Source organism: Eubalaena glacialis, chromosome 3 (genome assembly GCF_028564815.1).
Source record: "Eubalaena glacialis isolate mEubGla1 chromosome 3, mEubGla1.1.hap2.+ XY, whole genome shotgun sequence".
NCBI lineage: Eukaryota > Metazoa > Chordata > Mammalia > Artiodactyla > Balaenidae > Eubalaena > Eubalaena glacialis.
In genome coordinates this window covers 149,839,170-149,965,436 of record NC_083718.1, presented here as the reverse complement: position 1 = coordinate 149,965,436, position 126,267 = coordinate 149,839,170, and the positions used below count along the sequence as shown (strand labels likewise).

The window sequence follows — 126,267 nt, the reverse complement described above, 5'->3', positions numbered from 1 at the left end:
CCCACCCCTTAATTTTCTGAAGCTCTAGGGCTGGTTCTGGCACCAATAAGCCTTGCGGCTTTAGGTAAATCAGGACCTCATTCTGCACCTAAGTTTCCCCCTCAAAAAGCAAGAGGACTGGGAGATCACTGACCTTTCCAGTTCTGCTCTTTGGTGAGGCCAGGAACCAAGTCCTCTGCCTTCCCTCCCCAGCACACGTACACACACATACCCACACACACAGCACTGCACACTTAGTCAGAACTCAGGGAACGTTTGCTGAAGAAGTCACTTAATGAACGGGAACTGCAGGCAAAGATTCTCCAAATTTCCAAGTTGCAGCAACAGCTCATTTAGTTATTCTTTGCTGAGCACCTACCCTGATGCAAGTCCCATGCCTGAGCTAGGGACGTGGAGATCCTGCCTTTCCCTCAGTGAATTCACAGCTCCACCCTAACAGGACGGATGGGTTTGTGAAGCCTGGCAAAGCAATGAGAAGGTTAATCTACTCAATAGAACAGACCTCTTAAACGTGGTATGTGGCAGGACCTCTTTGCGGATATACAGAATCCAGTGGGTATATACATTTTTTTTTTCCTAGAAGGAAACACAAGAAGTGTTAACAGTGGTTAAGGGAATGGAGGACTGGGGGGAAGCCTGTACTTTTCATTTTACATTTCTCTGAACTGTTTGTATTTTCTAACAATATATATTTTCCTCTCTCCCTTTCAACAGGGTTATTTAAGAGTAGTAGGACTACAGACTGTAATTTTTTTCTTTATACTTTTAGTATGAAAATAAAATTCATTAATATTTTAATTGTCAAGAACAAAACAAAGCAAAACAAATAAAATCCACTTCTCCCTTTAGCAGGCCAGGCAATAATGTGTGCTTTTTTACACTAACCAATGTGCCTGCTCAACACAGTCTGTCTTGTTTCGGGGTTTTTTTGGTTTTTATTTTTGCCCTCTGGTCCCACATATGGTCTGTCTACTAAGTAACTCCATCTGTATCCATCTGCCAAAACAAACATCATTATTTCTTCTCTGACTTTGTTCCTCCTCCTCTCCCATACTCCCGTATCTGATCTGCCATGAATACACCTAACAGTCCTCCTCCTCTCCATCCTCACTCCTCACTGCTACATCTCTTCCCAACTCTTCTTCCTGCCTCCAGCTTCATCTTCTTCCCAATCATTCATTTTCCATACTGGTCTCCCTATAAATCTCTAAAATATAGATCTGACCATGTCATTTCCCTGTTTAAGCCTCATTAACAACTTCCAATGGCCATCTAAATAAAGTCAAACCATTTTCTCACTGCACCTCTTAGCTCTATCCTATGTTCCAAGTACCTTAGAATATTTTTCATCTCCTAGAACCTGGAACATATATTCATGCCTCCATAGCTTTGTATATAATGTTTCCTATGCTAACACTTTCCCTTTGGTTCACTCCTTCCTAAGAATCATTTAATACCCAGCTCAAGCGTCACTTTTTCCCAGAAGACTTCCCTGAATCCTCTGGCTGGAATTATTTTCTTCCTGCATATTCTCACAGCAATCTCTGCTTCATTCTGTCTCAGAACTTGTTACACTGCTTTATAATGACCTATCTGTCTCTCCCTCTAGACTGAGAGCTCTCTGGGAGCAGGAGCACCTTTTGACTTTGTAACTCCAGAGCCTAGAACTGATTCAGGCACAAAGTCAGCACTAGGTAAGTGTTTATTGAATGTTGGTTGAATTATTAAAGAATGACCACTACTTCCTTTGCTTGCCTGAATTTCTGGCTAAGTGCTTCTTCATCCTATTGTGACCTCCCCCCTCACCACCTTTATAAGCATATACTCAGAAAAAATAGACATTTCTATGTCTAGGGTCTCCTGTGTCCTGGAGACATGAGGAAGGAGAAGGAATAGAGGTGATAGATGTTACGCTGCTTACCCTGCCTCTATTTCTTGCAGCAAGGGAAGAATTAACATTCACTGGGGAAACTACTATGTGCCGGGTACTATGGCTGATAGTCTCCATATGTAATCTCATTTAATTCTGACAACTCTGAGAAAAAGAGGATATCTTTCCTATCTTATAGATGAAAAAAATAAAAGCTCAAAATTGATTTGCCAAAGTTCTCACGGTCAAAAGTGTCTGCCTCCCATACATCTATGGCCAACTGATCTTTGATACGAGTGCCAAGATCGCTCATTGAGGAAAGAATAATCTTTTCAACAAATGGTGCTAGGACAACTGTATATCTACATGCAAAAGAATGAAGTTGGATCCCTATCTCAAACCATATACAAAAAGTGACTCAAAATGGATCAACATCCTAAATATAAGAGCTAAAACCATAAAACACTTAGAAGAAAACATAGGGGTAATCTATGTGACCTTGGATTTGGCAATGGATTCTTAGATGTGACACCAAAAACACAAGCACAAAAGAAAAAAATAGATAAATTGACTTCATCAAAATTAAAAACCTTTGTGCATCAAAAAACATTATGAAGATAGTGAAAAAACAACTTAGAGAATGGGAGAAAAATATCTGCAAATCATGCAACTGATAAGAGTCAGTATCCAGAATATATAAAGAACTCTTACAACTCAACAACAAAAACAACCCAATCAAAAAAATGAGCAAAAGACATAGAGAATGGACTTGAGGACACGGGGAGGGGGGAAGGGTAAGCTGGGATGAAGTGAGAGAGTAGCACTGACATATATACACTACCAAATGTAAAATAGATAGCTAGTGGGAAGCAGCTGCACAGCACAGGGATGTCAGCTCGGTGCTTTGTGACCACCTAGAGGGGTGGGATAGGGAGGGTGGGAGGGAGGCGCAAGAGGGAGGGGATATGGGGATATATGTATACATATAGCTGATTCACTTTGTCATACAGCAGAAACTAACACAACATTGTAAAGCAATTATACTCCAATAAAGATGTTTAAAAAAACATGGGCAAAGGACTTGAATAGACATCTCTCCAAAGAAGATACACAAATGACCAACAAGTATGTACGTGAAAAGATGCTCAACATTATTAGTAATTAGGGAAATGCAAATCAAAACCACAATGAGATATCACTTCACACCTATTAGGATGGCTATAATTTTAAAAATTAAAAATCAAAAGAACAGGGACTTCCCTGGTGGCGCAGTGGTTAAGAATCCACCTGCCAATGCAGGGGACACAGGTTCGAGCCCTGGTCGGGGAAGATCCCACATGCCGCAGGGCAACTAAGCCCATGTGCCACAACTACTGAGCCTATACTCTAGAGCCCAGGAACCACAACTACTGAGCCCGCGTACCACAACTACTGAAGCCCATGCTCCTAGAGACCGTGCTTGACAGCAAGAGAAGCCACTGCAATGAGAAGCCCGTGCACCACAACGAAAAGTAGCCCCCACTTGCCGCAAGTAGAGAAAGTCCGCGCGCAGCAACAAAGACCCAACACAACCAAAAATAAATAAATAAATAAATAAATAAATAAAATTTATTTTTTAAAAATCGAAAGAACAGAAAATAACAAATATTGGCAAGGATGTGGAGAAAGTTGAGCCCTCATACACTGCTGGTGGGAATGTAAAATCGTTTAGCCACAACTGGAAAACAGTTTGACAATTCCTCAAAAAGTTAAACATGGAATTACCATATGACCCAGCAATTCTACGTCTAGGTATATGCCCAAAAGAACATTGTTGTGAAAACAATCCAAATTTTCATCAAAGAATGAATGGATGAATGGATAAACAAATTGTGAAAAAATATATGTAAAGGAATAAAGTACTGACACATGCTACAACATGGATAAACCTCAAAAACATTACGCTAAGTGAAAGAAGCCAGACACAAAAGGCCGTGTATTGTATGAGTCCACTTATATGAAATATCCAGAATAGGTAAATTCATAGGAGATAGAAAGCAGATTAGTGGTTGACAGGGGCTTGGGGGAGGGACCAATGGGAAGTATCTGCTTAATGGGTATAGGTTTCCTTTTGAGGTAACGAAAAAATGCTGGCACTAGGTAGAGGTGGTAGTTACACAACATTGTGAATGTACTAAATGACACTGAATTGTTCACTTTTAAATGGCTACTTTTATGTTATATGAATTTCACTGCAATAAAAAATTTTAATTTAATTAAAATTTAAAAGATTATCTACCTGAGTCCAAAGCCTGGATTTTTCACTGCATTTCAGGGCTCTCACTGGGGGCAGTCCATAGAAGAGCTTCTATAATGGTTGTGGCTCTGGTGCTATCAAGCTGAGGGACACGAGCAAGTCACCATCCCTGGTTCCTTGATACTACACCTGTCAAATAAAGGTGATAGTACCTGACCCACCAGGCTTCTGTGGAGACTCAATGAGAAGGTGGAAAAAGGTAAAATCAATTGGAAAATGAGAGGTAATGATGATGATTAATGAAATACCCAACTTACTTCTCCTACCATTTCTAGAATTCATCTTATAACTTGAAGATGCTCTTTTAAAAAACAAATCAGGGACTTCCCTGGTGGTGCAGTGGTTGAGAACCCGCCTGCCGGTTCAGGGGACACAGGTTCGATCCCTGGTCCAGGAAGATCCCATCTGCCATGGAGCCACTAAACCTGTGCATCACAACTACAGAGCCTGAGCTCTAGAGCCCACGAGCCACAACTACTGAGCCTGAGTGCCACGACTACTGAGCCCACATGCTGCAACTACTGAAGCCCACGTGCCGAGAGCCTGTGCTCCACAGCAAGAGAAGCCACTGCAATGAGAAGCCCATGCACAGCAATGAAGACCCAACGCAGCCAAAAAATTTTTATTTAAAAAATAAAATAAATAAAAACCAAATCAAACAAACAAACAAAAACCTGGAGAATCCCAATATGGAACACAGTCACAAGAGGCCAAAGATGATGTTTTATATGTAAACTCATATATGATTAGAGAATAAGAACCAAGCTAGGAATAGAAAGAAACTTTCTTAACTAGATAAGGGCAGCAACAAAAACAAAAACAAAACAAAACCTACAGCTAGCATCACACGCTTACACTACACTTAGTGGTAGAGACTGAATGCTTTCCCCCTGAGATCCAGAACATGGTAAGGATATCTACCTTCACTATTCCTATTCAACATCATACTGGAAGTCCTAGCAAGTGCAGTAAGGCAAGAAAATAAATAAATAAAAAGGCATACAGCAGAAAACTATAAGACACTGATGAAAGAAATTAAAGATGATGCAAACAGATGGAGAGATATACCATGTTCTTGGACTGGAAGAATCAACATTGTGAAAATGACTCTACTACCCGAAGCAATCTACAGATTCAATGTAATCCCTATCAAACTACCAATGGCATTTTTCACAGAACTAGAACAAGAAATTTCACACTTTGTATGGAAACACAAAAGACCCTGAATAGCCAAAGCAATCTTGAGAAAGAAAAACGGAGCCGGAGGAATCAGGCTCCTGGACTTCAGACTATACTACAAAGCTACAGTAATCAAGACAGCATGGTACTGGCACAAAAACAGAAATATAGATCAATGGAACAAGATAGAAAGCCCAGAGATAAACCCACGCACATACGGTCACCTTATCTTTGATAAAGGAGGCAAGAATATACAATGGAGAAAAGACAGCCTCTTCAATAAGTGGTGCTGGGAAAACTGGACAGCTACAGGTAAAAGAATGAAATTAGAACACTCCCTAACACCATACACAAAAATAAACTCAAAATGGATTAAAGACCTAAATGTAAGGCCAGACACTATAAAACTTTTAGAGGAAAACATAGGCAGAACACTCTATGACATAAATCACAGCGAGATCCTTTTTGATGAACCTCCTAGAGTAAGGGAAATAAAAACAAAAATAAACAAATGGAACCTAATGAAACTTAAAAGCTTTTGTACAGCAAAGGAAACCATAAACAAGACAAAAAGACAACCCTCAGAATGGGAGAAAATATTTGCAAACAAAGTAACTGACAAAGGATTAATCTCCAAAATATACAAGCAGCTCATGCAGCTCAGTATCAAAAAAACAAACAACCCAATCCAAAAATGGGCAGAAGACCTAAATAGATGTTTCTCCAAAGAAGATATACAGATTGTCAACAAACACATGAATGGATGCTCAACATGACTAATCATTAGAGAAATGCAAATCAAAATTACAATGAGGGGACTTCCCTGGTGGTGCAGTGGTTGAAAGTCCACCTGCTAATGCAGGGGACACGGGTTTGAGCTCTGGTCCGGGAAGATCCCACATGCCACAGAGCAACTAAGCCTGGGTGCCACAACTACTGAGACTGCATGTCACAACTACTGAAGCCCACGCAGCTAGAGCCCGTGCTCCACAACAAGAGAAGCCACCTCAATGAGAAGCCCACACACCACAACAAAGAGTAGCCCCCGCTCGCCACAACTAGAGAAAACCCGCATGCAACAACGAAGACCCAACGTGGCCATAAATAAATAAATAAATAAATAAATAAATAAATTTATTTTAAAAAACTACAATGAGGTATCACCTCACACCAGTCAGAATGGCCATCATAGAAAATCTACAAACAATAAATGCTGAAGAGGGTGTGGAGAAAAGGGAACCCTCTTCACTGTTGGTGGGAAGGTAAATTGATACAGCCACTATGGAGAACAGTACGGAGGTTCCTTAAAAAACTAAAAATAGAACTACCATATGACCCAGCAATCCCACTACTGGGCATATACCCTGAGAAAACCATAACTCAAAAAGAGTCATGTACCACAATGTTCATTGCAGCACTATTTACAATAGCCAGGACATGGAAGCAACCTAAGAATCCATCGACAGATGAATGGATAAAGAAGACGTGGCACATATATACAATGCAATATTACTCAGCCATAAAAAGAAACGAAATTGAGTTATTTGTAGAGAGGTGGATGGACGTAGAGTCTGTCGTACAGAGTGAAGTAAGTCAGAAAGAGAAAGACAAATACCGTATGCTAACACATACATATGGAATCTAAAAAAGAAAAAAGATTCTGAAGAACCTAGGGGCAGGACAGGAATAAAGACGCAGACGTAGAGAATGGACTTGAGGACATGGGGAGGGGGAAGGATAAGCTGGGACGAAGTGAGAGAGTGGCATGGACATATATACACTACCAAATGTAAAATAGATAGCTTGTGAGAAGCAGCCGCATAGCACAGGAGATCAGCTCGGTGCTTTGTGACCACCTAGAGGGGTGGGATAGGGAGGGTGGGAAGGAGACGCAAGAGGGAGGGGATATGGGGATATATGTGTACGTATAGCTGATTCACTTTGTTATACAGCAGAAACTAACACAACATTGTAAAGCAATTATACTCCAATAAAGATGTTTTTTAAAAAAAAGAAGGCGTGCAGGTTGGAAAGGAAAAAATAAAACTGTTGGCAGGCAACCTGATCATCTATGTAGAAAATTCCATGGGATCTACGAAAACAGCTTCCTCCTAGAACTAATAAATGAGTTTATTGAGGTTGCAGGATATAAGATTAATATACAAAAATCCATTGTATTTACATATACTAGCAATCAACAATTAGAAATGAAATTTTTTAAATACCATTTATAATAGCACTGAAAATTATATACTTAGATATTAATCTAACAAAACATGCAAAATCCGTATTCTGAAAACCATGAAACTGATGAAAGAAATCACAGAAAATATGTAAATGAATGAAGAGGTATATTGTGTTCATGGTTTGAAAGATTCAATATTGTTAAGATGTCAACTCTCCCCAAATTAATCTGTAGATTCAGCATAACTTCAACCAAGATCCTAGCTGGATTTTTAAAATAGAAATCAACAAACTAATTCTAAAATTTATTTGGAAAGGAGCTAGAATAGCCAAAACAATTTGAAAAAGAAGAACAAAATTGGAGGACTCACTATTTGATTCTAAAACTCACTATAAGGCTACAGTAATCAAGACTGTGATAGTGGCAAAAAAACTATACACATAGATCAATGGAACAGAATACTCCTATTCTATGAAACCCACATATGACCATATGCTTTTGTCAAAGGTACAAAAGCAATTCAGTGGAGAAATAATAGTCCTTTAACAAACAGTGCTGGAAAGGCTGCACATACATATGTAAAAAAATGAACCTCAACCTATACTTCACACATTATGCAAAAATTAACCCCAAATGGACCAAAATGCAAAGCTATCACTTCTAGAAGAAAACATAGAGAAAATCTTTGTGATCTCAGGTTAGGTTAAAAAGTAGTTAGATAATGATGCCAAAAGCACAATCCAGAAAATAAAAAATTATTAAATGGGACTTCATCAAAAATCTAAAATTTTTGCTCTGTAAAAGATACTGGCTGTTAAGAGAATGAAAAGACAAGCCGCAGACTGGGAGAAAATATTTGTAAATCATTTATCCAACAAATGACTTGTATTCAGAATATATAAAGCCCTCTTACAACTTAATAAAAAGAAAACAGGGCTTCCCCGGTGGCGCAGTGGTTGAGAATCTGCCTGCCAATGCAGGGGACACGGGTTCGATCCCTGGTCCGGGAAGATCCCACATGCCGCGGAGCAACTAAGCTCATGTGCCACAGCTACTGAGCCTGTGCTCTAGAGCCCGTGAGCCACAACTACTGAGCCCACGTGCCGCAACTAATGAAGCCCACATGCCTAGAGCCCGTGCTCCACAATGAGAGAAGCCACTGCAATGAGAAGCCCACGCACCGCAACGAAGAGTAGCCCCCGCTCTCACAACTAGAGAAAGCCCGCGTGCAGCAACGAAGACCCAACACAGCCAAAAATAAATAAATAAATAAAATAAATTAAAAGAAAACAAATTTTCTAAATGTGCAAAAGATTTAAACAAACATTTCACCAAAAAAATATGAAGATGGAAAGATGAAAAGATGCTCAGCATTAGGGAATGCAAAGTATAAGCATATTGAGATACCACTACACACCTTCAGAATGATTAAAATTTAAAAATAAAACAAAAATTAACAATATCAAATGCTGGCAAGGGTACGGAACAACTGGAACTCTCATACCTTGCTGGTAGAAATGCAAAAGGCACAACCACTCTGGAAAACAGTTTGATATTTTCTTATAAAGTTAGACTTAATACTTATCATATAACTCAGATAATCCAGCAATTCCATTCCCAATATTTACCCAAGTGAAATGAAAACCTATGTTTACACGAAAACCTGTACATGAAGATTTTTAGCAGCTTTATTTGTAATCCTCAAAAATGGGAAACCAAATGTCCCCAACTGCAGAAAGAACAAACTGTGGTAAATCCACAGAATGGAATACTACTCAGCAATAATATGGAATTAACTATTGGTATTCGTAACAATGTGGCTGAATCTCAAATGCATTATGCTAAGTAAAAGAAGCCAGGCTCAAAAGACTACAGACTGTATGGATTCCATTTCTGTGACATTCTGGAAAAGGCAAAATTACAGAGAACAGATCAATGGTTGCTAGGAATTAAGAATTGAGATAAATTTGACTGCAAAGGAATAAGGAGATTTGGGGGAGGAAGGGTCAGTGAGAGAATTGTTCTGTATCTTGGTGTTTACATGATTCTATGCTTTTGTCAAAACTTGTAGATATGTACATTGAATTTTACTGTATGTAAATTTAAAACAAAAGAGTCAAGTTGATTATTCCTAAAAGTAATCTCTTCTGAATGAAGCTTCAGTTTAATCAGACTCTCTCTAGAAATAGAAACTGTTAAACAGCTTGAGAAGCCAAATTCTACTAAACTCATTTTCTCCCTGTCCCGCTCTCCTTTCTCCCCTCCTCATCCTGTGTTTTCTCTTACGTGAATGATGACACCACCAAGCTGGGACCCTGGGAGTTATCCTAGGCTCCTTTCTCTCTCTTCACCTACGTTCAGACTCCAAGGCCTGTGATTCCTACCTCCAATGTACCTTCTGTAAGTGCTCCTTCTCTCCATCTCCACACGTGTGGCCCTTGCAAGCTTCATCGTCTCTAGCCTGAATCATTGGACCGGCTTCTCATCTGGGTCTCCCTGCTTCCAGCCTGGCCCTTCCAATCCATCCTCCTCCCTGCAACCAGAGTGGTCTTTCTAAATCACTGATCCAACCATGTTGCTCTCCTAGCTTAAAGCCTTCTGAGTGCCCCTGGCTCTTTGGGGGCAGGAATTGTTTCATTTGCCTCTGCAGCTCTAGTACGAAGCACAGGGCCTACCATCCATGCACATTCAGTGAATGATGGTTGAATAAATGCATAAGTTAATGAAGGAGTTATTAAAGGATGTGCAGGCCCTCAAGAAACCCATTCAGAGAAGTCAGAAGACAATGGCTAAGAGTGCAAGGAGGAAGCACCAAGGTTTGTATCCCAATCTCTTTCCTTGTCCAACAATATTGATTGAGTACCTACCATGTCCCAGGCACTGTCCTAGGTGCCAGAGATTCATGGAGGTTCCGACTGGTGGAGGACAAAAAGAAATCAACTAGGACTTCCCTGGTGGTGCAGTGGTTAAGAACCTGCCTGACAATGCAAGGGACACGGGTTTGAGCCCTGGTCCGGGAAGATCCCACATGCCACGGAGCAACTATGTCCATGCGCCACAACTACTGAAGCCCCCGCGCCTAGAGCCCGTGCTCCGCAACAAGAGAAGCCACAGCAATGAGAAGCCCAAGCACCACAACGAAGAGTAGCCCCCGCTCACCGCAACTAGAGAAAGCCCACGCACAGCAACGAAGACCCAATGCAGCCAAAAATCAATAAATAAAATAAATTTTAAAAAAAAAGTAATCATACAAATGAATGCATACTTACAAACAAGGAGAAATGCCCCATGCTATGAGAGGATGTGAAGTGGGGAGGGGGGGTCGGAGGCTTGACGGAGTCTAAAGGGTCAAGGAAGTCTTCCCTGAGAGGTGATGATTAAACTAGAATCTAAGAGGATAAGAAGTTAATTGTCGTAGAGTTGAGGAAAAGCTTTCCAGAAGATGGAGGAGTACGTGCAAAAGGTGCAAATGTTTTGAAATGAGAGGAATAATATTCCTTCCAGGCAGCAAAAGAGAGGCAGTGTGATTGGAGCCACAGAGTGAGAGGAGGGAAGGCATCAGGTGAGACTGGGAAAGGGAAAGGGCTGGGTGCAAAATCAGTGAAGGACTTTGGGTTGGAGACTGATATGATCAGATCTGTTCTGAAAATGTCATTCTAGCTGTTGTGTGGAAAATGGATTGAGAAAGCAGCAAGTGTGGATAATGGAAGACTAGTGAGGAGATAATCCCAGAGAGAGATGCTGAGGAGCCAGGGGCTGGTGGAGATGGGGAGAGGTGGCTGGAATGCAGCTTCGTTAAGGAAGAAAACTTGACAAGCCTGGTGATGGGAGTGAAGAGAAAGGAGAAGCTGAGTATCTGGAAGAAGAGTAGTTTTAGAGTTTGGAACTTCCCCTGGGTGGCCCAAGGCATTCTTCATCCTTAAGGGTGATTTTCTAGAAGCAAAGTGTCACAATTAACAGGCCATTAAGTTATATCCCTTCCTCACTCTCATTATTATGCAACTGCTTTTCCATAAAAACTTTAGTTGGTTTCCAGCACATCATTGTATTTGTAGGGAAACAGAATCAGACTTAATATAAAATGCACATCAAATGCTTCTAATGAAGACAATAAGAATTGACAGCTTGAAAAGTTGTGAGGGACAGTTTGGATTGTCTGTTTAGAAGGGGCCTGTTATTTATGGAAGCACAGAGTACCATGCCCCGTGGCAGGTTCTTTTATGTAAATTACTGCAGATGACACTACATATATACATTTAATACAGACAACAACCTATGAAGAGAGTGGTATTGTTCCTATTATAGATGAGGAAAATGAGACCCAAATAAGTTAAGTGACTTGCCCAAGGTTTCAACTAGCAAGTGGCAGATTCAGGGTTCAGCCCTAGGTCTGCTTGACCCTAAATACCATGGTCTTTCTGTCATGCCACTGTACCTCATCTCCAACTGAACTGGAACACCCTCTGTCACCTGACCTTTCTTTTCCTTTCATCCAGAATGCCTTTGTGGCTGACCATTCCTACCTGGACCCATCCAGATCTCCAAGGTTCACCTCAAATGGCCCCTTCTCCACATAACCTGCTTCCCCTCCCAACCAAACACTAGCACACAAAGCCCGTCTCAGAACATTTATTTTCTGCCTTATTACATACCCAATTATAAACTATAGACCCCTTGAAGGCACAGACTTTCTATGTGTATTAGAGATAATCAGTGGTGTGTGGATTTGAACACATGTACTAAATTGTTTGAAGAGGTCAAAAAGTTGGCAAATGAGGCTACGACAAATGTATATATGGAGTAAGGAATGAGATAGTTGATTATTCACATTTTTATTAATTAATATTTTAATTTGTTAAAGTAAATATCAAGTTCATCCGGTATACACTAGTATTATGTAATTCACATACTTCTTTTTGAGCCAGTATTAAAATCATAGATACCTATAGGCAGAAAGCATTCTGAAAAATAGAAGAATGGAATGGTATTCATGAATAAGTTTTAAATGAATCTTTCAATTACAAAAATCAATTTTAAGACATTTGATAGACATCTTCTTACCATAATATTTTCTTCTAAGACTTTTTATCTCTTTTGTGAAAAATATACTTACCTTACTATGTGACAAACTCAAAGACTCATGCAAAATTAGTCAGAAGGGAACTTAAAAATCATTCAGTCCAATTCTTTTATTTTGCAGTTGAAATAGAGGTTTAGTGATGAAATCTTAGCTCAAAGTCACACAGCTAGATGATGCCAGACTAGAACTTGCTTCTTCCAAAATCAAACTTCAAACTCTGGAGAAGAGACTGCTCACAGCCTATGTTAATATTCATTTAGAGCCCCAGTAACAGAATCCCAATTTATTTAGGAGTTACATACAACCTCTAAAAGACATTTCCCAGGCTCCCTTGCAGCCAGATATGGCCTCATGACTATGCTTCAGCCAATAAGATGCAACGGTAAGTGTGTGGACTTTTAGGAAGTCTCCTTGAAAGGGAGGGGATTCACCATTCTCTCTTCTCTTCTTCCTCTTGTTTCCTGGAATACAGATATAATGGCTGTAGTTCTAGCAGTCATTTGGGACCATGAGGATGAGGAGCACACCTTGGGGCTAGCTAAGTAGAGAGCTAGTATGAGCCTGAATCCCTGATAACTTCAGGAAGCAATCCTGAGACAGCCTATTTCTGGATCTTCTATTATGTGAAAAAAAAAAAGAATAAATTTCTATGTTACTTAAGCCACCATTATTTTGAGTTTTTCAGTTATATGCAGCCAAACTTAACTAACCCATCATACTTACTCCGCTGTAAACCCATTCCTCTCCCATCTCAGCAAATGGCAATTTCAGTCTACCAACTGCTCAGGCCCAAAACCTCAGAGTCCATGTTACTGATTCGTTTTCTTTCATACTCCACAACCATTCCACCAGCAATTCTCATCAACTCTTTCTTCGTAATAGACCCAGACCTGTCTGTTTCTCATTGCTTTCACTATCACTCTGGTCCCAGTCACTGCAGGTGACCCTTGAACAACATAGGGCTGAGGGGCACCAACCCTCTGTGCAGTAGGGAAATCTGCGTAGTATTTTACAGTCAGCCCTCCATATCCGCGGTTCCACGTGCATGGATTCATCCAACCACTGATTGCGTAGTACTGTAGTACAGATTTAGTGAAAAATAGCTGTGTGTAAGAGGGCCCACGCACTCCCTTGGTCTTCCTCTTGCCTCTCTGGCAACTCCTGCCCCTTCTTCTTTCTTCATCTTCTATTCAGCCTTAAATGCTGGCTTAGATCTTCTTCCCTCTCCGGCTCTACATATTCTCAAAGGCAAGGTCATCCATCCATATCCCCAGAGCTGTCACCATCATCTAGAGGATCATCATTAAGAATTCCAAAGTTAGAATATGAAAAAGAATATATATATGTATAACTGAGTCATTTTGCTGTACAGCAGAAATTAGCACATTGTAAATCAACTCTACTTCAATAAAATAAATTTTAAAAAGTAGTAAAAAAAAAAAAAAAGGACCCACAAAAGTTTGAACCCATTTTTCAAGGGTTAACTGCATCTTCTCTCACCTGCTTTACAGCAGTAGCCTCCTAACTAGTCTCCCTGCTTTCTTTTTTTTTTTTAAGATTTTTTTGATGTAGACCATTTTTAAAGTCTTTATTGAATTTGTTACAATACTGCTTCTGTTTTATGTTTTGGTTTTTTGGCTGCGAGGCATGTAGGATCTTTGTTCCCCGACCAGGGATCAAACCCGCACCCCCTGCATTGGAAGGCGAAGTCTTAACCACTGGACCGACAGGGAAGTCCCAATCTCCCTGCTTTCATTCTTACCTGTTTTCCAGAGAACAGCCAGATTTAATTTTTTTAAACATAAGTTGGTCCATGTTACTCCTTCGCTCAGAACTTTCCAGTGGCTGCCCCTGACTCAGAGTAAGAGCAAAGTCCTTGTTGTTGTCTACCAGGCCTGACATGGTCCCCTCCTCAGTCTCTGACCACAGCTACCGCTCTTCCCCTCACCCACTGAACCCCGCCACCCTGCCCTCTTTTCTATCCCTTGAACTTATCAGGTATGCTCTGGTCTCCAGGTCCACTGCTTTTAGGATCTCTTCCCCCAGATACCCACATATCACCACTCTTACCTCATTCAGGCCTCTGGCCAAACATCACTTTATCAGGAGGGCGTTCCCTGACCACCCTATCTAAAATAGAATCCCACCCCCACTATCTACTGTCTAATTGTTCCCCTGTGTACTCGCCACCAGATGATGTTTGTTTATATTCATTGTCTATCTCCCCCACTACAGCCTTAGTGTTGCTACTCTGAGCAACTTGCCATCCACATGGAAACTTGTTAAATATTTGCTCGCAACAAAAATAAGCCAGCTCCATCTTATTAGTTAATTAAGAAGATCTATAAGGGTAATATGGTTTTCTGTTCTAATAATAATAAGTATTATTATTACAGTTAACAGCAACCACAAAACATTAAAAATTTTGAAATAAGAATGATGGACAGCAGTACGTCTGACCAATTTGTAAGACTGACGCCAGAACCAAACGTCCTTTTATAGCAGTCCAAGAGATACAAAGCTTTTTCTTACTGTTCTCATATGACCTCTTCAGTGAGAACAGGGCGGGGTCAAATTGACCACTCGTTATTTGGTGATGAACACAGCTGTCTTCTCATAACTCTCCAGCTTTATGGAAAATCCTGATAATTTATTAATGTTTTTTAAAACATGAATAAATAAAAGTCCACTAAAACAGATTTATCTTTTCATTCACAAACAGCTTATTTCTTGTCAAAGTTAGGAAGTTTTTCCGTTGGATTTATAAATTGAAATTAGAAATCTTTTTAGTAAACTACTCACCAAATAGGTCTTAAGCTTGAGACATTTTTGGAGACAATGTATTACTAACATTTGTTTTCCTGTGGAGAAGGAGCAAAGGCTGACAGAACATCACAGTTCCCATCTTCAGAGGACCAAGAAGCCAAGTTTAGCTTCTTCAAGAACATTTGCAAGGAAAAACAGCAAGCTATTTCTGAGGCTTTGCTTCAGATGACTGCTAAAATATTCCTTCTTTGAAGAAAAAGTATAGCTCCCAAGAAAATGAAGAGCCGAGCTTTGAAGACAGAACTCCCTGCATCTGAATCCCATCTCCATTAGCTGTGTGCCCTTGGACTTCTCCTCACCTCAGGCTCCCCTTCTGGACAACTGAGGTAAGCATCACAACCACTCCAGAAGATAGATGGCTATTAAAGATAAGAGAGTGGATAGTGTGGAGCACAGGGTCCGGTACCTAGTAGGTGCTCAATAAATGTTATCACTACATAAACAACTGTCTACAGAAGTCCACGCAAGCCATCAGCACTTTTAAACATAATATATTACAAAATTGATTTTTTTTTGAACATTTGGAAAATACAGAAAAGTATGAATAGAAAACCTCCCACCAGTACTCTATGAATAAAACCTCCCCCAAACAAAAGAGAAGTGGTGTGGACTATCATTTTTCCTTTGACAACTTTGAAATAGTGACCTCTGCTGGCCAGTGGAAAACATGAGCTTTCCAGTCAACTCTCGCGACTGAGCAAGGGTTGAGTCAGCCAGGCTTGGTCCGTGTCCCAGAAACAAAAACCAGGTGTTGCATTACAAGGGACAGAAATCATCACAAGGGTTACCACGATGTAATTGGGATGTTAACAAAATTAAAGGCTGGCCTTTCCATTTGCTTATCTGCCCAGAAGATTCTTTTTTTCTAACTCCATGGTCTCCTATTTTTAAAATGTCATAATTACATGCAAATGTTACAGTCGAAAAACAATGCAAGGGGCATTAAAAATCAATCTTCCATGTAAGCCTCAGATTTTCCAACATGATGATCCAAAAGCAGAAGTGGTGACAAATGTGTAGAAAACAGAGTGAAAAAGTCAGAAGGCATCATTAAGAATATTACAACAGAAGGAGGAAAAATATCTTTGGGAACACATGTATGATTCAGCTGGGGTAAACAGCCAACTACAAAGAAGGCTTTAAAAAACCTTACAGACCTCTTACAGATATGACCCAGAAATCCAGTTAGGAAGCAGTCACGACCCTTTTCTTCAGGCAGAAATAAGCTTGATGGAATAGGCTGCCCAAGAGTCTATTGGCTGAGATATTTAGACATGAAACACATTCCCACCTCTTAAGGTATGAAATAAAACAGAAGTTGCAAACTGGCAACCACAGGGCTGTGTGGTTTGATTTGGCACTTACTGTATCTTTTTTTAATTAATTAGTTTCCAACATTTTAAAAATGGAGATTTCACAAAAATCTGAATTTCTGCCTTCTTAAAAACAAATGCGGACATCTAGACATACCAGGCAAGCACTCTCCCATAGCAACAATCAACCAGGGCCAAACAGCAGTGGTTCCTTTATTTTATTTTATTTTTTAATTAATTTTTATTGAAGTATAGTTGATTTACAATGCTGTGTTAGTTTCTGCTGTACAGCAAAGTGAATCAGCTATACATATACATATATCCACTCTTTTTTAGATTGCCTTCCCATTTAGGTCACCACAGAGCATTGAGTAGAGTTCCCTGTGCTATACAGTAGGTTCTTATTAGTTATCTATTTTATATATAGTAGTGTATATATGTCAATCCCAATCTCCCAATTCATCCCACCCCCCCTTCCCCCCTTGGTAACCATAAGCTTGTTTTCTACATCTGTGACTATTTCTACTTTGCAAATAAGTTCATCTGTACCATTTTTCTAGATTCCACATATAAGCAATATTATACAATATTTGACTTTCTCTTTCTGACTTTCTTCACTCTTTTTTGTTTGTTTGTTTTTGGCCACACCGCGTGGCGTGCGGGACCTTAGTTCCCAACCAGGGATCGAACCTATGCCCCATTCAGTAGAAGCGCAGAGTCTTAACCACTGGACCGCCAGGAAAGTCCCTTACTTCACTCTGTATAACAGTCTCTAGTTCCATCCATGTCGCTGCAAATGGCATTATTTCATTCCTTCTCATGGCTGAGTGTAATCTCACTCCTGGGCATATATCCGGAGAAAACCATGATTCGAAAGGATGCATGCATCCCATTGCAGCACTATTTACAATAGCCAGGACATGGAAGCAACCTAAATGTCCATCGACAGAGGAATGGATAAAGAAGACATGGTACATATACACAATGGAATATTACTCAGCAGTCGTTCCTTTAGATGGGGCACGTCCTCTCCGGTTTGCTGCGTTCCCCATCCTGACAGCCTTACTCATCACATCACCTGTTTGGCTTTTGTAAGCTCGAGATTGAGACCCCGGGTTTCTTTTTCTTTTTTTAAAATATTTATTTATTTATTTGGTTGCACCGGGTCTTAGTTGCAGCGGGCGGGCTCCTTAGTTGCGGCACATGGGCTCCTTAGTTGTGCCAGGCGGGCTCCTTAGTTGTGGCATGAGGCATGCACGTGGGATCTAGTTCGTTGGATTGAACCCTGGCCTGCTGCATTGGGAGTGCGAAGTCTTAACCATTGCACCACCAGGGAAGTCCCGTGACCCTGGGTTTCTGACCAACCTAAGGCACTGAGGATTCAGTTAAAACAATTATCAACCATGTGCAAGGTACTTCAACAAGCACTGGGTTTATAAAAAGACATGATCCTTGAACCCAAAGAACTCATATATCACCATTTCCAGTAAGACCAAGTAAACTGGTTAATTATAATACATTATGACATGTTCATTGAAAAGATATAGAGGTGGTAAAGACAAAAGTGATAAAATTCACTTTCTAGCTTTTTGAGATGCTACTCAGCCCACTGATGTTCAGCCTTTCTTCTTTCCTAATAGATGCATTTTTAAAAAATTAATTAATTTATTTATTTTTTGGCTGCACTGGGTCTTCGTTGCTGTGCGCAGGCTTTCTCTAGTTGTGGCGAGCGGGGGCTACTCTTTGTTACAGTGTGCAGGCTTCTCATTGCGGTGGCTTCTCTTTATGCGGAGCACAGGCTCTAGGCACACAGGCTGCAGTAGTTGTGGCATGCAGGCTCAGTAGTTGTGGCTCACGGGCTCTAGAGCGCAGGCTCAGTAGTTGTGGTGCACGGGCTTAGTTTCTCCGCGGCATGTGGGATCTTCGCAGACCAGGGCTTGAACCCGTGTCCCCTGCATTGGCAGGCGGATTCTTAACCACTTCGCTACCAGGGAAGTACCCTAATAAATGCATTATAAGGGTATAAATTTCCCTCTTAACATGGCATTAGCTCTATCTCACAAGTTTCAACATGTATTCTTATTATCACTCCTTTAGAATCATTTTTCTAATTCCCACCTGTGTCATTTTCTGTGGGAGATTTTGAAGTGTATTTCTTAATTTCCAAACATATGGAATATTCTAATTATCATTTTTAATGGATTTCTACCTTAACTGTCTTACAAATATACTCTAAATCATTTTAATCCTTTGAAATTTGTTGAAACTTGCTTTATGGATCAACATATGGCCAGATTTGTAAATGTTCAATGTGAGCGTGAAGAGAATGCCTGTTTTTTAGTTGTCAGGTGCAGTGTTTCATATGTGTCCACTAGGTCAAGTTTGCTGATTGTGTCATTCAAATATTCTACATCCTTACTGATTGCTAAAATCTACTTGTTCTATCAGTTACTGAGAGAGGTGTGTAAAGAATCTTGTTGTAATTGTGGATTTATCTATTTCTCCTTGTAAGTGGTTCTGTCAGTTTTGTTTTGTGTATTTTTTATTAAGGTATAACATACCAATACATAAAGCACATAAATCTTACATATCCAGTTCAACAAGTCTTTTATGTATACACCCAAATAATTCAAATCAAGATATAGAACATTTCCAGCACCTCAGGTTTCCTCATGCCCTTCTAAGTCAATATGCTGCCCCTCTCTCCATTACTATTCTGACTGAGGATGATAACATGAAGTTTTACCTGTTCTTGAAATGCATAAAAATGTAATCGTACAGTATATATTCCTTTGTGTCTGGCTTCTTATGCTTAATACCATGTCTATGAGCTTCATTCATGTTGTTATACATAGCAGTAGTCCATTCTTTTGCTTGCTATGTAAAATTGCATTGTAAAAGTGTAGCACAATTTATTTATCCATTCTACTATTGACAGACAATTGTCTCCAATTTGGGGTTATTGTGAAAAATCCTGCTGTAAGCATCCTTGTAAACATGACTTTTGGTGTGCACACACACTTATTTTTGTTGAGTGGTATCTCAGTATAGTTTAAATTTGTATTTCCCTAGTAACTGATGGTGCTGAATAACTATCTTCTCTTATAAGCCATTAAAATATCCTCATTTTTGAAGTGCCTGTTAATCTTTTGCCCATATTTTTTAATATACTTTAAGGCTATGTTATTAGGTGCATTAACATTTAGAACTGTTATCTTTCTCATGAATTGAATCTTTTATTTTGAAGTGCCCCTCTTGATCTCTAGTAAGGCTTTTTGCCTTATACATTATCAAAAATTAATGCAAGTATACCGGCTTTCTTTTAGTGTCTGCATGTTTCTTTCCTATTTTTTTATTTTCAATGTATCTTTCTTTAACTGTGGCTCTTGTTGACAGCTAACAGTTCAGTTTTGGTCTTTTGTTTGATGATCTTTGCTTTTTGAGTGGAATATTAGTTCATTTATATTAATGTAATTACTGATATCTTGGGTTTATTTATTTATTTTTTGGTGGCCACACAGCATATGGGATCTTAGTTCCCTGACCAGCGCTCGAACCCATGCCCCCTGCATTGGGAGCGTGCAGTCTTAACCACTGGACCGCCAGGGAAGTCCTGATATCTTGGGTTTAGATCTACAACTTATTATGTGGATTTTCTTTGTCCTGCCTATTTCAGATTTCTTTTTTCCTCCTCCTTTCATTCATTTTTTGTTATTTCATTCTTTCCCTGCCTTCCTTTGAAACTTTTACTATTCTTTTAGAGGTTATCCTTAAGTTACAATGTACACCTTTAATATATCAAAGTCTACTTTTACTCTATTGGCGCTGTCTCTCTATTCCCAGACAACATAAAGACCTTAAGATATTTTACATCCCAAATACTAACGTATATGTCATTACGTTGTGTACTTTAATTCTCTCTGTATTTAAAACCCCATCAGACATTACTATGTCTCATAAGTCAATATTCATATTTATCCTTTTTGTTGTTCTTAATTTCTTCCTGCTTCTCTATCCTTTCTTATCCCTGAAAAAACAAAAAAACCCTACATTTACAAATTAAGTTCCTTTTAGTGTGACCTGTTGATGAAATTTCTCAGCTTTTGTCTGAAAATGTTTTGAATTTCCCCACTATTTTTGTAGATTAATGCTGGATATGGAGTTCTAGGTTAGTAAATTTCTTCCAGCACTTTAAAATTTCCATTACATTCTCTTCAATTGTTTTCATTGAAATGTTAGCTGTCTAGTTGTTGCTCATTTAAACATGGTCTTTTTTTCACTTCTGGCTACTTTGAACACTTTGATTTTTAGCACTGATGTACCTCAGTGTGCACTCTTTTTATTTATCTGTTTAGGGGTCATAGAGCTTTCTCAATCTGTGCCTTGACATTTTATCAATTTTAGAAAGTTCTTATGCTATTAAGTCTTCAAAATCGTTTCTGTTCCATCAGATCACCATCTCTTTCCAGGACTCCAATTACATTTACAAACTTTCTCATTATATTATCTCTGTCTTAATCTGTCGTCTGTATTTTGATATTTTTTACTTTCCACGCTTTATTCTGAATAATTTCTTCTGACCGATCTTCTAAGTCAATCCTTTTCAGCTATGTCTATCTGCAGGTAAACCTATCCAATGACTTAATTTTATTCCATTTTTCTGTTCTAGAATTTCTCTGTGGTACTTTTTCAAATTGTGTGTGTGTGTGTGTGTGTGTGTGTGTGTAGTTTCTACTACATATATATGTAGTTTCTAGTTCTCTAATGAATTAAAATTTCATTTTTTAATCTTATTGAACACAGTAATCATAATCCTTTTAAAATCTTTGTCTGATAACTCTAATACCTGGAGTCCCTATGGGACTATTCTATTGTCTATTGCTTTTGTTATTCTCATTCATGTTGTCTCTTCCTGTGCCTGGTTATTTTCAATTGTCTGCAGACATTGTATCTGAAAAATCATTTGTAGAAATAATTGAGACCCAGGATGTTGTTTTCCTCCAGAGATGATTTATGATAGCTTCTCCCAGGAGCTAGAAACACTGGCAAATAGAGATTACTGCAATTCAATTTAATTAGGATTCTAACTCAACTACAGCTCATGCAATCGACTTCCTCTTCACCCTTCCTTCTAGGTTGCAGCCCTTTGGGGTTCCAACCCAAAGCAAGGGGACTTACCAGCCCCTCTTTGCAGGCCCTGAATCCCAAATTCTGTCCCCTATGTTGGAAAACTCTGGAAACTGCCCCTACCTGACACTTTATCCTGATCAACAAAGGTAAGTTCTCAGAAGCCATGTTGGCACTACATGACCTTGTCCCTGAAGCCTAATTAGACCCTTGGACACTTGATCCATTTAGGCTAATTTCTTTCAAACAGGAATTTGGTTGGCATTCAGAAGCAGATGGTCAGTCTACATCTATTATAAGTAAACTCAGGAGTTAGAGGGCAGATGGAGTGAGTAGCAGAAAGCCACTAGGCAGAGAGACAGAATAAATCTTTGATGCACAAAGAAGCAGAGAAGAACCATTTAGAGGTCCTGAGAGCTTTCCAGGTTCTTCATGGGGCCCAGAAGCAAATCTATACTTGTGCTCACCAAGACTTTCCTGTGCCCTTGGGATCAACTCCCCTTCCTATGCTTAGGCTAAGTTGGGGATTGTGTCCTTGCAACAAAGAATCATAATATAGCAAGGGAGGGACTAGTGTTCAAAATTTTTTCAAGACTGTAGACCGCTTTACTAGTAAGTTGAGAGATTAAAAAGGATAAATCAATCAAGAGTCAACATATCTTCAAGACTATCAAGTAAAAGCATGTGATTCAGAGGTCATCTTCCAATGTTTCTCTGCCAGAGACATCTCATAGGTCTTCCAGAACTACCATCAGAACTACTTTACCATCAGAATCACTTGCAAGGCACACTCAACAGTATCTGGTAAGAGATATGTGTGTGCAGGGAGAACATGAGCAATTAAAGACAAGGTAGAGCCACACAGCTCCTGAAAAATAATGCAAGAGACAAAGTGGGAGAGCACCAGGACACCTAAAGAGATGCTGCATTCTGGGTAGGCTAGGAACAGAATAGATGCTCAATCAACAATGAGACAGCACATAGCAAGACACATCAATTCTGTAAATAAGTAGAAAAAAGGTCTTTGCAAACAAGGGTTACCTCCACTTACTTCTTCCACACAAGAACTCTAAGGGGGTAAGTTTGTACTATCAGGGCCTGGTATACAGCAGGCAGTTAGTAAATGCTGCATGAGTAAATGGAAGAATTAACAGCATTTTACAAAAACAGGTCTGCAACACTTTGTCTTAAACTCCTAAGGCCAGATGTTTCGAATAAAGAATTTTTCAGATTTTAGAAAGGTAATAAAGATGTATATTACATAACACTCTAGTGGGGTCTGGAACAGCACCTTATAACCACACTACAGTGAATGTAAACGTAGTCATACTACATGGAATACATTAAGTCTACAAATAACCTCATATCAGTTAAGGTCAGGTTTAGCTGCCAAATATGTTTTGTCACCAAACTTACCAATAAAAAAACCTCTGGATTTCAGAATTGTAGATAAGGTCTGCTAAAGATGAAAACTAAAAGTAATCCTAAAAAAGGACTGCTAATTTTCACTTATTTATCAGGAAACTATTGTCAGTGTGATAAGTTTACTGATTAGACACAGTTGAGGAAAATGACTTGTAAGACAGGTCAGAGGAAACTATCCAGAATAAAGCATGGAAAGTCAAAAATATTAAAGTGATACATTGAGAAAGTGTAACGGGAATCCTGGAAGGAGAGACAGCTCATAATCTACAAGGGGAAGCAGACTTGTAATCAGTTAAGTTACAATTCAATGTGATAAGGTCCAAAACAGAAAGAATGACAAAGCATTGAAAAAACACATTGAAATCTATCCAGGAGCATGAGGGAAAGCTAAGCTCGTTGTGAAAAATGGGAAGTGTGCCAAGACGGAAATTCAGGCAAAGGGAACAATACGAGCCGAGCACATAAAGGTGCGAGAGCAACTCGCGTCAGATCCCTGCTGCAGTTTCAAGATAATCATCCAAACACCTGAATATTTCTCAGCATTCCTGCATTACCTATGGGATCTAACCACATTCTTCAAGCTTTCCAACAAATGAATCAGATGTAAGAACTCTACCTTATAGAAAATCATAGTTCATATGCTTTAGACACTCATCTGAGAGAACAACACATATGAGAAAATCCACTAGAACAGTAGTTCTTAAAGTATGGTCTCCTGACTAGCAGCATCCGCAGTGTCTGGACACTTGTTAGAAATACAAATTCTTGGGCCCCACCTCAGACTTACTGAACCTAAAACTCTGGAGAGGGGGCCCGGTAATGTGTTCTAACAAGCTTTCCAACTGATTCTGATGCATGCTAAATGCATCAGATCTCCTGATCTAAGATAAACCCTTCTCATAATGTAATTCTCAGACCACTGCTTGGAACTGGTTACAAACTACATCTCTTGGGAACCAGTCCAGACCTCCTGAAGCAGAATCTGTACTGAAGTGGAGCCCAGACTCTGCACCTTAATAAGCACTCGCTGTGAGTCTGATGCTTCTGATTCCAAGTTTCAAATGCCACTGCATCAGATTATACACTCCTGGAGGACAAGGACTCTCTTGTTCACAGGTCAATTTGTTTCTAATAGCTGGGCCATAATAGACATTCAGTGAGTATTTTTGGATGATTAGCTAGCTCCACATCAATGTGCCTATCACTACAGCAACTGCCAAGGCTGCTTAGGACCATGACTGGGAACTCTAAGGGGGTGCGTGCTGTCTATCCCCCCTTCTTACCCCTCAAAACGATAACGATTTTGCTTATTTTTAAATGGTGGTCAGCAGCTTGTTAAGAGTAGCTGGATTATTAACTGATGAATTAAATTCATCTTTGTTTTAAGCTGTTTGGTTCTAAGGAAACGTAACTATGGATTGGAATAGCAAACAAGAAAGTTGAGGGCCTTAATATATAGTACCTCAACTACCTTGAGGTGACGTTCAGACTAATTTAAGTAAAGCTGACAGACAAAACTTTTAGTCTGGTGGAATATGATCCGTTTAGAAACATTATTCTGGCAAGAAAAGAAACCTCTATTAAGAAATGGCTTTCAGCACCTGCATCCTTTGTTTAGTTTCGGAAAATAAGGCAGCCAAGACAACGAAGAAAGAGGCTTTTAGAATTCAGGCTCCTTAGAGTTACCATGAAACACAGATCACCTACCAGATTAGTCCAACCAGGGGCAAAAGCTCATTTCTCAAGAAGTGTTTCGGGTTTTATAAGCAACAACTCTGAGACTGAATTAAAATGGCTAAGGAAACACACATACACACACACACACACCTCCCCAGAAATTAAATAATTGACCTCACAGATATACATATTTCAATTAATAGTCCCATTTTTTAAAACTGTCAATTTATTTTTCTACCCAGTTCAGTATCAGTGATATACAAAAGGATATAAACAGATTACCATATTTATAGGAAGACACACAGAACAATTACCAAGGAATAAACCCAGCAAAGTAACAAATTGTTGCTTATCCACATCCACTCAACTATACAAGTTTTTTAAAATTCTAGCACAGTGTCCCAGTTCTCAAGGAAAGAAGTTACGTGGATTTATACCTTCCATAAGGGTCAAGAAAACATTACAAGAGCTGATACAACCACGTTTTGTACTGACAGTCAGAGAAAGGCTTTTAAAGAACACCCTCTAATTTTCAGGCCAATGTATAGTATCAGTGGGTTCATAGGCAGGATGTGACTTCATCAAAGGAAATGGTTCTCTCCTCTTGCTGGCCTCCTAAGATCCTCCTCCCTGTACACAGGCGAAGGAGCTCTCTTTCATAACAGGTGATTGAGCCATACCCTACTCCAACAGATGGTGTGTAGATTAACAACACAATGAGGAAAAGGAACTGACTTCCTTATCTACTAAATACAATCCAGATTTGGGGAAGCAGTTTCCAAATTTCCACCAGCCAGACATAAAGTGAACTATACTGTGTACACAGCACGTCCTCTTGAGAAAAAATAGGGATGAACACATCAGAAATTTTCACATTGCTCATCAAATATACATTTGCCCAAAGTATACGGGAAATGACAAAAACCTAAACAAAGCCAGACATTTTATCTAAGTAAGTCAGAGTTTAAATTCTTCTTTATGGAAGCATAAGGTTAAGAGTTCTTTTCTCCCAAAATGCCTCAGCCAGGGAAAGCACAGAGAATGGAATATAAAAAGTTCAATGGCTTTAAAACATGGAACTCAACAGTTCTCAGTCAACCTAGTCACAATTTTCTGGTCATCTGTAAGTAACTTCCACATTCGAAATTCAACTTTTACATTCAAAAAAGAGATCAACTCCACTTCAGATACCAAAAAAAAAAAAGGCAACAGCCTAGATACTCCAAACACTTGACAACTGGGAAACTGTCTCATAAAGATACTTTAAAGGCCAGCAGGATTCATTTATAATTTGGCATGTGCTGGTTGAAGGGGCAACAAATAAATCAAGATATAATACATCAAGTAATCAGACAAATGGTAGACATATATACCACATTAAAGATTCATATACAATTCTGTGCTGGCTTTAAAGAAAAAAACGGGGGACACTAGAGGGAAAAAATGGGAAAAGAATTACAAGGGAGCATTTCAGTCCAAAGCTAGTCCAGTGAATATCTACCAGTAGGATTTCCAATCTTTCACCTCCAAAGTTGATCTAATAAATTATAAAATTACCTACTCACTTTTGGGACATACAACATACTCCTAAGTACAGTAATCCCTCTGACATTTTGGTTTCACTTGCTGATTGATGACTAAGTTGTTTCTGGCTGTAAAGATTTTCCTAATATATTTTAATTAGCCAGTTAACAAAGCAAAGGTTGCTCCCTCTGTGAGGCCAATTAAGCTTTACAAAATAATTTGATCTAATGAAGATGAGGGAAGGAAAAAAAAGGGAAAGTTTCCAGGGTTTTCGTGCAAAACTTTTTCTCTCACTTGAAAAACTCGGCAATCACTTAATGTTTTGTTCCAGAAAAAGAAAGCAAAACTAGTTGAGAAAATACCCATATGCTTATTGTTTACTAGCATGATACAAAATAAATTCATAGATGTTGGTCAATTGTCTTTCGAAAACCAAATGTGAATGTTTAATCTTGTAACTTAAGAACTGAATTTTTCCACATTCCTTTATATAGAGTTAGCATCTGTAAATTGAGACTTTTTTTGGACAATCATGCAAATTTAATTTGTCTCTGAAAACAAAAACACAACCTAACAGATTAACAAAATATGTCCTTCAGACAATATTTTCTGTGAATTTTTCTCCACTGTTACCCTTTTTATCCTTTAGTAAACAGAAACTACTCCAAAAAAGTTTATGTATTTTGAATTTACAGAGAGCTAAACTCTCAGGACGATTAGGAAGGAAGACTAGATCAAGTCAACCTATTTTATCAGTACCTTCTGAGCTGACTCTACTCCTCTCAAAAGTAAACTCTAAAAATTTTCTAGTTATTATTATTAAGCTATATAAGCTACAAACATTTCTACTGCCATAGATGCTTCTGTAAAATTGAATAAAGATTTTATTATACCACACACACAAAAAGTAATCGGTACAGAAAAGGCAGTTTTCGGTTATTCTGTTGAGAATTTCTTTCCATGATTTCTCCCATTAAAGTATAGTTTTCAAAGCAACCACCACGACAAAGGAAGCATCTAATTAGTCCATTTTCTTCTGATCCAAGAATGCTGAACATTTACTGTCCCATCTGTAGTTGTATCAGCAGTGTAATGAACACAGTTTATATTACTTAACTATTCTTTGAACTCCAAGAACTGTTGAAGTCTTTTCTGATGTTCTGCAGATGCTTGCACAGCACTAAATGAAACATAAATTCAAAGCATAAGCTTTATTTTACATTAAGCATATTAAGTGAACCACAGAGCACAGAGTCAATATTTTTCAAAACAATTAAAAACGAATAGAAATCTTCACATATTTAGTACTTCTGAAAAAGCTGGATGAAAACCCTCCTTAATCTAATGAGGAGGAGGGCTTGCATTCAGTAACAGCATGCTTCTACCTTCTAAAAGACCAAAGCAAATTAAGACTGACAAGTGAAGGCATCAATTTTAACCTGCTCTGCTGTGGAACCTGCTGTGCAGTTCCAGGCCTTGCAGTAGATTTTCTGGATTTTATTATTTTATTTAAACCAGATTCCAACATTATCTTTGAGTTGTGGAGTATTTGAATTGCCTTTAATATAAAATCCTTTAAACTAAAATGTTTGGTTAAAACACAATAGACTCCACTAATCGTTTTCAAAGGTAACAGCTTGGTGGTTTAGATTTACTTTTCCCTTTGAACGTAAGTTATGTCTTGGAGGGGAAAACTGAGTTCTCTCCCCACCCTTGCTGCCACAAAAATACATTACCTGGACAAAAGCGGGGCAAATATATATATATTGAAACTAGTATAAAACTTCCTTTTAAACTTTTGGGCACAAACTGAATATACTGAAAGGTTCTGGTTTTCTAGTTGTTGATAGTAATATACCATTACTGAATGATAAAATTCCAGGTAACTGAAGGTCGCCACTTTTAAAAGTGTCAAGTCTTATTATAATAATTTGACTACAAATCATGCTAAAGCACCCTATACATTTACATCTCTCCGACTAACTGCACCATCTCAAGTGTATTTTACTGTTCGAACTCTCTCTAGGTGCCAGCGAGGCTGTCATCTCTCACTAAATGGCTCTGAACTTTTTCAAACACCAAGTCTACAGCTTTTCTCATGACTCCCCTCTGCTAGCAGGCACTGTACTATCTCTTGCTATTGTTAGTATTCTTGACTCTAATAGCAGTCTTCCTCTCATATTTTAATATGTTATAGGCTGGAAAACTAGCAAATCGAATTTGCCTAAATTAAGAGTAAATAGGTATTAAATGAATTTCTCCAATGCATAACTGATCTGCGTTAATTTTCACGCCTCAAACGTTTGCTTCATTTATACCTGGTTCTCAGAGGTGAAGTTTTGGGGAATGAATAAACCAGGTATTATACAGTAATAATAGTTATTGTCACAACAATATATAATGTAGTGTGGGCTTTACACATGTAGGATCCCATTTTATCTCTCTTAAGAGCAAATGAAACAAACTGGAATGGATAACATACCCTTTTCATGGGAGGGTAAACAGTATCAGAATGGTTTCCAGAGGTTTGTAGATAGAATTCTAGGGTCAGAAAGATTTGAGTCTAACTGCTGGTTCTGCAACTTACTACCTGCATAATCTCAGGCAAGTCACTTAAATCAATAGGTAACCTGTCCACAACTACAGATAGTCAATAATGTAACCAGACATATATCCAAGTGTTTTAATTCCAAATCTAACTTCTACTATACCATTCTGTCCTATATTTGTACAAAATAGTCTCTACTGACCTCATCAATTTTGGTACATGTATAAAATATGACTCTTCTCAGAGGAAAGAAACTAAGGCAGAGTTTCATTCTCATAATTTTTTTTAACAGTCATCTATCTCCCTTTCTTATCTAAGAAATTTATTTTCCCCTTTTCGTCCTGTTTTGCTGTATCATCAGTATACATCATATCTATTTCATTACCTAAATTCATTGAACATTTTCTGAGAGTACCCTACGTGGCAGTTTACATCTTAAAGGGAGTCCAGTGTTGTATAGGGTGAGAAGGTGGAATTTTAAGAGCAAGAAAGACCTGATTTCAGGTTCATGTTCTAACACTGACTAGACTATGCTATTAGGCAAGTTCTTAATCCCTCCAAGTCTCAGTTTCCATATCTATACAATTACGATAATCTCTACACCTCAAAGGCTCTTTGAGAAGAGTAAATGAAAGTGCGAAGTGTACCGTCTAGAACAGCACTGTGCAACAGAACTTTCTGCAATGATGGAAATGTTTTATACCTAAGCTGTCCAATACGGTAGCCACTAGCTATGTGCAGTTATTGAGGACTTGAAATGTGGCCAATGTAAGTGACAAACTGGATTTTCAATTTTATTTAACTTTAATTAATTTAAATTTAAATAGCAATACGTGGCATCATATTGGAGAGTGCAGATCTAGAAGCACTCAATAAACAGATTTATTTTTGGTTTGTTTTTAAACAAATGAATAAACCTCTTAAGGAGAGCGGATTATCTACAGCTCTTCTGTATTCCCACACAGAACCAAAGTGTTCCATAAAAACTTGCTGCTGCTGCTACCTTATGTATGTGTTGACATGTATGTCATATGCTTTATGTATGCGCCTCATGGAAGTAAAAGGAAATACACTACTGCTTCTAAAAGCAAGTGGTTTGAGGAAGTTCTAAACTACTTATTGATTGCATACAGAAAAAACAGAGCAATCTCTTATACCTTTTAAAGTTTATTTATAATTATGACAGACATAATTTAGTTAATAAACTAGTATCCCTTACACTGACTAGGTAGATTATTTCATGAAAAGAAAGCAGTAAACATCAATGAAACTAAATATACACAGGTTTGGCATTTGTGGTTTTCTTTCTGGTTCCGTTTCTGAAGGTGGTATGATCTATCATTGCTTTTCCAGCACGATTCACAAAGCACCAAGGACTCATTTATGGAATACTCTGCTCACCCCAAGTCTTAGTTTGCTGACCAAGACGTAATAACAGAATTACTTTTAATACGCTTTTCTGGAGAAGTATTCATTTTGCCTTTTTTCTCCCTTAAGGATATTTTAGTAATTTAAAAAAAAACAATATATAATTACATTTGCTGCTTTTATAACTTTCTATCCTCTTTTTTACCCATTTGAAAGAAGGCCCCAAAACTTATATGATAGGCCAAATTTTAAAATGTAAATATTAAATCTAAATCCAAGCTGTTAGTTCCCAGTAGGAAACATGAAGGTCCCAAAAGAATACTTTCAATTTATGAGCCTTTATAATTCCCATACCTGTTTCTCAGGTGAACTCCTGAAAGTGAATTATCGTGGAACAAAAACAGGTAAACTTACTTCAGATGTTCACCAAATGTAGTAGTTATTCTATAGATGGCAGTTTTTAGTGATGCTCTAAAGGCAAATCTTAATGTTTTATAAGAAGTGTCCACTAGGCTTCCTGAAATCCGAGGTGGTTTACTGGAAGCATGAGGAAGCTTGAAGTACTTGTCAACTGCCTACATCAAGAAAGAAAGAAAACACGTTAGTTCAGACTATCAAGAAAGCCAATTTAGTCCAAAGGATTAAAGAGATTTCATTTCAGATAGATAGATAGGTACAGAGATACACACACACACACACACACACACACACACACAGACATATAATATTTATTTTGGATCACAGTCAAAACAGTTTGAAAAACAGGGAGTAGAGGTTCAGCCACTTCAGCAGTTACCAGGGAAAAGTCCACATCTGTCCTTTAAAAAGCAGTTATACTTCAACAGCCTTGAAAATGCAAAACTGGGAAGTGAAACACAGATATCCTACTCTGCTTGTGATGCATGACAGACGGGTAAGAGTACCTTTATTATAAATCTCAGCCCAAAAAAAGACCAAACTTTATACTTTACAAGGGTAAGGTTATTTACTATACTAGTTTATCTTCCTTTTCAATTCTAGCTGATAAAGTACCTATGAGCAAGAATAGGTGGGAAGAGAACTCACAAGTGAAACTGATTTTATTTATACTTGATAGTATAAGAAAGAGATTTAAGTATAACTTTTAAAAGCCAAAGGTAAATATTATAATTTTTAAATGCTATAAACTATATTGAGAAGGGAGAAGACTGAGAAGTATAAGCATGTCAATCTACTACAGCAAAGATAATGTCTAAAGTGACAAGAAGTAATAGTATAAGTCTATTATTTACAGTTACGGACGTAAGCACCAAAAAAGTACTTAAAACTATAGTTAAAAGGATTTCTGCCATCATGTTTTTAATTTCAAGAGCTCTTAAGAGGGGAAAGCAGGGGCGGGGTGGTAGTGGGATGAATTGGGAGATTGGGACTGACACATATACACTATTATGTATTAAATAGATAACTAATAAGAACCTGCTGTGTAAAAAATAAATAAAAATTTTAAAAAGAGCTCTTTTATGTCATTTGAGTGATCCTTTTTATTTCAGCATCCTATTTTTGTTTCAAGGCTGCAATACCGCTTTTATTTCTGAGGATTTTGGTGATTTTTGTTATGTTTTTGGTTTTTTGTTTGTTTTATAGTTTCTTCCAAGCTACTTTTCTTCTCTTTGCTTCTTTTGGTCTCTATCTTCTGTATTGGATACTTTCTTCAAAATCTAGTGATCCTTGGCTCATGACTGAGAGTGGGACCTCCTAAAGAGCTGACCGAAAGCTCTGAGTACTGGAGATTATTGACCACAGCTTTGAGTACACAACTGGAGATTACTGACAGCTTCACAATAGGTGATCTGCGTGGACTTTTTTGGGGGTGAGTGCTCAACTCAGTAACTTTAGGTCTTTCTTCTTGGTCTGATCAGAGTTCTCAAAGGAAAGTCTTCCAGTACCCTGTATGGGGGGCCTGGTCCCCAGTGCTCAGGGAAGCCAAGTGGTGAACAGAGCTATGGAGCACACCTCTATGCTTTTAGTAGAGTACCCGCAACTGTGAACTCTCCCAGTCCAGAGACCCAGTGCTCTACTCTCTCTGAGGATGAACCTCGACTTCTGCTGGAATGAGGGAGATGCACCACCTAGGAAAATCTAGGGATCTAACTGGCTTTCAAACAGCTCTCACCCAAACCTCCCTGTTCTGGTGCCTGTCCCTTCACCCTTGGTTCCAGAGGGTCTTGGTGCTTGCCCCACTACCAACTTCAGATTTGCCTCTGGAATCTGCTAAGTTAGTTATCTCAACCATCTGCTGTCCAGCTTTGAAGACTTTGTTGCTGTTGTCTCCTCTCCTATTTATGGATTTATGTTTGTTTTTTTCCAAATAAATTTATTTATTTATTTTTGGCTGCATTGGGTCTTTGTTGCTGTGCGCAGGCTTTCTCTAGTTGTAGCGAGCGGGAGCTACTCTTCGTTGCAGTGTGAGGGCTTCTCATTGTGGTGGCTTCTCTTGTTGCGGAGCACAGGCTCTAGGCGCGCGAGCTTCGGTAGTTGTGGCATGTGGGCTCAGTAGTTATGGCTTGTGGGCTCTAGAGCACAGGCTCAGTACCTGTGGTGCATGGGCTGAGTTGCTCCATGGCATGTGGGATCTTCCCAGATCAGGGCTTGAACCCATGTTCCCTGCACTGGCAGGCGGATTCTTAACCACTGCGCCACGAGGGAAGCCCCTGGATTTATGTCTTTTTAAAAGTCCTTTTACTGTAGTTTAGCAGAGTTTAGGGGGAAGGAACAAGACCTGATGCGTGTGTTCAGTCTGCCATGATAACTGCAAGTCTAAACATTTATTCTCTCAACAGTAACTTGTAAGAGGGATTCCCAAGACTGGGACATACTTGAGATAATTTTAGGCAGTATGGGAGATGGTATTCAATGACATATTTAAGCAACATTAAATAACACTGAATCACAATGGAAAAGTTACTTCCTTTTCAATTTTCTTGTAAACCTTCTAATTAACACTCAGTATACCAGCAAAATCATCATCATCATTTACACCTGGATCCAGTGGACCCTTTTTTTTCATCTATTTTTATTTATTTATTTTTGGCTGCATTGGGTCTTCGTTGCTGCGCACGGGCTTTCTCTAGTTGCCGTGAGTGGGGGCTACTCATCGTTGCGGTGCGCGGGCTTCTCATTGCAGTGGCTTCTCTTGTTGCAGAGCACGGGCTCTAGGCACGTGGGCTCCAGTAGTTGTGGCAAGTGGGCTCAGTAGTTGTGGCTCGCGGGCTCTAGGGCGCAGGCTCAGTAGTTGTAGCGCATGGGCGTAGTTGCTCCGCGGCATGTGGGATCTTCCCGGAACAGGGCTCGAACCCGTGTCCCCTGCATTGGCAGGAGGATTCTCAACCACTGTGCCACCAGGGAAGCCCTTCTTTTTTTTTCCAGTGGACCCTTTTTATAGTTTAGTTTTTTACAAAAAATTTACAGAAATAAGAATGACAGGATAATGTAAAATAACTTTACACAAGTTTAAATAAGACTATAAACGTATTTTCCAGGTTTTGAAGATATATACATCTGAAATAGGCAATGTCTTTTGAATGCAACTAGCTGCTTATCAGCTATCATGAATAAACCTGGAACATAGCCATCTTGTAATACTGATTTCAAACTGAAGATGTATCTCCAACAGGTTCTAGCCTATCATTACTTCTGGTTCTTTTTCTTGCATCTGCACATCAAAATACAATATTTTAAAAAACTTTTGACAGTTCATAATATTGTTGAAGAGTTCAGCCATTTTCTTTGTACCCCAATTGTGCAAAACATTTTCATTCTTAGGTTTATAAAGATGAACTGAAATGATCAATCAAATATAAAAATATTTTATTGTACATGACTCTTCATTTCAATATCACCTATTTCCTTCCAATCACTTTTTTGTTTATTAATTAATTAATTAATTAATTAATTAATTTTTGGCTGCGTTGGGTCTTCATTGCTGCCCGTGGGCTTTCTTTAGTTGCTGCGAGCGGGGGCTACTCTTCGTTGCGGTGCGCAGGCTTCTCATTGCGGTGGCTTCTCTTGTTGTGGAGCACGGGCTCTAGGCACACGGGCTTCAGCAGTTGTGGCTCGCGGGTTCTAGGGCGCAGACTCAGTAGTTATGGCGCACGGGCTTAGTTGCTCCGTGGCATGTGGGATCTTCCCAGACCAGCGCTCGAACCATTGTCCCCTGCATTGGTAGGCGGATTCTTAACCACTGCGCCACCAGGAAAGCCCTCCGATCACTTTTGAATACACCTTTGTATACCTTCGGCATGTATCCACTTAAGAACCATGTAAATTTCTAGAGTGCTGTCTCTCTATGTTCATCTTCTGATTTATCTAAATAATTATTTAACATATTGGCAATTTTCTTCCTTTTACCATCATGGGTGGTAAATTTTAAAAATCTGAACTAGCAACTGCATTCAATGAAAGCTTAAAAAAAAACTGTAAAGACGTGTGTTCAGACTATTTATATACCTTTTCTTGAAAGATGATACAATACTATATGATTTCATCATTCTTCTGTTTTCTTATTGGTCTTCTTTACCACAACTGGAATAACTGATGAGTAATGATGAAATAATTCCTGGGATGATCAAATAGCAAGTTGTTTCAAGATACTGGAAATGTAAAATCACTAGGATTTCATAATACATCTTGGATTTTAAAAGGGTCCAAAGGATAATTGTAAAAGAGTGAATTCTGTTTGACTGTTTTCTCTTTGTTCTTTGAAAGACCTCTAAGAAAGAATAAAAGTCACAGAATATCAATCCTTACAAATAACTGGAATAGCTCACAAATAAACGCAAAAATTAAATTGGGTCCAGCAGACCCTAATGGTATAAAAGTTACATTGCGGAAGAAAGTCTTAGTTTGGAGGTAATGTGTCCTTAACACATCTCTAATTCTCTCTAATCTCCTTTGTAACAAAGGACAAGAAGGCTTCAGGTTCAGGGATTTGATCAAACAGTATGTAGCCAGAGCTTAAAATTATTGTCTTTTCTCACTTTAATTGTCTTCTCCGAAATACTGAAATCCAAGAAGCCCTGGGACTTCACTGGTGGTCCAGTGGTTAAGAATCTGCCTTCCATGTGGAACATATATACAATGGAATACTACTCAGCCATAAAAAGGAACGAACCTAGGTAATTTTTAGAGACATGCATGGACCTAGAGACTGTCATACAGAGTGAAGTAAGTCAGAAAGAGAAAAACAAATATCGTATATTAATGCATATATGTGGAATCTAGAAAAATGGTACAGATGAACCAGTTTGCAAGGCAGAAATAGAGACAGAGATGTAGAGAACAAACGTATGGACACCAAGGGGGCAAAGCGGGGGTCGGGGGGTGGTGTTGGTGGGATGAATTGGGAGATTGGGATTGACATATATACACTAATATGTATAAAATAGATAACTAAGAACCTGCTGTATGGGACTTCCCTGGTGGCACAGTGGCTAAGTATCTGCCTGCCAATGCAGGGGACACAGGTTCGAGCCCTGGTCCAGGAAGATCCCACATGCCGCAGAGCAACTAAGCCCATGCGCCAGAACTACTGAGCCTGCGCTCTAGAGCCCACGAGCCACAACTACTGAAGCCCATGCACTCTAGGGCCCGTGCTCCACAACAAGAGAAGCCACCGCAATGAGAAGCCCGCGCACCGCAACGAAGAGTAGCCCCCGCTCGCCGCAACTATAGAAAGCCCGCGTGCAGCAACGAAGACCCAACACAGCCAAAAATAAATAAATTAAAAAAAAAACAAAAACAAAAAACCAGAAATAGAGTCACAGATGTAGAAAATAAACTTAAAAAAAAAAAAAGAACCTGCTGTATAATAAAAATAAAATAAAATTCAAAACAAAACAAAAAAGGAATCCACCTTCCAATGCATGGGACACGGATTCGATCCCTGATCGGGAAACTAAGATCCCACATGCTGCGGGTCAACTAAGCATGTGTGCCACAACTACTGAGCCCACGCTCCACAACTAGAGAGAAGCCTGCACACCACAATGAAGAGCCCACGTGCTGCAATGAAGACCCGACACAGCCATAAATAAATAAATGAAAGAAAGAAAGAAAGAAAGAAAGGAGGTTAAGAAATGCATGCTCCTGCCAAGCCCTCACAGAGGTAATTTGATACAGTGGGAAGCAAAGGACTTGAGGTCTAAAAGCCTGGTTTTCAAATTTACTCGACCATTTATTGGCATGATCTTGATTAAGTTATACCAACAGATATAGTCTTTTTGAAAGAGACTCAGTCATGCATAGTAAGCCTTATTCTAACTTTATGGGATTATTACAAAAATTAAAGAAAGAGCATTTCTTTTGGAGTACTACACAAATATTAGGTAAAGTAGCATAGGATTCTAGAGAAACAAAGAATGGACTGTGGGCTTCCCTGGTGGCGCAGTGGTTGAGAATCTGCCTGCTAATGCAGGGAACACGGGTTCGAGCCCTGGTCTGGGAAGATCCCACATGCCGCGGAGCAACTAGGCCCGTGAGCCACAACTACTGAGCCTGCGCGTCTGGAGCCTGTGCTCCGCAACAGGAGAGGCCACGATAGTGAGAGGCCCGCACACCGCGATGAAGAATGGCCCCCGCTTGCCGCAGCTAGAGGAAGCCCTCGCACAGAAACGAAGACCCAACACAGCCAAATAAATAAATAAATAAATAAATAATAATTAAAGGTGCTAATAATTTAAAAAAAAAAAAAAGAAAGAATGGACTGTGACTTGTAGAAGAATATTGGTCAAGGGTCTCTGGGCCTTCAAACCCATAGTTCTGGCCCACAAGAACATTCCTTTCCTTCTCCCCATTCTTCCTTCTAACTTCTGTTATCACTTCCTCAGGGAGGCCTTTAATGACTTCACACTTCCTTTCAATCTCCTATTCACTAAGACTAAGACTAGCTTAGACTCGCCTGTTTTATGTTCTCTGATCATCCTGCATTTTTGCATACTGTGGCACTTATTACAATTGTAGTTACTTATTTGTATGATCTTCCATTTTATAGTCTGTAAGCTCCTAGAGGGCAGGAACCATGTCTGCCTTTTCTCATTCTATATCCTAACACATGGTAAACCATTTGATAATTAACATTTATTGGATGAATGGATATGTGAATAGCATAAAGGTCAACTTCAATATTCCAAGTATATCAAAATTTGACCTTCAGATGATAAGGCAAAAAATATAATAGATAGAGCTGATATCCTACCATCAAGGTGACAATGACTTTTCAAAGACTTGAACGCTTTCTGAAAACTTTAAAACATACTTTTAAAGATGAAAAAGTTCTGGAGCTAGATGATGGTTGATGGTTAAACAACAATGTGACTGTACTTAACGACACAGAAATGTACACTAAAAGATAGTTAAAATGGTAAATTTTATGTTATGTGTATTTTAACACAATTTAAGAAAAATTTTTTTGATTAAAAAACCACTCTACCAGGCTTCCCTGGTGGCGCAGTGGTTAAGAATCTGCCTGCCAATGCAGGGGACACGGGTTCAAGCCCTGGTCTGGGAAGATCCCACATGCCGTGGAGCAACTAAGCCCGTGAGCCGCAACTACTGAGCCTGCGCGTCTGGAGCCTGTGCTCCACAATGGGAGAGGCCCGCGCACCGCGATGAAGAGTGCCCCCGCTCGCCACAGCTGGAGAAAGCCCTCGCACAGAAACGAAGACCCAACACAGCCAAAAAATAAATAAATAAATAAATAAATTTATTAAAAAAAAAAACAAACCACTCTACCATTTTGGTCCCCAACCTTTATAAGGACCCTTTTTAAAGACTATATATATATGTAGATATATATACGTATATATATGTATACGTAATGGAATTCCACAGGATAGTAGTTGTTCTCCATCCACTAATGTAGGAAATAATGCTTTTAAATGAATTTGTATTTTAATTAACCAAAACAGCATGTAGAAACCTCTGAAAAATAGCTATAAATATGTCAGACAAACATTAATTACTCAGATGACAGCAATGTACGTATGGATTCATGAACCTGTTGTAATACTTGGAATCTCCCAGGAGGGCCTGGTCCACTATTAGGAACAACTGTCCTAGGATATCCATCCCTCCACTGCTTGCCCTCTGAATGGTTTGAAGAATGAAAGGCTTCCCCTTTCCTTTCATATTTTCTCTTTAATGATTCACAGTGATATGGCTTTCTTATTGATAGTGAAAAATAAAACAAAAGAACAGAACAGTTCCATACAATTTTTCCTTAGTAACATCCAGAAGCCTGTATTTTATAACTTGCCTTAAATTACAGAGATACTTAGAACTTACTCTCGTTATTAAGAGAAAGTATCCCTCCTACATCACAGAACATAAAACCAAAAACATGTAACAGGGCTCGTATGAGTCACATGACATCCCTGCCTCTCAAAATGAAGAGGCTTGGGACTATTATAATTAACCCATTACATCAGAACTGTCACTCAAATCAGGCCCCAGAACAGAAGCTTTCGCCCACCAAACCAACCATGAAGCTATCCAGCAGTCACACAACAAGCATTTAATAAGTGCCTGTCATTTGCCAGGTACCAGGTCAGATGCTAGGAATACAGAAATAAGACAAGGTCCCTGCCTCTGCTCTGACTAGAGACAATAAAAGTAAACAGACAATTAAAATGCAGTATAATAAAGTGATGAAATGGGGATTACAGGGCAGAGCCAGAGAAAAGGAGAAAAATGTGTTCTAGGCAAAGAAGGAAAGAAGCAGCATCGTATATAGAGTTAGAGTCTGGTTAAGAAAATAAAATATATTTGGGGGGAAAACGGAATAGTCCATGGTGGTTATTAGAGTAGAGGGCTTATAGGAAGAACAAGATAGTGACTAAAGTCAGAATGAAGGACCCCTGTTAATAATAGGAGCAAAAGGCCATAGTAATAATTCAGGTCAGAAATGCCAAGGGCCTGAAGTGAGGCTGAAGCAGGAGGGATGGGCAAGAGAAAGGGTGGGTGGTCGATATGGGATTGATCCCTTAGAGTTTTGCCACATGGGTGCAACTGAAGGACATGGCAACAAGGAGTTCAAGAATTGGTAACAAAACGGTTGAAGTGACAGACTATAAGGTCTAAGCTGGATAGGGAAAGACATATGTGTAGCTAGGAGGGAGCCGAAAAAGGAAGTGGGGCTTCCCTGGTGGCGCAGTGGTTGGGAGTCCACGTGCCAATGGGGGGGACACGGGTTCGAGCCCTGGTCCGGGAAGATCCCACATGCTGCGGAGCAACTAAGCCCGTGCGCCACAACTACTGAGCCTGCGCTCTAGAGCCTGCGAGCCACAACTACTAAGCCCGCGTGCCACAACTACTGAAGCCCGTGAGCCTAGAGCCCGTGCTCTGCAACAAGGGAAGCCACTGCAATGAGAAGCCCGCGCACTGCAATGAAGAGTAGCCCCCGCTCGCCACAACTAGAGGGAGCCCACACGCAGCAACGAAGACCCAATGCAGCCAAAAATAAATAAATAAAATAAATTAAAAAAAAAAAAAACAAAGGAAGTGAAAATATTGGCAAAGACAAAGTGTACAGAAGAAGCAAGGGCATGAGAGGCTGTGCTTGGGGGGGCTCTTACATGGGCCCACAGATCTATGAATAGAATTCAGGGGGCATGAACTTTGGGATAAAAATTACATGTTTATCTTTACTAAGCTCTAATTAAAATTTAGCATTTCTTTCAATTATGAAACAGTAAATCACAATAGCATTAGCAATTCCTGTGACTTTGCCACCAACAGATATCATCAATACCTTCATATCACATTACTATTGCAATTATCTGAAATACCATTCATCATATCACTACTTCAAAGTGATGAGTTTTTAGACTCACTGATAGATCTTGTTATTTAATGCATTAATTAAAAAGCACACATTACTGTATCACAAATTTAATACTTTCATAATTGTATTCTAATATAATTGATTTCCTTTCTAATCCTAAGGAGTTTATTTTATGTATTTAAGAACATTATTCTGAGAAAAAGTCCATGGGCTTCATCAGACTGCTAAAGGGACCTTTGGCACAAAAACATTTAAGGACTCTGACTTAGAGGGTAGAATCCTGGAATTTTAAGATTTGGAGATGGAGAATTCAGGGGATGATGAGGCCTGGGTGATGGTCAAAGGTTGAGACTGATGGGTATGTAAAAGACTGGCGAGAAGGTCAAAGTGTGGGACAAATATCCACGTGGACACTGAATCACTCACTACAGTCAACCTCAGGATATGGGGTGGGAAAGACTGCAAGGCAGTTTGCAAAATCTGATGCCTGCAGAGCATGACCAAAAAGCCGACTGTGATGTGGCCTAGGGGAGAACAGATGCCACAAGCCTCACACTAGGAAGGGTTTTTATACTCAGAAGCAAAGTATCAAATCACTGGTCCTGTTCTTTGCTCCATTTACCTCTTTTCAACTCTCAAAAACATGCCTCTGCCTCTTTCTACTCTGCCCCTCAACAGTATCCTCCATTCAACTCCTCTGTTTCAAAGTAAATAGGGCCTGACCCTTCCACAAATCTATAATTCTTACCTTCCCAATCAAAGGTAGGAATGACTATAACCAAATAAACAAATTGCTTTCCTTGTCATACCTACCCATAACCAACTATGAAGAATTAGGAATTCTGATGGTGGGGAGGTGAAAAGAAAGTAACTTTGGTGCAGAATACCTTGAGGGCAGTGTGATCCTTGTGAAATCAATTCCGTTTCAACCAGCATTTTTAAAAAATGAAATAGAATGGAAAGCATTAGAATGCAGAGCACATACTGAAAGGTAAGCACTCTTCTAAGAATCTTTTGTTTCTTGTTACACCCACACACCTCTATATTCTGAGTCTAATGTAAATGTACTAGATCATGGTCTAAAAAGTTTGAAAAATATGAACAGACCAATCACAAGCACTGAAATTGAAACTGTGATTAAAAATCTTCCAACACACAAAAGCCCAGGACCAGATGGCTTCACAGGCGAATTCTATCAAACATTTAGAGAAGAGCTAACACCTATCCTTCTCAAACTCTTCCAAAATATTGCAGAGGGAGGAACACTCCCCAACTCATTCTACGAGGCCACCATCACCCTGATACCAAAACCAGGCAAAGATGTCACAAAGAAAGAAAACTACAGGCCAATATCACTGATGAACATAGATGCAAAAATCCTCAACAAAATACTAGCAAACAGAATCCAACAGCACATTAAAAGGATCATACACCATGATCAAGTGGGGTTTATTCCAGGAATGCAAGGATTCTTCAATATACGCAAATCAATCAACGTGATACATCATATTAACAAATTGAAGGAGAAAAACCATATGATCATCTCAATAGATGCAGAGAAAGCTTTCGACAAAATTCAACACCCATTTATGATAAAAGTCCTGCAGAAAGTAGGCATAGAGGGAACTTTCCTCAACATAATAAAGGCCGTATATGACAAACCCACAGCCAACATTGTCCTCAATGGTGAAAAACTGAAACCATTTCCACTAAGATCAGGAACAAGACAAGGTTGCCCACTCTCACCACTATTATTCAACATAGTTTTGGAAGTGTTAGCCACAGCAATCAGAGACGAAAAAGAAATAAAAGGAATCCAAATCGGAAAAGAAGAAGTAAAGCTGTCACTGTTTGCAGATGACATGATACTATACATAGAGAATCCAAAAGATGCTACCAGAAAACTACTAGAGCTAATCAATGAATTTGGTAAAGTAGCAGGATACAAAATTAATGCACAGAAATCTCTTGCATTCCTGTATACTAATGATGAAAAATCTGAAAGTGAAATTAAGAAAACACTCCCGTTTACCATTGCAACAAAAAGAATAAAATACCTAGGAATAAACCTACCTAAGGAGACAAAAGACCTGTATGCAGAAAATTATAGGACACTGATGAAAGAAATTAAAGATGATACAAATAGATGGAGAGATATACCATGTTCTTGGATTGGAAGAATAAACATTGTGAAAATGACTCTGCTACCCAAAGCAATCTACAGATTCAATGCAATCCCTATCAAACTACCACTGGCATTTTTCACAGAACTAGAACAAAAAATTTCACAATTTGTATGGAAACACAAAAGACCCCGAATAGCCAAAGCAATCTTGAGAACGAAAAATGGAGCTGGAGGAATCAGGCTCCCTGACTTCAGACTATATTACAAAGCTACAGTAATCAAGACAGTTTGGTACTGGCACAAAAACAGAAATATAGATCAATGGAACAGGATAGAAAGCCCAGAGATAAGCCCACGCACATATGGTCACCTTATCTTTGATAAAGGAGGCAAGCATATACAGTGGAGAAAAGACAGCCTCTTCAATAAGTGGTGCTGGGAAAATTGGACAGGTACATGTAAAAGTATGAAATTAGAACACTCCCTAACACCATACACAAAAATAAACTCAAAATGGATTAAAGACCTAAGTGTAAGGCCAGACACTATCAAACTCTTAGAGGAAAACATAGGCAGAACACTGTATGACATAAGTCACAGCAAGATCCTTTTTGACCCAGGTCCTAGAGAAATGGAAATAAAAACACAAATAAACAAATGGGACCTAATGAAACTTAAAAGCTTTTGCACAGCAAAGGAAACCATAAACAAGACCAAAAGACAACCCTCAGAATGGGAGAAAATATTTGCAAATGAAGCAACGGACAAAGGATTAATCTCCAAGATTTACAAGCAGCTCATGCAGCTCAATAACAAAAAAACAAACAACCCAATCCAAAAATGGGCAGAAGACCTAAATAGACATTTCTCCAAAGAAGAGATACAGATTGCCAACAGACACATGAAAGAATGCTCAACATCATTAATCATTAGAGAAATGCAAATCAAAACTACAATGAGGTATCATCTCACACCGGTCAGAATGGCCATCATCAAAAAAATCTAGAAACAATAAATGCTGGAGAGGGTGTGGAGAAAAGGGAACACTCTTGCACTGTTGGTGGGAATGTAAATTGATACAGCCACTATGGAGAACAGTATGGAGGTTCCTTAAAAAACTAAAAATAGAACTACCATATGACCCAGCAATCCCACTACTGGGCATATACCCTGAGAAAACCATAATTCAGAAAGAGTCATGTACCAAAATATTCATTGCAGCTCTGTTTACAATAGCCAGGACATGGAAGCAACCTAGGTGTCCATCATCGGATGAATGGATAAAGAAGATGTGGCACATATATACAATGGAATATTACTCAGCCATAAAAAGAAATGAAATGGAGGTGTTTGTAATGAGGTGGATGGAGTTAGAGTCTGTCATACAGAGTGAAGTAAGTCAGAAAGAGAAAAACAAATACAGTATGCTAACACATATATATGGAATCTAAGGGAAAAAAAAAAAAAGAGGTCATGAAGAACCTAGTGGCAAGATGGGAATAAAGACACAGACCTACTAGAGAATGGACTTGAGGATATGGGGAGGGGGAGGGGTGAGATGTGACAGGGTGAGAGAGTGTCATGGACATATATACACTACCAAATGTAAAATAGATAACTAGTGGGAAGCAGCCGCATAGCACAGGGAGATCAGCTCGGTGCTTTGTGACCACCTAGAGGGGTGGGATAGGGAGGGTGGGAGGGAGGGAGATGCAAGAGGGAAGAGATATGGCAACATATGTATATGTGTAACTGATTCACTTTGTTGTAAAGCAGAAGCTAGCACACCATTGTAAAGCAATTATACTTCAATAAAGATGTTTAAAAAAAAAATAATAAAAAAAATAAAAAATAAAAATAAAAAGTTTGAAAGCCACAGTTCTAAGGGTAGAGCCATTCTCTCTAAAGAGAACCTTATGTAAAAATAAAAGCCCAGGAGAAGATGATAGACAAGTTCAGAGAGAATAAGGGATGCGGATCTGCAGCTTTCCCTGGGGTCTACTACACTGCTAATGCCCTGCAATTAGCTCACATTCAAGTCCCAGCTCTGCCACTAACAAGACTTGTGTGTGAGACCTGAGGTAAGTCACTGTACTACCGAGCCCCTCTCATGTGCAAGACAGGGCCAAAACACCTCCATCTCACTTCACAAGATAGATCTGAGGTTCAAAAAAAAAATGATAAATCGCTCTGCAGACTATGGAACATTGTACTGTAGTTTTATTTTAAACTATATAGCAAGAGTGATTAAAAAAAAAAAAAAAAAACTATGCTATGTACCAAAGATATGCCCAAATCATGGTTACCCTATTGTGTGGTTAGACAAGCCAAATATTAGAAGTTGTGGAGAAATAGTAGGAAATTCTTTCTTTAGAGAAAGGCAGCTGGGAAAAGAACCCAAATAATAAAACTACCCATGTGTATAAACATGTCTCAAATAACATACATGAGAAAGTGGGCACAAAGAGGACTCAAAGTGAAGAAAAAAAAAAAATCACTGGTTTTGATGGGTAAGACTTTCTAAGAGGTAAAATGAATTGAGATTTGAAGAAAGGAACAGTGAAGCCTGTTTTCTCTTCATATCTTAAGTTGTTTCCCAAGACCCAAATATGCACCAGTTTATTATCCTTCAAGCCTAGTTCAGTAACACTCCTCCAGAAAACCTATACACCCAAGCCCCTACCTCTAAATGCCCCTAGCCCTCAGTGTTTATATTCCTCATCTGACATACAACTAATATTACAAGGCAGTGTAAAACATATCACCCAACATGAAGTTAGGGAAGGCAGCCTAATGGAAAACAAGAAGCATACGTTTTACTTTTCTTCCTTTAAGTCTAGGACTAAAAAGAGCTGGTAGTTTAAAACTATGCACACAGCCTGATAACAGGAATCCACTGGCCCCAGCTCTATCTTCTTAAGCCCTGGCCAGTAGGTAACTTCTTATCTGCAGGGTAATTTAACTACAAGTCACTTTCAGTAGCTACAAATTATGTAAGGATGCAAACTTACAGCACTGAACAGAATTCCAATATCCTAAATAATCTGATTAATATCAGAGGTATATCCTACAGGTTTAGTATACTTTCTTTCTCTGTTACAATAAAATTATTACTTATAAATGAATTAAAAGTTTATCTTCCTAGTTTCTCTTAGATTATAAGTGCCTGAGGGTGAGAATAGCACCATTATTTTGACTTCCAACATATGTTTGTTACTCAATGTGATATGTAAGAAACAAACTGAAAAAGCTGGGCAGGGGGAGGGGACAGGACCTCTACCTCCACCCAACCCACATATTGCCTACCTCTTGTAGCGTCAACAAAGTATTAAGAATAGCTGGTAGTGTAGTCTGGACAACTCCAAATCTATCTTCTGTAAATGATGCTGCTACTAAGTGAGACAGACCTCAAGTGGAAAAGAAGAAAAAAGTTAAGAGCGAATCAAAATTAGGCAAATCTACTTGCAATACATCTATTTGAGAAAGGATTAATATTCTGAATGCATAAAAAAACTTCTAAATAAAAAAGAGGGAGTAATACAATAGAAAAATAGGCAAAAGATTGGAAAAGGCATGGAAAAAGTGCTCAACTGCAACAGTCTTGAATAATAAGATGACAGTCTCTGCCTTACGTTCTAGTAGGAAAAAGAATTTTTTAAAATAATATTGTGTTTGGTAGTGATAAGTGCTAAGAAAACAAAGCCTGATAAGGGTGACAGCTGTGAGGATACTTTTCATAGGGTGGTCAGGAAAGGCCTCTCTGAGGACGTATCATTTAAGCATTGAGAAGGCAGTATCTGTAAGATGCAAAGAAATAGTTCTTTAGGAACTAGATTTTCATATTTAACCTAAGCTAAATATGCTTAAACATGTTATGTCAACGTAAGTTTACGGTTAAAAAACAATCTATTAATTGCAGTTTTTTTGAAATAGAGAAAGAGAGGCAAGAACCCCAGGCTCAGTTTATCCACTTATATACAAGGAAAATTTCTGCCTAAATTAAAATACACCTAAATATCTAAGAAAAATGATCTATATAAAACAAAGAAATAACAATGTATCTGAAAATTCAAAGACTGAGATCAAAGTCCAGAACTGATCTTTCATGGATTATACTTCAATATTTAACTAATAAATAAATCATAGTTCACTGAGACTGCTTACCTTCTAATGCCCAAATATGCATTTGGGCATCTGAAAAAACAGCCTGAATGGAGGCCTCTGGGTGCTACAAATACAATAAAGACATTTAAGTAAGTTCCCCTGAAATGATAATTTCATGTAATCAATTATGTAGACTATAACAATAAAAATTTCACAGCTGCCTCTGAAGAATTAAAACCTGAAATTCTTACACAGTATGATTTAACTGCAATAAAGCATTCTGCTACCAACTCATTGTGTGACCCTTGCCAAGTCTCTAAATCTCTATGGGCCTCAGTTTCTCATTTAAAATAAGAGTTGAATAAATAATAAATATATTCAACTCAACCCACCTCAGGGGATTAGCATAGAGATCACTTAAGAGAAGGGTTAAGAATGCTTTTTTTTAAAAACAAAAGAACTGCCTAAATACATATTACCTCTCTTAAATTGTCTACCCTCAATCCCACTGCAAAGAAAAACCACCCAACCTTCTTTAATACAGCAAGGTATTGTGGTATGGAGCAATAATTGGCCCGTGTAAATGGTGGATTTCATAATGCACCCAATGAAGCCTACTAAGTACAACAGCATGTTACATGTCCCAACATTAAGTAGCAGAGTCTACAACTCCTTATCATACAATAGATCCACTTGCAAAATTAGAATCAAAAGCAGCCGTTCACTTCCAAGGAAAAAGGAGATGTTATCTTGTTCAGCGTCTGCTCTGCCACTTACTGGCTATGTGCCCTTAGGCTAGCTACTTGACCCCTCTGAGCCTCAGGTTTCCTTATCTGTAAAATGAGGACTAAAAGACAACTCACAGGAATGCTGTTAGAATTAAATGAGGGAACTTAAGTGAAAAGAGCATGCATGGCATACAGAAGACAAAAGGGTAAGTTTTCTTCCCGTCCTTCTGAAACAAAGCTCTGAAGTAAAACTTCAGACAACTCCTCTTCCTCTTGGTGGAAGACGAGACACCTTCCTCAGGGGTCTGATAGTTTAACCAGGGCTCTAATGGATAGCCTTACTGCTAGTTGGGTGGATCCTCCCTGCCACCACAGTGAAAAAACAGTTTCAAGAACTTGAAAGGATTCTCTGCTATGTGTATCTATATTCTATCAGAGTTACTGAGTTCTCTCTCCCCACCAGAGTATGACTCCCAAAGAATAAAAATGAGGAATGTACGCCAATGCAGACTTTCACTTGAAGGCATTAATAGAGTGCATTGTTAGTTAATACTACAATATCTGCAGAAAGAGAGAAGCTAGATTAAAATAATTAAAACAAAAATTCTTTCCCCTACAAATGGGCAAGGTTTTCCTCATCAAAGGATTAACTGACACACAACAGCTGTAGCAGTGAAAACAGGAATGAATTTTTAGCTTCTACCATTGAGATTTACTCCCCTACAGCAGCTGGGGCAGCTGACAGACAAGTTGGAAAGTCATTTAGTTTGTGGTCTGAATTACAACTTTTATCCAACCCAACTTTAACATCTGCAATCTAACCCAGTCATCTCTCTTCTGAACACCAAATTGGCCATAAAGATGTTAGCAGGACAATGAGCCATGAAGCAACACCATGGATTTGCTCATTTTGCAGCAAGGGGCTACATATCAGCACAAAGCTGCCTGCAGCCAAGAAACTCAGAAGGTCAACTAGAGCCAAGCCTCAGGAAGCCACTAAGGTGAGATGTGTGTCTAGGGCAGCTACTGTTAAAAGGGAGGTTTAGTGAAGCATGATGCAAAGCTGTTTGGCTTGCTAGGATCAAGCTAAATATTTAGAAGTCAAATCCTACCTGCTACTTCATTCTTATTTTGTTTCCTCTCCCCCCATTCCCAGTGCTATAACTACACATTCTTACCTTACTGAAAAAATACATTAGCAGCACCCGTTTTGATAAGAAATTCTTAATCTGAGTTGGAAAAAGGGAAGAATTAACACATGCACATTTTGCAATTCTACTCAAATATAATATTACACATTTCCAGGTTCTTCCTGACACTAACTTAAATGAAACACTTCACATCTTACAAAGAAAGAACAGTATTTAAGGTAAACCACGTAAGTAAATACCTTTGTACTATAAACTGGAAAACAAAGATAGGCCATCTAACCTAAATTGCATTCTCATGTACACATGTCTAGCCCTCAAATTAAAGCCCTGTCATAATAAAAAAGGAACTCTAAGTGGTTCTGGTGATATTTTCTAAGACCATATTCTTTCTCAATTCTCTACAACTGTCTTACCCTTTACCTCTTAACACCAAAAAAGAGCATGTTTCCCCTACCAAAAAAAAAAAGATCTTAAGACATGAAGTGGTTTTCTACTAGTTGACATTTACAGGGAAAACAATTTTTTTAATATTAAGCTAAAAGCTACATACCCCAACTGACTTGAAAGTAAATTCATGACATAGCAGTACTTATGGCATATAGAGCCATATGGGATCCTGAAGTTTTGTAAAATGCCTTCAGTTCTGCCCTCTCTATTAATTGATCATTCTATCAATGAACATGATATTATTTCTCCCATCCTAAAAAATAAAACCCTTCTTTGACCCCTCAACTCCTCCCAGCTACTACCCCATTTCTCTGTTCCCCTTATAGCAAAACTCCTTGAAAGATCTAGCTTTTCTTGTGGTTTCCAATTCCTCTCCCAGTCTCTCCTGAACCCACGCCAATCAGGTGTGCATCCCCTCTACTCCACCCAGTAGCTCTTGTCAAGTACTCAATGACCTCCACATTTCTAGCGCAACAGTTCATTCTTAGTTTGAGTCTCATGCTACCTATCAGCATCATCTCTGACACTCACTTCTGTCTGAAACACCCTCTTCTTGGTTCTTTCTCACCTCAATGGTGCTCCTTTGCTATTCCTTCTCATCTCCCAGAGCTCGTCATTAGAGGGTCCCAGTTCTTGCATCTCTCTTCTTCTATATCTATATTCCCCAAGAATTTTCACGGAGTCTCATGGCTTTTATATTCTGATGACTTCCAAAATTTCATTTCTAACCTGGACTTTCCCCTAGACTCCAGATGTTATGTCTAATATCTTATTCAGTACTTTCACTTGGTTGTCTAGTACGTATCTCAAAATTGACATGTCTGAAATCAAACTCATGATTTCCCTACCTTACCTCTATCAAATCTCTTCTTCCAGAATCATCAGTAAATTGCAACTCAATAAACTGCAACTACATTATTTCAGATCCTCAGGCCAAAAACTTTAGAATCAACACTGACTCTTTCACACCACAACCAAACCGTAAGCAAGTCCTATTACATCTACCTTCAAAATATATCCAGACCTTGATCACATTTTAGTCTCCACCACAACCACTCTGGTCACAGATACCATCATCTCCCCCTAGATTACTTTAACAGCTTTACTACTGTCCCTCTGCTTCCACTCCTGCCCTCTGAGGATCTAGTCTCAACACAGCAGCACTTTTCAAAACGTAAAGTTACATCATGTCATTCTTGTGGGTAAAACCATGCAGTGGCTATCCATCACATTCAGAGAAAATGTCAGTCTTTACAACAGCTAATGGGCCTGATGAGCTCTGGGTGCCTGCTACCTGTCTTATCTCACCACCCACCTACCACTCTCCCCTCACTCTGCTCTGGACACACTAGTGTCCACACCGTTCCTCACGCAAGCCAATCCTACTCCCACGTGAGGGCCTTTGCATTTTGCTGTTCCCTGCCCTCCCTTAAGGCCTCTGATCAAGAGTCACCCTATCAATGAAATGGCCCCTGATCACCCCACATAAAATAGTACGCTCTTCCCCTAGGTACTGGTCTCCTTTACCTGTTCTATTTTTCTATATAGCACGTAAGACATCAAATTTCTTCCCTTTTAAGACATATTTTTCATATTCTGCACATGACATATCAGGATGCATCTTATAGTCAATAGCATGTCACGGTTTAACTGGCAACTTTTTTTTTCTTAATAGTACGTAAAGTAAGTCTTACAATTAATAGTACAGTTGACCCTTGGAAAAACTCGGTTGTTAGGGACACTGACCCTCTTGCAGTTGAAAATCCACCCATAACTTACAGTCCATCCTCTGTATCCACAGTTCCACATCAGTGGATTCAACCAACTGCGATCGAGTAGTATTGTAGTATTTACTACTGAAAAAAATCCACATATAAGTGGACACACAGTTCAAACCCGAGTTGTTCAAGCACAAACTGTATTTTTTATATTCAAAGAAATATAATACACTTGCTTGCTCACCTCTTTCCCCTCACTAGAATGTAAACATATGGTCAGGGACTTCTGTTTGCTGTTTTCCCAATACCTAAAACCACACCCTATATATATGAAGAACTCAATAAATATCTCTTAAATGAAAGAATTCACAGATCAAAGGCACTGTATTAGGTTAAGCCAAATGAAATTACAATTTCTATAACTCAAAACCAGTCAAATACTGGCAATTTTATATGGGTCAACTTAATACATTAAGCATCCCCAAAGTCCTATTTATTCCTAATGGCTTACTTAAGTGAGATCCTTGATTCTCTCAATGTTACATGTAACTATAAATTCTATACCCATATCATCCTACCTGTTCACGTTTATTCTGAATCCATGAATAAATCACATTGGGCTGTCTCACTGTCTTACCCTCAGCACTAACAGAGGTAGATGGAGAAGGATTAGAATATTCAGTCATTTGCTGACCTACAAAAAAAAAACCCAAGAAGGTGAAAACTTAGCCTGATTCTCTGCAACTATGACATTTCAAATTTTAGAAAATAAATAGTCCTCACCAGAAGCCGAAGTCCATAATCTTGGCCCTCTTCTTGTAAGCTGAGGACTCTGAGGTGACCCATAGCACGTGCTTACATCAAAAATCCCAGCCATCCGATTCACTACACTAGAGCCAAATGGGTTCGCCAGGGGACTTGCAACATCAGGTGCAGACAATTTTGAGGAGAACAATGACGTCTTAATTAATGATGGCATTGAAGGCCGAGGCATCTGGCTAGATTTTGGGGTGTGAAAAGTAGTTTCTTCTGTAAAAGAACAGATCCAGTTCTGAAGAGGCAACCTGATCAAAGCAGGCCACTGTGGAGGTTCTCAAATTTTACACATCTCAATTCTTTGTTTAACTCATTTAACCGAGGTTCAGTAGATTTTTTCCATTTAGGTTTACATTCTCAACATCCAGATTTTACTACTGCAACTTGGTGACCACTCAAGGAGCTTTATACATCTTTTTCTGTCAGGTTGGTACAGCCCCTGTTTTTTTTCTCTAAAAAGGTATCTTCATCTTCAAGGTCAATTTTTCTAACTCTAAGCTGCTTTGAGTGAACCTATCAACTTATACTTTTTTTTCAAATGGCAACAACCTTATTGCATTAGAATATGCCCAGGGTTACTGCATGTTCTTACTGTAACTATTACTTGGCTGAATCAAGTCTACAGTGTGAAAATGTACAGAAAGAGAGAGTGCTAACCTTATCCCATTTTCCCCAGAGTTCTTTCAAGTTAACAGAAGTCACACCAGAGACTAATTTGCCTACAAATCTGATCTGTAAACAGCTTCTTCAAAAATTATCTCATAACTGTACCAATTTAGAGAGTCTCTTGTACAAAAATAGAAGAACATCTTTCTGCCACTCCAGTACAAGGCACAAAGACAAATAAATTATACTAGTATTCTATCTTTTTAATAAAACTGGCATAAGACATCAAACATTTAAAGTACCAAATTTTCATGACATGACTTTTTAAGGGTTAATGGCAATAATGAATATTTGGAGAATCAATTTACAAATTAAGATTGGGGTTTTTAAGTTTTGCAGTTATTCCTCAAAATTAGAGGCAAATTTTGACTGAGTGATGTGATATGACAACCATTTAAAATAATGAATAATCCATATTTGGTCTGGCCCAGGATCTCCCCCAACTCGGAATTACAATGATCTTTCTAACATGCTAATTTGATGTAACTATAGCTACTCAAAATTCTCTAACAGTGCCACATCTAAAGGATAAAATTTAAACAACTCCTTTCATTATCAAACATCATCCTACCCATTCAGACTCCTTTTGACAGACTTCCTTTAAGCAGTTACACTGTCTTGTCATTATTTGTGTGCCTCCCACTAAAAGGTCAGTTCCAAGAATGTTTTTTCATCTTCAACTCTTTGGCTTCTAGCACAGTGCTTGGTACATGGCAGGCATTCAATAAATACTTGTTGAATAAATAAATGCTAATCTGAATGCTAAGAACATCTGAAACACTCCAGAATCTTCTAAAATCTGACATTCATGAACTTATCTAAATCACTTTTCTTTTGTAATCTCTTTGTTTTTGGTCTATGACCCCAGCAGAGTAATGAAGTCAAAGACAGAGATGTGTTTGCTTTGGCCCATAAAGTGATTTTTTAAATATCAAGATTAGGTGCCAATGTTTAAAAGTGGTAGATTTTCCCCAAAACTTCTTCAGGCTTCTCTTTAAAAGAAAAAAAAAGCCCAGAAGTTCAGATACTGGATCCAAATTCCCACATGGGAACAATGGACTGAAGCTAACCCACAGCTTCCCATTTCAGATGAACACTGTGCTCTCAAGTTTACCACAGTCCTCACCCAGCCAGTTCTGCCCATTTTCATTAAATGCCTGGCTCCAAAAGGCACTGGAACATTAAGTCTTTTTATCACTTACATTGCTAGGTATTGTCTACTTAAGGTGTTTTGTGAAATAGCATAGGTTCCTCCACCTGTACTTTTTCCTCTCAGCTTTCATCTTTCAAACATTATATCAAGCTATCTTAAAACAATGAATGTGGATGCCCCCATCCCCAAATCACCAAGTCACTGCAGTTGCTCCTCTCTGGGCACTGCCCAGGAACTTTTTATCTCTGGGATACTGCAATCACAGCAGCACCCAGTATTACCTGTAAAGATTCACCTGGCTCTCTACTAGAGTAAGCTGAAGTCCTCTATTTGATGATCAACATTTTGTTAGCCTTTTTAACACCACCACCACCACCACACTAGACTTAATTTTTTCAATTGGTACCCAGGTCTTTTTCTTGATTCAGTACAATATCCCATATATTGGATCAATTTTCCCTAAAAATATATACTTCACACTTATATACATATCCTTAGATTAACTACTGTTAACTTTCTTAGGAAATAAAATGTAAGTGCTTTCCCCTCTCTTAGTAGTATAAGGAGTTACCTGGAGAATTCAATTTCTTAGGTTCCACTGGGTAGGATGAAGACATCACTCTCCCATTTGTAGCAGCAGCTTCTTGATAGAGTACAAGTTTCTGAGTCATATCATTTAAAAGATTCAAACACTCTCTTGAAATGGCTGTCCAACTGTGGGGATGTCCACCTAGGAGGTCCAAATACCAGCTTTTAAAATGTAGATAATCTTATAGTCTCCTCTCAAAATGGGGAGAAAAATCAACAAGAAATGCTATATTACACTTTGCATCAGGGCCCACTTTTCTCAGTCAAGCTACCATTTATACTCATGCCATCTAATACACAGCAGGAGTTCAATAAATATTAGGATGAAATAATTTTCCTAAAAGTCTACAAGCAAAAATTTGCTATTTTACCATTAAAAAAAACCACTCTCAAATTGGTTGCTAAAATAAAGCCAAACACTGTTGCACGGTTTCAGTGAAAAAGACCCACGTTACTTCACTAGCAGTACTGAACTGACTGAAGACTTAAGACAATGAACATGTCTAATGAGAGGCACCCCATGGCCCCCAGTGACCTCTAAATCGCTGTGGCTCACCCACTGTGCTTCCTTACATTTTCATTTGCAAAAGAGCCCCTATTTGCTATTACATCTATAGAAATGACACACTATTTGACAGTGATCATACTTTATACTGAGTGTTTACGTATCTGCTATCTTATTATTTAACTTAAACTACTGTGATCCACACTCTTAAAAATTCCCTTAATTCTCATTATCTTTTGATTTTCTAAAACCTTTATCTCCAATAGCTGTCATGTAAAAATCAACTGTGCATTGAGAATAGCAGAGGAGTCCACTGAAAACTGGTTTCTCCATCCTGGGCATTAAACAATCATTCTCTCTTCACTTAGGTCCCTCCTTAAATCTTTCTTCCCAGTTACAACTTAAGAGGAATACCACTTAACCTGAAAACAAACAAAATACTCCATCAATAGGCCCCAGGACATTTTTTTTTTCCTAAATTATTTTTTTTTAATTTCTTTATTTTTGGCTGCGTTGGGTCTTTGTTGCTGCACACGGGCTTTCTCTAGTTGCAGTGAGCAGGGGCTACTCTTCGTTGAGGTGTGTGGGCTTCTCATTGCAGTGGCTTCTCTTGTTGCAGAGCACGGGCTCTAGGCGCACGGCTTGAGTAGTCGTGGCTCGCGGGTTCTAGAGCGCAGGCTCAGTAGTTGTGGCGCACGGGCTTAGTTGTCCACGGCATGTGGGATCTTCCCGGACCAGGGCTCGAACCCATGTCCCCTGCATTGGCAGGCGGATTCTTAACCACTGAGCCACAAGGAAAGCCCCCCAGGATGTTTTATACCGCTGTATCGCAGGACCAGTAAGGAACTATGTAATGGTCCAGTTACATTTTTTTTTCTTCCAGTTTTCAGATATAATTGACATACAGCACTGTATTAGGTTTAAGGTATACAGCATAATGACTTGACTTACATACATCATGAAATGGTTATCACAGTAAGTTTAGTGAACATCCATCAACTCTTATAGATACAAAATTAAAGAAATAGAAAAAAAAATTTTTCCCTGTGATGAGAACCCTTAGGATTTACTCTCTTAACAATTTTCATATATAACATACAGCAGTGCTAATTATATTTATCATGTTGTACATCACATCCTTAGTACTTATTTCTCTTATAACTGGGAGTTTGTACCTTTTGACTGCCCTCATCTAGTTCCCCCGCCCCCACCCTTTGCCTCTGGTAACCACAAATCTCATCTCTATTTCTATGACCAGTTACATTTTAATAATATGTTCTCTTGCAGAGAACATGCCACCCTGGTACGGTTTACTTGAATATCTTGTGAAAACATTTAGTGTATAGAGAATTCTTAAGTAAACCTCAGTCTGCTAGAAAAGTATTGCTACAGTTAATTTTCCACAGCATCAGCACTGGATTTTTCATACTACCGAAAGGAGAGTGGCTCCAATCATCTATATTTTTATATAACTGGATTTTATTTCCATGTAACATGTAACTATACGTTTATTTTATAATGTGGGAATTGGCGAGTTTGGCAAAATAATGAAGAGCTTATTAGAGAGATGTAAAGCTACCCAGGTTCTGTCCCCACTGGTGCTGGGCTGGAAGGCTTTCCCTCTAGGAACAAGGCAGAGCACTACTGGCCCAGCTGCAGTCTGGAGGAGCTCGGCAAGTAACAATGAAGAAGTGTTTCAGAATTGCCAAGAGTGTCCTTGGGCCTATCACCATCAAGTCTATTGATAATTTCTTTTCACTTTTTTTTAAAAAGGAAGGCAAAGTAGCATGGCAGGAAGAGGGAGCTCTGCACTTAAGAGTCAAATGACAGAATTTCTTATTCCAACTCTGACATTAACTTTATTAAGCCACTTCAATCTCTCTGAGACTTAGGTCCTCCATAAGGATTAAACCATCTGCTTTTTAAGACCCCTTACAGCATTAAAACTTCTGGGATTCTCAAACTGTACTTTTCTGCTCTAAAACTGTCAACCTACCTCATACTTTCTTCAGGTGAAGGGAATGAGGGGGCAGAAGGAAATAATATAAAAATTTAAAAATACTTTTCCTGGAAATATAATTTCTAACCACAGCAATGCAAACAGTTGTATAATGTTTAAATCAATACTTCATTTAATGGAAGTATTATTAAATATGTGTGATACTTAATGATGTGTGATATTTTAATAAATACATCTAGTTCACCAAAAACTTTAAGTGGAACACTTTCTGCACACACATACTCAGTTCCTATTAGGTCTATTATTTTTAGCAATACCTGGCTGGCTAAGGCTAAACACTTCTTGTCTTCGTGAAGGAGAATATTGAGAAAGCAACATCAGGTCCTGCAAGGCCAAATACTGAAAGGGAAAAAAATACACACTATTTAATTTTTTTAACCTCTATATAAAATCTTATTTATGAATGGGGCTCAATACTACATATCTAAGGGGAAATCAGTTGAAATTTTTCATGAAGGAAATGCTTTTCAGAACCATAACCTTCCTTTCTAGACTTCCAGAACTTTCTTGCCTCTACCCTCTGTAGGCTACCCTAGTCACTGTGGGCTCCAGCTACCTAGGAACTACAGAACTCTCTGTGTTCCTTCCCACCTTATAGTGGGAAACTTAAAACACCACTTCTTCCTGGAACTTCCCTGGCCTCCCCGGCAAAAACATATACTCACACAGCTCTCAACCATGGTACTTACCATAATTTATTGTAACTGCCTGCTTACTTGTCTCACCTGGTTCCACCCACTAAACTGTGAGGCAGGGACAACGTCTTGCTCGCTGCCACGTCCACAAGTAGTGCCCAGCACACAGCAGATACACAACATACGCTGTACTTTTTTACTCAAAATATTCATTTTGTTCCCTGGCAAACCACTTTACTCATCATTCAAGACACCATCCTTTCTGCGAAGGTTTCTTGCTTTGGTCCCAAGCACAGTAAGTGGTTCCCACTGCACTTACCACAGTAAATTTTCATTATTTTGTGTATCTGCCTTTTCCATTAGGCTGTGCTTTGTCTTATTCATCATTACACCCTAAGCAACTAGCAGTGACTAACATCTGCCCAGTAAATACAGATCTTTTAAATAACCAAATGAGTGACTGATATTTTTGTTTATCTAATAAATTAGTCATAATTGATATTTAAAGGTAATCAGAACCTTAGTGGGTCATTTTCTTATTAGTTTACAACTTTTCTAGAGTGTAATCCAAACTCTAGGTTCTATTTTAATTCTTTTTTAAGTACTATGACTTCTTAACAAGATCACATATATTGTAGTTCTACTTTTAAAATTTCAAAATGAAATTTAAATCAAAGCAATTTATTCTCACTTAGGTTGATTTATAAACTTACTGCAACTTCTTTAGACTCTTTTGATTAAAATTTGTTTCAGGATTATTATCATTACTCAAATTTTAGAGAGTTCATTGAATATGTACACACTATCAAGTACTTCCTTTGATCATTACAGCCAACAATTCTATATGAGTGAAAATATACCTTAAACCAATGATTAAAAAAAAAAAATCAGTGTTTTGTTTTGCTACCATGAGGAATTTGTGAAAAGCTAATGTATATGGTTGTATATCATTATATTTCATGCTTGAAATATTTTTATATCTCTCCTAAATATAGAATTAGTCTAGCTTATACACATACGTTGCAATATATACTTGCATCTTAGTCACTTGGAATGAAAACTGAAAAAGTAAACAGCATTCAATGTAGCATGTAGGTGATTTTTACAATACTTTTTACAGTATTAGAATATTCTAGGCCCTCAAAAAATATATCGAAATACTTAATTATGCGAATATTAAGTCTATTCCATAAGATAAGTTAGAGATGACTGTGTAAAGACACAAAATGCATAGTTCCGCTACCTTTATGATGAGGGGAGGATTGCTGTTTAAAACTTTCGGGAGGCATTCATATGACTCTTCTGAAAATGGTGGTTGAACAGGGAACAGATGAGCCTATCAAATATAATCAAATATAAAGACTATGGAATGATTATTTTCATGACTTAATTACATTCAGTAAATTAGCACTATTTGAAATTTATTATAAAGGAGACAATACAACCAAACTAACATCTTTAGTGTTCCTTGCAAAAACAGATTGCATTAAAATTACATATACCTAAATACACTACCTTCTAACATGTTACTTTCCCAATTTTACTAGATCTCTGGCTTCCAATAATAGAAACAAATTTAAGAAACAAAAATTATCTGAAGTCACTGAAGGGTACAAACCTACAGAGATGGTAAAATAAAACAAACACTCATTTTCTAAGACAAACATTTGGATGATGAAGACAATGCAATTCCTACTCATTTAAAATCATTTCTTCAACATAAATTTTAAAAAGTTCCTTCAAAGAACAAGTATTTTATTGCCTTCCTTATATTTAAATATTTTAATACTGATCAATAGTATCTATATCAATAGCATGTAAAATTAATTAAACTTGAGGCCGATCTAGTATATGCTCAATAGAGAAATGGAAACTTTCAGAAGAGAATTACACTATAGATAAAACATAGTAAGTACCACTAACAGTTCATTCAGTTTAGTTTTCAAACATTAAGAACACTAACACTGTTCCTCAGAAAAAAATACAAATAAATGATGGTTACAAAAGATATATGCCTTATGAAATCTCAGAAGAAAAACCAAAACCCAACTTCTCAAAATGGCTTTGGGCACAACAACATGCTGATCAGTGCTCTACTAAAAATAAACCTCTGCACTCCAAAACAGAAGAGTACTGACAAAAAACTCAATACTAACCTCTGTGGCATAGATTTTGAAGAGTATCCACGAGATGTACCAAGTCATCAGGACAAAGACACCACAGAGCCAGACATGGTAGAGTAATGAGAGATTCAAGAGGCCACTCACAGTGTCAAGAGGCCTATGAAACTGCCTATGAAAGCAGAAATTACTATTTAATCCTGTAGGAAAAATACAATCTAAGCATTTAAGAGACCTGAGGCCCCACACTGAGAAACAAACAAATCCTATTTCTAAATAATAATGGTGATAGATTCCTCTCCTTTTGTACCCTGTACAGTTCTTTCACTAATACCTTCTTATAAAGTACACAAGGGAGCCTTAAGGGAAGAGTAGACCTAAACTAGCTCTCAGTTTCTTGCATTCCAAATCTTCACTGTCACTTGCTATGACGGAAGAAGTCTCCCCTAGAGACTGGGTAAAATTTTATTATTGTTGTTTTGTAGCTTGATACTTAAAAACCATTCAGCATGACTAGCACATCTCCTGGACCAGATTTCAGCTCTATCTGTATATGTATAAACAGTTTCATAGTAGTTAAGAACACAAAGTACTATCTAAAAATAACAAACTTTACTTTTAAAATAATTTTAGAAACTCTGTTAGAATGCTAAATAAAGGGAATGCAGGCAATGTTACCAAAACCTTGAATAGCTCAATTTGCAAAGTCATCATAATCCTACAATCACACACTTAGCAATTGTGAAAACAGGACTAGAACCTCTGGCTCTGCTATTTGTAAATGTTGTGATTTTGTTAATCACTTGACCTAACCTACCCTCAGTTTCCTCATACATATGGTGGCATAATCTCTTCATTCTACCTCTTAGGGCTTTTATGAGATTTAAAACAGTTTATGTTAGGAGTGCCCAGCGTAATACTTGACATTCCTTGGGGTTGGGGTGGCGGTGGGGATGATAAAGTTTTTTTTCTGCTTTTAAATAAGCATCACTGAGGGCCTGGCATACATTAAGTCCAGAATATCAGGCACTGCCATACAAACAAAACATTTTTTAAGTGAAAGGAGGAAAAAAGTATTATATTAAATTTCTATCAATACCATTATTATTTTTCTCTTTCCATTTGACCAAGTATAAAACCTGGGCTAACATAATAAATGACCCACGCATTTGGTTTCATATATAGTGATTAAGCAGAAGACAAAACTAAATTTTACCTAGCAACTTTTAAAAGTTAGGAATTTTTTGAAATCTACACTGGAGAAACCATAATACCTCAAACATCCATAAATGTCAATATTCGCACTCCTCAAAAGTGGTAGTAGTTAAGATCATACAAAAGTATCACAGTGGAATAACCAATAGTTAAAAGAACAAATACTAATAGAGGAGTTTACATTTATTCGCTAAATAAAGATTAAAGCTTTGCCTATGTGCAAAGTGCATAGGGAATAACTAGAACAATAAACCCCAGTGCTGCCACCCCATTGCTACTTATGACCTTCAACTGGTCACGTGACCTGACTCAAATCTGGTTTCCTCACAGGTAAAATTAGAGTAAAACCACAGTATGGTGCTTATCTACCACAACATAGCAAAGAATGATTATTGAGGAGAAAAACAGAAGAGAGGTATGTCCATGCAACTCAAGAAATCCACTTACATAAAAGCTGATCTAACAAAAAAGGAATTATCATTGCTTATTTTTGGGGAAAGGAACTGGGTGATTAGAGACAGGGGCCAATAGATTCACCGTACATCCTTTTATATACCATTGGAATTTTAAATTATGTGAACTATGTGTATTCAAAAATGAATGCAATTTTTTAAAAAATTTAAAGGCTAAATCTAAATAAAACAACTGGAAAGTAGCAAACATCTAAAAGGATGGAGACAATTAAAAGCATTAAAATTAGACTTTTCAGGATCACTTACTCATCTAACTGAAGGTCCATAGCAGTGCTAATCCAAGCTTTGGGAATGTGGCCTGAAATGAAAAAATACCATGCTATAATCATAAAAAGTTAATGAAACAAATCTTAATCATGCTTTGGAACATGAGGTGGATGAGATGACCAAGTAGACACCAAGACCTCAGTCAAAATGCTAGACTTTGATTAGGAATGGGCAGGAAAAGAGAGTAATTTCTAAATACAGGCAGTCCTTGCTTTGCACAGGTCCAACATGTACATATTTCAGTTACTGTGGTTTAATAACACCAGCCCGCAACAACACAATTCAAATTTCAGTTACTGTGGCCTTAGCTGTGCATAACTGAATATAGCAATTCTAGCTTTTCAGTAGTACACAAATCAGTATGTAGATAACAGATGGACATCCTTTCTTTCAAAGTCTGTTAGTGATTAGTCACTCACGTCTGTTATTCAGTTCTGGCACAGACAGCAAAGCATGTAGTTGTGTTGCCTCCTTATCTGCCATGATAAATCTCCATGACATTTTACCAAAATGAAAAACTGAAAGAGGAAACTGGCCAAAAAGACCAAAGTGCAACAAAGAAATGAAAAGTGGTAACACTGGAAATGAAATCTGAATGAAACATAACTGGAATTATAGAAGAAATAGTTGACATGGATATGTTGACACAGCTGCTACGTCAACCCAAATGTACTGATACAACAACAGGGGAACGTCCAGGCTTACTGCAGTAGGTTAATAGAAAACAACAAAGTGTTAACATTAAAATGACAATTATAAAAGCTATGTAGAAAAATGGATTATATAAACTAAAAGTTTTTTAAAGTAGACAACAGAATGGCCTATGCACAAATAGAACAATTTTGTAAAATCCACAGAAAAAGGTAGGGCCAGAAAATGTTACAGTCTGAAAACAGTATTTTAGAATGCTGGATTTTGTTTATATTAATATGTGTTGCTATTGAGATTAAGGTTTTCCATTCAGCTTGTACTGTTCATTATATTAAATAAACTGCATCTTTGTGCTTAAAATTTATGTTAATAAATTCTACAATGTCCCCTTAGCAACAGGGTATTTCTGTTGTATTAGTTAGCAAGTTACAAAAAGTTATAAAAAGGAATATGTTATTTATAGAGTAATGACTAAATGATACACAATATTTTCTCTTTTTTTTTAAAGGATACATTTTTTTATGTGGTAAAAAATACATTATAAAATTTACCATCTTGACCACTTTTAAGTGTGTATACACTGTATGGCACCTTGTCATACAACACATCTCCAGAACTTTTTCACCTTGCAAAACTGAAACTCCATGTCCATTGAGCAACTCCCCCTTCTCCCTTCCCTCTAGCCCCTGGCAACCACTATTCTACTTTCTATTTCTAAGAGTTTGACTACTTTATTTATTTATATATTTTAAAATATTTATTTATTTATTTATTTATTTATTTATTTTGGCTGCGCCAGGTCTTAGTTGTGGCACACAGGATCTTCGTTGCGGCATGCAGACTCCTAGTTGTGGCATGCATGTGGGATCTAGTTCCCCAACCAGGATCAAACCTGGGCCCCCTGCATTGGGAGTCTGCAGTCTTACCCACTGGACCACCAGGGAAGTCCCTTGACTATTTTAGACACCTCGTATAAGTGGAATCATGTAGTATTTGTCATTTTGCGCCTGGCTTATTTCACTTAGTATAATGTCCTTAAGGTTCATCCATGTTGTAGCATGTGACAGGCTTTCCTTCTTTTTTAAGGTTGACTATTATTCCATTGTATGTATACACCACATTTTCTATAACAATATTCTCTCTTAACTAGTCTTTGAACGTTTGAATCTAAATCTAAACATTTAATCGAAACAAGCAATCAGCTGGGCTAATCACATACCTACAATTGTAGGAAATATATAAATACAATCAAGAATGACTTTGATATTTTCTGAGCTGTGAGCTAATACATATACTGTATCAAAAAGCAGAAATTCTTACCAAGAAAATAATACACAATGCAGAAATTTCTAAGCAGGAACAGCGATTCCACACAACTATGCTTAACTAGCAAAAGCAGAGACCTCCTGAAGCGCAAGAACTTGTATTGCTGTGGAAGAAAAGAAAACCAGAAACAAATGACATTCAAACAGAGGTTCTTTTTTATTCCAAAGCAAGCACATAACTATAACAGTCCACACATAAAACATAATCGCTGCATAAAAAGACAAAGTTTATTCCAGAGGTAAAAAAATCATCCATTTCAGATGTTAAAGTATTTAATATTTACATTATACAACATCTCATTGATATGAGATCAGAAATGAGAAAATTAACAATATCAATCTATACTTATAGTAAGGACTACAGAGATGGAGTAAGTACAAAAAACATAATAATAATTACAACAATAGCAGCTAACATTCTTTGGATGCTTACCACATACCAGGTAGTGTTCCAAGCACTTTAAATGCATTAATCCATTTAAACCTCACAACAACCCCATGAAGGAGGTTCTATTATTATCCCCATCTTACAGATGGGAAAACCAAGGCACAGAGAGGGTAAGTAACTTAACCAGTGTTACCAGCTAGCAAAAGAAAAATCTGCGATTTTAATGCAGGCAGGCTGGCTTCAGAGCCTGCAACCTTAAAGATAATGTATGCTGCCTCTACACTAAAATTTTTCACATGCTGTTTGCAGAAAAACAGGAGGTAGTGAAGAAGACACGACACTAAGAATTGGGAGACCCGAGTTCTAGTGCTTCCTCTTTCTGTATAACACTAAGTCAGCCTCGTCTCCTATCTAATTATCTGTGAGACAAGAAGGCTGAACCAGCTAAATGGTTCCTTAGTGGGTACCTTCCAATGCTAACAACCTAAGAGAAAAGAATCAAATATGAAAAAATATGAAATGTTTTTCCTGAAAAAATTACACTTCTTGTGAAACAAGAGTTGTCGGCCCTAAAAATGTCAATGGAAAAAATATTTTTTAAATTATTGGAAAGAATCTAAGGAAACCCAAAGAACCAAAGATGGACTTCCCAAATTCTGGTCCTCTTTTGTGTTTATATTAAGGCTGATCCTTCTCTAAGGATTTCAGAAGCTAAAGGACAGCAAAGAATTATAGTCCTTAGGTAGAGGTTATGTCTTCATACCACGTCTGCAGATTCCCATAGCATCTTACAAAAAGCAGCCCAGGTGAAATGAATGCTCGATCACTAACCATACAGCTTGAAGTATCCTGATTTATTCAGATATTTTCAAAGTCCAAGACATGGAATTGCACTATTCGATGCAGTTACTGGGTGCTACCACCATCTCACCTCAACCCCCCAATAAAAAGGGCATAGTCCCTAAACTATTCCTACTGCAGCTCTCACCTCCATCATCACTCACAAGGGTCCAGAGAGGCTAAGGAAGCAGGTAGACATTTCAGTAGATATGCAGAGAACAGCTAATATACCCTCTTCTTGCTCCCAAGCTGAAGTGTTTTTCAATTCCCTGTTGGGTTCTTCTGTGATTTGGCTATGAGCTACCCTGTACCTATTCAAATATTTACTATGTGCCAGGCTCTATAAATCTTATCTCATTTAATACTCTCAAATAGTCTTGTTGGCATATAACTTGCCAAGCCTGTCTTGGCATTAATTCATTTCTTTGTCCCCTACTCCATGCCAACGTTCTGCTTTTCCCTATCGGTCTGTCATTGAGAATTTAATAAGGGCAACAGAACTGGTTTTTGTAGCATAGGCAAGTTTATACAAAAAAAACCTAATGGACTAATGGTAAGTGGTTAAAATTACTAGCTTTTTAAAAACATCTAATTTTTCATACTGTTACATGAAAAAAGTAGTTACTGAATAATATGTACAATATAAAACTTTTATGAAAACCCCACCCCACAAAATATGTAGTATTATAGCTACTATATATATAAATGTACAGTAAAGGGTCTGGAAGAATACACAAGAATGAACCTAAGATTTTATCAAAAGCTATTACAAAAAATTTAGTAGTCAAATTTTACAAATGTGACAGTACATCGTAGAAACAATAATTTATCAGTACTGTCAATCCTGGACTCCCCTTGTTCACTCTTACACATCCGTGATGTTAAATAGGTGGTTACTTTCAACACAAGTCCATGGAGGAGCAAGATATTTGGGGGTAATCTCATTTTTCTCTAATTTTTTTTTTCTTCATTTCCTATATTCTTAACTATGTTTGGATCAAAGCTGATTCACCATGGGTATTTCTATACAGGATTTTGGGGGGTTTTCTCCTTTTGAAATTCTGAGGTGGCAAAGCTGACACTCTGCTTTAATTCACCTTCACAAGATGTGAAGAATTTGTAAATAGGACTCTTTGTTCATATACTCACAGACTGCAGGGAGATAAGGGCCAGATCCAGATAAGGGCCAGATCCTGTGAGCACTATCTCCTTGCAGTAGGTGTATTTTCATCAGATTGTTCTCAGGGATGCAACAGGCATGTGAAAATTTTAGTTAAACCAGGAGAATCCTAATCCGTCACACTCTCACACTTACACTCTTGTGGAACATCATTTATTTACATATCCCTCCCTCCCTACCAGACTGGGTCCTAGTGGGAAGGGGCTGGTCCTAACAGTTTTGCTCCAAAGCCCAGTACTCAGCATGCCCTAGAGTGGGAATGAAGCGAATAATAGCACAGTCAAGAATAGCAGCAACAGGCTGGGGAAAGCCTTGATGGCACCGGAAAAATCTCAACCCATCTTTCTCTCTCCTGCCAGAGGAAGAGACAGCTCCTACCAAACTAGTAGAATTTTTAAAACCTATCCCACTCAAACCAGTCAAAACTGTTTTATTTATGCACATCAAGCCTTGTTCTGAAAAGGATGAGACAGTAACTGACATTCTATACTTAGTTGTACATTCTCAAGCTTATGAGGTTCTTAGGTTCAAAAAGAAGCTGGCAGCTGCACAGAGGTACTTTGCATGAATGTCATCATCATCCTCCCCCAGCCCTGCTAGGTCACAGCAACTGCCACTACCTAGCAGGGAGGGAAAGAGTGGAACAAAGAGGTATTCTGAGAGTGGCAGCAGGAAGGGCAACTGCAGCTCTCAAACAGACACTGAAGTCTCATGAAGACAAAGATCTCCTCTCCAAATGGCATTTTGAGGATCTCAGTCCCAAGTTTTGCTGATCAAATCTTGAATTAATCAGATGATGCCAGTTATATATACAAACACCAAGGCAATTTTAACTCTGCCAAATTCTGACATAAAGTAATGCTCAAATCATAGCTTACCTGTATGATGGGAAATGGAAGATAGTTCATGTTGTTAATAAAATACAGGAGGCTATAGCTACAGCCCATAAATGCTCCAGCCAGCAGAAAAAAAAGGTGATACTCATTTAAGCAAGTTTGTGCAGCAGGGCTATCTAAGCTGAAGGGGAAAAATTAGGTTATTAATTCAACAGTCAGGGACACATATTACTATTTTAGGCTCATTATTTACTGAAGGCAAAGCTTTGACTTAATTACTTAAGAAATGCCCCAAATTCTAACAAAGGAGTTAAGTGTGGGCAAAAGATTAACAAAACCCTTTTCCCTGATGCATGAGAACTTGACCTTTAGTTAATGCTCTAGCTCTGCTCCTCCAGAAATTTGGTAAGGGTAAGAAAGTCCCCTGTGACAGTAAGCAATGGTGCTTATGAGTTGGTAAATTGCATCTGGACTGAAGAATTCTAAATAAAGGCTATAACCTGATAGAGATGCTGTAACTTTGGGCTTCTCTCTGTGTTGCTCTTATAACTAGGCAATCCCTCACGGGGACCCTTTTCACTAAAGAAAATTTATTGCATTAGGAAAAAAACTTGCCTTATATAATGTAACTGGGGGACAAAAGGAAATCAAGTATTCAGTAGCAGTCATGAATACTGTCTTAAAGTCATTGGATAACAGAGAACTTAAGATGATTTTTTTGACTTTTAAAGTCAGAATATAAACTTGAAATTTACATCAATGCCATCTGTTCAAGAACTGTGTAAGTTTCGAAATTATAAAAGTTCTCTACTGAAGAAGGTATTCTTCTCATACTGTCCTTCCTTCAAACCCCAACCGAAATACCACCTCCTCCAAGAAGCCATGTGTGGATCCCTCCCTGCCTTCTGAACCCCCAGAGGTTTTATCTGCACATTTCACTTTCTTCCTACTAAATCCTATTTCTCATACATTCCTATTTCTCTCCTATTATATCCATTTGCGTCCAGGTCTTAAATCCCCTACTGTTCTCAACTCTCAAGGAGCTTACAGTCCATGTGTGAATCATGCTAACAAATCCAACAGCATTTAGCATAGCACCTTGTACAAAATAAATGGTTTAAAAAAATTGTTGAATTCAACAAACATAAAACATCAAAAACATTCGATGTATGTAAAAAAGCGCTTTTTACTGAAGTCCGGAAAGTAAAGGACATCCATAAACTATTAATGTATATAGGTCACTTTGGGCTTAGTAACTAAACAAGCACCCTTATAAAAAATATATGTAATATTACCTCTCAGTAGCAGAGCAGGGAACCACAAGAAAACTGTATTGACCCTTGGTTATCACCGCAGCACACCAAGCCATCATCATTCCCATTGCAGCATGAATAAAGGAGTGCATGAGCTGCTGAGGATGAATGATCTTCCCTATCAGTGCCAGTCTCGAGCAGGGAATGGAAGGCACAACTGCAAACAAAACACGTGACTGTGGCTTTATAATCTGCAGCATATGAAATTAGAGGACTTAAACTATTCCCTCTCATCTTTGCACAAATATGCCAAAGGGCAGGAAGAAACCCAGAGTCAATGTAAAATATAGTACAGAAAAATACCAAGTTAAAAATTCTTAGTTAAAATAATTTGAAAAAAGACTGAATACAAACAGATGCACAAAGAAAAAGAAAAACCAAAGGATCTAGAGAGGTGAAACCTAAGTATAGTATGATTAACATTTTTCAATTCTTTTAAATTAAGATTTCCTGATAGCTCAAATAGTGCCTACCCTGGCACTCCCCTCACTGCCATAAAGGAATAAACAATAATAATTTTTAGATAGTGCTTGCCCTCCAGCAAGTTATCCTTATTTCAGCATTTTAAATTGTCAATATATAGTCCATCTGTGAAAAATAAACCACAAACCAGGTAACTAATGATAACACTGAATACTAAAATAAATGCTTGCATGGGAATTTCTAATACTGCTCTGATAATCCTAAAAGGTTTTCAGAAGTGAGCTGGGGGAAGCAAGTGTGGGTGGGAGGTGAGGGGTGCTGACTTTTGAAAACAGTTGGCACAGGGTTCCCTGGCCTATCTTTGTACACATTCTTCTTTTGATACACACCAAGAGATTGTGGGGAGGTGCAAAATTAAGTATAAAGGGAGAGGGCTTAGGTGCTTTACAATTTGGGGAAGAGGCTGCTATCACCTTCCCCTCCCCACCAGAGATGCCCACAAGGCCTACTGACTGTGTAACTGACTTATATTCTGACTCATTCTCTGAACATACCAAACCTTCTCATGTCATTAAGCCTTTTTATATGATACACCTTTTCCCTAAAACATCATTTTTCTTCCGTGTCTACTTAACACAGCTCATTCTTTAAGGTTTGGTTCAAGCATCACCTCCTCCAGGAAGCTCCCCATGCTGGGTAAATGGTGCTTCTATATACGTCCATACTATCCACGTATTACTGTCTTTCTCAGCATTAATTGTGATCCCCTGGGGACAACTGGGACCATACATCTCTTATCCCCACACAATGCATGGCATAAAGTAATACATAAGGAATGTTGAAGGAATGAGCCAAAGTGACTAGTCAGGCTTTAAGAATGACTAGACGGGGACTTCCCTGGTGATCCAGTGGTTAAGACTCCTCACTTCCAATGCTGGGGGCACGGGTTCAATCTCTGGTCGGGGAACTAAGATCCTGCATGCCGCGTGGCGAGGCCAAAAAAAAAAGAATGACTAGCTGGAGAGCCCTTGTCTGGCATCTAAATCTAGATGACCCAGGTACATGGGACAGTGTGAAAGAACACATGCTGTAAACCAAGAGGTTCTGTAGACGGCTTGAAAAGAAAAAGAGATCCATCAGCCAGTAGTGAGGGATTAGAAAAGCAAAGGAAAAGGGTGTACTATAAAATCCAGAGAACAATGTGACATTTTATACCATATCTAACAAGGAGGTACTAAAGAGCTAAAAAGAAGAATGATGTTATAGTGAAAAAAAGAAGTATCAGAAAAAGCTTCTCATTTTACCTCAAGACAGATTTAAGGAATCTGAAACAGCAGGAAGAGCAAGAAGAGAAATTGACAAAAAGTAAAAAGCTCTGAAATCTAACAGGTGATTCTCCCAAGGCAAAACATATGATATTTTAAATTTTGTTGGAAAACCATAGAATTATAGACTTCAATATTTGAAAAGGACCTTAGAAATCATCTGGTCTTGATCTCTTACTCTATAAAGGAGTTATTTTTATAATATATCTGCTGAATCACAACTTTAACACCAGCTGTGAATTATTAAAGGTCTAAATTTTTGTATATCATAAAGTACACATTAAAAAAAAGTACCATTTTATCCTTTTTTTTTTTTTTTGCCACGCTGCGTGGCACATGGGATCTTAGTTCCTTGACCAGGAATTGAACCCACGCCCCCTGCATTGGAAGCTCGGCCACCAGGGAAGTCCCTTAACCATTTTTAAGTGTATAGTTTTCTGGTATAAGTACACTCACATTGTTGTGCAACAATCACCACCATCCACCTCCAGACTTTTCCATCCTCCCCTGTACCCATTAACTCTATACCCATTAAACAATTGCCCATTCCCTCCTCCCTCCAGCCCCTGGCAACCACCATTCTACTTTGTGTCTCTACGAATTTGACTACTCTAGATACCTCATATATATAAGTGGAATCATCCAATATTTGTCCTAAGAGTTCTAATTATTTTTTTAAAAACAGAGAATGTATTGGTCAAATAAATTTTATGGTAAGACATTCAAAGCATATATAATAATTCTGTATACATTTTTTAAACTCTGACATAAAACACAGCCTCTGATGTACACATCCACATACAAAATGCATTGAGTCTGCCCTTAGTAAAATAAATTCAGATATTTTAAAGATGGTTAATATTTGAAAACTCACCTGTATAGAACTCCACATTGAAAATACTTATTATTACTATTACCACTGACAGCAGCAGAAGGTAAAAGATTATATAGGAACTATACAGATCACTGAAAGAATCTAAAACACAAGAGAGATGAATTAGTAAGTTCATTCAGTCATATAGTCATGTTTAGTATACTGCAATAGAAAAGGGGCTTGAACCACAACTATAATTTTAATTTTAAAAGTTATCTTTTATTTAAAAATTTACTCATACACTGCTGATGGGTCCTATAGGACATCAACTCAAGAACTACATACAGCGCGAGTTATTTGGACCAAGTTCCAGGTCCTTTAACATTATACTAGAATTTCTTTTAGATGACCCAGATGTTAACATCAGACAAAATAATACCATATGCAAACATTTTATCACGTGAAACAGAGAAGTACCACATTTAGTAATATACCAACAAAGTTTCTTTTTAAAATGTAAATAATATTTTTCAGATCTCTTCTTAATAAATGCAATTAGTCCCTACAGCTAGAAAAAAGTAGCATTTCTAGAAATAGCATAATCCATAAATCATCCAAATGAGCCAAATTAAAAACAAAAATCATGATGTCCCTGTGAAATACTAATACATTCACATTTTAGAGTAGTTCAACAATCAATATTCCATTTAAAAAATGCAGTAAAGTTTAAAATACGTACATATTATGCCTAAAAACATGAACAAGAAATATAAAAATAAGGACATATGTTTGTTAAATAAACTAAGACTTAATAATGAAACCAATTATTTTTAAAATTTTAATTCAGTTACCAAAATTATTGAAAAATATTTATTCAGTATCCACAATTAAACTCCTCAAGCATTATACTGAGATAAAAGAGTGAAAGAACTGATTCATGTGACTGGAAATAAGGAAGGAAGGACTACAGTTTCTCTGTAAAGACTTTGTGAAGCAAAAGTTTAAGAATACAAGTAATATTTGATGAGAAAAATGGCATAAATCAAATCCAATCTGAAGAGAAAGTGATACTAGGATACCCTTGGGCCATGAAATGGCAGAAAGTGTTTATCTCAAGTGCCAGTACTGAACAATCGGTAATGGCTCTAGATTACAATATTGAAATATTCTGAGGTTGCAACTAGACAGCCCAGCTCATGAGTGATGCAGATGCAGCAAGGTGGTTACAGAAATACTTGCCATCCTTGTGCTGGCTAATGGCTTAATTTCATTTGACCTGTGAGACTCACCCAAGAAGTGATTGATATGTTTCAACAAAAAACTTAAAATGACTTTAACTCTTTAGCAGCAATATCTCTCCAAAGGTCACAAGGTAAAGCTTTTAACTCTTTGAAAATTGGCATTTCTTCAGAAAAATTAAATTAACAACATACTTCCCACTTTCCAAAGCAAAAGAAATTTATTGTTACTGTTTCTGAGAGGGAGGGAAAAAAAGAATTTCAAGAGTATTTGTGCTTCTAGGCCTTAGGCAAGACTTTAAAGACTTCAAAACCTACTCTGGGAACATTTCTCTCTTTTTATTTTTTTAATTCTAGTGTGGCAGAGTGGAAAAACATAGGTTTGAAGTCAGAGACCAATATTCAAATCCTAGTTCAGTTATTCACTAGCTGTGTCTCTGCACAGACTTATAACCTGAGTCTCAGTTCCCTCATTTAAGTAGGGATACTACGTCATTATTATACAAGGTTGTAGGAAGGATAAGAAGTATTATACTTAAGGTACTTAGCATGGTGCCTGGCACATAGTAGGCAGCAATAATTGGTAGCTATTATTAACATAAAATAGTTATAGTTTAATGAATTTATTAATTTTATCTCCAAGGATTTGGAGAAACATTAGCCTGCTCCAATCTTTTCCTCCTCATCAATCTTTCAGTTTAACTCTATGTTCCTTAGTCTTTCCTCCTTTTCTCTCTTCTCATCTTTCTTATCAGCCACAATATAGAAATATTTTTTTAATATATTTCATGTATCAGATTCCAGGGTATCATTCTTTTTTTTTTTTAATTTATTTATTTAATTTATTTTTGGCTGCACTGGGTCTTCACTGCTGCCCACGGGCTTTCTCTAGTTGCGGCGCGCAGGGGCTACTCTTTCGTAGCGGTGTGCGGGCTTCTCATTGCGGTGGCTTCTCTTTGTTGCAGAGCGCGGGCTCTAGGCACATGGCTCAGTAGTTGTGGCACACAGGTAGTTGCCCCGTGGCATGTGGGATCTTCCTGCACCAGGGATCAAACCCGTGTCCCCTGCTCTGGCAGGCGGATTCTTAACCACTGCACCACCAGAGAGTCCCAAAGTAGTCTTAATTTTAGACAAACTTTTTAAAAAGGTATGTCATATTTTCTACCTACAATTTTTAAATATATAAAAGGAATAGTTCACTTCCTTAAAAAGACAACCTCAATAAAGCTGCCAAATAGAAGAGACAAATAAACAAAATTAGGTTTTTATTTATGTGGTCTTCTAATGATCGTTCTGTTCATGTGATAATACTACACAGTCTCTGATGTGTCTACTAATCTTATTATATAGTGAAAAGGCCTATGTTAGGAAGGGAATGCCTTAAGAATACCTCAAAGTGAATGTTTTGTCATTGTCAATACAGCAATTAAAATAAATTATTTAAAACATAATGCGATTTTTATGTTGAGAAGTGGGTCCTGTAAATTTGTTTTCCCCAAACTGAGTATCACTTACCAGACAGCCACTGTATAGGATGAAATAAATCAATGCTGCTGAAGATGACAAATACTGTGGTACAGATGGGCAGAAGCAGCACTGACCAGACAATACTTGTAACTATCCTCCAGCCCAAAACCTATAATTAAACAAACAAAAATCCCTCAATCATGAAGTCAGTTAAACTATTTCAGTTATTTCAGTTATGCAAAACCTATCTTTTCATACAGGATGTTAATCACTAATATTTACACCCAGATCACAGTCCATGCAGCTACAGATAAACGCTAACGGTTACTACTATTAGTAACACTACACACCACTCCAGAAACTTGTAGTATCAGTGAACTGATGCTTGTTTTAGTCCAGAGTCAGATGTCACATTAAATATCACACTTTGGGGGGTGAGGGAGGTCTCAATTAGTTTACAACTGTACTTTACAGCAACTTATACTTGTCTTTCTAGGTTTGATAGATGTGTCAATATCTGAAAGTGTATTCATTTTCCAGGAACCAACTGTATATTGTAATTGTGTTTATTAGATATGAGCTCCTTACTGGGCAACTACTGCATTGTATTCATGTCTGACTCACCAGTGCCTACCATATGAGGCACAAGATTTACTGCTGAATACTTGAACACAAGAAGAGATACTGAGGCATTTTAAGCACGCAAGTGACGATCAGATTTATATTTTGGAAGGTAAAACACCCTTGTGTCTGTAAGGTGGCTATAATGAAGATGGATCAGAGGGGACAAGACACAGACAGGAGACAAACAGGAGGCAGTCCACCCCAATTGCCCAAGCCAAAGATTACAGTGTCTGAAGGAAGGCAGTGGTAAAGAGAAAGTAAAAAAAAAAAAAAAAAAAAAAAAAAAACTGCAGCCACGTTTCTGACATACAATCTACAGGACATCGATGACTGATAATACAGGTGGTAAAGAACAGGTAAGACTTAGTAACCTGGGATACAAAGTAGATGGCAGTGCCGCTGTGGTAGAAGCACTGTCCTAAAAGGGATCTTACTCCTATATCTCTGTGCCCTCCACAGAATGGAGGAAGAACTGTTGATTGGACTTCAACAAGGAAGTACCTCCTCTTCTCGAGCCCACAGTGCACACATTCCTCTAATTTGACAAAACACCTGTCCTGCTCACCTAGTCCCCAAGACCAGCCTCTGCTAAGGTCATACCACATTCTTTCCGATTCCGGATATTCCTTCCCGCTTCTTATCCCAAGTAATCAACAAGTTATTAATTGTGCACCTAGCAGAGTTGCATACAACTCTTCCCCATTCTCTGCCAACTCCCATGCAGGACATCCCTCCCACTATGACCAGCTTCCACTCAGGACCCCTCTCTCACGCCGTAACGAGTTTGCACTCAGGACGCTCCGCACACACACAACTTGTAACCAACTTTCCCTAGTACGCCCGTGCCCTCTGTAACCAGCTTCCACTCAGGACGCCCCCCACAACCCTGAAATAAGTCGCTTGGGTCGCCCCCTCCCCACGCACTCCCCACACTACACTCGAGCCAGCCCCGCCCCCGTCCAGCGCGCACGCGCGACCAGAGCCCGCACGCCCAGCCCGACCCCCGCAGCTGCCGAGCGCCTGCCACAGTGCGCGCAGCACTCACGCGCCACAGGATGTCCCGCGGCCCGCCGGCGCACGGCCGACTCGCAGCAGTGACCATGGTGATGGCGGCCCCTACTCTGAAAGGTGCAGGATACAGTGAGCCCACCCGCCACCGCAGTTCAAAGGGAGGAAGGCCCCCCGAGGGCCCCATTGGGGCTGTCTCAGACGCTGCCTGAGCGAAGCCCGGCCCAGGCCCCAACCCATCCCTTCGAGGTTCCGTCTGGACCGGCCCAACGGGCCAGAACCGCCCCGCAGACACGTCCCCCAAAGGGGGCTGGGACTCCAGGGCCCGCCCTCTGGAGTCCAAAACGTCTCTCCGAAGCAGGGTCCGGCGGGGCGCCAGAAACTGGGGGCAGCTCTGCATGCTGGGAACTGTAGTCTCTACGGCCCTCTGAGTAAGGGGGAGCGTTGCATTCTGGGACTGGGAGTTCCAAAGTACAGCATGCTGGGAGTCGAAGTCTTCCCAGCGGTCCCTTGTGCCATGCTGGGAATCGTAGTCGTATATAAAGCAGCTTCTAATCACAGTGCTGATTATCAGAATTCTGTAATTAGAAAGACCTGGCAAAATGATTTGCCTTCATTTCTTCCGCTCTTACTTTATCAACCTCCTGAAAGTGAAATCAAAGGATGCTGTGGCCCTCTCCACAAAGGTACTAATTTTACTGAAATGAAAATCTCTCTTTCCCTAGAGGTGCATTTGGTTTCCTAAGATCTGGTTTCTAGCTCCAGCTCTGCCACTTGCTAAGTGGAATATCTTGACCCTCCCTGAGCCTCCATTTCTTCATCTATAAAATAAGGATAAAAATAAATATGGCATCGGATGATGTTGTGAGGATGTACTAAAATGCTATACAAATATTGTCCTTAATTTCCTGCCAGTGAGGAAAAAGGCTTTTCACCAGCCTAAGTCCCACTTAATGAATCCTTCTCTGATTGCATTAGGCCTCAGTGAGATCCCCAGAGGCATATTGCTAACACATTTTAACACCCAGTTACATACCACAGACGATATTCAGTACTCTAGAAAGACAGATTCAGTGATTTACTGACTGAAGAAACTCATAGTCTGGTGAGAGTAATTGAGATCACACATACTGCTCTGCAATGTTTGCTAAAAGTGGTTTCTTGAGTTGTTTTAAGGTTGTATATCATATTCACTTCCAAAAACATGATAATATCAATCAAGTCTGACGTATTGCAGGACAAACTGGAAATAGAAAGGTAGATCAAGTCTCTGCCATGAAGAAACCTTCTATTTGGTGGTGGAGAGAGATTATAAAGAATCATTCTAGGGACTTCCCTGGTGGCGCAGTGGTTGAGAATCTGCCTGCCAACGCAGGGGACACGGGTTTGAGCCCTGGTCCAGGAAGATCCCATATGCCGCTGAGCAACTAAGCCTGTGTGCCACAACTATGGAGCCTGTGCTCCAGAGCCTGTGAGCCACAACTACTGAACCCACGAGCCACAACTACTGAAGCCCACGTGCCTAGAGCCCGTGCTCTGCAGCAAGAGAAGCCACTGCATTGAGAAACCTGCACACTGCAATGAAGAATAGCCCCTTCTCACCGCAACTAGAGAAAGCCCGCGCGCAGCAACAAAGACCCAATGCAAGCAAAAATTTTAAAATAATAATAATAAATTAATTAAAAATAAAATAAAATAAAATAATGAAAAAAAAAGAAGAATCATTCTAAATGAGTGTCCATAAACAGACCTCAGGTTACTTGCAATCAGATCCCTTTGTTTAGTTCCTTTGGTAAAGACTAGTAGTTGTCTACGCCAGTGTCTATTCTCCCCTTCTTTCTTAGTAGTAGACCGCCCCCCCTCCCACTTTTCACTGGGCCTGTGGCTACATTTCTCAGACTCTCTTGCAGCTAAGTGGAGCTAGGTAGCTGAGTTCAGGCCAGTAAAATATAATCAAAGTATTGCATGGTAGCCTCCCAGAAACCTCCCCTTAAAAGAGAGCTAGCTCTTGTTCTTTGCCACTTTCTTAATCCCTTCCTCTATCCAGCTGCATGGAACTTGGATGTGTTGCCTGCCATATTGAACCACAGGAAGAGGGTCACACTCTAGGCAAATTAGGTACTGAAATAAAAGGAGACTTGATTACTTGGAGCAATCATACTATTCTTGGGCTACCTGCCTTTACCTTCTGACTTAATTTATACAAGAGAGACAATTATTTATTGTTTAACCGACTTCTATTTTTACAGCACTTACTACAATCTGAAATCATATTGTGTAACTCCTTAGTTATTATCTTTCTTCCCACTAGTCTACAAGCTTCATGAGGGCAGGGACTTTGTCTATCTTGTTAATCATTATTTCCAAAATACCCTTAACATTAGTAGGTAGTCAATAAATATTTGTTAAATGAACAAAATAATGAATGGAAACAAGTAAGTGCATCAGATAGTGTCTGATTCAGGAAGACAAACTTTGTTATTTAAATCAAAGGGGGATTTAATTCAGAGAATTGATAACAAAAGTATTGGAAGGGCTAAAAGAGCATAGGGGAGAAAGAACAGGGTTGTAGTAGCAAAAGGAAGAAAGGAATTATTACCCAAATATCAGGAAGATGCTACTCCCTCTGCATTAGAGCTCATCAGCCCACATGCAGTGCTCAGCTGCTGAGGTAGTTCCATTACTGCTGTTAAAACCACACCATTTCTGTTGAGCAGGAACTAAGGAGCTAGTACCCTAGAGCTGTTGAAACCACCACAAGTCCCCACAACCATCTGCAGTTGCTCTCCAAGCTTTGGTTTCTTCATCAATAATAAAAAGATGTTGCAAGATGCTGTATTAAATTAGATTTTGTTTGTAAATTGTCTGCCACACAGTAGATTTTCAATATATGATAAATATGATTAGTAAGAAGATTAACAGGCTTTGGAGTCAGATAAACATGTGTGTGAATACCTGCTCTGCCACTTAGTAGCTATTTGATCTTGGGAAAGTCACTTTATCTTTCTTGGCTTATATGAAAAGAAGATTTAAAAGCATCCCTATGGGGCTTCCCTGGTGGCGCAGTGGTTGAGAATCTGCCTGCTAATGCAGGGGACACGGTTTCGAGCCCCGGTCTGGGAAGATCCCACATGCCGCGGAGCAACTAGGCCGGTGAGCCACAACTACTGAGCCTGCGCGTCTGGAGCCTGTGCTCCGCAACAAGAGAGGCCGCGATAGTGAGAGGCCCGCGCACCGCGATGAAGAGTGGCCCCCGCTTGCCCCAACTAGAGAAAGCCCTCGCACAGAAACGAAGACCCAACACAGCCAAAAATAAATAAATCAATTAATTAATTTAAAAAAAAAGAAAAAAAGAACCTCTGCTTTAAAAAAAAAAAAAAAAAGCATCCCTAAGGACACCGAAAGCATACTAGAAAGACACATGCACTAAATAGATGAAACTATAACCTAATCCTCCAAAATGGAATAAAATTAATTAAGAAAATGATACAAAAGATGAAAGAACAACACTAATTAGTACTAGAAAAACTCAGGATTATGATATAGAACACCAGGAAGAAATAGATATATAGGAATAGAAATATAGGAAATATATAGCAATAGAATTATCTATATAACAAACACATGAAAGGGTGCTCAACATCACTAATCATCAGAGAAATGCAAATCAAAACTACAATGAAAAAAAAAAAACTACAATGAGGTATCACCTCACACCAGTCAGAATGGCCATCATCAAAAAATCTACAAACAATAAATGCTGGAGAGGGTGTGGAGAAAAGGGAACCCTCTTGCACTGTTGGTGGGAATGTAAATTGATACAGTCACTATGGAGAACAGTATGGAGGTTCCTTAAAAAACTAAAAATAGAACTACCATATGACCCAGCAATCCCACTACTGGGCATATACCCTGAGAAAACCATAATTCAAAAACAGTCATGTACCACAATGTTCATTGCAGCTCTATTCACAGTAGCCAGGACATGGAAGCAACCTAAGTGTCCATTGACAGATGAATGGATAAAGAAGATGTGGCACACATATACAATGGAATATTACTCAGCCATAAAAAGAAACGAAATTGAGTTATTTGTAGTGAGGTGGATGGACCTAGAGTCTGTCATACAGAGTGAACTAAGTCAGAGAAAAACAAATACCGTATGCTAACACATATATATGGAATCTAAAAAAAAAAAAGGTTCTGAAGAACCTAGGGGCAGGACAGGAATAAAGATGCAGTTGTAGAGAATGGACTTGAGGGCAAGGGGAGGGGGAAGGGTAAGCTGGGATGAAGTGAGAGAGTGGCATGGACATATATACACTACCAAATGTAAAATAGATAGCTAGTGGGCAGCAGCCGCATAGCACAGGGAGATCAGCTCAGTGCTTTGTGACCACCTAGAGAGGTGGGATAGGGAGGGTGGGAGGGAGGGAGACGCAAGAAGGAGGGGATATGGGGATATATGTATACGTACAGCTGATTCACTTCGTTATAAAACAGAAACTAACACACCATTGTAAAGCAATTATACTCCAATAAAGATGTTAAAAAAAAAGAAAAAAAAAAAAGAAAGAAAAAATAGAAACAGACCCATAATAGAGACAATAATCAAAGCCAATTTTGTTTGTTGAAGAGATAGATGAAAGAAAAAGTAAATACACATTACCAAAATCACATATGAAAAAATGAATACCTTACGAGTCTACTCTTACTGAAAATAAAATATTATGAATAGCTGTAAAAAAAAAAAAGAGTATCTATGTAAATAGATATATAGGAATATAAGAATAGAAATATAGGAAAAATCACTATAGAAATGAAGGTTGAACTAGGAGGACCTCAGGAGCAAAGAAACAGAAGATTAATGCCATAAAAAAGGGAAGGACATTTTTCAACCAAAAATGAAAAAAGAAAGAAACAAAAAGGATTTTTAAAAAGCAATAAATAAAGAAGATAGGCAAAGATGATCTAACAAATGAATAATGGGAGTCCCTGAAGAATCTGGACTCTCATTTTTAACCACCACTCTCTCCCAACGAGGTAAGGAATATGGGAATTACTTTTTGCTCAAATTTTCCTAATATTTTTAAATGAGCCATCATTTTCCTAAAGTTTTCTTTTCAAAACCTTCACACTGTATAGTCCTGGGCATCTTATAGCCTGTTAATGTTACGGGGTGGTTGTCGTACATGACCCCTCTTTCTCCCCATCTGTAACCTTTTTAGTTTTAAATTCAGTCCTTTGAAGAAAGAAGGCTGCTGACTCTTGATAAAATGTGATTAGCTGTTTCCAAAGGCAAAATAAAAGACATTTATTTTAAAAGACAGCTCTTTGGACATCCAAAGTCTCTTGTGCAACAATATTTTGATGAATCAAGCAAAAAATAAATTCAAAACACATTGATGACATTTCCTAAGGGGGCATGGAAAACACATATTCCCCAGGATAAACATAAGTCATTACTATTTTTCTTTTACCAAACTGAAGCCTTGGGGAAGAATTTGAAAGGTTTAGCAAATTGAAAATGAGGCTCAAACTCCTCCTCCTTCCTTTGATACCCCCTCTCTGGAGCCAGGCTTCACCTCTTGATGGCTGTTTGGTGGATTAGATTTCAAAGGAAAGTGCAATGAAGAGAGAGGGAGAACCTTGAGGGAAAATCCACACAGTACAAACAAAGTATGTAATCCAGGCTTCAGAAATGACTTTTTCTTCCTTTTAAACTGGCCTGGGTTGTTTGCAAAGTCTGATTTAAACTTCTGCCAGTGACACAGAGACAGTAAAATGAAATCCATGGGTGAAGGTGAGGCTACTTGCTGCCTCATCTCCAAGTATATGAGGAAGAGGCAGGATCAAAGGCAGGTAAAGGTTTTAGAGTCAGACAGATGCAGATTTGAATCCTAGCTCCCTGCTAATAGCAGGTTAGTGTGAGCAAGTAACAACCTCTTAGTGCACAAGTGTCCTCAACTGTAAAAAGGGGGGATACTAGTGTACACTGTCCTTTCTTTCTATCTACCTATCTAAATGGAGCCCCATTACCCACCTTCAGATAATGTGATGGTCATTAATACTGTTCACCAAGCATTTCAGGTCTCTTGTTTTCTAGGCATATAATAGGATTGCACTTCATGGCCTTCTTTAAAGTTAGGTATGGCCATGTGACACTTCTGGCCAATAAATTGTGAGCAGAAGTGACACGTGTCACTTACAGGTGGAAGATTTAATTGCCACTGAGAGACCCTCCAGAGCTCTCTTTTCCCCTGGCACAGTGACCAACAATATATGAGATGGTGCTCATTCCAACAACCCAGGGGCCTGAGTGACTACGAAGAACAGAGTTTCCCCGCCAATCTGTGGTGAACTTGTAACATGAGCAAGAAATGAAACTTTTTGTTTTAAACTGTTGAAATTTTGGAGTTGTTTATTACTGTAGAATAACCTAACCTATCCCAAATGATACAAATAGTGAGTCGATAAATACAGTTACCTGATGAGGGCTTGAAAACTCCTTGAAAAACTTGGTTTATGTTTTAGATATTACCTTATTAATTCACCCCACCAGCATTTACTCAGCAATGAGTATAGGTTGAGTGTAGGCCACACACTGTGCTGGGCCCTGGGGGTGTACATCAGAGCAGAGTCGCTGCTGTCAGGACCTTCCTGTCTAGTTAGTATACAAGGTCCTATCTTTAGACACTCATTCTCCTAAACCATACTCTCAACTAATACATCTGGTAGAACTGGCTATCAGTTTTTCGTTTATAAGTTGTTCTTGGAAAAAGGATGAGGACAGGTCTAAGACACTAAAACTGATCTTTTACAGACCCTCACCTCCTCACCAACACATCTTGTTTTCTCTTTCATGCCTCTACTTAAGCTGGACTCTATATCTTTGAATGCCATGTCTTCCATGAAGCATGGAATATCTCCTTCTGAAAAATCCTGTAATTCCACCATTCAGTGGATACGTGCTGCCTTGAGTAGCAGAGTAGAGAAAGAGCAAACTTCATAGCCGGACAATCCTACTTTCAAGTCCTAGCTTTGCCCCTCCCTTGCTGAAAAGGCTACAGATCTTGCTTTGGTTGAATGCTTATTATATACTGGGTACTGAAAATCATATTATATAAATTTAATTCTCACACTTGCCCTTCAAGATCAATTATATATATTATATGTGTGTGTGTGTGTATATATGTGTGTGTGTGTGTATATATATATATATATATATATATATATATATATATATACACACACATATAAATAAGATGTGCTCCCAGGCACTTAAGTCTACATACATATATATAGACTTTTACACAGGAAGCCAAGCAGAGAGAGGTAAAGTGAAGCAGGGATTCACACCCACATCTATGTGAAAATTTCAACTCTTTTATATAAATAATTTTTCACTCTGTGGTCTGTTTATTTGCTTGCTCACTCCTTTTTTGGTTTTAATATTTACAAAAGTTTGTACTTTTGTTCTAATCATTTCCTCTGTGTTACATCTTTAATCCCCTCTATTTGGGGAAGGCAACTATTGTCTATTTTTTCCTCTTATGAACAATATTGACATTATCTAGTAACTTCTTCCTCCTCCCCTTCTTCTCCAGCCCCAGGTTGGAAGCAATATTTTGGTTAATAACTATAAGGCAATCAGCAAGCTTTGTCTGCCTCTTATAAATGTTCTCCCCATTCTCTTTCTATTTTGTTAGTTATACTGTATATTTATTTTAAGGGCACATAACCGTTAAAAACTATATTCTTTCCCTTATAACCATCACTTATTCTTAGTTATACAAGTAAATATATTTAGTGCTCGCCACCTGTTATGTCAATGTCTCACTAGTCTGGTTGTCTGAGGTATGTTCCCTAGAAGATGCCTCAGAAAGGTCTCATGAGAATAGTCCCTGTGTTCTTCCACGTTGATAACATTTTGTCTGTGGCCTTCACACCTGAAAGTCGGTCGGTTTGGTTTCCTTTCTTTGGGTATCTTAGATATATTGTTACTCTATAGTCACCTAACATAAAGTGCTGTTGTCAAGTCTGATCACAGTCTGATTTTCTTTCCCTTATAAGTGAATTTGTCTTTTAGCCTGGATGCCCCAAATATCTTTTCTTTAAAATCCATTAATTTTACTAGAAGATGTCTCAGTATTGATCTTCTGGGTTGATTTCCCCAGGTACAAGGTGTGCCCTTTCTATATGCAATCTCGAGTCTTTTTAATTTTTTTTTCAGGGAAGTTTCTTTTATATAGTTTTTTTAGTATATTATTTCTCCTCCATTGCCCCATTATTCTTTTCTCCTTCAGGGACTTGTATAATACAGTTTTAGATATTTTTGCCTATCTTCTATATTTGTCATTTTCCCTTGAATTCTCAGATTTCTCTTTATTCATTTTGGAATTTAAATGTTTTCCTTCTTTTCACTTTTTATTCCCTTAAGGCATTATCTGTTGTGCAAAAACCATGTTACTCTTATATTCCTTCTAGTTCAGTCTTCACTTGTAAGATGAGTCTTCCCTTTTCTTTCCAATTCTTTCCTAAGTTTGATTACCTAATTTTTGCTTTCTAATTCTGACTTGTACTTTTCTTTCATACCTTGTAATATTTCCTTAATTTACTTTAGCTCATTTTGAAATATTGTTACAGTTTTCACCTGGTTTTGTGGGCATATCTTTCTGGAATGCTTTATTTCATTAAGGATGTTTTTCTGCTCCTTGTTCTCATTTTTCTTATAATAACTTCATTATGAGATTTCACTCCAGTCCTTTCTGTTGCTCATTTTTAGATGAAGTTAGTTTTCCTGCACATTTAGTGGGGAGGAGTGCATTAGGATAGCTTTGCTAAATTCAAGGCTCTACAGCTTCCTTGTCTATGTTTCCATGAAGTGGTCAGAAGAATGGCTTCATACTTTCCGAGATCTTCTGGCTCTGTTCCCCTCCCCAACTCTCATTTGGACTTCCCCTTCCTTTGTCCCAAATATCCCTGGCCTACCCTATTTGTAGTATATTCCCTGCGGCTTTCCAAAGTGTCCTGCAAAGACACTTTGTCTGGTTTTGAGGGTTCACAGGACCCGGGCTGCTCCAGCTTCTTCAGTCCTTACTTTGGACCCCTTGCCCTCATCAGCTGCAAACAGGGTTGTACAACCCCCTGCCCCCCGCAGTTCCAGCTGCTGTTCTCCTATTGGCCCACTGTACTTTCCAGGGAGTACCTATTTTGGGGTTCTCTTATTTTCAGATTTCTCAGACACTCTTTGCTTCCCCCTGCTTCTTTCCACAAAAATGCTGATACCATGCAAGTCTTCGAGCCACCAGTGGCTTCCACCTCCATGAATTTTGGGGTTTGTGGTGCTGTCTTGTCTCCCAGTTTTGTTATAGATGTCCATAGGTTTTTGGTTTTGCTATCCCAATTGCTCTGTGGCTTTTTTGTTGTTGTTGTTTGTTTGCTTATTTTGTTTTGTTTTGTTTTTAATGGGGGAATTCAGGGAGATTAAAAAATGCCACTGCTATCTTCCCAGAATGCTTTTCTCCCAATTCTTTATATAATGCCAACCAGTGAAATCAAACAGACAATGGACAAACCACCATCCACTAACTTTTCTAAAAGTAGGGGATTCCAAGATGTAATAGTTATCTATCTAAAACCCATTCTGGGGACTTTCCTGGTGCCACAGTGGTTAAGAATCCACCTCCCAATTCAGGGGACGCAGGTTTGATCCCTGGTCAGGGAACGAGATCCCACATGCATGCCGCAACTAAGAGTTTGCATTCCACAACTATGGAGCCCGCCAGACGCAACTAAGGAGCACATGTGCCGCAATTAAGGAGCCGGTGAGCTGCAAACTAAGGAGCCCGTGAGCCACAACTAAGGAGCCCATCTGCTACAACTAAGGAGCACACGTGCCACAACTAAAGGAGCCGGTGAGCCACAACAAAGGAGCCCACCTGCCGCAACAAAGGCCCAGCACAACCAAAATAAATAAATTAAAAACTAAAAATGAAAATATATAAAACCCATTCTGGTTTCACTCAGGGTGGCAGTGTGCCCAGCTAAAAAGCATTTCCCAGCCTCCCTTGCAGCTAGGGATGACTATGTGATCCAGTTCTGACCAATAAGATATAAGCATAAGATATCAGTGGGGCATTGGAGAAAGCTCACCAAAAGGCAGATCAACTCAGCTGGCCAACCAACCCCTTTTGCCCTTTCCCTTCTTTCTTCCTGCCAAAAGCCGAGCTGCTGCAGAGAGCTGAGCTGCTAGGCATCTGTGTAGAATAGTAAAAATGAAACTAACGGTCAAGGATTTAATCATCTATTGTGACAGTATAAGCAAGAGACTAAACAGGAGAAAGTGCTGGCTCCCCTAATGTTCCATTTTTCTCCCTGGAACAGTGCCAGGCAAGAGTCAGGTGGATTAGTACAGATGCCGGGATTGTCTCACTGCTGAAGGATCCCTGAACAAAAGGCCCCTGCCTTTGCAGACCAGGGAGGCAGGGAGAAGGGAGGGGGGAAGGGCTAGGAGTGGAAAAGTACTGCATACTGAGTCAGAGTGGAGGAAACATTTCAAGGCCCCACTCTCGCCCCCTTCTCCCCCTCCCCCCGCCAACAGCCAGTAAGTTGGTCTCTGCAGAGACACCTAAGAGAGGCCATGGCTAGGCTCCCCCTTCTCCGCATAAGGAGCCTGGGCTAAGACTGGGGTGATGGTAGGATGGGGCCAGAGCCCTTGACTGCAAATCCCCTCAGAGAGCGCAGTGCACAGGCTATGTACCTTCCCGGGAGGCCTGTGGGCAAAGCTTTGTAACTGCCTATGGTTGGGTCTGAAATATGACACAGGTTTTTGGCTTAGAGGCGGACTCCTCACTGCCTACACTTTGCTGGAGAGGGAAGCAGGAATCTTGGGATCAGATGATGACAAATTCATGCTAAAGACTGCTAACAAAAGAAAAATAGAAAGATAGAAGGCAGAGTCCCTGATGGCCTCATGGAGCAGCCACGTTAACCTGGGACTATCTCCAAAGTTCTATTTACATGAGAAAAATAAAACTACTAATTTGTTTAAGCCACTGCTTTTCTGGGTTCTTTTACAGCTGAATGCAATTCTTAAGGGCTACATGGGGTTCCTAAGGGCAGTGGCTTCCAAAAGGGTGATGCTGGTTCGTTCATGAAGTTTTCACTGGTACTTGGTAGGTGAGAAAGAATGAACAATGTAGTCGGTTTTTCATAAACTAAATTTATTCAAACTTTTAGTACTGAGATTATGCCCTTCCAGATTATTTGACATTATAATGTCCTCTCTTTCACGAGATGATGGTGGTAATTTATGATGCTGGTTGTGTCTAAAATCTTTACTTAAAAATTAAGTTCTGGGACTTCCCTGGTGGCGCCGAGGTTAAGAATCCGCCTGACAATGCAGGGGACACGGGTTCGAGCCACGGTCCGGGAAGATCCCACACGCCGCGGAGCAACTAAGCCCGTGCGCCACAATTACTGAGCCTGCGCTCTAGAGCCCGTGAGCCCCAACTACTGAGCCCACTCGCCTAGAGCCCGTGCTCCGCAACAAGAAAAGCCACCGCAATGAGAAGCCCGCGCACGGCAATGAAGAATAGCCCCCGCTTGCCGCAAATAGAGAAAGCCCGCGTGCAGCAACGGAAACCCAACACAGCCAAAAATAAATAATAAACAAATTAATTAATTAAAAAATATTAAATTCTGACCACTGTATCATAGAATCTCTAAACATAATTTTGGGAAAAGGTACAAGTCATGTCAAACTTAAAAATGCTTAGTAGTAACTAATTTCCACCTCAAAATCAGATATTTATATGTGCCTGGAAGAAAACCTGTTTTTCTTTACTTGAACACTTACAACATTTCTGAGACCAGATATGTGGGTTTTTCCACCCTAAACAATTTTGACACTAACTGCCTGGAGTCAGTGCAGACCCACAGGTTAGGGGGTCTTAATGCTAATTGCAAGCAGTGGGTCCCCAGGTTACCCATGACTTCTGTCTGACTTGGCTTATAAATTGGAGGTTCCCACGACCCCCCCCTTGGGTTTGATAATTTGCTCACAGAACCCAGGAAAATAGTTAACTTACTACTGCTGGTTAATTACAAAAGACATTTTAAAGGATACAAATGAACAGCCAGATGAAAAGATACATAGGGTGAGGTCTAGGAGGGTCCCAAATGCAGGAGCTTGTGTCCATCTGGAGTTGGGGGTGTACCACCCTCCCAGCACATGGATGTATTCACCAAACCAGAAACTCTCCAAACCCCATTCTTTTGGGATTTTTATGGAGAATTCATCACATAGGCATGACTGATTAGTAACTCCATTCCAGTCCCTCTCCTCTCTCTGGAGAATACGGGGTGGGGATGAAAGTTCCAAGCTTCTAATCATGGTTTGGTCTTTCTGGTGACCAGCCCCATCCAGGAGCCCCCAAGAGTCTCCTAATTAGAACCAAAAATGCTCCACTATCCAGGAAATTCCAAGGGATTTAGGAGCTCTGTCAGTCACTTCTATCACTCAGGGTCTTAAGGGCTCTCTGTCAGGAACTGGGGTCAAAGACCAAATATTAGAACAAAAGATTCTCCTAGCACCCCTACTTACAAGGGCTTTAGGGGCTTTGTGTCAGGAACTGAACTGGGGCAGAAACCTTATATATTGAGAGATATATATATATAAAATTTCACAATATGCTTCTATTCTTCAATAGGAGAAAAATCCTGTCACTTTCGGTAAGAGATAGGAATGGGAGGTTGCAGATGGCTTGTACAGGGGAATGCACAGATGCACATGTATAAGAATCACTGCCTTGGGCAGCAGGAGTTAAGTATTAAAGAAAGAGCGAGCCAGGGCACCAGTTCAGATGGTGACTGGAAAGTATGAATACCAAGTTATTTGAAGAGTCCTTGAAGACAAAAGAAATATTTAGCTGGAGAGGACTCAGGGGGCGCAGAACAGTTGCTTTCAAACATCAGAAGTTAACAAAGGGAAAGAAGCTCAGACTTTGATCTGAGAGCCCAGGGTTGGAGCTCGGACCAATCAGTGAAAACCGCAGAGGCGCTTCTAACAGCAGGAGTGGTTCAGGAGGAATGGCTGCCTTGGTGGGGCTGAGGCTGGTGATCCCTTAGCAGGGATCACTGGACTGTCAGATCCACGGGAACAGGGACCTTGTCTGTTTTGTTTGCTGCCCCAGTACCTAGAAAGGTGATCAGCACATAGTAGGTGCACAATATATATTTGTTGAATAAGGTAATGGGGGTGACAGTCAGCATTCGATGGGAAGTTTGCCATGGTGACCTTAAGCTCACTGTAGCCTGAATTTGTGTGCCGCTTCCTTTATCTGCATGATCATCCTTTTAAGTCCAAATGTGTCTTTGTAGTTGTCTCAGAAATACACAGGGAACTCCTGTCCTGAAGAGGACAACAGAAAAAAGTGGGAAATCAGCAATCCTGACCTGGCAGAAGCTAAGCCTCCCAGATGGTGTATATTTTGAACACAAAGTATAAACAAGTATCTTTGAGGTGTCACTGGTTTCTCCCTTTCATGGTCTCTAGCCAGGAAGTCACACCACCTTGAAGAGGCACTCAAAGGGCACTAAAAGAATTTTCTAAAATCTGTATGTCAAAATAGGTTATAGGTAAGCATGTTCTTTAAACACACTGTTCCATGCTTCGAGGAAGAAAAATTCGGATGTCCATTTTAACCCCCGCACTCCAACAGCTAGCACATTAAATCAGACTCCCAGCAACTTCCGGCAGGCTGAAGATAAAACATCAAGGAAGAACCTGAGGTCAAAGTCACGAAGTGCAGACACAGACATTATTATTATTATTATTATTTTGTATTTTGTATTTATTTTGCAACCATTAGGTTCAGTTGCCCAGAGTCAGGTCACCAAAGACAAATTTTCAGGCTCCCAATGAATCCCAACCAAAGTTCATGCTGTTTGGCCACTTTAGGATGGCAAGGGGAGCAGAGGCTCACCTAGGTAATCTGTACACGATCCAGAGAAAAGACACCCGAGTTAGGATGGATCCATTTCAGGGATTAAGGGTGTACCTAACGTGAAGCACACCACGTGACCACGAGAGGCAAACGCAGGGCACTTGAGCAGCCTCACCCATCCCCTCGTATTTCTCTCCAAACCAGTGCACAGTCACAGTGACAACTGACAGTGAGAGAGAAGAGCTGAATGACACGTCTCAACTCAACAACATTTAATTTTTGTTTGTTAAACAGGTGATTAGGCTTCAGTGTGGCACCCCCCAGATGTTGGGGGTTGGGGCCATTCCATCCGTTTTCCTGCGCTTTGGTCGTTCTGCTTTCCTGCAGTGGATGCCACGTCCAAAAGAACCATACTCCAAAACCCACTGAAGAGAACTGAAAAACAAAAAGAGTAACTTTCAAGATCAAGATGCCCCCGTACAGAAAGGATTTAGAGATATAACTTCAACACCAGAGCAGTCTGCCTCCACCAGCTCCCTAAACCTAGAGCCTTGAGCCCTGATTTATAGGCTCCACGGAAGACTTCCTGCTGGAGGGGAGATGACATTTTTAAAAGTTTTCCTCTATTTCTTTGGAAACCCAGTGACTTTCTCTGACACACATCCCAAAGCTACCTTCACCCATCCTCCTTTCTCTCTTCTTTGTGACTGATCTGTGTTTGGTGCTAGAGGAGGAAAGATAAAAGTACATATCTTTTTACATAAAAAGACATAAAAAGATTTGGAAAGTGAGAGCTGTTTGTGGTTGCTGAAACATACGGTTATACAGGGGACAATGGCAAGATATGAGGCAGGACAAACAGATTAGGGATGGATCATGGCAATCCAGGGAGTTTGGGTTTTCTTTAGACAAGAGGAGGCCAAAAAAAAGTTTTTAAGTAGAAGAGTGACGCAGTCAAAGGCACAGTCAGATTTACAGATTTTCAAAGACCCCTATGGCTACATATAGGATGGATCAGAAGGAGGAGAAGAAAAGAGACAGAGAAACCCATCAAGCTCTTACCATAGTCTAAATGTGAGATGATCGGGTCCTGAACGCTGGGTACGGTACTGATAGGACAGATTTGAGAAATATTTCAGAGGTAGCATAGACAAGTCTTGCTGACAGATAAGATGTGGAAGATAAGAGGGAGGAATCTACACTGATGCTGAGGTTTCTAGCTTGGGTGACCAGGTAGATTTCTTAATTTATCCAACAAATATTGATGGAGGACTCACGTGCCAGGCACCGGATACGATGAATAAGGCAAACATGGTTCTAACTCTCAAGAAACTTACAGTCCAGCAAGGGAAACTACAGAGTAAACAAATACAGAAAACATTATTTATGTAATTACGATTATAAGGTACCATGAGAGGGTATGATAAAGAATCTAACCTAGTCTGAAATCGGGGCGGTGTGGATGGCAGTGCCATTCACTGAGACAGGAAAATGAAAGAGGATCTGGTCGTTGGGGGGATGAGTTTAGTTTTGAACATAATGAATTTGAGGCATCTGTTGGTACACCTAGTTGAGGATTTGCAAGAGACGGGAACTTGGAAAAAGAGGCTAGAGATATGGTCAAATCCAGGGGAGATTAAGGAATGTGGCAGAGAGGGGTTCCTAATGCATGGCCTTCCCCCTAAGAGAATAAGCCAGGCCTCCCTGGCGACCTCATCAGCGGAAATATCACAACCAGTGTCAGCATTTAAGCACACCATGAAGGTGAGGCTGAGGCAAGGGAGATTTGCCTAAATCCACTGGCTCTAGAAAAGGGAAAAGTTGCCAACAAAATAGCTGTGAAAAGTGGTTGGAGAAGGGTGGATGCTGTAATTTGTTGGAGTGAAAGAACCTAAAGTCCTGATTGGCCTTCTGGTAAACATCGGCTCTGGTTTCTGAAATGCTAAGTAAAGGTAGGGACAAACCAGCCCACAGGGCAGGCACTAAAGATTTATTTTCATAAATATGGAAAAATTTGGTCCACAATGTCACCATCAGCCAGGGCTCCCTCGCCACTTCCAGGCCTAAGACCTGGGTAAGGCCTCCCTGGCCACTTCTGGCTCCCCACCACGGTGGCCCCCTGTGGCATGCCCTACTCCCTTCCTGGCCCCATCCCTGCAACCAAGCCTGGACAGTATCACCATTGCCTGATCTGGGGTGTTCCAATCAGAAGTTCCCAAAGTCATGATTCTCTTTTTAACTCAGCAAGGCCTGCTAGTCTGTGTGATGCAGGAGATATAAAGTTGGGCTGTAAAATCTGGGAAGGTAAGAACCTATCTCCATTGTTCACCAGTAGCCCAGCACCTAGCACAGAGTAGGCCCTCAATGAATGAACAAGAGTTTCCAAATAACTTGGCAAATGATCCCAGGAAAGTTTTGAGTGCCACATGGTATGTATATAACGCTTGCTTGTTCAAAATCAAGCTTTCCCCAAATGCCTGCTGAGTGCTGGGGCTATATTGGTAAATAAATCTCTGACCTCAAGAAACTCTCAGTCTATGAAGTTATGGTTAACAAGAAAATGGGGGGCTTCCCTGGTGGCGCAGTGGTTGAGAATCTGCCTGCTAATGCAGGGGACACGGGTTTGAGCCCTGGTCTGGGAAGATCCCACATGCCGCGGAGCAACTAGGCCCATGAGCCACAGTTACTGAGCCTGCGCGTCTGGAGCCTGTGCTCCGCAACAAGAGAGGCCGCGATAGTGAGAGGCCCGCGCACCGCGATGAAGAGTGGCCCCCGCTTGCCGCAGCTAGAGGAAGCCCTCGCACAGAAACGAAGACGCAACACAGCCAAAAAAATAAATAAATAAATAATAATTAAAGGTGCTATTTAAAAAAAGAACAATGACAAAAGGTTTCTAAACTTATTTAAAAAAAAAAAAGAAAAAAAAAAAAGAAAATGGACACAGTAGAGAAACATACAAAGAACTGTAGCAGAGCCCAGAGAAATAAGTTAAGTAATATTACCTGGAGAAGTAAAGCAAAATTTCACCAAGGACAGAGTATCTGAAGTAGGCCCTGAAGAATAAATAGGAAATTTCCAAGCAGACAAGGGAGGGAAAAGCATATTCCAGAACTTAAAAAAAAAATCTCGAAAGATTTTATTTATTTTTTTAAAAGTATTTATTTATTTTTTATGCTGCGGCTCACAGCTTGCGGGATCTTAGTTCCCCGACTAGGGACTGAACCTGGGCCATGGCAGTGAAAGTGCAAAGTCCTAACTACTGGACCACTAGGGAATTCCCTTCAAAGATTATAAAGTAACATTTCCAGAAATTAGAGGTAGTTTGGTACTTTTACTACTAGATCCCTGTAAGTGCACAGTGGGATAAGACATAAGTACTTATGTGATAGCCCAATTCTATCATTGATGGTGCCAGTGAGAAATGAGATCCTCAGTACAGGAGAAAGGAGATATGAATATAAGATACAAGCAGTTTAGTACTGTACTAAACAGGAATTGGAAGTATCAGTATGAACTCACAACATATGTTCTATCAAGCAAACAACAATCATATTTCCTAGCTCTGAACATTGAAAAGGCCTGAGAACAATGACTAAGCCAGTTGCAATGAGCACCACTAGCATCCAAATTGTGACCTGGAAATACTGTCTCCCCACTGAATGGAACCAGGACTCCTTAGAGAAATGGCTCAGTCTGGGTCTGGGACAGGAAAAGTTCAAAATGAGCCTAGAACATTTGGTCATAACAGATAACAAGGCAGTTATCAGAGACTCCTAGGGTCGTGCCGACAGGACTCAGGCGCCAACCTGAAGAGGCTCCCGGTGGCCAAATACAGGACAATTTGAGCATCAATAAGCATAGTATTTGCAATGGACTGAAACTAATTGGTCATTGCTGCAGATCCTAGTAGCCAACTACTATTTTGAAAGCAGGTAAATAAAGAGAAAAAAATCATTTATCTTGCTTTTCTAATATAAACTGTATCACTGGAACCACACAGATGAAGGGAAATTTTTATTAAAGAAGTATTCTAGTAAATAAATAAAAAAGGAAAGATAGCACTGAAATATCACCATTTTGAAACCCCTACTGAATTAATGGGTCTAGGCATTGCTTATTAATGACTACTAATATCAAAAAGACAGAGAGATAATTAGACATTATGAGTTTATGGATGGAAGGGTTTTACGGCATATATCAAGTAATCTTGCCAAAAAAAAAAATCAATCTGAATCTGATCAAACCTTTAGATACAACCACCAATTCACAGAAAACAGAGGACAGAGCTATATGTTAAATGATACCATGGAGAAACAATCAGCAAAATCCAGACACTGAAAAACTATAGGATAAATGATTTTTCAACAAATAAGTGGCAAAGGAAAAGAGAAAGATGGAGTAGGACTCTATAATTTAAAAGGCATTTAAGAGGTACAACACCCAATTGCAATATGAAACTCAAACACTGAAATGTATTTGATATTAGAGTTATTTCTTTTTTAAAAATATATATATATATTTTTTTATTTTGGCTGCACTGGGTCTTAGTTGTGGCATGTGGGATCTTTTAGCTGCAGCATGTGGACTCTTAGTTGCGGCATGCGGACCCTTAGCTGCGCCATGCAAACTCTTAGTTGCGGCACGTATGCGGGATCTAGTTCCCCGACCAGGAAGCGAACCTGGGCCCCCTGAATTGGGAGCATGGAGTCTTACCCACTGGACCACCAGGGAAGCCCCAAGAGTTATTATTTCTTAAGATGTGATTATGGTACTATGGTTAGGTTTTGAGGAGTATCTTTCTTTTTTTTTTAAAGGTTGTTTTAGCCTCTTATTTTAAATATTGATTTATTTTTGGCTATTCCTCGTGGCTTGTGGGATCTTATTTCCTGACTGGGGATTGAACCCAGGCCCATGGCAGTGAAAGTGCAGAGTCCTAACCACTGGACCACCAGGGAAGTCCTTGAAAAGAGTATCTTTTATAGATATAGAATTTAAGTGTTTATGGATGAAATAATAGGATGTTCTATATTTGCTTCCAAATAATACAGGGCAAAGAGGTGGGGAATATATGGGTATATGGATGAGACAAGACTGGCCATGAGTTGACAACTGTTGAAAGTGAAAGAGGGGAGGGGTACATAGGGATTCATTATACTATTCACTCTACTTTTGTCTGTGTTTAAAAGTTTCCACTAAATAAGTCAAATAAATGAATAAAAAGTTATTGTGTTGACCCACTTACCATCCCAGGTTCTCCCAATTTTCCTCAAAGAAAGGGAACAAAGAAGAAAACTGAAAAAGAAATAGCCCAGAAACTGAAAATGGATTCTCTGGGAAGGGACATTTCCCGACATGGTGTGGAAAAGAATAAGGGGCTGTAGAAAACAGTGTTAGCTATGGTGTGAGATCATGCAGTTTGGACACTGTGTTAAAGGGGATTACAGCATTCATTGAGTTAAAGCTGATTTCAGAATAAAAGAACTGATGTGTATAAACCTAGTAAGAACATTTGAAGCTTTGGCTTATAAAATGAACTCTTGGCATGCGTGAGTGAAAGGATAATTGCATATAAACCCTGTGTATCAAATCAGGAGGGTTTTAATTACAAAGGAGTCTCCTGAAGCCCTCTGCTCATCCCTTATTAAAGCCCTTATCACACTGCGGTATATTTACCTGCTGGCCGTCCTCCTCCGGACAGAGCCACTTGTCATTGCCCCTGGGAAGGTAGCCCCAATCTGAATACAGTCCTTCAGATACTCCATCCCTCAAGCCAAAGTAAGACCCCCTAGGTTCACAAGGGTCCTGGCTCAGAGAAGAAATGGCATTGGCCCTCAGGTGATAAGTTAATATAAAACAGAAAGGAAAGAACGAAGGAAGGAAGGAAGGAAAGAAGAAAGCCAGATGTTCTTCATAATGTCTCAATGACTTATGTAGGGGTAGCTTCCCTGATTACAAGTAATTGGAGGCTCCCTCATGATCCTGAGGTTCTAGGGAGAGAAGGGGTTAATGCTCTCCCAGTGATCCCTTCCAGGCTAAGCCCTCCACTGCACAGATTTACATGAGGAAAGTTATCTGTGAGATTAGAAGTCATTCTTTTCCAGTGAAAGCTGGGAGTCCAGAGCTTACAGTGAGAGGCACAGCCAGCTCATAAATCTGCAGCGCTCAGGGCTCTGGACAGCCCTCTCATTGGCAAAGTGATTGATGCTTCTGCCAGGGAGGGTCCAAAGAAACTGTTCGTCACTATCTCATTTAGAGACTTGACACCCAAATGGAGACACTGACACCCAAGTTTATAGATCTGAGCAAAGCCCATAGGTACCAAATCTGTGTAAATCAGGATGGGAGGTCTGCAAGGGCCCTAAGGGCCAGGATCTTCCAAGATGCCAGCTTCTGACTCTCTGAAGGTGTATAGCACCTGGGACACTTGGTCTGGAGACTTCATAACCAAAATGTATGGAAGGAACTGTATGTATGAAGTCTCAGCCCAGGAGCAGGCTGAGAGAGCACCTCTCCAGGTTGATGTCAGGTATTCTGAGGCAAGGCAGAGAGCCAGGCAGCTGTGGCCACTGTGTCCTCCACCCCTGTCCCTCTGCAGCTGAGCTCAGGTTTTCTTGTTCTAGGTGATGTGAGCCCACAGTGCATCACTGTGTCTCAATGAACAGCCTATGTCTTCACTTTCCCAAAAGCCACGGGAAGTTGACTACTCTTTTCAGAAAAACGGGTAACTAATTGCTTTTTGCTCACGCAAGACCCCCTCTGTGAAGCCTTGCCCCAGGGCAAATGAGTCAGTGTTTCTGTGCTCCCACAGTGCCCATCAACTCACAACTTGGCCATGGCACTTCTCACACAGCCTGGCCCACTGCCTGATCCTTATCTGGTGAACTGTTTTACCCATGGACCAAGGCGCCTTGAGGCAGACTCTATCTGATTTTGCAGGTCCCCAGTGCCCAGCTCACAGAGGCCACAAAGTGGCCTCAAATAAACATTGAGAGAGAAAGTAAATTATGATCCAGGACTCAGTGAGCCAAGGCACTTCTGGTAAAAGCCCACATCCTGACTCTTGCCTGAATCTTACAAAGTCACCTCCACCCACTCAATTAACGAAGCACTCGCCCTGTCTGTGCTAGGCGGGTATCAGGCCAAGACCAGGGAGTCCAAGTGAAATAAGAGTCCCTTCCCCATGGACCTCAGATGAAGATCCATCCTGCTCTGGGGTCTTCTCTGCTAACAGTCAATGGAGTCCATTTGCAGGATGAGCTGGACAAGTGTGCAGACAATTCAACAGTAATGCAAACAACCTACCACGTGCTCATTCTAAGGCAGTGGGCTCCAAAAACAACCCACTGAGGTAGTGGAAGCAAAATATTAGAACTTCTATCAATATTTATTTTTCATCAAAAAATAAGGAATTAACCTTTAATAGTTACTATATGGATTGACAACAGTCTTTGTAAATGCTTCAAATATAAACGTGTCACTAAAGGTGTGTGCTTGTGGCAGAGAGACTCTAAAATGGCCTCCATATGATGTATATGTATAACAAATCATCACAATGTGCACTTTAAATATCTTACAATTTTGTCAGTTCATCCTCAATAAAGCTGAAAAATTAAATTAAATTAAATTAAAAAATAAAAATGGCCTCTAATGATCCTTGCCTCCAGGTATTTATGCCCTGATGTGTCCTGTCCCCTGGAGTGTGGGCAAGACTTGCAACTTGCCTCTAATCCAAAGAATACGGCAAAGGTGATGGATGTCATTTCTGTGATTACATTACATAGACGGTAACTTGCATCTTCCTAACAGAGTCTCTCTTGATTATCTCCATTTGTGGCTTTGATGAAGTAAAAGTCCTCATATGGAGGGGCCTATGTGGCAAGGAACTGAGGGCAGCTTCCAGCTGACCATCAGCAAGGAGGCCATTGGTCTGGCAGGCCACAAGGAACTGAATCCTGCCAAGAACTATGTGAGCTCGGAAGAAGATCCTTCCCCAGCCCAGTTTTCAGCCGAGACCCCGGCGCAGGCAACACTTTGAGTGCAGCCTTGTGAGAGTACTAAGCAAGGAGAAGGAGAAGGAGAGAACTAAGCAAAGCTACGCCCGGATTCCTGACTCACAGAGACAGTGAGATAATGAATGTGTGTTTTTTGAGCTGCTAGGTTTGCGGCAATATTGTTAGGCAGAAATAGATAATTAATACTGTCCTCAAATTCTTAACTGACAGGTTGTGCAATCAAAGTAGTGTGGAGACCTCTAGATTAGCAAAGTAGGCATTCCCCACGCCCAAAAGAGCCAAAGGTCAGCAGGGGAGCCTGCAAGTTTTCGTGGTAAAAAGAACATCAGCCTAAAAAGTGGGAAAGTGGAAAAAACCTCAGGAACTGGTTCCCTAAGACCTGGGTTTGATTCCCAGCTCTGCCTCTAAGAGAGGGGTGATCTTAGTCGACTCAGACTTACTAAAGCCCAGCTTCCTCATCCATATAATGGGGACAACAAGGCTGGTAAGAGCGGCCAATGAGAGTGACCTGGACAGTATTTTGTTAACATAGAATGTGATATACACGTTAGATTGCTACCAAACCTAGCCTTGGGCAGGGCACTGTCCTCTCTTGGCCTCAGCTTCCTTACTGTAAAAAGAGGAGGGAAGCACATCCCATCTCCAAGGGCTCTGACCTTCTTTGATTCTAGCATCACCTACAATGTGAAGAGAGGAAGCGGGGAAATCAGGCTCTGACATTTACAGTGGTTTCCTCGTCACGCCATTGGCCAGGATGACTGTCGCACCAACAAGGCAACTGGAGAGGCCTCTGTTTGACCAATCACATCTTGCCACCTTGCAGGGTCGGCGACCTAAATTCCTCAACTAAGAGGGAAAATCTCCATTTGTTTTACAAAAAGGAAATAAAGGGTGACAGTAAAGTCAGTTAGAACCACCAAATTCCAGCACAGATTACTAACCCCTTTCAGAAGGGCAGCAGCTTGATTCTATTACTGAGCACCAACTATGTGCCAGGAGCTTTTATAAACATGATCTCTACTTTCACTACAATCTTATAATATAAACACACACATACCTCACTTCATCGTTCTTCACTTTATTACACTTTGCAGATATTGTTGTTTTTTACAAATTGAAGGTTTGTGGCAACTCCACATTGAGCGAGTCTGTTGGCACCAGTTTCCCAACAGCATTCATCTCTGTGTCACATTTTGGTAATTCTTGAAATATTTCAAACTTTTTCATTATTATCCGATTTGTTATGGTGATCTCTGATCAGTGATCTCTGATGTTACTACTACTAGGACTCACTGAAGGCTCAGATGATGGTTAGCATTTTTTTAAGCAATGAAGTATTGTTACTTTTTAATTAAGGTATGTGCATTGCTTTTCTAGACATAATGCTGTTGCATACTTAATAGGCTACAGCATAGTGTAAATATAACTTGTATATGCACTAGGAAACCAGAAAATTCATGTGACTTGCTTTACTGCAATACTCACTTTACTGTGGTGGTCTGGAACCGAACCCACAATATCTCCGAGGTATGCCTGTAGACTGTATCATCTTTATTTCATAGTAAGTTAGCTGAGGCTCAGAGAGAGTCAGCCCCTTGCCCCGGGCACATTGCTAGTACATGGTAGGGCAGGGATTTTCATTCTGTTTGACTCTAAAGGCCCTGGTCATTGCACCACACCCTGTTGCTCTGGGAGATAGCAGCTTGGGCAGAAAGGTCAGCCCATGATTACAACATAGAGTAAAGGTTCTTGGCCCACAGCGAGATCATGTGCAGAGTGTGGCTTCATTCATTCATTCCACAAACATTTACTGAGCACCCACTGTATACCACGTCATGTGGTGGGCAATGAAGAAACAGAGAAATACCCATTCCTTGTTCTTATGGGGAGACACCCTAGTACATGGAGGACAAATGGATGAATAAATGCGTGAACAAATGGATAAGCAGGTGGACACACTGACAGTGAGTGATTGGTGTTTCGAGCACCACTAATAAAGTGATGTATAATATAGGGTGTAATGGGTTCACAGGTAAGTGATGAAGTGATGACTGCTGGAAGGGAAGGAACATTTCAGACAACTGGATCAGCAAGTGCAAAGGCAGGATGTGTTCTGGAGATGGCAAGCAGCTCAGCATGGCCGCAGGCTCAGAACACGGAGGAGGTGGAACGGGGAGGCGAGAGACCAGCCATGGAGGAACAGGGTCTTTTTCCTGTACTCTGACCCTCTGAGCTAACCACCAACAGTGGAATCATCAAAGAGGCCCAAGAACAAACTGGGCATGAGAACTGGTAAGCTTCGGAGAACTGCATGAGTAATTCAAGAGCGGTCACACTCAGGGTCTGAGGCCAGCCTGAGAAGTCACAGAGAAACTGGAGAAAACCACTAGACTGTGATCAAATGGAACAAACCCATGCTGTGCTGCTGGGAAGGGGACAGGGAGCAGAGGAGAGGGGATGCTGGGGCCAAAAGGCAGGAACTCCTCTTACAGAAGAATCTGAGAGCTTGTGTTTCCCAAATGTATAAAGCCAGATGAGTCTACTTCCCAACTGAAGCCTCAGCAAGAGGGACACACACAGGGACATGCGTGTGCACACACACCACACTGAATCATGCAGACAGATAGAAGGGCCTGGCCCTCTCAGTGCTTGATGCTAACAGCAACAGGACTGATGCCCCTGCCCATTTTTACTGTACCTCATAGCGAGAAGATGAAAAGATAATCTCTCACTTTCCCCTTTAGCTGGACTTGGCTGCTGCAACTGTTTGGTTTGGAGCAGCTGTGCTTGTTGGGAGATGGTCCATCTCTGGTGCATCAAAAAAGTAGGCCTGCAGGAAAAGGAGACCCATGAGGGTGGTTAATAAACAATGGTCCAGGTGCGTGTCCTAGACTCCATGCTGACAGTACCTCTGGGCTCTCGTGGCCCCTACATTTCCCCCACTGCACTGGTCATCACTGAACTGTCTCTGTTTCTGTCTCTTACTCGACTGAGAGTGCCTTTTTAAATTTTGCTACCATTTATTAAGCACTTGCTACCTATGACTTAATCTTTATAACAACTTGGTGAGGTTGTTATCATTACCCTCATCTGACAGATGAAGAAACTGAGGCTCAGACACGCTGCCATTCGGTTAGGTGCACGTGGCAGCAAGTGGTGCAGTCAGGACTCAATGCTTGGTCTTTCCGACTGCAAAGCTCAAGCTGTTAATCACCACAGTCTCTCCTCCAAAGACCGTGTCCTTCTTGTCTCTGCGTCACCAGCCCCTCACACAGGGCCGGGCACACTGTGTAAACAATCAATACTTAATGAACTGAACCAAGGCAGACTGCTGCCAAACCAGTCGGCTCCCCGTAAAGACCTTTCAAAGAAAGTGCTAGGCAGGCTTTACCTCTTAATTCTTCAACTTGGAAATGAAAGGTTTGATAAGTGCTTCCACTCACCATCTACAATGTAACTATCAAAAATCAGAAGGAGGTGGAAGACGGAAAAACATCAGGGAGGATCTTCCCACCTATTTCGGGGTCTGAGAAGCCTAACGTGAGCCCAGGAAAATGCCAATCTCACTAGCCTTGAACTCGGGTTGTTCGAAGGACAGGTGAACCCGTTAGTAAATCAGGGATCACTGCCTGCGCATGACTCGCCCCTGGAGCCGGGGCCTCAGGAAGGTAAAAAAGATAAAAAGCCACCAAGTCAAGAACAATCTCACTAGCTCTGCTCTCTATCAGCCAGAAGGGGGCACCAACACAACACGCTGGAGCCTCCCCCAACATAATTCCTATTTCGAGTTAACTCTTCAACAATCCATTTCAAAAAGTTCCTAGCTGCAGACTCCCTCTAGTTTGTCACATCCCCTGGGCAATTCTAGTAGTTTTAAAAGCCTTCCTCCCCAAGGCCCCTTCCAGCAGCTGTTTTCCGAGGAAGGAGAAGAATGGTCCCTAACCAGAGCAGGGGCAGGGGCCATGCTACTAGCGTTGGGCCCCTCCAGTTATCTTGCAGGTGCACTGAGCCAAGAAGCCCCCAGGATGCAAGAACAATGACTATCCTCCAGGTTCCTGGAGGAAACCCTCACCAGATGGAATAAGCCAGGAAGCCCAGCTTCTAAACCTGGCTCTGCTAGGAACTCGCACTATGACTTTGGACAAGTCTTATCTGTTAAATGAAAGGACTGGAAAAAAAAAAATCCACGAAAATAAAAATAATTAATTCCACAAACACTAGGGCACAGACCCTCTACTCGGAGCAGTACCACCTCAAACATAAGTTTGTGCATCTCCAAACATACCAGCCAAGGATGCAACCTCTAGTGCCTCCTTAGTCTCCCTGCCAGGTATGTTCCAGGACCAACTTAGAGATCGTGTAGAAGTACAAGCACCGAGGGACCCACGACAGGTGCTGGGCTGTCATATGCTTCACTGCACTAAGGCAAAAACACTAATTCGTGTTCCCCAGCGGACAGTGAGAAGGCCAAGCTGTCTGGTTCAGCCAGTGCCCCTCAGCTCAAGTAGCTCCCCTGCCGTTTCCTCTCCCTGCCTTTCCAGTGATAATAATTGCACATATCATTCATCCTTGTGGTAACATCTTTACTTCTTTTTCTAAGTGAGGAGGTGGGGGTCCAGAGGGGTGAACTAATAAGCAAAAAAGCAGGGAGTGATGGAGCTGAGACTAAAACCCGTCTCCTAATGTCTGTTTCTGCCCTCTTGCATTGTGCATCTCCTCTGTAAGAGAAAGGAGGAGGCCATCTCCAGTGTGGACAACAAAACCCCAGACCCAGTGGGCCCCTGGCTAAACAAATGGTTCCCTTCCTCGAGGAAAGAAAACTGTGCCTCCCGTCCAAGAAGCGGTCCTACACCTGCGATTAGCTACCTGCTCCACCATCCAATCTGCCCCGCTCCTCTGAGTCCCTTAAAACTGAACAGGGCAATGTCTTTTCTCCTGCCTCCTTCTCTCCTCCAACTTCTCAACCGTGTGTGCGTGTGTAAGAAGTTCAGGAGAGAGATGGGAAGATGCCAGGGAGGGGCACCAATGAAAGGGCACTGTCCCTAGAGTTGTGGCCTGGGACCGCTCTTACTGGGGCACTCGGGGAACAGGCAGCAGAGTGGCCCTGGCAGTTTCTGATGACACAGGGCTCGTTTAATAAGTTCTTTACATCTGAAGGAACTATCACAGCATATGAAGGGCTTTCACAGCCGTTTCACTGAGTCTCACAAAAGCCCACGAAATATGAATCTCGCTGACAGACGAGGAAACCCAGGTTCTGAGTTAAGTCACTAGCCTAGGCTCTCAATGCTAAGCAGCTCCCAGCCCAGTGCTTTCGACTTCATTATGATGCTCTCTTTTAGAAAGTTCCTGAGTAGCAAGATGGGCAGGTAAACCCTAACTTCAGTGTCATTTACCCCAAAAGGGAAGAGTAGGCATAGGAGGTAAAAGATCCTGGCCACAGGTACCAAATTAAACGTGTTAATAACAACACCTCCCTGCTCCATAGCCCCATCTGCCTTGCTCCTCTCTACTCTTTACAGAACCGAACACGGCAATGCCTTTCTCCTGCCTCCTTCCCCTCACCAACTTCTTAACAAGGTACATAACACACACACACACACACAAAATTCAAAAGAGAGATGGGAAGAAACCAGTGAGAGGCATTATAGTGAGAGAGTTAGTCACAGTGCAAAGCACATTCTTCCTCAGCAAACAGGAGGGTCATAGGAAGGTCACAGCAGCATTTCTAGGCATCAGCCCAGAGATTCCAAGTGCCAGACATTAATAGTGTCACTCTGCTGTCTCAAGGGGTTAAAGCTTAGGCATATGTAAAATGCATGTCAACCAAGAACTTGGCACTTTTTATGAGACTTGTTCAATGATAAAGTTTTGGGATCTTATTAAAGCACTTCATGAGACCATGGTTGTCTACAGAAAATATTCAAGATCAAACAGTGCCAAAGAAATCTTTACTCCTGTAACTGCAAAGCCTGACCAAGGGTCTGGCCATGTGCTATGTGAACACCTTCCTGTGGGCAGCCATGACCTTAACATTCTTGGACTTGGATTTTTTAAAAAACCTATACCAGGCCTTGTTAAGGCCATGGGCAGCAATTTTTACACACAATGTGTACAGAAATTACAAAGAACATGTCTCCTTAGGATCAAAGGAAAGGGATCTAATTTATGGGCATTTATGGGACAAATTCCATGTTAAGTGCTTTATACGTATTATTTTATTTTATCCTCAGAACAACCCTCTGTGGCAAGAACTATTATACCCATGTTACAGATTAAGAAATTCAGATTCAGAGAAGTTAGGTTCCCTGCCCAAGCTCATACAGCCAGTGAGTGACACAGCTGGTCTTCAATCTGGGCCTGTCTGACTCAAAAGCACATGCTTTCCCTAAAAAGATACCTAAACACATTACTTCAAACATTGTTTTAAATGTTGTTCATCTTAAAGATAACTTTTTCCTATTTTGACTTCATTCTCGAGCTTTCTACCTATGAAACGCTGAATTTCAAAACTCTTTCTGAGTCTGTGCAGAAAACCAGTAAAAGCATCCAGAGGTGGAACACCCGCCGCCCGGACCCTCCGCTCCCCAGCTCTATATGTAGACACTCATCCACCCCTACTTCCTCTGTCCAGAAACCAAATCTCAACCAAACTTCAGAAGTTAGGTGAAGTCAGAGATTATAATCAAATTCTCATGACTATTATTTCTCATCTAGGACAGTCTATTTAAAACGTTATTTATTTCACGGAGCCAATTTTTAAAGAACCGTGGTGTCTAACAGTTTGAGGTCTGAGCATTTGCATCTAAAGCGCACCGGAAGAGCATCGGAATGAGACCATACCAGGCAGCCCACAGAAAGCAGCATGTGAAGCAACACAATCATCACAATTGTGGCCAATGCGATGCGCCGGTTGTCCTCACGAACTGCTGGCCAAAATGTCATTGCCAAGACAGAGCCTGAGATGCCCAGGGCAATCGTAACTAGAATCCAGCGGACCACTTTCTGGGGGATGATCCACAGTATCTGAAAGAAAAGGAGGGCGGGGAGGGTTTGGGGGAGGCATTCAGCGAGGCATTTGTTCATTCCAGGCACATGTGTTCATAAAGGCCCAGGAGCCTGTCAACAGCTGGGCCTTCACTGCCACTCAGGTTTCCCGGAACAGCCCAGAGAAACGCCACCAGCATGCAGACTGAGGGGAACGCTTTCCTAACAAAGGGCTCAAGATCCAGGGAAGGCACTTGGCTCCCCGGCCCCCATTCCCACTAAACTTCTAAATTCAAGGGGTATTTTTCAGATGCACATCAGTGTTAGGCTAGAAATAATGATGCTGGTTGACTTTTCCACTAAGAACAGGGCCTCACTCAGAATCAGTGTGGTACTTACCGCCGTGGGGATATAAATGAAGAGTGAATATCCATAGACGCACACAATCTCCAAAAATGAATAGGAAACGATGTTCATAACTTTACTGTTTCTCCACACAAGGAAACCCCAGAGTGCAAGGGGAACCAGCCAGGCATAGGCATAGATGATTGTGGCTGCGATGGACACTGAGGGCGAGAGGACACAAGTTTTAATTCCACCATGCCTTTAATGCACTGTCACGGCACTTCTGGTACCTGCTGGACTTACTTCCTGCAGGAGTGTCCACCTGCCTCACTGGATCAGGGGATCGTGTCTTACTGGTCTCAACCCCTGAGCCTGGCACAGTACCCAACAAGCAGTAGGTGCTCTATAAATGTGCTGAATCCATGCCCCTTTAGCATTTGTGTTTGTGGTGATGACCAGTAGTCTTTCCTATGGTTTCTATAATTCACTTAATAACTAACAACTAATAGTATTAAACAACTGAATTATGCAACTGAAATACTTCCGAGGGCCACACTGCAAGTGTTTAAATACACAGAACATTTCAATCAAATACAAGTCAACTATCCCCTTGGAAGAACACATCTTCTTTCTTTAGCAAATTTATGAAAATGACCTGGGTACAGATTAACTTGTTCTACATGTTACTTAGAGTTCCTTCTGTCTCTGAAATAGGGAGTTCCAGCTCACCGATGAATTGCTTGGAATAGTCTCCAGTTCCACTTTCTTCTTTAAATAATTCGGTCTCTGTGGTGAAAATGCTACTTAGCAGCTCCTCAGAGCAGCAATGCTCAGTGTATCACTTACTGTCCCTCCCTCCCACTCCTCCAGCAGCACGCCCTAGAGGATTCATCCTCCCTCTTCTGGAGTGGAGGATCATAAATGGCTCAGTCCATAACACCAGCCCTTCCCAGATGAAAGTCACCAGGTAATCCACTGAACGCTCTTGGCAAGAACAAAGGCACTCCTAGTAACTACAGTCAGACTCTGGGTAAGATATGTGATTGTCCAAAACATTTTCAGCTCCCAGAGCAGTTTTTTTCACATGGGGAACTCCAGCATTAAGCCAAATGTAATTTTGCTGATATACTGCCTTTTTCTTGAATAACTAAAGGGAGGGGAAGGGAATTGCTACAGTGACTACAGCTGTCCACTGGGCGTCAGGCATTACACTGAGTGCTTTACTGAGAGGTAACATTGTACAACAGTCAGAGCTACAGACTGTATATGCATACTCTAATCCTAGCTCTGCCACTTACAGCTGAGTAGACCTGGGTGGTGAGTTACTTAACCTTCCTGCCTCTCATCTGTAAAATGGGAATAATAATAGTACACTACCTTATAAGATTATTAGGAGAATTCAATGAGTAAAAACAGGTATATTTAGAACACTGATTGATAAATAATAAATGCCCAATCAAGAATAAGCTTTTTATATTGTTAACTGATATATAAACACATTATTTCATATAATCTATATCTTTATTTTAGAGATGAGGAAACAGGATCAGAGAGCTAAGTGGTTTGGTTAGGGTCAAATAATAAGTGGTAGAAGCGGGACATGACCTTGGATGTGTGACTTATAATCTTTACATAAAATGGAAAAATATTTATTGATCGAGTCAACGACTATCTTACTGGCACATACATCCCATGACTCCCTGATACTGGGATGCCCAGCCAAACAGGATAAGAACAGACAAGGACCCCCGACCCCTGCCCTCCCCCCTCCCCCCACAGCTTCCACACCCTCAGGCAGGGTGATTCACTCCTCTTCTCTGTCAATATACCTCTACAGACTTCTGATATAGAAATTAACACATACCATTTATTACAGTAATATCCATTTACCTGTTTTTCTTTACTTAACCACTGAGCTACTTGAAGGCATATTGATAGTTCATGTATAACATTTATTGAGTTAAACTTAAACCAAGGTTACTTGACAAATGGAGTTGGGACTGAATCCAGGTCTGACTCCATAATGGAGGAGAGAAGAAGGGAAAATGGGCATGGAGGGTAGAGGGGAGGAAAGGAAGGCTACATGGACATACACACAGGTAAATACATTTCTCTACAGACACACAGATATGTGTACATACATATATAGCAATAGTTAATTTTACTGAACTCTTTTTTTACAAGGCACTATTCTAACCTCTTTACATACATCACTTCTTTATTCTTACAATAGCCCTATAATATAGGTATTCTTATTCCCATTTCACTGATAAGGAATCTGAGGCCAAGAGAGATGAAATAATTTGCCCAGCAAGGTAGAAGCTAGTGAATGGTGGAGCTGGAGCCTGAAGCTGATGGCCTGGTTCCCGAGCCCATGCTCTTACACAGCCTTTCAACGGGAGAGCAGGCCAGAAGGGACGGAGGGAGGGAAAGAGAGAATGGACAAAGTGGCAGAGGCTAATCTCCTGCAGAGCCAAACACCTCCAACTTGGGGTGGCTGACATCTGCAAATCCCTCAAAGCTGTTTGTTATTTTTTCCCCAGCTATCCAATACTGCCACAAGAAAGGACGTTTTAAAATAAGAATGTCATCCACAAGCCCATCACTAGGACACATTCACTTCTGCATTTTCCCTTCTAGGCCCTGACCATTTGCAAACTTCTCTTTAACAAAGTTGCTAACAGCACTGGCCTAAGCTTAGATTATGAGTTTTCCATGTTGCTCTAAGTGCTTCATAATTAATGGCTACAGACCCAGCTAGTTGAGTCATCATGCCTTAAATAACAATGCCCCTACTGTTTCCAACATTTGGATAATACAAATAATGCTACAGTGGAGACTTTCATGCACACTGCTTTTTACTTATTTTGTACATTTTTCTTTGGATAAATTCCGATTGCTATGGGGTCTTGCCTTACAGTTTTCCAAGAGTATATGGATTCACAATATTGAATATACTTAATGCCACTGAACTGTACACTTAAAAATGGTTAAAATGGTACATTGTAGGTTATATATATTTTACCACAATAGAAAATAAAAAGACTATGTGGATTTATATAGACGGATGATTAATTTTGAGCCCTTAAATACAGAAAAAAGGGCTGCAGGACCTACAGACAGGGGTCTAAGAGCTCAGTGGGTAAAAAGAACTCACGGTTACCAACTAACAGCATTCCAAATGAGTCAAGCTATTCACCAACCTTTTCGGAATTCGGGCACATAATGGTATGTCTTCCTTCCCAGATGGATTAAGAAGTTGGAAAGATTCCCACTAATTGCTATGGCAAAGACCAACGTGGCACATATCCAAAAGGGGCCTGCAAAGCAAACCAGAAAATTCAGACAAGAAAATGAAGAACCAGCTTTTAGGCTCTCACAAAATAATTTCTTATCTCCCTCACCCTATTCATGTGAGGTGAATATGAATTTTAGATGGAATCTAAAGGGAAGGGAAAATGAATTTTAGATGGAATCAGTACTCGTTTAGTGGGGATTTTCTTTTTTAAAAGGTCAAACATGCAACTCAGTAATTAGCTGCCTTAAAGACAAGGGGGATTGAACTGCACAGACCAAAACACCTTCCATGATTAGATGAATAAAGACACTGATTTGCTTATAGTTTCTTTTATTGGAGGATCATCTAAAAAAATTCATGGACATTTTGTTAAACCTTCACCATCAGGATACAGGAAGCAAAGGTTACTTCCTTTACATAAGTACCAAATGTTAATGCCAGAGAAAAATATTTTAAATCAGATAGGTCCTTTGTTGTCTAAATGGAAGAGTAGGGCAAGCAGAACACTTTAGGAAAGGGTTCATTTAATCTAACAAATCACCGTGTATGTGTATGTGTGTATTTTTTTCTTTTTTTTAATCAAAAAGTAATACATGCACATAGTTCAGTGTTCAAAAGGCACAAAAAGGGAATATAGAGAAAAGTAAAATTCCTTTCCTCTCTGTTCCCTAGCTATGCATTTTGCTTCCACAGAGCTCACCACTGTAACCAGTTCCTGGTGAATCCTGCCAGAGATTCCTATACACATATAAGCAAATGCATATCTGTGTGTGTGTGTGTGTGTGTGTGTGCACGTGCTTTATACAAAAGCTAACAAGCATATGTATTTCCACCTCATTATGTTCTGGAGATTCTACTATAGCTATTCATAAAAATCAGCTAATTCTTTTTTAGTGATTATAAAAAGTTCCACTAAGTGGATGAGTGCACCATGCTTTGTAAATCCCTTTCATCATTTCGCTTGATTTCATGAATACCATCTTTGTTTCTCCCCATCTAGAAAAAGGACTATTAGAACAAATACAATTTTTAAATTTAGAGATTTTAATAAATTTTATGAATTTCATTTTTCAATTTCACTAATATTCTGCGATATCTTTTGGGATAACTGCAGGCATATTGACATATAAAATTAAGAAAATTATTGTGTTGGGGGAGATGACTAGCAGAAATGGATGAGCACTTTTCGAAGCCAAGTTGCTTCCTTAAGGTGGGAAAGGGAGCACAAGCACTTGACTGGGAGGCTCCAAAGAGCCACCAACATCAGCTTCCCAAGGAGTGCCATTTACTCACTAGCCTGCAGGCGCTCTGATATAGCCAAGGATTAGATCCTGTTCATTGTATTATTCTGAGTGACTAACACATAAAATATTTAACAACAACAACAAAAAAAACCCCTACAACCAACAACAATAATTTAAAAATCCCCAAAAGCTTTATTGAACAAATGAACAAAACTGACAATGTGTTGTTGATGGGCTGAGACCATCAAAGCATGCGACCACAAGTGGTCAAAATATTATACTACCCGTAACTAGAAAGCAGAGACTATCGGATCCTGTCAGCCATTATTTACTAAATACCTAATATCCTCTGGGCCCTGGGCTGGTGCTGGGGACACAGTGATGTGTGACAGACACAGTTGCTGCCTCTGGTGCACTCAGGCACACAGGAAGCTTGGCCTCTAGAGAAACACAACCACCTGCTTGGCCTCTAGAGAAACACAACCACCAGGCCTGCCACAATGCTTCATTCTGTCTTCTCTCTTCCTTGTTCCTGCCAAATTCCTACTCTAATTATGGGGTGGGGTGGGAGGGAGCGTTAATTTAGTTTGTATTGTGCATTTTATGTTATAAAGTATTTCTAACATACAGAAAAGCCCAAAAATGATAAAACAAACACTGGTATACCCATCATGCCTCTTTTTCAAATCTTTCTAATGCTGTCATACTACTTATATCCTTCTACAACATGTTTTTTTATTGACTATCGTTCTGAGATGTATCCATGTTGATGCTTATAGATCACATTCATTTCTAAAACCTACAGAATTCCGTATATGAACACACCATAATTTACTGATCCATTCTCCTGCTGATGAATATTTTGGTCATTTCTAAATATTTGCTATTACAAGCAATGCTGAGGCAATGAATAATAATATTCTTCTACATGCCTTCTTGTATATATGTGAGTTTCTCTAAGACTATTTATCTAGGAGTAGAACTGTTAAGTTGTAGGGTATGAGTATCTTCAAACTGCTCCAATTTGTGGCACCAGTTACATACCCACCCACATTATACAAAAGTTCCCCTTGCTCCACATCCTTGGCAACAGTTGGTATCAATGTTTATGAAAAGCTGACTTACAGTAGGTCATTCCTCTGTTCAGACCCTTCGATGGCATCTCACTCAAGCAAAGGCCAAAGTCTTCACTTGCTTACAAGACCCTACATGATGTGCCCCTCCACACTGTCCCTCTGACCTCAGCCACTAGACACCCTTGTTCACTTTGGCCCAGTCACACTAGACTCTTCACTGTTCTTTGAGCACATGAGGCAAGTTCCTGCCCCAGGGCCTTTGCACATGCTGAGCTCTGTGTTTCAAATGCTCTCCCCTGAGATACCTATACGTATTGCTCCCAATTCCTTCAGGTATTTACTCAAATAAATTTAAAAAATTTTTAAATTTCAAATCCACCCACCTACGTAAACATTTACTGTCTTTCTTCTCTGCTTTAACATTTTCACCTTAGCATTTATCACTAGCACACTATGTATTGATATTTTACCTATTTTCTTTGTCTATTGTTAAACTTAGATTATAAACTCCCTCAAGGCAGGGATTTTTGTCTGTTTTATTTACTACTGTACCTCCAGTGCCTAGAAGAGTAAGTGTTCCGTGTTTGTTGAATTAATTAAATGAATGAATGAATGAAGACAAGTCAATTTGTATGCTTGCTAAAATAATGGACATAAATATCCTGTTTAAATTTTTATTTCAGGTAGGGATAAATATCTTTTCATATATTTATTGGCCATTTGGGTTTCCTTTTCTGTGAATTGCTCATTTTCCCCCAGAACTTATACTTGGTTTTATTCTCATAATCGGTAGGCATCCTACATGTACACTTGCTTTGCATCCTTTGTGGGTTATGTGCATTGAAATATTATCTCTGGTCTGTGGTTTATTTATTTATTTATTTATTTTTTACCTTGCTTATGGTTTATTTTGTGGTGTAGAAATTTTTATTTATTTTTTTGGCTGTGTTAGGTCTTCGTTGCCGTGCACGGGCTTTCTCTAGTTGTGGTGAGCGGGGGCTACTCTTCGCTGTGGTGCGCGGGCTTCTCATTGTCGTGGCTTCTCTTGTTGCGGAGCACGAGCTCTAGGCGCGCAGGCTTCAGTAGTTGTGGCAGGTAGGCTCAGTAGTTGTGGCTTGCGGGCTCTAGAGCTCAGGCTCAGTAGCTGTGGCGCACGGGCTTAGCTGCTCCGCGGCATGTGGGATCTTCCTGGGCCGGGGCTCGAACCCGTGTCCCTTGCATTGGCAGGCAGATTCTTAACCACTGCACTACCAGGGAAGCCCAGAAATTTTAAATTTTAGTTTAAATGTAGTCAAATTCATCAGTCTTTCCCTCAGATTCTGCAGACTGGCTCTTCTGTCATCTTGTTCCTGACCACTTTCCTCCAACCCACCCCACAAGGCCCAGCCCTCTCTGCTAGAAAACACTTTACCAATATTGTACCTTCTTTTTTTAACCAGGTCTATGGGCTCGTGAGGTTAATAGTGTTGTGGGAAGAAGGATGCTTTGGGTTCATATCCTGGCCTTGTCACGAGAGACAGCCAAACACAGTGATGAAGAATATGGATTATGAGCTACGGTGCTGATTTGAATCCTCTGCCACTTACTAGCTGCGTGATCTTAGGCCAGTTGCTAGACTTCTATGCGACGCAGTGTCCTCATCTATACAATGGGGATAATAATAGTACCTACCTCATAAAGTTGGGGTCATTATGAGGATTACATGAGTTAATACAGGTTCTTCCCTAATAACAGTGTCTGGCATATATCAAGCATTCTATGTGTGTTTGCTATTATTATTGTTGTTGTTGTTGTTGTTGCTAACTCTGTGACTATGGGCAAGCTGTCCTCCCCAAACCTCAATTTTTCTCTTTTGTAAGATAAGGCTACCTTGGAGCGTGGGAAATAAAACAGTGTAACACAGTAAAACAGTGCTGAACTCCATGCTTGGCACCTGTTAGGTGCTCAACAAACGCTGGGTCCCTCTCTTCTTTCTCCTTGGGGGTGGAGATCATGACTTTATCTTTGAATCCTCAGTCTCTAGCACAAAACAAGGTGCTCAAAAACTGTTTGAGTACCTACTCTGCGCCAAGCCCTCTGCCAGGTGCTGATGACGTGGATTCCTCAGACACAGAGTCTGCTTCTCAAGAAGTTCTCAGGCTAGAAGTAAGGATGAATGAGAGAGCTAGAAAGAAATGCCACCTTGGCAACCTTTAGCTGAGAGGCCTGGGCCAAGGCAATGGTTTTCACACTATGCTCACCGGAGCTCCAGAAATTCCATGGACATCTGGATGGAACTTCTGTGTCTGTCCCTGAGGGAGGAAGCTGAGTGGAAGGGAGACTTTCCTCAACCTCCATCAGAGCTGCTCCACTTTGACTGGTTTTAAATATTGGACATCCGTGCCATTTGATGAAAAGGTTCTGTAGCTTAAAAACACCAGTCTAATAGAATAAATGGGGGCTTTTACATAAAACTAAACTAGGAGCTAGTTCTACTTTTTTTTTTTTTTGGGCCATGCTGTGTGACTTGCGGGATCTTAGTTCCAGGAACTGAACCCGTGGCCCCTGCAGTGGAAGCTCGGAGTCCTAACCACTGGAGCACCAGGGAATTCCCTACTTTTACTTTTTAACTGATGTATAGTTGATTTACAATATTACATAAGTTTCAAGTGTACAACAGTGAGTCACAATTTTTAAAGGTTACATTCCATTTATCGTTATTATAAAATATTCGCTATATTCCCTGTGCTGCATAGTATATCCTTATAGCTTATTTATTTTATACTTAACTAGTTTGTACCTCTTAATCCCCTACCCCTTATCTTGCCCCTCCTCCCTTCCCTCTACCCACTGGTGACTACTAGTTTGTTCTCTATATCTATGAGTCTGTATCTTTTTTGTTAGATTCACTAGTTTGTTTTAGTGTTTAGATTCCACATACAAGTGATATCATAAAGCATTTGCCTTTCTCTGTCTGACATATTTCACTAAGCATTAACACCCTCCAAGTTCATCCATGATGTTGCAAATCCCAGTTTTAGTTTTCTCACATGGAAAACAGGGATAAGAGCACTTAATACATAGCCTTGTTGAAAAGGATTAAAGAGTGTATGTAGTGATTGGCACACAATAGATTCTCCTGAATTCCTTTTCCTTTTATAATCAACAAGTATAATCACTCTAAAACTTAATGTTTAGGATTGAGCATATATATTACTGAACCCCACTGAGCATCAGCTTCCTCTTTTGAAAAATGGGGATAATAATACCTACCCAAACGTTGATGCAAGAATTAAGTGTGCCCGTGTGCACCAAGTCTTTCGTACAGCACCTGCACACAGAAGCACTCAGAGCCGCTGGCTCTCTTCTCCCCTCAAACACAGGCCACCGTTGTTGGAACCCTTTCCTTCAGGATCACTGGATGGACCTCTGACCCTTTCTCGGATAGCACGGAGGTTGGAATGACATTACCCCTTGGCCCATCCTCTTACAGACTTTCAAGAGGAAGCCAGCCTGTGCAGAGCTGGAACTCAGCACATCATGAATAAGCGTGAGAGAAGCTCCTCCACACTCACCCCTACCACGAAATCCTCTAAAATTAAAATCAACAATCTCCTCTTACACAAGTGACTTAATTTGTCTTGAATTTGTAATGTCATTTGAAGACTTTCAAAGGACATACTATTACTTGTCATCAGGGCATTAATAGAACATACAATTGCATTTTCTCCAAATTCTTTGCAACAGTTGCTACCAAAGCTCAGAAGACTCAAATAAAACACTGCATGCCCCACCGACAGTGCGCTTCTCCGACTTTCCAGGCAACCTGCACACTCACCTGAGCTTAGCTGGGACACAGAAAAGAATCAAAACAGCGCTACACATACCATAGAGATCTGGGTTGCTGCGGATATACAACCTCACAAAGTTTTTTCCTGGTATTGGCAAAAGAGACCCCTTTATTCTGTCAAAGACCTGCAAAACAGCACAGCAGTAAGTCTACTGAAGATTTTTTTCTTAAAGTTTAATAAGTTTGCACTGCAAAATTCAAACTCAGTGATTAGAGCTTTTATTATTTATTTAGTATTTTTTTATTATTTCATTTAGTATTTTCAAATGCTAATTGACCTTTTACTTTTGAAGACCATATCCAGTATACAAAACCTTTCACATTACTCGATTGTTTAACCATAGAAGAAACAAGTCTGCATTATACGACAAAAGAAAGGTAAAACTGGTTTACAAACCTGGTAAGTGTCTACATCAAAGAATGTTTGATAGTATTCAAATGTCCAGAAGGGAGAGCTTTTCTTCTGTCCAGCAAGTAACTGTCAGAGATTAAAATAAAAAACATAATGAACACAGAAGCAATTTCCTTATTCTAGCTACCCAGAGAACGAGAAAGAGAAAGAGAGAGGGTCTAATGGAAAATCAAGATGTACGAAAGACCAAACTCTTCTGCATTCATCAATCAATTTTACCATAGCCATGCCCAATTCTCAGCCTGACATAAAAGCATCAGTTCTGAAGACACACCAAAAGGTTTCAAATCCTGGTCCCTCCACTAGGGGATGGCTTCATCAAATCACTAGACTCATCTCAGTCTTCCTTATCTAAAAAGTACAGGTGGGCTTCCCTGGTGGCGCAGTGGTTGGGAATCTGCCTGCCAATGCAGGGGACACGGGTTCGAGCCCTGGTCTGGGAAGATCCCACATGCCGCGGAGCAACTGGGCCCGTGAGCCACAATTACTGAGCCTGCGCATCTGGAGCTTGTGCTCCACAGCAAGAGAGGCCGCGACAGTGAGAGGCCCGCGCACCGCGATGAAGAGTGGCCCCCACTCGCCGCAACTAGAGAAAGCCCTCGCACAGAAACGAAGACCCAACACAGCCAATAAATAAATAAATAAAAGTCATTTGTGAGACAAATATTTAAAAAGTACATGTAACAAGATCTACCTTATAGGATAATAGGAAGGATTAGATTAATTACTATGCAAAACAACATATATATGTATATACACACACACAAACATGTACCTACAGAAGGCAGTCAGTGTAAATATCTTTTCCCCTTCCTCCACTTCAACATCCTCACTACTATCACCACCTGAATTCTCAAAAATCTGATATACTGACTCACTCTAAAGAATTAAAAACTTAAAATATACTGCTCTAACAAAAAACCAAAATTCCTATTTAGAAGAGGCGCACTAGGAAGGCCATGCCTGTACCAAGAGCACAGCTCTCTACAGAAGAATGCACGCCCCATGCCAGGAACTGTGACTGCCACCCCCAGATATCTGAAGAGGATTCATACAGCAAAAAGTACAGATGCACTCTAACGACCTTTGCAAGACGAGGGAAGGTACTATAGGCAGATATTTTTTGTTCACTATAAAGGAAAAATTTTCCACCATTGAAGTTTTCCAAAAGTGGTAGGGGCTGCTTTACATGGTCATGAGCAGCCTGCTCCTAGAGGTATTCAAGTGCTGTCTTTCTGACATACCACGGACAGCATTAATATATTGAGATGGAAGCTGAAATACAGTAAGTCCCCTATATATGAACAAGTTCCATGCCGAGAGTGCGTTTGGAAATCCAATTTGTTCCTAAGTCCAACAAAGTTAGCCTAGGTACCCAACTAACACAATCAGCTATATAGTACTGCACTGTAATAGGTTTATAATACTTTTCACACAAATAACTCATGAAAAACAAACACAAAAAATAAAGAAAACATTTTTAATCTTACAGTACAATACCTTGAAAAGTACAGTAGTACAGTATAACAGCTGGCATACAGGGGCTGGCATTGAGTGAACAGGCAAGAAGAGTTACTGACTGGAGGAGGGAGAGGAGGTGGGAGATGGTAGAACTGAAGGATCTTCAGCAATAGGACACAGAGGTCAAGGTGCAATTTCACTCACGCCTGCCACTGATGGCACAGGTTCTGGTTCCTTGCTGGATTCAAGTCTATCTACCCTCTTAAAAAAACGATCCAGTGATGTCTGGGTAGTACTGTACCAGCTATATCACCACTGCTTTTACGCTTGCTTCTGGACATCCTGAGCTTGAAATAAAGATACTGTACTCTATACAGTACTGTACAGTAAAGTTCACAAAAGCACAAACACTTGTAGAGGATGCACACATGTGACAATGTACGCCAGACACATGAACTAACTTACATGATTGGACATGCGAACACACGTTTGAATCTTTGAAAGTTCGCAACTTGAAGGTTCGTATGTAGGGGACTTAACTGTAGAGGAAACTGTAGATTCTTTCCAACTCTAATATTGCAAGATACTGAACACCAGAGACCCATGTTCCATAAGCTAGGTCAAGAAATTCTGTCACTATCATAGAATATTGGTAACCTCTTCCTGATTCCCTGACGAAATTAAGATAATGGATAAAATGTTTTCAGTTTTAAGATTTTCTTCCCCCATACATTTATTCTTAAACTTTTGATGGCTGCTGTTGTTCAGTGTGATGGTAAATTTTATGTGTCAACTTGGCTGGGCCATGATGCCCAGATATTTGATCAAACATTGTTCTGGATGTTTCTGTAAGGGTGTTTTTGGATGAGCTTTACATTTAAATTGGTGGACTTTTTGAATAAAGCAGATTGCCCTCCATAATGTGGGTGGACCACAGCCAATCAGGTGAAGGCCTGAATAGAACCAAAGGCTGACCCCCTGAGCAAGAGGGACTCCTCCAGCAGATGCCCTAAGACTTCATCTGCAATATCAGCTCTTCCTAGTTCTCCAGCACGATGCCTTTGGATTCAAATTCTCTTTCCTGAGTCTCCAGCCTGCCAGCATCCTCCATCAGATTTTGGACTCACCAAGCAACCACAATCATGTGAACCAATTAAAAAAAAAGTAAATCTCTTTCTCTACATATACATATCCTATTGATCTATTTCTCTGGAGAACCGTAACTAATTAATACACTCAGTTATACTAAAAATCATTCCTGTATCCTGAGGGTGCCAACAACTTTGATAAGCACGTAACATACACTACTCTAATACAGAGGGACTCAGAGTGCCTTGGTTTAAAGTTCCGTCTGCACCTGCCAGTTGTGTGTCCTGGGGCAAGTCATTTAAATTCTGTGCCTCAGGTTTCTCATTTACAAAATGAAGCTAAGAATAGTTCCTTGCATATAGGGTTGTTTTAAGGATTAAATGAGATGATCCAAGTAAGGAACTTTAAATGGTACCTGGCAGCTATTAAACACTGAATAAATATTAACTGTTGTGATGATAATGATGACAATAGTCAGTATACTATTTTCTTATATTTCCGATGAGGAAATCCAGGTTTAGGGAAATTAAAGTACCTTACCCAAGACCACAGAGCTATTACTACTGGCCAGATCTGGATTCAAACTCAGGGTCCTAAGTCTGAGCTCTTGCCACAATATCTAGTATACAATGCTATTTAATTTGACATACACTTTGGTACTTATTTTGATATTTCATGAAGTTCCACGAAAAGCACTTGCCACTCCACTGTTTCATGAGCCTGTGAACACACTGCTATAAATTGAGTACTCCTCTGGTGAATCACGATCATGTTCCATTTATAAAATATTACTAGAAATACTGTTTTTCTGGAATGCACCAACAGTGTACATGGCAGTAAATTTTTGTGATCAAAAACAGCTCTGATATTCAAAATTCAACCAGATGCAGAAACCTAGAACTCTCCACAGAATCCTCCCTCTCTTCCTCACCCCTTTTCCACCAAGTCCTAGTGAGCCCATCTGCTAAACATCTGTATCCAGTTCTAGTTCAGGCCACTTCACCAGTCTCCTACCTGGTTTTCTGGCCTCTAGTCCGTCTCCCACTAATTCATACTCCACAGGGCCACTGTATCTTAAATATCTTTAAACGTATCTGGTCATATTGTTTAAAATCTTTCAATGGCTCCCAACAGTTTTCAGAATACAATTCATACTCAGAGGGTTGAGTCGTTGACTATCTGTGAGCCTCATCTCCTGTCTTCACCTATATTTTGCTCCCAACGTACATGAAGATGGAAGATGTGCTTTCTGTACCATGTTCTTTCATGCCTCTGTGACTTCACCGAAACTGTTCCCTTTGCCCAGATCACCCTTCCACACCTCCTTCCCGGGTTCGCCTATTCTTTCAACAAGATTCAGTTTAAGTGTCACTGCCTCCAGGAAGCCTTCTGTAACCCCCTTCTCTCTGCTCCCACAACCCCAGCGTGCTTCCCATGGGTAACAATGGTCTCTTTCTCCCCCAAGGCAGATTTACCTTGATTTACATGATTTACCTTCGTGTGGCCACTGCTTGGCATTCTACCTGGCACACAGGAGACAGTGAATAAATGCATGAACGAGGTTTTTAAAAGTTAAAAGAGTAAGCTGGGACGAAGTGAGATAGTGGCATAGACTTATATACACTACCAAATGTAAAATAGATAGCTAGTGGGAAGCAGCCGCATAGCACAGGGAGATCAGCTCAGTGCTCTGTGACCACCTAGAGGGATGGGATAGGGCGGGTGGGAGGGAGATGCAAGAGGGAGGCGATATGGGGATATATGTATATGTATAGCTGATTCACTTTGTTATAAAGCAGAAACTAACACACCATTGTAAAGCAATTATACTCCAATAAAGATGTTAAAAAAAAAAGTTAAAAGAAAAAAACAATTTAAAAGACAAGTTCAAACCTCAGTTTTGTCAGAGTCATCATTTCCTAGTAACTCATCATCCTCTTCTCTCCCTGAGCCTCCTGGGGGTCCTGGCTGGTGTTTTGGGGTTTCACCAGGATCCTCGATGCTTATTGTGGTGGCATCTGGGTTTGCTGCTAGAGAAGTGGCTGTATCACCAAATTCTGAAATCAATTAGAGTACAAGGGTATCAGTGACCTTACCCACACTGGAAATGCCATACTTTTAATTTAAAGACAAGCTGTTACAACCTCAGCTTTGCTATAGACCCTGAGACAAGCGGCAAAAGGCTCTGAAAAAAATCTCATCTAGAAATCAAGCTGACAAAGAAAAATGATTATGAAAACAACAGAATTTGAAGTCAGACCTGAATTTTAGTCCTGGCTCAGTTACTTACTAAGTATTCAAGCCTGAGTAAGTAACTTAACCTCTATAAGCTTCAGTGTTCTCATCTATACGATGGGGAGAATAATATTTATTTTCAGGAATTTTGGGAAAGTTAGGAATATTACTTAAGTAAAGCCCTTAGCAGAGTGCCTGGCCCGTAGCAAGTAACCAATCTAACCCTCTCTTCTTTGATTCAAGTTCAAAAAAACTTAATGGAAGTTATTTTTTCCAGTAAGTCCTATGTAATCACTACAGAAAACACGAGGACAAAAATGAAAGTAGAAACAACAGAATAAAAATCACTCTTAGTCCCATCCACATAAAAAGCAAACATTATTAACTTTTGGTATATTTCCTTTCCTCTGTAGAGTAGATTCATGCCAGTGATGATCATTCACTCAACAAATATTTACTGCGTGCCTACAGTGTACCAAGTACTGATTTAGGATGTGACAGTACTATGTAAACAATGTTGTACCCTGCTCCGTCTGCCAGGGATTATATAAAAAATTATTTTTTTCATATTTTATCAGTCTTTAAAATGATCGGTTATGTGGCTACATAACAGTTCATCAGCTGGAGGTGGGAACAGTAGGAGAGAGACACCACAAGTTAACACAATTATTCCACTGTTATTGGATGTTTGGGTGCTTCTCGTTTTTCATTAGTATAAATAACACTGTAAGGAGCATCTGTGAGGAGGAAGCTTTTGGGGTTATTGCCTTAGTACGAACACTATCAGTGTGATCACCAGGTCAAAGGGCGCAGACCATTTTTAAGGCTCTTGAGCCATACTGCTAAACTGTTCTCCAAAAGAACCTCACCTATTCATGTCCACCAGCAATAATTGTGACTTCCTGTCTCTGGGCATCCTAACAAACTTTATTTAGCCGCTCTTAGACAAAATTTAGGGCAGCTGTGGAATTTGGCAGGACTCAGGAAGGATGCCAGCAGGGCACCACTGTAACACTACAATCATGGCAGTAGGATGAGGCTCTTGGATAGCCGAGCCCAATCTTACTGCTTTTCAGCTACGCAAATAGTTTTATGGAGAGAATTAAAGTGACTGAAATTAATAAGGTGGCTGATCTGTAACAATTACTCAAGCGTCAGTCTCCCATGTTTTGGCAGCATGAGGCTCTGGAATGAGAGGGTCCTCTGTTTAAGATAAGACTCTAGCACTCCATGACCTTGGGCAAGTCACTCCATATCTCTGAGTCTCTGTTTCTTCAACTATAAAAAGTAGAAAATACTTATCTCGCAGAGAGATTTTGAGGATGATATGAGATAATAATAAATACTGTTATCGCTATCATTTACTGACTGGACAGGGCACTGACATTTAAAAAGATGGTTATAACTTTGCCTGAGGGAATCAGTCCAAGGAAGATATATTTAAGTTTCATATTTTAAAAACAGTAGTTTACCAGGGGAAAGGACATGCCAGAAGGAGGAACAGAGAGCATCACTTTAGAGGTACCAAGTCCAAAGAGATTCAAGAGATGATAAGTCATCTAGTTGATGGGATTAGGAAAGGCTACTTGGAGAAGCTGCCGTATGAGAAGGATAGCCAGAAGCAGTGGGGATGGCATCTCAGGCAAAGGGTATGGGATGAGCAAGACCCAGAAGACAGAAAATGTGTTCCGTGTGTGAAGAACAGCAGATGGCAAAGTTTGATTTGAATGTAGGATGTATGTACCTCGCACATGATGACTATTCACATATTCTGCTCTGTATTAGTTATTCTTGTCCATCTCAGTGACTTGAGGGCAAGATTGGTATGTTTCTTATTTCTGCCACCAACATTATCTGCTTCTACATCCTATGCTATGTTTTGCCTCTGTTCCTTTCCTGACACAATGTCTCCCACCTGCAGGGCCCTGAGCTTCACTTTTTCATTTAACACTACCATTTTTCCTCTGAGAAGCTTTCCATGACCCCCGCAGCATCCTGTGTTCTTTTCTAAAGAGCAAAGTCTTTAACATGGTGTATAAAGTCCCGTGTGACTTGGCTCCTGCTTCCTCTCAAACCTCACCTTGTGACAGGCCTCCCCCACCATCTGTGCTCTGGTACATTGGCCTTCTTTTAATTCCTTGGGAAAGAAAATGAAACAGACTTCCTCCCTTATCAAGTACTCTGCATGTGCTGTTCTTTACACGTGAACTTTCTTGCACTGTACTCCCAGATAGGATGACCAAGGAAGGCCTCTGGAATGAAGTGAGATTTGAGCAGAGCAAGGGAACAAGCCATGTGGCTATCTGGACTAAGAATGTCCCAAACAGAAGGATGGCTCAAAAGCCCTAAGCTGTTAGTGTACCTGGCGTCTAGGAGGGACAGTGATGAGGCCCATGTGGGTAGGCAGAGAGAAAGGGCTAGAGTAGCAGGAGATGAAATCAGAGGCAGCCGAGGCCTGGATCATGTAGGGCCTCCTAAGCACAGAAAAGGCTCTGCCTTCCACTCCTAGTGAGATGGGAGCCACTGGAAGGTTTAGAAGGAATGACATGATCTGACTTGGTTTTAAAGGACTACTCTGGCTGCAAAATACAGACTGTAGGGGGTAAGGGAGGATGCAGGAAGACCTGAAGGAAGGTAAGGGCTATAATCCAGACATGAGGTGATGGTGACCTTGAGCACGGTGGGAAAGTGGTAGAGGTGGCGAGAAGTGGTCAGATGCTGGTTGTATTTTGCAGATGAAGCTGACAGTATTGGCCGATGAAGTGGATTTCCCTTTAAACATCGTATCTCTTCCTTAGATAGTAGTAAGATAGCGTAGGTTGTGATGCCTGGGGTCAAACCCTGCTTTACCACTTACTGTAACCTTTAAGCAAATGACTTAATTTTTCTGTGCTTCAGTTTCCTCATTGGTAAAATAGGGAGAATAAAATAACTATTTCATAAAGTTGACATAAGGAGTAAATGAGTAAATATTTGTAAAGCACTTAGAACACTGCCTGCCATTTAGGAAATACTGTACAAGTGTTTATAAGGCAAATGAGCATTCGTCAATCCCCAGGTTAGGTCAGGCTCTGGGTTATGAGTTATGAACTTTTCCTCCAGCACTTTCATAGTTTATAGATATATATTTAAATGATCATTTAACAAATAAATGTCTCCCTCACTAGACTGAGAGCTTCATAAGGGAAGAAACTGTTCACTCTTCTACCCTGGTAACTAGAACAATTGCCTGGTTCATGGTCACACTCATGAGAGATTTACTGAGTCAGTGAAGGAATGACCTAATCACATTTCATTATAATTATCTTTTTACACTTTTATCTACTCTAGCAGTGTAAAAAACTTCTCTTTTATCTTTTGATCTCCTGTATCTAGTACAATTCTAAGCACAAAATACGTGCTCAATAAATGCGTGTTGAACTAAAGCAAGAACTCTATAAACATTTTCTGTAATCACTGCACTAAATTTATGATATTACCAATCTGAAGGGCTGTTTGGCAAAAAAGAACAGCTGATGTGAACAAACAGAATAACCTGAGTGTGGCAAACATTCTTTTACCAAGATGTCTGAAATAATCTTCTTTAATATATGCACCAGCATAGCAACGGAAATTCTGCTGTGACTACAGAAATACTGATCATAAAAGGTGGGCACCCAACGGATGTACCTTCAAACCGCAAGTCATCTACAGCTGCCATTCAGCCAAGGGTCTTCTCCCAATTATTAGGAAGATAATTTACAGAGGTCTAAAAAGGAAAAAAATAAATTTCATACGATAACATAAAAAAAAATCTACAAACGAATCTTATTTCAGCGTTAGAAATGGTATTGCTTTCCCTTGCGTCCTTTTTTAGTGGGATCCGATAGGTTTATATAAAGATAACCATTTAGCATCAGATACTATTAAAACTGTTATAAAAAAACTAATGGTGGGGGGCTCCACTGGTTCCATGCAATCTCACTGTGTGGGTGTTTAAGGGCCAGGTGCAGCCTGTAGATGGAAGGATGAGGAAGGGGAAGCTGGGGTTTGAGAGAGGTGGCTATGAGGGCAGTGGAGAGCAAAGGCAGTCAGCCTAGCCAGTGGTTAAGGGCACAGGCTCTGGAGTCGAACAGACCTGGGTTTGATTCCCGATTCTGCTGCTTCTGGCCGTAAGACTGTGGGCTCCTGGCGGCCTCAATTTCCTCATCTGTAAAATGGGTTCATAATTGTACTTACTCACACGATGTTGGGTGCCATTAACTGAGGCAAGTAAGTGTAAGGCGCTTAGTGCACAGCGAAGCAATTAGTAGGCGCTGGAGTGATGGGGACCCTACAGCCTGGGGCACCGTGAGTCCAGGACGGTCTGGGAAAGAGCTGCCCAAGAAGCACGTGCAGCGTTTTAGGAGGAGAAGCTGGGCCGCAGCGGCCCGGGTGGGCAGCAGATCCCAAGCTCCCTCAGTCCCAGGCCGGCCCCACAGACCCCGCCGCCTCACCTCGCGGGGCTCGGCGTCCAGCTGGTGCCGGGAAGCCGCGGGCCTCAGATTGTGCGCGCAGGCTCTGGTCCCGCCGAGTTGCCGGAAACCGGAGATCCGGGGGGCAGACCTTCTCCACCTCCTCCGGGCAGAGCCCCGCCTCCTTAAAAAGACAGTAGCTCCCGGAGACGCCGCTTCCCGAGACCTCAGCGGGCGACTGCATGCAAAGCTCGGTCCCTCCGCGGCCCCTCGAAGGGCGAGGCTTCGGCTCTTAAAGAGGCAGGTGGCGCCGGGCGGACCGGTGGGGACGTGGAGAGGGTCCGCCTCGGCTCGCCTTGCTCCGGGGGTGGGGGGCGCAGAGAATTCTCTGGAGAGTGGGGTTTACTTTATGTTTGGTTATACCTCTTTTCTTATTGAAATATAAAGTAGCGTAACGGAAGACGATTGTGAAAAGGAAAAAATGTCATCTATCCCCCCATTCTTTTTTGGCCATAAAAATTTAATTAACCAGTGAGGGAGAACGAGTCAATTAGTTTTTGAGTGTTGAATCAGTGATCTAGGGAAGGATGATGTCTGTTCCTAGGGACACCCCCGTAAGTGTGGTAATTTGTTCCTTCACTCCCGCGACGGTCTACCTTATTCCTTTGGGGCAGTGAGGGGTGGCTGGGGATTGGCCTCACTCCCCGCCCTGTCCCCGTCTCGGCATCTGACCACCACCCTGACTACAGCAGGGACCTAGTAAACGACGGTGAAGTTGCACTGAGTGAGCCGGTGAGAAACATTTTGCCCCGCCGCCAGTCTTTGCTTGGTTATCACCTACGCATCCCTCCAGATGTCGGTACCCTTTCCTCCTCCTAGGGAAAGCCTGCCTTCGCCTCCCAGGACTTCTTTTGCGCCCATAGTCCCCTGTGCTTGCTTAAACCATGGCAGTTGTTATTGTTTGCCCATCTTTGCCGGCGTGGGAGTGCTTTGGGGGGAAGGATCAGGAATGACTCTGGTCTCCAGGTCCTCAAGGCAGCCCAGAACCAGGGACACGATAGTTGCTCACTGAAGGTTAATTGTAGAGCCATCAAGTTCTGGCTGTCTGAGCAGCATAAGCCAAATTCACTGCCTACACAAGGTGGAACCTTTGACTTTGGCCTCACCACACTGGGCCCTTATGGTCAATCGGAATGGCTTATTACATCTGACTAATAAAATAGTTACACACATATGGAGCGTATTTATTGAACTGACATTGTGATCAGTCTTTATACATGCAGATCTCTAATTCTCAGAACAATCCAGCAAGCTTGAGGTGATTATCCTCATTTTATAAAGAGAAAGCTGAGGTTAGCGTATGTATGTGCAGGGTACTTTGGTTGAATGTGTACCAGGAATGAACTGCAACGCACAAATTCGGTGTGCAAATGTATCAAACACTTCTTATGCCCCATGGCAGATCCTCTTGGCTTCATCAGCTGCTTATTTCACCACCACTGATCTTATTCCAGCTTCAGCAGCTATAACCTAACTGAGCTTCACCTCAAGTCCATAACTCAGGCTTCTCGCTTTCTGCATCAGGGCTTGTGTCTTGATACCTTGGGATTATGGGACTGCTGGAACCGTTCAGCACTGGAACAGGTGCAAGCCAGAAGTGCAGAAGTGGGGAGCGGTCAATGCCTCACGGGACAAATCTTTGACCAATGGAGTCAGTAACTGATGAATACATGCTTCTCTCTTTTTTCCCTCAGACTCTCCTCAGATATTTCATACAGCTTTCAAACTGTCTTGCAGGATCAAACAACCAAATGCCTTTGGAAGTGGCCAATTTGACTAGATAATTCTTTGTAGAGCACCCTCAACAAAGAATTGCACCCTTGCACTGGCTCTCCTTCCTCCCCTCCCCCATTGCATTGCAATGCACCCTTGCAATGGCTCTCCTTTCTCCTCTGTTTTACAACTCCTGTCCTTCACTCCTGATCCTTGGATTCACACTTGCCAGTAAAGTACTCACATGAGATGAGGAACTCACACTAAGGCATGTTGATACCAAGAGTGGCCCCAGAAAGCAGGTCTCAGGATGGAATTTTGGAACCGGACTGCTCACCAGTCAGATGGCAACAACAGCCCCATTGCTAGTGATAAGTGTGTGTGTGTCGGGGGGTGGGGGGGCGGTGATAACACCTAGACTATATATTTCTTCTCTTGGAAACAGAAGTAAAAGTTTTGTTGATATATTAATTATAATGATATGTAAGTTTTGGCTCAAAACGAGACAAGAATCAAAGATAACTATACCGGTTTAACTAAAACAGCAGTTCTCAACTGGGGACTATTTTGCTCCCAGGGATATTTGGCAATATCTGAAGACATTTTTTTTTTAAAGAATTTTATTGGGATTTCCCTGGTGGCGCAGTGGTTAGGAATCCGCCTGCCAATGCAGGGGACACAGGTTCGATCACTGGTCGGGGAAGATCCCACATGCTGTGGAGCAACTAAGCCCATGTGCCACAACTACTGAGCCGGCACTCTAGAGCTCACACGCCGCAACTGCTGAAGCCCGCACCCTCTAGTGCCCACGCTCTGCAGGAAGAGAAGCCACTGCAATGAGAAGCCCACGCACTGCAGCGAAGAGTAGCCCCCGCTCGCCGCAACTAGAGAAAGCCCACGCGCAGCAGCGAAGACCCAACGCAGCAAAAAAAATTAAAAAATAAAAACCATCATTCACTTAAAAAAAAATAATTTTTTTGGAGTATAGTTGATTTACAATGTTGTGTTAGTTTCAGGTGTACAGCAAAGTGATTCAGCTACATATATATATATATTTTTTTTTTTTTTCATCTTTTTCAGATTCTTTTCCCATATAGGTTATTACAGAATATTGAGTAGAGTTCCCTGTGCTATACAGTAGGTCCTTGTTGGTTATCTATTTTATATATAGTAGTGTGTGTATGTTAATCCCAAGCTCCTAATTTATCCTTCCCCTGGACGTTTCCCCTTTGGTAACCCTAAGTTTGTTTTCAAAATCTGTGAGTCTGTTTCTGTTTTGTAAAGAAGTTCATTTATACCATTTTTTTAGAGTCCACAGATGAGTGATATCATGATATTTGTCTTTCGCTGCCTGACTTATTAAGGCATTTTTTTTTCTTTTTTTTTTTTTTGAAGGCATTTTTGATTGTCATGACTTGTGAGGTGCTACTGGCCAGGGTGCTTCTAAACGTCCTACAATGCACAGGATAGCCCTTCTCAACAAAGAATTATCTAGTTCAAAATGTTGATGGTGTCAAGGTTGAAAAACTCTGAGCTCAAAACGTTCATATTTCCTTAACTCATCTGTCCAACTATGGTAAGGAAGGTGAGCCCAGCTGATGATACTAATTAGACCTCTATCTGCTCCGCGAGGGGAATGAACCAGTGAGAGAGAACCCACCCCACCCTCACCTAGATAGAATGGGGGAAGAATGCTGGACGAAGAGAAGCAGAGGAGCAAGCCTTG

At 40.1% G+C, this 126,267-nt stretch overlaps 2 protein-coding genes across 3 annotated transcripts; both read right to left on the bottom strand.

Moving 5' to 3' along the window:
- Positions 1-27,264: 27,264 nt before the first annotated feature.
- On the bottom strand, positions 27,265-74,561 carry NDC1 (NDC1 transmembrane nucleoporin). Its single transcript, XM_061186570.1, has 18 exons — positions 74,436-74,561; positions 72,815-72,935; positions 70,122-70,223; positions 67,482-67,656; positions 66,229-66,367; positions 62,938-63,046; positions 60,946-60,997; positions 59,048-59,183; positions 58,135-58,227; positions 56,514-56,595; positions 53,715-53,873; positions 51,292-51,537; positions 51,087-51,202; positions 48,371-48,421; positions 46,525-46,588; positions 45,667-45,767; positions 30,833-30,993; positions 27,265-27,682 (listed from the first exon to the last, which is right to left on the bottom strand). The coding sequence occupies exons 1-18, from the start codon at positions 74,490-74,492 to the stop codon at positions 27,619-27,621; spliced, it is 2,028 nt and encodes a 675-aa protein (XP_061042553.1). The 5' UTR covers positions 74,493-74,561; the 3' UTR covers positions 27,265-27,618.
- Positions 74,562-88,604: 14,043 nt separating this feature from the next.
- Positions 88,605-122,894, bottom strand: YIPF1 (Yip1 domain family member 1). 2 transcript variants are annotated; one of them, XM_061186568.1, is made up of 11 exons: positions 122,811-122,894; positions 122,453-122,524; positions 122,005-122,083; positions 117,994-118,157; positions 113,536-113,616; positions 113,176-113,263; positions 106,895-107,011; positions 103,746-103,912; positions 103,203-103,385; positions 99,058-99,189; positions 88,605-88,782 (listed from the first exon to the last, which is right to left on the bottom strand). In XM_061186568.1, exons 3-10 carry the CDS (start codon positions 122,033-122,035, stop codon positions 99,100-99,102), a joined length of 921 nt encoding a protein of 306 aa, XP_061042551.1. In that variant the 5' UTR covers positions 122,036-122,083; positions 122,453-122,524; positions 122,811-122,894; the 3' UTR covers positions 88,605-88,782; positions 99,058-99,099. The 2 variants fall into 2 exon arrangements, with proteins under 2 accessions (XP_061042551.1, XP_061042552.1); XM_061186569.1 differs by lacking the exon at positions 122,453-122,524.
- Positions 122,895-126,267: the final 3,373 nt, after the last annotated feature.

Bases quoted from the DNA above. Each gene is read 5' to 3' on its own strand.
- NDC1 (XM_061186570.1), bottom strand. From the start codon at position 74,492: ATGGTCACTGCTGCGAGTCGGCCGTGCGCCGGCGGGCCGCGGGACATC. The intron at 58,228-59,047 runs GTTAGTATTGAG...TATATTTGATAG, and splicing joins TCAAAATCTATGCCACAGAG to GCTCATCTGTTCCCTGTTCA. The intron at 46,589-48,370 runs GTAAGAATGTGT...TTGTATTTGTAG, and splicing joins TAATGTATTTTTTCAGTAAG to CACCCAGAGGCCTCCATTCA.
- YIPF1 (XM_061186568.1), bottom strand. From the start codon at position 122,035: ATGGCAGCTGTAGATGACTTGCGGTTTGAAG. The intron at 118,158-122,004 runs GTACATCCGTTG...AATTGATTTCAG, and splicing joins AGATGACTTGCGGTTTGAAG to AATTTGGTGATACAGCCACT. The intron at 113,617-117,993 runs GTTTGAACTTGT...AATCTCTGACAG, and splicing joins ATGACTCTGACAAAACTGAG to TTACTTGCTGGACAGAAGAA.